The sequence below is a fragment of the Thrips palmi genome, unplaced genomic scaffold (genome assembly GCF_012932325.1).
Source record: "Thrips palmi isolate BJ-2018 unplaced genomic scaffold, TpBJ-2018v1 HiC_scaffold_11, whole genome shotgun sequence".
Lineage (NCBI taxonomy): Eukaryota > Metazoa > Arthropoda > Insecta > Thysanoptera > Thripidae > Thrips > Thrips palmi.
Window position 1 is genome coordinate 1,782,127 of NW_023144622.1, and position 129,541 is coordinate 1,911,667.

The following is a 129,541-nucleotide window of genomic DNA, read 5'->3' on the forward strand; positions in this document are numbered from 1 at the left end:
GCGATTTCATTGATTGTTTGATTCTACTGTATTATCAAATAAAATGTAATCAATGTGTACAGTATATAGATCCTCCTCAACACTGTTAACAATAACGAATTAAACGTACCTCATGCATACAATCACAGATCATTCACTTCGACAACTAAAGCTGCAGCACTGCCAGCGCCAGCGCGACCTACCGACTAGTAGTACACTGCGGACTACAGTGTGCACTCATGTGAGAACACACTTCAATGCACAGTGCACCCAGTGGTCGCTGGCCGCGCTGGTTCCGGCCGTGCTCGAATCCCACATCACAAGAAGAAAAATGAAGCCGCCGGAAAATAAGTAACAAATTTTGTGTTTTGGCTGGCGGAAATGCTGTTATTTACATCATCTACTATTAAAAATAACGTTTCGATCGTTCGACCAGTGAGGGCTCCATTGTCTTTTACAAACTGGGGATAATTTGTTAGATTATAGTCTAATCGTCATTAAAATATTTTTCTAAAAACAAATATTGCACGCTTATTGGGCATAAAATCTAAAATAACTTTAACTGGTACGTAGTCACAACTCTACTGACTTAGTTTCACTATTTTTTCTGCTCTTTAAGTCAGAATCTTTGATTAAAATAACGCTGTCTCTATAGAGCATCAAAGATTTCAAAACTGAAACTGAAACAAATACATGGCAAACTAGTTTACTTTGACATCGCAGTTTGAACAGCAGAAAGAGAGAGAAGACTTGCTGACAAGGCAGTTCGCATAACACTTTTCCCGAAACCACTCCCGTCGAGCTAACTTATCCACTAAAAATCACAGAAACAGCTATTCGCTCCCCTGCCTTGGACAGCCGAGGCGGGGTGCGTTGACTGGGACACTGGGACCCACACGGCCCGTATTGCCCAGTTGTAATAATACTGCCAAGAGTCCCCGGACGGGAACCGAGGGCTTGTACGGTAATATCACACAAATTAAGTAACGCGCGCTTTCAGGTAGAATTGTTTTGGTAACAAACTTGCAGACAGACTGCGTTGGCATGCACCCCGTGGCACTTGGTGATGGCGGCGCGGAGCGCGGTGCAGCAGGCGACCCTCGTCCCGCCGCGGGGACGCGACGCGACGCGGGGCGGCGACTACAATGGCGGATGACTGCAACGTCGCGACGGCCGCGGCGCGGTTCACGGCGACGGCGTGTCGACGTACGGCCGGCGCGGCGGGGCGGCGTCGGGGTGCGGGTTGCCGCGGCCGGAGGGGCCAGAGCTCGCCCCGGAGCCGCCGGGACGCGACGACAGCATCGCCGCGGCGGCCGCGGCCACGGCGGCGTTGTCGGCTTGCAGGCCAGCCAGCAGTCCGGCGTGGTACTGGGGTCACAACATCTTGGACACGGACAGGTAGGCGCTGGGCGTGGACGGGCAGCCCGGCAGTAGGAAGGGCGCGAGCAGCGCGTGGCGGTGGTGGTGCGCGACGTCGCCGGGGACGCCGTCGGGGTGCTCGGGGTGGCCGTACATGAGGCGGCGCACGGGGTTGCCGCCGTGGCCGTGGCCGTGGCCGTGGCCGGGCGGCGGGCACGTCGACATGTCCAGGAGGTGGCCGTCCATGCGCGCGTCCATGCGCGCGTCCAGCGGCCCGCCCGTCTCGTGCAGCTTGCGCATGTGCTTCTTCAGGTCGAAGTTGCGGCAGAAGCCCTTACCGCACACATCGCACGTGAAGGGCTTCTTGTCCTCGTGCGTGTGCATGTGGAAGGTGAGGTTGTACACCTGGTGGAACGCCTTGTTGCAGACGGCGCACTTGAAGGCCTTCTCGCCGCTGTGCGTCAACTTGTGGTTCTTGTAGTTGCCCTTCTGGTGGAACTTCTTGCCGCAGATCTCGCACTCGAAGGGCTTGTCGCCGCGGTGTATCCGCAGGTGCGTGTTGAGCGTGGAGCTGCGGTTGAAGCACTTGCCGCACACGTCGCAGCGGTGCGGCTTCTCGGCGGTGTGGATGATCTTGTGGCGGCACAGCGTGGACGCCTGGCGGAAGCCCTTGCCGCACGTCTTGCAGACGAAGGGGCGCGCGCCCGTGTGCACGGGCATGTGGCGCGTCAGGTTGTAGTGCGCGTTGAACACCTTGCCGCACTCCTTGCACGTGAAGCTCTTGAGCTTGCCGCCGGCCGCGCCGCCAGGGGTGCCTCCCGACGGCGGCGAGGGCGGCGAGTGGTGCGAGGACGGCGGCGGGCTGCCGGACGACGCGGGCCCCGAGCCCCCGACGCCGAGCCCCAGCGGCCCGGCCATGAGGCCGTGGTGGGCGTGGTGCTGGGACGCCATCAGCGGCAGCGGGCTGCTCGACGAGTCCCTGCTCTCCGGCGAGGCCGGCGGCGGCTCCCTCTGGTGGCGCACGGCCCGCGACCCCAGCGGGCCCGGGTAGTAGTACAGCAGCGGGTACTGGCTCAGCAGGTCCAGGTCGTGCGCGCGGAACGCCGGCACGTACTTCTTGAAGGCGGAGTCCATCGGCGACGCCGCGTACGACAGCACGCCGCCCAGGGCGTCGGCGGCCCTCACGGGGGACGCGGCGGGCTCGCGGCGCCGGTCCGGCTCCATGATCTTGGCGATGGAGAAGGTGAGCGGCCGCGACGTGGACGTGGGCGTCGACGTGGGCGGCGGGCTGTGGCTGCTGCTGCGACTGCTCATGCTCGTCCTGCTGCTGGCGCTGCTCGGCACCAGGAGCCTCGTCGCCGTGTCCGGGCTGGCCGCCGGGCTGGCGGCGGGGCTGGCCGCCGCGGGGCTGGCCGGCATCTCGGGGGGCATCATGTTGGGCTGGAACGGCTGCATGCCGTCGTCCCCGACGTGCCCGACGGGCGTGGGGCTCGAGCTGGGACTGGGCCTGGAGGGCACGCCACGAGAATGTTTAGCCCCGAGTTCAATGTGAGTTCAACGCCCACAATGTCACACATTGGCACGCATAGTTCGCGCGGCGGACGTCAAAAATTAACGACAAAGTAAACGACACATTTTGTGCGCGCGTGCAAACAATAAACAAGCACTGACATTGCCTGTGGTCGAAGTGACAATCGCGACACGCGGATCAAACTCACATTTGAGAAAATGGCGGGCGGCACACTGGTCACTGTACTCACGTTTGCGAGCTGAAGACGGCTCCTGCTTCCGCGCAAATCAGCAAGCGCCGAGGGTCCAACAGGGAGGCATTCCCACACATGGGCGCGGAGACACTGCACTGCACTGCACTGCACTGGGACACGGGGCGGACGCACTACACGGGCTGGACGGGCTGCGCGGTCGCTGGCGGACGCAGCGCGGAGTGGAGCGCTGCCGGCGGACGGTGCGCGCGGTGCGAGCGGCTCGACAAATCTGTTGGAAATAAATCAGCCCGGAGTGTAAACACGATATCACCCCTCGGTGTACATACAATATAAAATAATCCCCTGCTCCGGCGACCCCCACCACCGAGCTGGCCCGCGCCGCACTGCGCCGCACCCCTCCCCGCCCTGCCGCTGCCCCGCTGCCGCTTGCCGCCGGGCCCGACTAACCTCAAAACGCCGCCCTCCCCCCTCCGCGACGCTGGTCGCGATGCTCGCTACGCGCCGCTACGCGGTGCCGCGGCCGTGGTGGGGGAAGGCGTCGGCAGCGTCGGCAGGCCGTCGCCGGGAGGGGACTCTGGGAGGGGGAGGCCACCGTGCGTGGGCCGCCGTGGCCCCGCCCAGCCAGCCCCAACCAGCCCCAGCCGGAGGGGACCACTCACAGCCGAGCCTTCTGGCCGCCCCCTACCCCACGGGGCCGCCGGGGCCTCTGGGGCCGCTGGGGCCCAGCCGGCAAGCAGCGCGCAGCCCGGCGCGGCCATGCCTCTGCCCCAGCGGGGCACCCGAGAGCCCCGGAGGGGCCCCCGTCGACCCGCTCTGCCTTACCGTGGCTGCCGCCCTAGCCTGCCCAGGGCCGCGTCCGCGCCGCCGCGCCCCCTCTCTCCATCTCTCTCTTCCTCCCGCTCGCGCCCGCAGCGGCGTCGGGTGCGAGAGAGATGGACACGGCGGCGGCCAGAACGGGGTCGCCTCGCCGCTTCGACGGCGCGGTGTGGCGCGGCCCGGCGCGGCCTGGCTCGGCGTGTTTGCCGACCATCAAGGAGGAGGAGGTGCTGGCCGTGCTGGTGTTGGCTCAGCTGCTCAGCTCGGCCCCCCTCCCTGACGGCCAGGCCCGGGCGAGCCCCCCCGCGGAGAACGGGGCCGTGGGGCCTTAGCCTGGGCCCTTGTGCAGCGGCAGCGCGGGGCCGCGTGCGGGGCGGCGCGCTCGGGGAGTCTGAGTCCGCCAGGCTGGGCAGGGCCCTGCAGGGGGCTGCCTCCGAAACAGGCTCGCTGCTCACATAAAGCTGCTGCTCCACTTTTAGCTCCGTTGCTCCGCTGCTCCGCGGCGTCGCGACGCATCCCGCTGCCTGCTGTTCATTTGCCGCATTCCAGTTCGGCAGCTGGCCGTCCTGGCCGAGGCCGTGCTCGTGCTGTTGGCGGTACACTCTCGTCGAAAACACGCGGCCCTCATTACTACCGCGGGCTGCAAAGCTGCAAAGCAGTCCCGCGATCGGCGGCGAAAAGAATGCGGGGCCCGCTGCGCCGCGCCGCGCTGCCGCTCGCCAAAAGCGCGGCGAGCCTCCGCCCCGCTGGGCATACAGTGTGCCGGGCATGCTCCGTCTCTCTCGCACGCAAGAGGCGTCCCGCAGGGCCGCGGGGGAGCGAGAGAGACAGCGCGACAAAGCACCGTTCGGAATCACGCATCGCCCCGCCCCGCGGTTCTTTCCATGCAATTTACGCGCGCCGCGTCCTCGGCTTCGCCTGCTTCGCCTGCTTCTGCTTCGCCCCCCGCACCACGATGCCCGTCGGGTTTTGTAGTGTGTCGCCGCCCCGCCGGCCGTGGCGGCCGTCCCCGCCGGGCTGCCTTTTTCGACGACGGCGACGTCCCGACGGCGTCCCGCGCGCCGCCGCCGAGCCTCGCAACCCCTTCCGGTCCGCCGCGCGTCCGGAAGCAGGGCGGTCTTGTCGGCGAGGCGAGCCGGATGCTAACGGTGTTGTGCCGCGCGCGCGTGCGGCGTGCCTGTGTGCACTACACTGTGTGTGCTGTTCGCTGTTCACGCGGGAAAAGGGAAGCAATGCGTTTGATTGCGCTTCTCTTCGAGCGCACCGCACCGCGTTTTGAGCTCCGGAGTTGCTAAATGGGACTCGAACCGAACGTGTGACCCCACCAATGGATTGCCCTCCGTACGAGGAATCGATTGGTGGGGTCACACGTTAAGTTCAAGTCCCATTTAGCGGACTCTGGAGCTCAAACGCGTCTAGAGTTTTGGCCGCCTGCGCTGGTCCCCTGGCACGGTTTAGTACCTGACGAAACGTTCGCTGGCGCTGCGCTTTGATTTCGTTTTTCCAGAAAGTCTGCGCAGAAAAGGTGGCGGATATTGCTTAATCGATTAATCGGTGCGCTGCCTTTGGCTCGGCAAGCTGTTGCTTCCAGGAAAACGGCGACGCAAGGCAGCGTCTTATACCTTTTTTGCGACCATGATTCCCGGGAGCGGAGCACGGCTATAGTGGCGTGTACCGCCACCAGCAAAGAGGATGAGCCTGAATGGGAGTGGAGCCCCACTGGAGGCCCACTGGAGGGGCCGATGGCCGAGGGTGCTCGTGATTTGGTGATTTCGTTTGTTGGAGTTTTTAGGCAAGGCGCTTTGCTCCTAAACGAGAAGGAGAACGAGGCGGGCCAGGCGTCCGACTTTTGTTGGCCCGCGAGACGTCATCAACCTCTTGAGTCTCCCCGGACCCGAAAAGCGATTGCTTTTCCATCCTTTTCTTCGTCCTTTTCCTTGTTTTTTTGCGCGCCGCGCGCCAAGTCGTCGCCGTCCTCATCGACTTTGGATCGGAGCAAATGAACATCGCGCGGAGCCGGGGAGCACTCACTATTCAGATCGCGGCCCGCCGCACAGTGGGCCAGAAGACCGGTGGAGGCGGCCAAAACTCTAGACGCGTTTTGAGCTCCCGAGTCGCTAAATGGTACTCGAACCGAACGTGTGACCCCACCAATGGGATTCCTCGGTCGGAGCCCATTGGTGGGGTGGGGTCACACGTTTGGTTCGAGTCCCATTTAGCGACTCTGGAGCTCAAAACGCGTTCGGGATTTTGATCGCCTCCACCGGCCTTCACACAGACACACCGACGCACGCACACCGACGCATGCTCACACTCCGCGGCACCCCCCCCCCCCCCTCCGCGACGACGCGACGACGCGATGACCGTCAGGCCGACGCTGCCGACGCCAATGAGCTCCCTGCACATTTAGTCGCGGTCGCTCCCCCTTCCCCGCGTGGAGCCCATCCAGACCGTCTCTCTCTCTCTCTCTTTCTCTCTCTCTGACCCTCGCCGCCGTGCTGCCGCCACCATGGCGGAGTAATAGTGTATCTTTTCGCGGGTTGGCCGAACACCACTACACGATTCTTCGCCTCACCCCCTCTGCCCACCCCACCCTCATGCCCTCTGCTGGAAATTGAAAACTTTTCTTTCTCTCTTTTTTTTTGCAGTTGACGCTCGCGGTGCTGGCCGCGCTTCGCGGGGTGGCATATGTGCAGCAGGCATCACTTACCCGCAACACTTACCCGCCGGCAGCGCTGCCGGAGCAGGCTGATTCCGAGAGTCACTGCGTCTCTCTCGCACTCATGGGGCGTCCCGTGTAGGTGCGAGAGAGACAGAGCGACGAAAACGACTCTCGGAATCAGTGTGCTGGCGGCATTGTGGCGACCGCATTGCGCATTGTGCGCCACGCCCGGCCTGCCCCGGCCTGCCCCGGCCACGCTGCAGGCGACGTCGTTGCGCCAACCGGGGACCCGTGAACCTGCCCGCGGGCGGAGGCTGCGGTGCGTGTGTGTGTGTGTGTGGTGTGGAGAGAGAGAGAGAGAGAGAGAGAGAGAGAGAGAGAGAGAGAGAGAGAGAGAGAGAGAGAGAGAGACTCGTGAGTTTGTAACAAACCGTTTGTTTAGAGGGCAGGTGGGGAAATGTACCCCAAAAATTTTGTATTTTGCTGTGCAGTGCAATCCTACTGAATCCTGAAAGCGCACGAAGATTTTCCTCTGCGAATGTAAAACTTTTCACTAAGCAGCGATTTCCATTGCACATAATTTGGTGGCGTGCTGGCTGCTGCTGCTGGTTGCACGGGCGAGGCGTCAAGCATTTAGCGCGACGCGGGCGGGGCGGGGCGGGGCGGGGCCGGGTGTCCGGGACATCGCCGCAAAAGGGATTTCGCCTCCACCCCAGGACGCCACTTGAGAGTTAGAGGTGGCGGGGCGGGGCGGGGCGGCCGCAGCATCACAACGGCAGCCGCCGCGCCACGCCCTGCCTCACTGCCTCGTCGACTTGTGTACAGTACACTAAAATAATGAGGCCAGACATGACACCCCGCAGGCCAGGGCGGCCCCGCCCCGCCCCGCACTAGCCCGCCGCGCCCGGCCAGCCCTCTCCAGCCCCCATCAGCGTGATGACACGGAACTTGGACGGAGATAGGAGATAGGAATCTGCTGCAGAGGCGAGAGGACTATCCAATCGAAGCTGAACGTGTCAACGTGTCGCCAGCTCATCTCGCTGAAGTGCCCCAGCCAGCCCACCCCTGCAGCCCCTGCAGCCCGCCATCCGCTACGCCCGGCCACGCCGCCACACGGCGGGGTGCTGGCTGAAGAGCATCTGTCTGTCCGGCCGTCCACCCGTTCACCCGTCTGTCTGTCTGTCTGTCTGTCTGTCTGTCTGTCTGTCTGTCTGTCTGTCTGTCTGTCTGTCTGTCTGTCTGTCTGTCTGTCTGTCTGTCTGTCTGTCTGTCTGTCTGTCGCTGTCCGCGATCCTGCCGCGGCGCTTTTGTTTCAAACCGCTGCGCTGCTGCTGCCTTGCCCGCCTCGGCTGCCTTGTGGATGGCGCGTTTGTGTTTGTCTGCTCATTATTCTGGAGGGCCGTGGAGAGAGAGACGCCGGGGACAACGAGACGTCCTCGCTGTCCTCGCCGTGCTCGCCGTCCTCGCCGTCCTCGCCGTCCTCGTCCGTCCTCGCCGTCCTCGCCGTGCTCGCCGTCCTCCGTCCTCCTCGCCGTCCTCGTTGCTGCTGTTATGACGTCAAAGAGGGGCAGCACCGCCACCACCGCAAAACGGCCACCCCGATCTAGCAGACAAAATATTTCGAGTTTCAGCGAAAAATTAAATGCATCCAGGCATTCAATTTTTGGCGGAAAATTTGTACACTGAATTTTTGAAACGAAAAAAGTTGAGCAACTGATTTGGTGGGACACTGCCTTGACTTCCGTGGACCACCAGCGGCACGGGATGCAGGCACTCGTGACGCGGCGCGGCGTGCGCTCCCGGGGGCCGCCCCGCCCCGCCCCGCCCCGCCCCGCCCGCCCGCGGCCTGTACTCGGCCTTCTCGCCGCGTCCGCGTCCCTGCACGCTCGCGCCGTGCGGTGCGGTGCGGCGCGGTGCGGCGCGGCTCACAGTGTGCTGGCTGCTTGATGGGGCACTTCCGGCCGCGCAGCCTCACGCTGCCAACTGGACTGGGGAGGCTGCAGCACACTGATTCCGAGAATCGTTTTCGTCGCTCTGTCTCTCTCGCACCCATAGGGAACGCCCCATGAGTGCGAGAGAGACAGAGCGACGAAAACGACTCTCGGAATCAGTCGGCTGGAGGCTGGGGCACGCAATGCACGCGGCGGAGGTAGCGGTGCCGGCAAAAGCACCACCGTGGAGCTAGAGCGAGCCAAGAGTTCGGAAGTTGATCGGAAGGGTGGCGGGGAAACTATAATTTGGCGAGGAGAGAGAGAGAGAGAGAGAGAGAGAGAGAGAGAGAGCTGCTGGGGGAGCTCGTTACCGCCGTGTTATCTATCGGCCGGCCGGGTCGTCCCAGCTCATCGCCGAAGTGATGGTGGTGATGGCGACGTTATCCACTCAGCAGGCAATCTCAGATCTCAGGGCGCCTCGGCAGGGCACGCCACGCCACTCGGCCCTCTCCCTCGAACACACAAAGCGGGCCGAGTACGCCCCGTCCTGCGCTAGGTTAACAACGACGCCTTTGATCCGCCTGGTATCTGGAATAAAATAAATTCATAATTCGTCAAACATTGCGAGCCTGGCTGGGCGAGCTTCGTGGCGTGGCGGGTCGTGGCGGGGCGTGGCGGGGCGGGGCGGGCGGCGGGGCGGGGCGGAGACAATGCCCACCATCCCTCATGACAAATAGAGGGTTAATTGGTGTGCATCTTGCGAAAGCGAGGCGGGGTGGGGCGGGGTGGGGCGGCGAGGCTGCGAGCGTGTGCGGTGGTGTGCTCACCGCCACCCTAAACTTGCCCGCCCGCCGCTCCAAAGGGAGAGGAGGCAACTTAGATGAGAGGGAGGGGGTAGGGGGTGGGTACGCGAGCAGCGCGAGTGAGTACGCCACTGTGAGTGACACGCGCGAGCGATAGAGTCCTCCTGACAAGCAGCAGCAGGAGCATCCCCCGTCCGACCCCCGTTCAAACCCCCCCCCCCCCCATCCTATGGCCTCTTGGCGCGCGAGCCGGTGTGCCAGCGGAAACACTGCTTATCTGGCCATTAAAAACACTGAACTGGAGTTTAAATGCAACAAAAATAAAACATGGACCACGAACCTCCGGAGATGCTTTGCGAGAAGAAACACTCCCGATCGATGAACACCCTGCTACACTTGTCAAACACCCTCTCGACCCCCCCCCCCCTCAAACACCCCGTGACACCTTTCCTCCCTTGAATTCCACCCCTTGGCTCCAGCGATCCCCCTTTTCCAGGCCCTTTGCACCGTTCCAGCGTTCCACCCCCCGGGCCCGCGCCTGCTCACCGATTCCTCGCACTGTCTCTCTCGCACCCATACGGGGCGCCTCACGAGTGCGAGAGAGACAGAGCGACACTCAGCCCGCTGGATGGCTGGATGGCCTGGACCCCAGGGACGCGGCAACGCGGCCGTGATATGCGAGCCCGGCCCACAATGGGACCGAGAGAGCGCGTTGTTAACAGAGTAAATAGCAGCATATGGCTGCTGGCCGACTCTGGCCGCCCCACCCCTCTAGGTGTCGTGGGCGCTGCGTCCACTTTGTCTAACTAACTGGCCCCGCCACGCCCGGCCCCCGCCACGCCCCGCCACGCCCCGCCACGCCCCGCCACGCCCCGCCACGCCCTGGCGCTCGCACTCAACCACATGTACAGTACAGTAGACCGTCCCCGGCAGTCTTTTGTCACGGCTACGCCGGCGGTGGGTAAACTGAAACGTTGTCCCCTTTTTATTTCGCGTTCTGCATTTCACCTCGAGTGAAGAGGCGGCGCACGGTGGGCCAGAAGACCGGTGGAGGCGGCCAAAACTCCAGACGCGTTTTGAGCTCCAGAGTCGCTAAATGGGACTCAAACCGAATTGTAACCCCACCAATGGATTGCTCTTCGAACGAGGAATCCATTGGTGGGGTCACTCGTTCGGTTCGAGACCTGTTTAGCGACTTTGGAGCTCAAAACGCGTCTAGAGTTTTGGCCGCCTCCGCCGGTCTTCTGGCCCACTGTGCGGCGTGGCGTGGCGGTGCTATGAGAAGTGCGGCGAGGCCAAGGCGAGGCCAAGGCGAGGCCACGCCCCCTCCGCGGCTTTCGGCTCATCTCCTCCGCGGCACATGGTCGCGATGTAATGGGACGTAAGTAATGAACATGGAGACCGGGGGAAATCCGTTGGCCGCCCCGCCCCGCCCCGCCCCGCCCCGCCTGGAACGCCCCGCTGCGCGCCCTTTCCGCACGACGCGCCTTCGGGCCCTCGCCTCGCTGTTCGCTAGGCTCCCCGTTTCGGTTTCGGCTCCCCGGCACGGCGAGGCGAGGGGGTGTTCTTTTCGCGCTCCGGCTCACGCACAAAGCAGGAGGCGACGCGGCGGGGGGCACAGACGCCACGAACGCCACGGACCCGCTGTTGCGGCCCGGCAAATGTTTTCGCTCTCTTTCTCTCTCTCTCTCTTTCTCTCTCTCTCTCTCTCTCTCTCTCTCTCTCTCTCTCTCTCTCTCTCTCCCTCTCTCTCTCCCTCTCTCCCTCTCTCTGCACTCGACTCCCACGCGGTCGCCCCGGCCTTCCCTGCGCGCGGTCCGCTCGGCGCTTTATCAGTGCGGCAGTGTGTGTGCACAGGGGCAGCAGGTCGCTCTGTCTCTCTCGCACTCATGGGACGTCCCACCGCGGTGCGAGAGAGACAGAGCGACGAAGCACGGAGAGTCCCTCTCTCGCGTGGAGTTGCGCCTCCACTGGTGATGGCTGACGGCACACAGTCGATTGGGCAACCCCTGCGAGCGCGCTGCGCTACCTGGGGAGGAGCACATTCAGGCGGAGCAGGGTGCGGAGCGGAACGCGCGGGGTTGTTGCTGCTGTTGCTGCTCGTACTCGGTGAAGCGTGGCATTGGAGTCCTCATGGCCTTCATCGCCTCCACGGCGCCCTGCGACACGTGCGTCGGGTACGACAAGCTTGAACACCCCGCCGCCGCCGCCGGCCACCCCCACAACGACACCCGACACCCGTGCGACTTCCCACAGGTATCCAGTTCACACCTGAACACTCCTGCCTGCCCCCGCGGTGACCTCCACCAGCACGCCGCGCGGTGTGGTTCATGCGTTTTCTCCTTGTTTGTCGCGCACGACTCTCCAAAAACAAAACAAAAGAAAAATTAAAAGCTGAAAATGCGGCGACTGCGCGTCGCGCCGCCATCTCGCTATGGAAATGAATGCGCATGCAAATCTTCATCGTTACTTGTTGTTCCCCAAGTACCTTTTGCCGTTTTGCTTTCACCGTGCCGCGCCAGCCCTCTTTCAGTCTCTCTCTGTCTCTCTCTCCTCTCTCTCCGTCTCGCTCCACCATCCCCTCTCTCCGACCGCGGCACCGCGGCGTGTTTACGGAAGAAAATTAATTTGGAAAAGCGCGCGAGGCTGCCGCCATTTGTGGCGAGTCGAAAAACAAAGGAAAGTCGCGACCTGCAGACTGAGAGTCGTTTCCATCGCTCTGTCGCTCTCGCACCTGTGCGGGACGCCCCGTGAGTGCGAGAGAGACAGCGATCAAAACGACTCTCGGCATCAGCGTACCGAAACTTTGCCGCCAGTGCTAGGCGGGAAGTCAGAGGCAAGATTCGAATACCGGTTCCTTCAAGTGCCTCGCGCCGCTCGCGCGCGGGGGCGGCGAGGGCGAACAACAACACAAACAACAACAAGCAGAGAGCAAAAAGCGGACAAAATGAGAGAAAATTAGGGACGACGGATGAAGGACAAAGACGGCGTGCTCTGAAAAGGCGGCGGCACACGCCGGCTGCGTGCGTCACGTCGCGCCGCGTCGCGTCCCGTTGGCGGAGGCAGCCCGCCCGGCCTCGCATCCACTTCCGGTGCGGTCCGGTTCGCTTCCGGTGCTTCCCGCCAATCCACGCCCCCTTTCTCCGGCCGCCCTTTCTCTCTCCCCCACGGAGACGCGCAGCTGCAGGCCTCTCTCTCTCTCTCTCTCTCTCTCTCTCTCTCTCTCTCTCTCTCTCTCTCTCTCTCTCTCTCTCTCTCTCTCTCTCTCTCTCTCTCCTCCCGGCGTGCCGCAGCGCGCCCTCTGCGTTACGTGGTTCTTGCACGGGCCACGCCGACAGCGCGGCAAGGCGGCAGCGCGCCGCAGTTTGCGTTGCGAACAAAGGCGATGGCGATATTGTTGGCGATGACGAGCACGACGCCGTGCCTTGCAGTGCCTTGCAGTGCCCTGCCGCCGCGCGCCTCAAGTGGTGTGCACTGCAGCGAGGGGGCTGGCTGGCTGCTGGCTGGCTGGCTGGCTGGCTGGCTGGCTGGCTGGCTGGCTGGCTGCTGGCTGGCCTGGCCTTGGCTCTGGGGCTGGAAGGCAAGGCCACCGCCCCCGGGGCAGCCTCCGGGCGGACGGGTCGGACGCGGCCGGCTGGGGGTAGGGTTGGATAGGGCCAAGGGGCTGCCTGCCTACACTGGCTGAACCACAAGTGCCCGTATATTTAAAAAAAGGGGAAGAAAACGGAATAATTGTTCAGTATTTGAACCGCCAGAATCGGGGACACGAACGCGCGGCCCTTGGTTTCGCAGTCGGGTACCACCCATACTCGCAGTGCCTCTCAGCCCGCCTTGCCGCGCGTAGGCCGGCCCGTCGAGCTGCCTTGTCCACCGCGTTGCCTACCCGGCAGGCGTTAGTCAACGACAACCTGACTCCTGACTCGGGGTCGGGGTGGCCAGCGGCCGCCAGCGGCCGCCCGCGGCGCCACCAACAACCAAGGCGGCAACGGCGCCTCAACTCCACCGTTCGGCCACAGACTCGGGCTCAGCGTACCAACCTGGCGAAATATTTCATAGTGTGTGTACTGACTCAGTGCGCGGGCGCACGTGTGTGTCCGAAAAAAAAAACATCCTCGACGCGCGAGGATGCCTTGCCTTCTAATCGCAGCGAAAGTGGTCCCGTCTCCCCTCCGCGCTTCATCGCTTCCGGTGGATATGGAAATGGCATCGCCTTCCGGTGAATCCCGGAGGGGTAAAATAATTATAAGGCGTGTGTGTGTGTGTGTGTGTGTGTGTGTGTGTGTGTGTGTGTGTAAGAGACAGAGAGAGTGGTGCAGATGTGCTGTCCAAGACGCCGCATCGCGTACACCGTAACCTTGCCGGAGCGTGCCGAGGGACAGAAATAAAGAAGGTTGACCGGAAAGCGGAGTGAGCCACTCCGGGTCCTCCGGGTCCTCCTGGTGCACCGCCACCACCGGAAGGCCGGCGTGAGGGCCGTGTCCGGTGGGCTCACCCCGTCATCCGCCGTCATCCCCCTCGCGCCGCCACACGTGCACGCCGACCACGACGCCGACGACCAGGAGGAGGACGACGACGACCAGGAGGTGGACGACGACGACCAAGAGGAGGACGACGACCAGGAGGAGGACGACGACCAGGAGGAGGACAACGACGACAGAGGACGACGACGACAACGAGTAGGAGGAACAGTAGTAGGAGGACGACGACGACGAAAACGACCAGGAGGAGGAGGAGGCGACGTCGACGACTGCGCACCATTGTAGCATGTTTTTCAAAGAAAGGATCAGAATGGCGCGCATTTGAACGTTTTAATTTGAAGAGCAAACATTCTTTCCGAAATGAAAATCACCTTCCGCGGGGCTGATGATTGGCTGGACTTCACCGACAGCGAGCGAGGCTCAGCGAGAGTAATTACAGAGAGACAGAGAGCGGGGAGGTTTATGAAGACAGACCTACATATTTTTTTTCGCTTGTGTGTGTGTGTGTGTGTGTGTGTGTGTGTGTGTGTGTGTGTGTGTGTGTGTGTGTGTGTGTGTGTGTGTGTGTGTGTGTGTGTGTGGCACGTGCGGCCGGACAGCCTCCAGGTAAGACGGGCACCGCTACGTTCGCCCCGCTCGGCGCGATAACACAAGAGGGGGCGGGGATCGCCGAGACGGCCTAGATGACGATCGTCCGCGGGGAGGGTAAGCGGAGCAAGCAGGGAGGATGCAGATGCCGGAGACTCCGGAGACGCTTCCGGTGGCGCGGGGCGGCGCGGCCCGGCGGCCTGCCCGACGGCCTGCCCGACGTGCTGCAGGGCGTGCTCGTCGCGGCCGGCGGGCCCTTGAAGGCCGGGCCACGTGTCTGACGCGTGTCCCGGAGGAGGCGGAGGAGGCCCTGAAAGTGGTAGGTGTTTTGTTCGTGCGCCGCTCGGTGGCGGTGCCTCGGCGGCGGAGCCACTGCAGTGCCTCGCCCTAACAGTGTACGCACGCGTGCCCCCCCGTTCGTCGGGCCCGTTGTCTGCAATTACAGAAGTGGGCCGGGGTGTCCTGTGTCGCGGCGCTGCGGCACGGCACCGTCAGCGGCATTGTCCCGGGCAGCGGCGAGTACGTCGGTGCGTCTCGGAGCACCTGGGAAAGTGAAGAAGTCCCGGTTGGCCAACGTAACGCCGGTAGAAAAAAGAAAGAGGTTCGAAAAAAGACAAGTGAAAGAAAGTTGACTTATTTGGTTTCGGAGCCGACTCCTAAGACATGGAGAAAGTGACAGCTACAGCATGAATAAAAAGTTTCTTTAGAAAGCTAGTTTGCCGATCCGTTTGCACGTGCGTCGGCGGCTGTTCGACTTGCTCTGCGCGGCACCCAGTGGGCCAGAAGACCGGTGGGGGTGGCCAAAACTCCACACGCGTTTTGAGCTCCAGAGTCGCTTAGAGAGACTCGAACCGAACGTGTGACACCCCCCCCCACCACCACCACCACCACCAATAGATTCCTCGTTCGGAGAGCAATCCATTGGTGGGGTCACACGTTCTGTTCGAGTCCCATTTAGCTACTCTGGAGCTCAAAACCCGTCCAGAATTTTAGCCGCCTCCGGTTTTCTGCGGCAGGTTCGCTCCGCTCGGCAGTCGCTGCCGCTTGCCGCCGCTACGCGCGAGGCCGTCGGCCAATAGAGTCGTCCTTTTCGGCCTTTGGCCCGTTGGCCCCCATCAAGTGAACAGCATGGCGGTCGAGGGTCCTTCGTTGCCAATTACCCGCAGTTCAACGCCTCCAGCCGCCCGACTCCGAAAAGTGCTGCGTATCGCTCTGTCTCTCTCGCACCCCCGGGGAGCCCCGCGGCGCGGCGCGCAGCGCCTCGCGAGTGCGAGAGAGCACGCCGCCGTTGTTTGGCGCGCTGGCGGTCGTCGCGATGGTGCCGAGGCCCGCGACGACGACCCGCATCGACGGCGTCCCTGAAATAGGCGGACCAATCGGCGCGGGCGGGCCACAGTGGGTGGAGGCGGCCAAAATTCTAGACGCGTTTTGAGCTCCAGAGTCGCTAAATGAGACTGGAACCGAACGTGTAACCCCACCGATGGACTCCTCGTTCAAAGAGCTTTCCATTGGTGCGGTCACACGTTCGGTTCTCGACCTATTTCACGACTCTAGAGCTCAAAACGCGTCTTGAGTTTTGGCCGCCTCCTCCGGTCATCTGGCCCACTGTGCGGGCCGCGGGCCGCGGGTCCGCGGGGCTGAGGGTCACGAAGGACCCAGGAAAGGAGCAACAATGTACCCGGAAGTGCGGAGGACAATAGCGGGCGGGGCGGCCGAGGGGGCGGCCGTTCGGGCCCGTTACGACGCACTGCAGGCTCATTCCACGCACTCTGTCTCTCTCGCACTCATGGGGCGGTCCGTGGGGTGCGAGAGAGACGGGATGCTGCGTGGATTCGCCGCCGCGGCAGCCGGGTCATTCATTATTTGGCGCGGCTCCGGCTGCTTCCCGACAGATCGCTGTCTGTCTCTCTCGCGCTCGTGAGGTGCCCCGGTGCGCCGGGCGACGAAGACGGAGGGATAAGGGCTCCGGGCGCACAGTGGGCCAGAAGACCGGTGGAGGCGGCCAAAACTCTAGACGCGTTTTGAGCTCCAGAGTCGCTAAAAAGGACTCGAACCGAACGTGTGACCCCACCAATGGATTCCTCGTTCGGAGAGCAATCCATTGGTGGGGTCACATGTTCGATTCGAGTCCTGCTTATCAACTCTGGAGCTCACAACGCGTCTGGAGTTTTGGCCGCCTCCACCGGTCTTCTGCCCACTGTGGGGCGGCCTGGCCATTCATGCTGCCGTCTTGAGACGGCAATCATCGCGGAAAAGAAGCGGGAGTGGCTCTGCGTTGCCGCATGGCCGAGGGCCTCTCTTTGCCCGCACTCTGTCTCTCTCGCACTCGTGGGGCGTGCCGTGGGCCCGCGGGGGTGCGAGAGAGACGGAGCGAACAGTGCGGGCGGTGGGATCGCTCCACAGCCTCGTCAGCCCGACAGTCGCGGACGTTCTAATTGGTGGCGGAGTCAAGCCAACACGCTATGCGACGCAGTGCGGCGCAGCGCGGCGTCGGGGTCCATTGCTAGCGTAGCGGCCTCGCTCATTGGTGCACTGGACACTGCGGACAGAACGACGAGGACGTGAAGAGAGGAGAGACGCTGCCGTTTGGTGCAAATTGCCTACCAAGTTGCAGTTGGCAGCGAGCTTTTCTTCGCCCTCAGCAGACTGATTCGTCTCTCTATCTCTCTCGCACTCCGCGTTCCGTACAGGTGCGAGAGAGAAACCGATCGACGGAAACGACTCTCGGAATCGGTCTGCAGAGCATTTCGCTTGCGCCGCCCGAGTGCCGACAGCTAAAAGATGGAAAGGAAAGGGGAGGCGGTTGTGGAACTTTGACGGCGAAGTTCGGGGCCGCCGCGACGTCGGCGCCGTGGTGGTGCGCAGCGCGCGGCAGCGCGGCGTTCGGCGGCGTCGCTTCGTCGCTCCGGGGCGCACGACAACGACGCCTCTGCGTGGGAAATGATTCCATTTATAGCCTCCGAATCAACCCATTTTCCGAGTTCTTTGCTCCCCCTCGTGAATGGCTTGAGATTGGAATCACCAAACCAATTTCCAGCCTTCCAGCCCCGCGGAGCAATATGGACTCCATGGAGTCACGCCGGCGAGGCGAGAGACGGCGAGGGCCCGGCGCGTCTAGCCGACGCCCCTCCTGAATACTACCCCCACCGCCCCCAGCGAGACGCCCCCGCCCCTAAAATCCATTCCGACGCCTTAACCCTCCGAGGGGCCGAGCCACATCCGACTATCCGACTCACTGCGCACAGTGGGCCAGAAGACCGGTGGAGGCGGTCAAAATCCCGGCCGCGTTTTGAGATCCAGAGCCGCTAAACAGGACTCGAACCGACCGTGTGACCCCACCAATGGATTCCTCGTTCAGAGAGGAATCCATTGGTGGGGTCACACGGTCGGTTTGAGTCCTGTTTGGCGACTCTGGAGCTCAAAACGCGCTTTTAGAGTGTTGGCCGCCGGCGCTGGCCTTCTGGTCCACTGCGCTGCGCCCCGCAGGAGGCCCTCCGGGGCAACGCCGGCAGATCAACCGGAAGGTAGTTCATTTGGCGCTTTCACGCTCACATTTGAATAAAAATAAAAATATTTTTTTGACGGAAAATTTAGTGCGCGTATTTCGATTTAGGTCTCTTAAAATGAACAGAAAATGAGAGGTCCGCTGCTTCGAATGCGTTATGTGATCCTCACTCAGCAGCAGCGGCACGGCGGCAGGCTAGCGGAACAAGGCCTTTTCTTTGGCGGGTGCGGGCAGGCCTTGGCCGTGGCAGGCCGTGGCAGGCAGCCCGCTTCATCCCTTCATCCCTTGAGCCCTTGCGCACACAAAGCGCCGCGACAGCGACGCTCGCAGCGAGCTTGACGTCCAAACGGGCAGCCCGAGCGGCTCGCCGAGCGGGCGGCAGCGCCAGCAGCGAGCAGGCCAAGCAGGCCGAGTGGCGGCAGCGGCGGCCGTCACCCAGAAGTGGCAGTCCCAGAGGGCGGGGCGGGGCGGGGTGGCGGGGCCTGCGGCTGACAGTCCTCGCGGGGCTCCGCGGCCCCACGGCCCCGCGGCTCGACGTGCCCCATTGCTGCGTAATGACTGCCACCACTAAAAGTAGCGCGCCACAAAAGCACGGCGCTGCCACGCCACTACACTGTGAGCGCGAGCCGCCCCGCCCCGTCGCCAGCAGGCTCAGCGCGCATCGCGAACAGTGTACTCGCGCCGTCTCTCTCGCACCCTGTGCGCGGCAACCCGTGAGTGCGAGGGAGACGGCGGCGCGACGCTACCAGTGATGTGCCCGCTGCCGGCCGGTACGGTCCTCTCCTCGACGGTCCCCAGGGCACCCAGTCGGGGCAGGGCGAGGCAGGGCGAGGGGTGGCTGCCACACTGTGCTGCCACAGGCTGAGGCGCTATCGGCAAACACGGCCGCAAATGAGAAAAGGCCCTTGGCGGCCCTTGCAGCCCTCTGTCTCTCTCGCACTCACGGGGCGTGCCCGGCGTGCCGCAGAGGTGCGAGAGAGACAGAGCGACTCTGCGGCAGCGGCCCGGTGCGGAGGCCATGCAAAAAGGGCGGCGCGACTGCAGCTGCGTTGCCGCGGTTGCCGTGGCGACGGAGGCCTGTTTCCTGTGTGGCGGTCGCATCCGTGTCGTGCGCGCTGCGCCCCTCATCTCCCTGAAAGCCCCGCCCCGCCCCGCCCCGCCCCGCCCCGCCCCGCCCTGCCGCCATGGCGTCCGCCCCAGCCAGGCCAGCCTCACCGCCACGGCAAACACGATTACTTCCCCCGAATTATCCGGCCGCGCCACCAGCAGGCCGACGACTCCGCGGCGTCTGTCTCTGTCGCACTCGCGGGGCGTGCCGGCGAGCCGCGAGCAGTGCGAGAGAGACAGAGCGGCGGCGGCGCGGGCCTCGCTCCGCCGCCCCCGGCCGCCCCTGTACACACACGGCCAGGGCGGAGCGGTGGAGCGGCGGAGCCGCAGGATTGGTTTGAGCAACAACAACAAGTGCATAATTGTCGCGAGCACGTGTGCACGTGTGGCGACGCTAGACAGACCGCTCTCAACCCCTACGCGACGGAGACAGCGATCAAGTGCTGGCTGCAGGCTGATTCCGGGGGTCGTTTTCGTCGCTCTGTCTCTCTCGCACTCGTGAGGGTGTTCCGCGTAGGTGCGAGAGAGACAGAGCGACGAAAGCGACTCTCGCGGAATCAGTCTGCGGGCGGCGAGAAGCGCCCCGCCAACTCGCAAAGGCTTCCCTTCCCTGCCCCCAAATCTGCTTGTCTTCCCGCAGCCTCTCCCTGAAGCAGGGCTTCTCTTTCATCTCTTCTCAGAGAGGGCCGCGGCCGGCACTGCACTGCAGCGGCTTCCACCACCCTGAGAAGGGACGGCACCTGGAGCCGTGCACCCGGAGTGCGCCGCCAGTGTGGTTGTCGTCGCGGACGATGGACGCCGTGGACGCCGTCGTGCCAGCCAACAGCATAGACTGATTCCGAGAGTCGTTTTCGTCGCTCTGTCTCTCCCGCAGGGCGTCCCGCACTGGTGCGAGAGAGACAGAGCGACGAAAACGGCCCTCGGAATCAGTCTGCAGGCGCGTGAGCCGTAAATCCGCTAAACGCCACGCCACCGCCACGCCATTGCCACGCCACTGCCACGCCACCGCCACGCCACTGTCGTGCGACGGCCAGCACGTCGGGCTGCGGCACGCGTGCGGCCCACGCGCGTGTCAACCGTGTCAACGGCATGATGGGGTGTGTGGGCGAGCGCCTCCGCGGCCGCACGTCGGTGAGCCTCAGCAGACTGATTCCGAGGGTCGTTTTCGTCGCTCTGTCTCTCTCGCACCCATGCGAGACGTCCCATGAGTGCGAGAGAGACAGAACGACGAAAGCGACTCCGTCGATCGGCGCACGAAAGGCATCGCTGGGCTTCACGCGAGCCTCACACTCAAACAGACGGACTAGACAAAGAGGCGCCGCTAGCCCTGCGCCTTCAGGCTGATTCCGAGAGTCGTTTCCGTCGCTCTGTCTCTCTCTCGCACTCATGGGGCATTCCCTACAAGTGCGAGGAAAGACAGAGCGACGAAGACGATTCTCGGGATCGGTCTGCAGGGGTGGGTGGCAGCCACGGTGGCAGCGCGTCTCGGTGTCAAGCGTGTCAAGGGTGCCAACCTGACACGGTGGCGATGGTGCCGATAAGGCGTGGCAGTGGTACCAACCCAGCGACCTGGGCGCCGCGCCGCCAACCCCGCCAACCCCGTCGCGCACGTGGCGCCAATCTGTTTGCGGTCGCCACTTCACGCATGGCGGCCCACCCTCTGTCAATTAATCTTGTGTCTGTTGTGTTGTCTGTGAGTCGCTGTCACCGACCGCGCCCACACCAATTACCCCGGGTTCAAATACCGGCGTCGCGGCAAAAATGGGCGATAACCTCTCATTTTCTTCGGCCAGACTTCTTGTTTTCAGAGGTTGTGGCACGGCCAAGACAGAGCTTTTTCTTTCCAAGCATGCACGTCAAAGTCTACAGGGCCATGGCGCTTAAGGCCCCCACAAGGATCCCGTAAGGCTCCCAGAGGGCTCCCACACGGCTCCCACACTCGCAGCACCTCCCCATCCCTCTCCCTCCCTCTCTCCCCTCAAACCGCAGCGGATTTAGTCATCAAGCAAACATCAATTCCATCCACTTCATCGCGTGGCGCGTCGTGGCCGCCCTCCTTTCCCTCCCTCCGGGGCGGGGCGGGGCGGGGCGGGGCGGGGCGGGCACCCGCCGCTTACGCGCCCCGAGCGCCGCGTCGACGCCGTGCGCCAGCGCCGCTCAACGACGCACTAAACGTCTTAGCGGCGTCGCGTGGCCGGGTCGTGGCCGGGCCGTTTTATCTGATTTGTTTCTATTGCAGTGGTAATGGATGTGTTCTCTCTCGTTCCGCCGCTGCCCTGCCTCTGCCCCTCGAGTTCAGAACTGTTTTTATTTTGTCTTTTTACAGCAACTGGGCTGGGCAGACGATGCGCGGACTCATTGGTTGTTTTCACGGGACCTACCTGAATTTGACCTGGGCGCTGTTTCATAGTCAAAGTTCTAGTCTGTTGGTCAAAACTTGTCCTACTCGTGGAGGTGACATGGAACGGCACCCGGATCAATTTACTCCCGTCAAACTTACTCCCGATTTCTCTCAGAAGACCAGAACCGACCAGAACGATGTCGAATGGGTTAACTATGGGTGGCGGTTCGCCCTTTCGGATTGTCGGATGATGTCGGAGTCGTCTGTGCCGCGCTGTCACGAACAGAGAGGCCGGATTTTTGTTTTGCTGTTGTTGTTTTCTTTTACACGGTGTGCGAGAGTCGTCCGTCAGGGCGGCGTGTGACAAGGGCGTGACAAGTTGTGACGGACACACTTGACTTGTTTCGTCCGTCCGCTCTGTCCGTTCTGCTTGCTCTGTTTCGTTTGCCTCGAGTGCCATCATCCTTCCTGCGCGAATCGGTCACTCATTCACCTGGACGGCCTGCCACCGGCCTGCCCGTGACAAGCTTCGCGCCGACGACGTTCAAACGGCAAAGTTCAACTATGGAACCCGAAAAATTCGCGATTCAACACCCGATTTTTTAAAAGAAACATGACAACTTTCTTAAGTTTTAAAAAGTGAAAGCAGCAAACAAAATGTATCGGAAATGAAAAGCAAATTTGTCATCAAAACAACAACAACAATAGCAGTGGCCGTGGGCACTACCACTTGCGCGGCCCCTGCGTTACAAAAGACGTTGTTGTTGTTTCCTGCTTGTTAGCAAAACGACACTTTTGCAAAGATTATGAAACGGGCCGCGCCACGTCGCGGTCAAAGAGCCAGGCTGCCAGCTCCGCCAGCCCCGCTGCTGGCTGCCAGCTCGGTCGGGGCCGCCCCTCCCTCCCCTCGACGGCTGTGTTGACACTCCAGCGACGCAAGGGCGGCTCATTACATGGAGCACATTTCAATCTATGGAGTGGAATACGTGCGGCCTGGCTGCTTTGTGCGTCGCTGCCGAGCGGCACTTTTCAAATGGGGAGCGGGAAAAAACACTTGATGCGTCGTCTGCTGTGTGCCCGTCTTCCCGCGTGACAGCCGCCCCGCGCTGCGGTGGCGGACGCGCGTGCGAATAGCTCCCACCGCCCTCTGAGTCTCTCAGTTCCGAAATTCGCGCCGTCTGACGCTGCTGCGGGGCAGACTGATTTCGAACAGTGCTTTGTGCTTCCCTCTCTCTCACGCCTAAACAGAACGCCCCACGAGAGCGAGAGAGACGGAGCGACGAATCGCGCGCCGCGACGACGTTCCGGCAGAAAAGCGCCGAGCAGCCAGACAGGCGGGCAGGCAATTCCGCGACTGCCAATAGCGTGCCGGGTTGAGGAAAAAACTTGTCTCTGAAAGGCGAGCCAACTTATTGCCCCAGTCAGTCAGTCAGCCAGTCAACCGCCAGCCGCCCCATTCGCTCTAAATGCCACTCCGCCGAGCAAAGGCAGCGCCAGCGCCAGTCGCCTTCCCGGAAGCGACAGCCATCATCACGCCTCGGCAGCAATCCCGGACCGAATCTGAACCGCTCGCGTAAGTTTGAAAACCAGCTTTGTTGCGGGAAATTCTAATATTTCTGTGGCACGCTCCCGACTTCTAATGTCTAATCTAACCTAACCTAACCTGATCCAACCTCGTATCCGCCGAGTGAGTTTCGATCCGGACGAGCTGCCTACCCACCACTTCCAGCTCACACGCCAGCGCCCTGCGCGCCCCTTCTGGATATCGCTTTCCCGCGGTCAGGCCGAATCCGAAAGAGTCGCTTGGTCGCTCTGTCTCTCTCGCACTCGTGAGGTGTTCCGTATAGGTGCGAGAGAGACAGAGCGACGAGGCGGGAGGGCGAGGCCACTAATTGCCCTGAGGGATTACAGGTTGTCATTGGGCGCCACCGCGGTGCCGCCGGGCAGCGAGACCCAGACCCCCCGCGGCCAGGCTGGCCAGCCTTCCGGCCGGCAGTGTGCGTGTGTGTGCGTGTGTGTGTGTCTGTCAGTGTGCCGGTGTGGGTGCGATAGGGGTGAGGCAAGGCCCTATGCATTTCATTTGTTTTTCATTAACCCCTTCTCTGGAGCCGCCCCTGGCCATGGCCATGCATGGCCACCCCTCGACCTCTCCGGCCGCGCTTTCGTAGTTCGTCTGCCCCTGTCGCGCTTATCTCTATCTCTCTCTCTCTCTCTCTCTCTCTCTCTCTCTCTCTCTCTCTCTCTCTCTCTCTCTCTCTCTCTCTCTCTCTCTCTCTCTCTCTCTCTCTCTCTCCCTTTTGGCGCCCCTACACCACCGGACCTCCCCGTGTCTTCGTGGCTTTTTCTCTCCCTTTTTTCAAGGAAAAAGACGAAGTTTTTCTTTCCTTATTCCGTGCAATCATTTCGCAAAATTCTTAAAAATTTACCTGAAGAAAAATCCACGGTACTGTGAGAGGGCAAATGAGAGACCCACTCTCCCAGGCCGGGTGGGTAGTCCTTCGCGGGCTTTGCAAATACTCCCACGCTTTTCCCTGGATTTCCCTGGCTTTTCCCCGGCTTTCCCGACTGCCGAGTGGCGCGCAGTGCTCACCGGGCTGGAAAAGTCTCGCCCTGTGGTGCGCAGCGCGCAGCCACGGCGCAGCCGTGTGGCGGTACCCGGCCGTGAGAAATGGCCAAAGGTATAACGGCGCGAGCGGCGCGAGCGGCGGAAGGGCGGAAAGGGCGCGGGAAGGGCTTGATGGACGGAGAAGGGCTGGAGGGGGGGGGGGGGAGATAGTCCTTGCGCGAGCTAACGATGCGGCCACTTCCGACGGGTGCCTCGCTGCCTCGCCGCCTGCCCCTCACCCCTTCCCCCTCTCCGCTGCGATTTCAATCTGCTCTCTTTGCCCACCACACCAAGCCCGGCCCAGTCAAATATAGTACCTTCTGCTGCTACGCTAGGCCGCGGAAAAAAAAAGAGGAAAGCGGAGGAAAGTCATCACAAAACACCTTTTATTTGTGTTTGATAAAAATACACCTTTTGAAAAAAATAAGGCTACTTCGTGCCTTAAAAAGGAAAAAAGTGCATGCCTTTTTCTTTCAAAAAAATTAAAAATAGTGCTTTTTTTTAAAGGAAAGCAAAGTTTGAATTTTTTAAAAAGTCTTGTTTATGTTTTAGGGATGAGAAATAAAGTGGTGGGGGTGGTTTCCCTGCCTCTTCTCTTCCCACGACTTTGACCGCGGTGCGCGCAGTGGCGGGTAAACCCCCGCGCGAATTACATGCAGGAATCGGGGACGGCAAGGATTAGCGGTGGAGGCGGGGCGAGTGGCGGTGACAGGCCGTGTCTGGCAGCGCAGCCACGCCAAGCCACGCCAAGCCACGCCACGCCGCCACCAATTCAAATCACCGACAATTAACGACCAGGCGGGGGGAAATAGTTCGAGAAACTGAGCCCGGCGGCGGTAGCTCGGATGCGGAGTTCAGCGCGGCGGTTATGACATTTTTCATTTTTACCCCGCTGAAGCCCCCTTCAGTATATTACAAGGCGTGTGCATCTCGAACCGCCTCTTCGTCCAGACAAAGGGGTTGTGTGCGTTCTCCTCGGAGATACTACATACACACCGCGAGCCGCCTTCTCTCACGCGGCCCTTTCACTCTCCGCGCGGCCCAGCATGGCCAGGCATGGCCCCTTCACTGCTTGTTGCCACTGCGTCTTTGTTCCTAAATCAGTAATTATCGTCGTTTTGTGTGCACACTCGATCGGTTACCCGCCTCCCCTCGGCTAAAACAGTCCTGCTTCAAGAGCAGCCGCGCCCCGCTGCATAGCGCGGTGCGGTGCAGCAGCAAAGCAGGAACCCCGGCAGCGCTTGGGAAAGCACTCGGACGCGTATTTGCAAAATGATTTGCTTTCCAGGACGTGAAGGGGAGGCTCCGCTCCGCCATCGGCTTGGAAAGATAGCTTTAAGGTTAGGTGAGGTGAGTTGAGATTAGGTGAGGTTACATGTGGTAAGAGGTTAGGTGAAGTTAGGTGAGGTTAGGTGAATTGGTGATGTTCGGTGAGGTTAGGTGGGCACCTTGTCAAGCAAGCAGCAGTGCAACTAGACTTATTTTTGGTGTAGCCCCTCAATGAGCATCCAGAAGCATCACTAGTTAGTATCTTCCAGAATCGCGGAAACAAAATCCCCCGCACCACCGCGGGCCTACAGGGCGGAACGTACGTACTTGCCGGCTGGCTTCCCGACACAGCGCCGACCCTTTAACCGATAACCCTTCGGCAACCCTTCGGCAACCCTTCGGTGGCAACCCTTTGGGGCCGATCCAATTTCCCTGACAATGGCGGAGCACGGCGGGGCTCGGCGAAGCGGCGAGGGAAGCAGGCAATCTGCCCCGGCGCCTTACCAGCGCGCCCTTTCTCTGTCCGCCCGTCCGTCTGTCTGTCCGTCTGTCTGCCTGTCCGCCGGTCCCGCCAGGCGCGCGTGATTTGTGGCGCGGCGTGCCGGCCGGCACTCTATCAAGGGGAGCGCCACTTTCTCGCCCGAATAAGACCACCAACACACCAGCAGCACCCACACACTCACACTCACAGACAGACAGACTGACAGAAAGACAGACAGCAGACAGACACACAGTCACGGATAGACAGAGGCGTGCGTACCGTCAAATGGCGTCAAATGGTCATTATGAGCGATCGGCGAGTCACCACTTAGCATTGGAATGCTCTACAGGGTGGCCTCGCTGGGGGTCTAATTAACCTTACGCGGATCGATAGACACACGCACACAAACACAAACACACACACAATACACATATACACGCTCACAACAAGCACACAGTGGAGTAGTACGGATCGAGCATTCTGATTCAAGTGCAACGGTGGCTATCTGCACATTGCGCAGCTACAAACACCACGAGTTCGAGTTCACGCGCGCGCACGCACACACACGCACACCTCTCCGCTCCCCCTCCAACCCCACCCCCACCCCCTCACACACACGCACGCACACACACACAGCGAGCGTAGGCCTCGTTAATATTTGCAAAGCAGTGTATCATTGACGCTCGCGCGCTCACACGTATGAACTCTATTTGCTCAGGCCGTCCGCGTGCGCGCGTCCGCCTGAGGCTTAAAAAATTAACAATAACAACAGATTGTACTTTGTTTTGAGGGGCGGCACCATATGCACGGATTTCCTGCTTTGCGTTGAATATTTGAGTCTTTAGCAGGGTAGCCCGCAGGCTATAGAACCCAGTCTAAGCATTCTAGCCCCTCCCTCACTTGGTACAATTTCCAGAATGGGCGTCTCTCGGTTTGACCCATCCTCTTGACCCCGGCGTCGCCCGGCGTGGGCCTCCTTACTTAGTCTAGTTAATGAGCAGAGAGGGGCAGTCCGTGGCAATCCGAGCCAACCAAAGAAAAACGCTTCAAAACATACAGCTGTACAGTCATTGAAGTCACTTTTAAGTCAAATTCGACTGAGTATTTGTTTTTATTGCACGGCAGGTAACCTGTTTGAGCGACCAGGAGGTAGACGACGGTGCTGATCCCCAGGGGGAGGGGGGTGGGTTGATCGACGATGCCCCTGCGCGATTTGCAGCGATTTGGCCCCGCTGTGCCCATAGGCCCATAGTGCGGCTCGGCGACCCCGATTTTGGATGCCATCGTCAATACGGGGAAGGGATGGAAAATGGGAATCACTTTGCCTCGCCCCCTTTTGAGCCCCATCCGGCACGTTTATGGATATTGCCAACCAACACGCACACACGCACACACACGCGCGCATCGACTTCCATCTCCATGCATGTAATGTTTGCGCGGTGCGTGCGGTTGCCGATCCTTTGGCAGACGGGAAAATAGCAAAATAAAAGACAAACACGGAGAAGAGGCCCCTGGAGAAGCTGGGGGCAAACAAACCGCGCTTGTGTGTGTGTGTGTGTGTGTGTGTGCGCGCGCGCGCGCGCAGTGCATATGATATCCATCGGACTGCGAATAACGCTCCACATCCTTATCCGCACTCCAGGCCATGCAGTGCCGTGCAGTATCGGCCCGGTCCGCCTGGCCCCTCTCTTCGGCTCCGCTGGACCGGCAGGCAGAGAGGGTCGCTAGCCAGGGCAGGCCGGGCAGGCCGGTGCACTCAAAGTGGAGGAAAACAAAGACGGTCCATTCTAATTGTAGTGGGCGGCCAAGACCGTCAGGACCTTCAGGACCGTCAAGACGGCGAGCAGCAACAAACACCGACGCTGTCTTCGTGCACACTTTTCGGCGTTGAGCTTTTTCCCTCGGTGACTTTCGCTGTTGTTTTGTTTTTGTTTTTTTGGCGCCAAAACGTTGCGTGGCGTGACCCGAATCCCAACCACCCCATTCGACGGCGCTGGCGCTTTGCTCGCGTTTTGCTCGCGCTGCCATTCAGCCTGACGAGAAAGTGTAAAAGTAAAAAGAGAAGAAGAAAAGAAAAGCAAGAAGAAGTGGGAAAAGGGCGACTGCGTTCCGAAAGTTCCGCCTTTAGAACGCCTCAACGCCCTGCGCTGGCCTCATGTTTCTCTCTCCGTGCAACCCCCTCCCCTTCCCGCCCTGGTGGGGTGACTGAAACAAAACATTTGCGGATCTGCGTCACAATGCGGAGAGCTCAACAGTCGCGGAGAGCGGAAAAGGAGAAAAGCAACCGCACAACGCCAGACTGCAAAAGAAGGCGGTTTTCATCTCGGTTCTGGCTCCGCGAACTTGTTGAATCGTCAAACAAAACAGCTCGATGGTGCTTGTTTTTGTTTTTGTTGTTTTTTTCTTTTGCTTGTTGTTTTGAAGAAGGTGCGCGCACGATGCGCCATCTCTGATCGTTGTTGTTGTGTGTTGCTGTTGGTTTGTAATAGTCGGGCGCTCCCATTTTCTACTCGATTTTTTTCTTTTGCCTGCTGTGTGTGCACAAGGGGCGCGTCGCGTCCTCCAGACAACAAAACAAACTCCACGCAAATTACTTGCGCAGTTCAAGGAGCCGCGCGCTCTCGTTTTTCGAAACGACGTTCCGGCGTCGCAGCCGTCGTCCGAGTGAGCGGGTTGCATGATGAGGCCTTAATGTATTCTTTTCTGTCGCCCCGCCACGCCCCGCCACACCCCGCCACGCCCTACCGCGGACACTCCGTAACGAGTCTCGACTCTGCTTTACCGTCACCTCGTCTAGGCCAACCCAAGCCGGCCGGATAAAAAGAAAACGGGAGCAATCCGCGAGACGGAGACGACGGCGCGGGTAGGCAACCCTACTCGCTGCCTACTCGGGGCTGCGGTTAGGGGGGTTGGCAACTCTAGGGCCACGCCTCGGGGCCTTGCAGGGCTTGCAGGCCTCGTTATATCCGGCGACCATCGCGCGCGTCTCTTTGAGGGAAGGACCAAGGACCAAGGAGGAGGCGGGGGAGGGCGGGTGGTTCGCATTTCGGCCCTAATTAAGAGAATGGACCGTCGCTCCGTCCCTCTCGTCCCACGGAGTGGAACGGAGTGCGAGGGAGACAGAGCGACGCCGACGTGCCGAATCAGTCGGAGCGACGAGGACGGAAGACGGAGGGACACAGGCGTGGCGACGCGGGAAAAGAGCCTCCACTGTGGCCGCGGGCGAGATGCTAAACGCCAAACACGCGGGGCGGCGGGCAGCGGGCAGCGGGCGCTGTCAAACCGGACACCCGCGTACCTGCGGTGAGCCGCAGCGAGCCGCCGACAGCCGGATGCCCGCTGGCACGCGGAACACGCGGACGCGGCGTCGGCTGTGCCATGGCTGTGCCCCGGGGCGCGCCCTCGCCCTCTTCCCCGCCCTCCCCACCCATCATCCCTCGACGGCCTCGGACTGCTCCGCAAGGCTCCGCTCGGCACCCCCCACCCCTGCGCCAGCCCGGCCAGCCCGGCGGCGGGGGGCGTGGCCTGGCGTGGCCTCCCCTTTCAGCGCCGCCCGACCCGCCAATGGGGAGGCGACAAAGTTCAAGCGGGGCCAGCACCGCGCCACCGCAGCCAATCACGGAGGGTGGGGCCTCTCTCTCTCTCTCTCTCTCTCTCTCTCTCTCTCTCTCTCTCTCTCTCTCTCTCTCTCTCTCTCTCTCTCTCTCTCTCTCTCTCTCGCGCTCTCGCGCGCCGCGCCCTGCTCTTTTTATTTATAACCTCACCTGCCCCGTCCCCCGCTTCCCCGCCGCCACCCCCCGGCCACGCACAAAGCGTTCGCTACGTGTCAATGTTTATTGAATGAGGAGCCAGCTAATGTGGAGCAGTGAGCCGTGCGCGAGCCGTACGCTGCCTGCCAGCCCCGCCAGCCCCGCCATTCACGCCGCGCTCCACTTCAGCCAGAGGCGGGCGGTGGCGGGGCGGAGGGCAGGACGGCCAGTGTCAAGGAAAATGAAAAAGTAATTAAAACGGACCGGCCGGCCCCGTGGTCCGCTTCAGTCACTCCTCATCCCTGCTTCCGCAAGGAAGGAATTTTTAATAATGTTTCTGGTTGTTGTAATTTTGCGCGCTTCATACTACGACAGACAGGACGCTGCACTGCATCATCGCCCGTTTCGGTGCGAGAGAGACGGAGCGACGCGACGCCGCTCAGTGAGCCTGACGGTTTCGCGCCGTTTCAGCTTGACCTGTCCCCCCGTGATGACACTGACACGTTGTCCTCATTTTAATACACGCGGCCAGTCAAGCTCCCAGCACGGCACGGCACGACACGGCACGGTGAGGCACCCTATCGGGAGGGCTTCCCGATCACTGCACATCCTGCCCATCACGAACCCCCGCCTCGCGCGCTTATGACTCCATCTCTCTCCGTGTCTCTCTCTCTCTCTCTCTCTCTCTCTCTCTCTCTCTCTCTCTCTCTCTCTCTCTCTCTAAATCGCTCTGAATTACTCTGAATGTACGCACGATTGGCTGCCGGCATGCTGCCTGTGTGACGCAGGCCACCAGCCGCCCCCAGAGCTCGCAATGCAAAGCTTTCCAGGAACGCGGGGGCCGCCGGGTGGCAACTCTACCGTGGGGGCTGGAGGGTTGCCTACCGGCCGGGCGCCTGGAAACTGGAAGCCTGGAAGTAGGCAACTCTTAGTAACGGACCGGGGGTTGCCTATCTGCCGAGCGCCTGGAAGCTGGAAGCCTGGAAGTAGGCAACTCTAAGTACGCGCCGGGGCCGGGAGTTGCCTACCTGCCGAAGCTGGAAGCTGGAAGTAGGCAACTCTAGACCCGCCGCTGCCTCGCTGCCTCGCTCCCCGGTCTGCTCTCTTCCCGTCCGGCACTTGAGCGCAGCGTTGTGCACACTCCTCTCCCCGCCCCGCCACTCCCCGCCACTCCCCGCCACTCCCCGCCACTCCGCGCGCGCCGCACCGCCGTTTGTTTTGGGTTCTTCACGGCACCATTGTTCTGGCCGGCGACGCGACTCGACGAGAGACTTGGTCCAGAGTTCCCTCCGGCTTGCCAGTTTATTGTTCAGTCCCTTGATGATGTTGGCCTCCAGCGCGACGCCGCCGCGCGCCATGGCGGGTAGCTGCCGCCAGGGCCAGGGCAAGGGCGGGGAAGGGCAGCGTGCGCGCGGGAAGACCCCCAGCAGACTGATTTCGACAGTCGTTGTCGTCGCTCTTTCTCTCTCGCACTCATGGAGAGTCCCCTGTAGGTGTGAGGGAGACAGGGCGACGAAAAGGACTCTCGGAATCAGGGTGCAGCCCCTCCCCGGCCGCTACAAGCGCAACGTGTTGCTGGGCGGCGAGGGCGCCCGTGAGGTAGGCCACCCATCGCACGCACACGTCGTGGGGGTTGCGCGCCAGGCAGGCTGCCAGCGCCGCGCTGCACCGGGGCGACAACCGCACCCCTGCTACAGTCGCTGTGGCGGTCGGCGGTCCGCACAACGCTGCCTTTCCGTCTCCTTCTCAGGACGGCGGTTGGACTCGAACCCGCGCCTCCCGAGTCTCTGGGGCCATCGTCCTCGCGGAGGAGGTCCGTTGGCCCCGCATATTGGTCACACACGGGCCAGCCCGGGCCATACATTGGCCCGGATGGCCCAAATCGGCCCGACGTTGCGCCGGCCAGGACGACCGTGTCCAGGACCATGCCGGTCAGGAGGGTCAGGAGGCAGTAACCATTCCCATGGTAATCGACAATGAGACACGCGACGCGCCGCGACGCGCGGTGTGGGCCGGAAAACATTGGCGGAGCTGGCGGAGCGAATTTGTTGGGCTCGGTACCGAACCGTGCGGCGGACACAGCGCGGACATGAAGACCTCCCCCAGGCACAGTGGACCAGAAGACCGGCGGAGGCGGCCGAAACTCCAGACGCGTTTTGAGCTCCAGAGTCGCTAAGTGCGACTCGAACCGAGCGTATGGCCCCACCATGAGATTGGCCCCACCAATGGATTCCTCGCTCGGACAGCTATCCATTGGTGGGGTCATACGTTCCGTTCGAGTTCCATTTAGCGACTCTGGAGCTCAAAACGCGTCTGGGATTTTGGCCGCCTCCACCGGCCTTCTGGCCCACTGTGCCAGGGTGACCTCCGTCGAGGCCCGTCCACGATGACGTGCGAGACCGCCAGGACGGCGCGGGCCGCGTGTCTATGAGCTCACCGACGACGACGGCTTGCCGCACGGCTTGCCGCTCCAGGCGCAGTCCGATCCGATCGCGAAAAGTGAAAATGGTTTTGCCAGGCGGCGCGATTGCGGGAGGGGGGAGCACGAGGGGGGCAGGGCGTGCTTTTGCCGCCTTTGCGCGGCACGAGACGAACGCCTTCTGCTGCGAGAGAGGGCGCTGCCGGCAGTGGCGGCCAGGCTGGGCAGGCTGGGCAGGCTGCTGGCGGCGGTCCGAACTCTCCGAACACAAGCCGGGCACGACGCCGAGCCCCGAGCCGGCCAGGCCAGACCGCGCCGCGCACCGCAGTGGGCCCTGGACTTCCCCTTGTGAGTGAGTGAGTGCGCGACCGTGTGTGTGCTGGACTCGCTGGACTCTGGACTTGGTGCGCGCACAGTCGGCGCCAATCAGAGCTGTGCGGCTCCGCGGGGTGTCAGACGTGCGTGCTGGAGCTGTAGTGCTCGCTGCAGCACGGCGGCGCTGGGCAAGAAGGCGGCTAGCTTGGCCACGGACAGACTCCAGACGGACGCCGAGGCAGTGGAGCGGACCGCCGTCTCCCGCTGCGGCTCAAACACTTCCGCGCGAGTAGACTCAACGCCCTCGTCCTGGTTCAAGGTACTAAAAGCATCCGCTAGTGCTCTTGTTTTGACAAACCTTCGGTTTCGCCGAAAAAAAAAACACGATTTGCTTGATCAGAGCGGCTCTCCCGCTTCGCGCTCCTAGATAAGCTGCCCGCCGATGCAGCGCCCCGCGATCGTATTTCAAAAGTGCATGCCGGATTTTACGACTTTCTTATCGGCTCGGTGATAAATTGCCTTGCCTGTGCCACGTTTCAAATTAATTTCCCCGTCAATACGGACGGGGATAGCGAATTGGGGCCCCGGGTCGGGGCGGGGGGAGACGGCCCACAGTGGACCAGAAGACCGGTGGAGGCGGCCAAAGTTCTAGACGCGTTTTGAGCTCTATAGAATCACTAAATGGTACTCGAGCCGCACGTGTGACCCCACCAATGAATTGCTCTCCGAACGAGGGATCCATTGGTGGGGTCACACGTTCGGTTTGAGTCCTTTTTAGCGACTCTGGAGCTCAGAATTTTGACTGCCTCCAGGTCTTCTGGCAAATCCACTAAGCAACAACGCCTCTCGCGGAAATTTGTCCTTTTTTCCAGTGTCCATATAGTGCGGCGGTACTAAATCATAAATTGTCACAGCCATGTGATCAGCCGCGGCCATAAATCTAGACTTTGTTGCGATGAGCGCCGTGCTAAATTACGCCTTGGCAAAAAGCCGATTTGTCGATGGTAATCGATAAATGAATCACGAAAACAGGCGAGGCCGGCCAAGCCGCCTTGCAGTGCTTGCAGTGCCTGCACGGCCCGCGTCCGGGGCAGGGCACTTGCATTGTGGTGGTGCCGCGGTGCCGCAGGGAATGCCGACACAGGCCATGCACAGCGCCGCGCTCCGCGCTCGCCACGCGACCGCCATTTTCGTTCCAAGCGTCGTTCCGAGAACAAGCGGCGCGTTGCTCGAGGAGTGACCCACTGCAAAATTCAGTGAACAATGATTGCGGGAATGTGGAGGATTTCTCGCGCATTTGCCACACATATCGCCCTACTTACAGGCGTTTCGCCAACTTAATTTGTTATGAATTCAAATTTTGTACCGTTAGTGAAGGAAGCTGTCTTCTCTCTCTCTCTCTCTCTCTCTCTCTCTCTCTCTCTCTCTCTCTCTCTCTCTCTCTCTCTCTCTCTCTCTCTCTCTCTCTCTCTCTCTCTCTCTCTCTCCCCCGGTCGCTGCAGGCGGGTGGGTGACTTGGTGACTCGGTCCTGGCCAAGGCAGCCAAGGTTAACAGCGGGGCCTAAGTGGCTATAACGTATTAGTTTGGATCCGAAGCAGGTCTTGCCCGTCTTGTCTTGACGGTCTCGATGCCATCTCCTTTACGACTTGGTTAACAGCTCTGCTTCACTTCATCGCCTTGCCGCCGACGGCCACGGAGTGCTGCTGTACGAATCCATATCGTTAAAAATACGTTTCCTGATGCCTTCGTTTATACCTTTTTTTTTCTCGAGTCCAGATGCTTCATTTCGCGTACGCTGACTGATTGACCTTTTAATTCGAAATAATGTCGTCCTTTTCTCTCGCGCTTCAATTATCATAAGGCTCAAGAAAACATAAACCTCGCTTCACACTCTCGCACACACACACTTACTCCGCCTCGAAAGCGATAAATCCTTTTACACTGACGCCAGTCCGCGCGACGCGCGGCTCTGCGTTGTTCTGCCGCTGCCCAACCGCCTTTTGCCTCCCACAAGCCGCCTTGCCTTTCCGAGCGTGATCCAGTTGACCCCCCGCGAAATTGTTTTCTAACAATACTTTGCCATTGTCTGGTCTGGTCCGTCTGGTCGCCGAGCGAGCCGTATCATGCAAACACACTCCTCGCGATTGCGGCTGTGGCGTCTCCACCTTTCTCGCACGCACACAAGCGCAGACACAGACACACAGACACACAGCCAGACACACAGACAGACACACAGACAGACACACAGACAGACACACAGACAGACAGACACACACACACTCACACACTCACTCACACACACACACCTACACACACACACACACACACACACACACAAGACATTGGCGGTTCCAATAAGGAGCCGCTTTATCGCGGCGTGGCGTGGCGGGGCGTGGCCGCGGTGGGACTTCCACCACACTGCCGGCGCTGCCGGGACTGCGGCAGGGCGGGCAGGAGGGCGGGCAGGAGGGCGGGCAGGGCGACGGCGCGGACAATGTGCCGTCCGTCTTGTTCGTGACAGACTGACAGACGCGGCCGAGCCAGCGCCCCGCGCGCGTGCCGCCGCGCCGCCGCGCCGCCAGTGCTGCCGCGGACACGGAAACCTAAACCGCAGGGGATTTGTCGGATTTGAGCAAAGTGTGCGACCGTCCTGTACTGTACCACTCCGTGTGTTCCAGCATGGACCCCGCGGCGCCCGGGGGCTGCTGGAGTGGCGGCGGCTGGAGCGGCTGGAGCCGCAGAGGCGCCCCGGTGCTCGCCGTCCTCGCGCTCCTGGCCGCCGCCTCCCTCGCCTCGGCCTGGCACTCCGACAGAAGTAAGTCGTTTGACGGCTTGGCCCGCGAGTGCGAGAGAGACAGCCATACACGCGGACAGTGGACTGCATGGGGTCTGTTGCAGAGCCGCGGCTGTTCGGCGAGCGTATCCCGAAGCAGCACCTGTCCCCCATCAACAAGCACGTCCAGGACAAGATCGTGCTGTACCACAACTACTTCCGCGCCAACGTCAACCCCGCCGCCAAGAACATGCTGCTCATGGTGAGCCAGCAGACTGACTGCGACGGAGTCCGCGTTTTCGTCGCTCTGTATCACACATGTGGGAGGCCCATGAGTGCGAGACAGAGCGACGCGAGGACGATCAGTCTGCAGGTCTTTGGACTCACCCCGCCCCGGTCCTCGTCTGTTTCCCGCGTTGCAGAAATGGCACCCGGAGTCGGCGCGCGCCGCGCAGCGCTGGGCGGAGGAGTGCCTGTTCCTGCAGCACGACAACATCACCGGCCGCTGGATCGACCTGTTCGGCTCGTGCGGCCAGAACATCTTCGTGTCCACGCACCAGGTGCCTTGGTAAGCCTCTGCCACCAAGTCGAATCAGTTGTTGCGTCTAAAGTTGGTGCAGAAAATAATTCCACTAAGGGCCGAAAGGGTTGACGACCTCAGCCTGCCAACCGGGCAAGGAATTGGGCAGTGCTCTAAGAAGTTGCCTCGTAGGCAGGCCGAGGTTGGCAACCCTTTCCGTGAGAATTTTTGCCCACCTGTGTGGCGACGCATGATTTTTAGCAGGGTACAGTCCTGTCCGTTTCGTTTCGTCTCGTTCCCCGGCGAGAGTCGCAGACGCCGACGGACAGACAAACAGACTCCCACTCGCTTTCAGCAGATCTGCCTTCGTTTCGTCGCCCGGCGTCGCGCGTCCGGAGTCGAGACCGCCCGCGCCTTCTTCGCACGCAGCCGTCTGTGACGTTTGTGTGTGTGTATGTGAGCGTGTGTGTGAGTGTGTGCGTGTGTGCGGGTGAAAGCAGGGAGTGGGAGTGTCCAGGCCATTCGCGCTGTCCTATAAACTCCTCCGAGGACTCTATTGCGGCTCCACTTGACGCCGCCGCGCTGCGTGCAAGGCGTGCCGTATGGGTGGCCTACCTCGCAGGCGGCTCCACTCTCGGACTCTTAGTAGAACTTGACGCCAGCCTCGCCTGTTGCCTGCCTTGCCTCCAAACAGTGGGCCAGAAGACCGGCGCAGGCGGACAAAATTCTAGACGCGTTTTGAGCTCCAGAGCCGCTAAATGGGACTCGAACCGAGCGCGTGACCCCACCAATGGATTCTTCGTTGGGAGAGCAATCCATTGGTGGGGTCACACGTTCGATTCGAGTCCCATTTAGCGACTCTGGAGCTCAAAACGCGTAGTTTTGTCCGCCTCCACCGGTCTTCTGGCCCACTGTGCTCCATACCTTTACCTGCCTGTGCGGCGATGTGTCCACAGGTTCTTCGCGGTGGAGACGTGGAACCTGGAGAAGCGCAACTTCACGTACGGCGCGGACACCAACAACCTCACGCTGGTCGGCCACTACACGCAGCTGGTGTGGGCCGCCTCGCACCAGGTGGGCTGCGGATTCCACAAGTGCCCGCGGGGCGGCAACAGGAACAAGCCATACTACGCCTACGTCTGCAACTACTGCCCCATGTGAGTCCGCGGTGGGGTCATTCCCCCAGGACCCCACTTTCGACCGCACGACAGCGGGAGGCCTCTGAAATCTGAAATTATTAGGCGAAAGCGTCATAAGATTCACTAGTACTGAAAGGGTTGCCTCTTCGGCAACTTCTCGAGAGAAAAGCCCAGGCAGGCTGAGGATGGCAACCTTCTCGACACAGGTGCATTTTATGATTGTTTTTGCCTATTTACGTGGCATCAGACTGATTCCGAGAGTCGCTTTCGTCGCTCTGTCCCTCTCGCATTCAAGGGGCGTGTCGTAGGGTTGTCGAGACAGAGCGACGAAAACGACTCTCGGAATCAGTCTCCAGGCCACTCTGATGACACTGCTTCTGCAGGGGCAACCACATGGCCCGCCTGGGCCGGCCCTACGAGCGCGGCGAGCGCTGCTCCGGGTGCCCGAAGCGCTGCCGGAAGGGCCTGTGCACCAACGCCTGCCCCGCGGCCGACCTGTGGGCCAACTGCCGCGAGCTGCACGCGTCCTGGCCGCACTGGCTGTGCCGCACCAACACGCCGCAGGGCCGCCAGAGGATCTCCTTCTGCAGGGCCACCTGCAAGTGCAGGAACAGGATCACCTAGCCTCCTCGGGGGCCTCGTGCGTCTCGGCCAGCTTCGAGGTGGACGCCTCGGCCACGGCCGCGGCGGCGACGGTTTGAAGGACACGGCGGCACGGCGGGCAGCGGGAGGGAGTCCGGAGCAGGGCTGCCAACCCAACGACTGCACTGTGCCCACGAGCACCCTTCAAAGGACGCCACGAACTCGTCTCAAAAGACGTTCCACAGTCAAGAAGATCGGTCTAAGAAAAAACATGTAATGTTTTCACTGTTAGGAAGCGGTACATTCAAGCCAGCTCCGGGAGCAAGGTGGACATTTGACTTTCAGAGGGTTGAGGTCGAACTTGTGACTTCTGAGAAGGCTGTTGTTTACAAACTTTTAAACTGGCGTCCTACGCTGACATCTGCAGTGCAGAAAATTGATTATGTATATTTACAAGTTCTGCAATCGCACATTGTTTTGTGTCAGGTTGGAAGAAACTGAAAGGGAACTTCCAGTCCACCAAGAGTGTGTTGCGTCCTAACTTGCTGATCTTAAACTTTATTCAAAATGAGAGCTAATAAAGCCTCAAATGTAGTTTGGTAATGTTCTGTTCCTATTAATTTAGTACATAAATATCTTTTATGGCCATTGTAGTCTTGTATTTTATTTTGAGGCGCCGTGTTTAATGACTGTATTTTAACGCATTTGTATTTGTATACTTTTTTAACCAGTGAACAGCAGGCAAAGTTTGTTCAGGAAAGAATTGTTTCAGTTGAGAAACATTTTGCAGAAATGTGTGATATTTTTGGATCCGTGGCAAAGAAAAACGCGGGGTATGTCAAATGCTGCATATCGGTCTGGCCCAAGCTTTTTCATTCCTTTCAATAAATGTTATTCATTTTCAGTTTACGAGATAAAAATGATGAACTTTCCAAAGCCATAAGAAACTATGCAGAGAATGAAAATGTGAATCAGTCACTCAAATCCAATTTGATGGAGTTCTCTGCTATTCTAACATCTGTTGGTGACTATCGGTACGTCAAACTTTTTCAGAAGTCTCAGTTGGTTGAAATTACAATTAATGAAAGCAAATTTTTAGTGACACTCAGGTGAAGCGTATGGAAAATAAGGTGGTAAGTGAATTGTCTCAATATGATAGTATCTGCAAACATTCACGTGAGGAGGTGAAAGCTACATTTTCTGCAAGAGAAAAAGAATTAGTGCGAAAACGCCAATTGGACCGCATTCGAGAACGCAATCCTAGAAATAGGCAGATGATTGTATCCTTTATGTGTGGTCAATGAACAAAATCTGTATTTTATTTATTTTGCCACAATCTCAAGCCTTAACATATGACTGCAGACTCTAGCTGAAACAGAGCTTTTAAAAGCAAGTGCTGAAGTTTCACGCTCAATGAAGGGTCTGGAGGAACAAATGAACATTTTTGAGAAAAAGAAGCTTGAAGATATAAAATCAGTTCTTCAAGACTATGTGTTGACTGAAATAGCTTTTAATGCAAAATCTCTGGAACTGTTTACCAAGGCTTTCCAAGATCTTCAGAACATCAGCATTGAAGATGATGTGGAGGTTGGCCATATTTTGAATACATCAAATCAATTCTTCGATGATTTCTAAATAATTGTCATTGAACTGCATTTCCAGGATTTTAAGGATGTACTTCGAGTTCCTGACTCTATAACCCGTTTGGACACTGTCAAGAGAACTTCTTTCCGCGCTTCCACTCCCCTTGGTTCACTGGCCAACCTCTTCACTACTCCTCCAAGGTTTAGAAGGTCCTCTGACTCAGGTTTAGCAAGATCACCACCCAAGGAGAGGGGTGGCAAATCTCAATCTGTGGTAAGAATTTTTAAAAGTACTATGTTATGTTAAAGTATCCTGTGCTTATCATAAGATTTTTCTTTTCTTAAATTTAGGACTCATTGAAAAAGGGTTTAGGAGAGTCCTCAGAATCTGTGGAGGTGGAAGACTTTGTAGATGATGAATCATCATACACTAGTGATGAAGATTATGACAGAAAATGAAGATGTATCAAGCTCAAAATCTCTCTTGTAGTTATTGTTAGTAAACAAAAATTTCAAAGGAAGACAAACAATAAAATGAAACTATTAACCGTTATCTATGCCCACTTGTTTATTTTTAATACATCTTGATAAATGTTGATGTGTAACGTTTCAGCAAAAGAGGAATGCAAATCAAATCTATTACAAAATAAATGAAAAATATCATAAAAAGAAAGTGTTTTCAAGATTCAGAAACATTATTTCTCAGGGCCGTCAACACCAGCTTGAGTCATTAGATCTGCAATGTTCTTCTCCAGGTCATCTATTCTCGTACCCATTTCATCTAGTAAATCCAATTAAGGAAATAAAACCACATTTATACTATTTGCAAAGACCTCAAAATAAAACAACGGAAGAGAACTGAAAACCTAAATAATTTCATCGTAATGCAAAACAAAGGATATTTCTTGTGATGATTTGGTCCGACATAGTCTGGAACTTATCTTGCATTCCTTGGAGGAGGGTCTGAACCTGAAAAAAAAACAAAAAACATATTATTAGTGACCAGAAAAGAAAATGTTACTTCTTCACACACATAAAGCACAATGGGGGCAAGTTTTGCCAAGAAAGAGAACAAGAAAAAGGGTACAAGGAAAAGTCTATTTATGTCCGAGCTGATAAAAAACAAAGTCTCTCTAACCTTTCAGACTGAATCAACAGGACACAAGTACTAATGATTGAAAGATTTCAACGGGCTAAGATGATAGATCAGCCATCAAGTCAATCGCATGCATCGTGGTAGAACAAAATTAAATGAGGATCTTATGAAATGACGCGATTAGTAAAAGCCTTTACTCTGACAAGAGCGTTCTGACAGCATCAAGACACCAACGAAAAGGCGGAAAAAACACGAATAAATCATGAAATTACTTACATAGGTCGTCAATTCCTGCATGTTTTTAGGATCAGCGCTACTACTCACTGCGCAGTTATGCTGGTCCTGGCCAGACTTGATATTTTCCTGCATATCTGCCATGGCTTTTCCAACGAAAACAAACAGCCCAGCAGAAGCCGAGGACGAGGTTAGGTTATCCGGTTCGGGCGCGCCGGAGGCGGAAGCTGGGAAGGCGCGCGGCGCGGCCTGCGGCGGGAGCAAACGGTACGTTCAAACGGAAGCGCAGAGACGGAGCGGGACACCGTGGACACGGAACCTCTCCAGACGCAAGCTGCGAGTGTTCTGGTCGCGTGCAGCGGTTGAGCTGGAAGGAACGGTGGCTGGCAGGGACAGGCTATTCCTTTCGGCTGCGTGCGGAGACAGTCGACGACAGTCGCAGTCCCTCGCGAGGGGCGCAATCGGGGTGGCTTTCGAGGCGTCCCGAGGGGGTGGGGGTGTGCGACCGGGGCGACCAGGGGCGGCGGGGATTTGGGGGCGCCGGCCCCGCGCCGCCCTCCCCGTACCAGGGGCGTCCCGACACCGCGCTGAGCCTGGCAAGTACACTGTTATCAAAACCATGCCATTGACGCCTTTTCCCGACGACGTCTAGCTGTAAAGTGCTCTCTTATCTACCACCGAACGGTTGGGTGTAAATGAAGCGAAAACTCATGAAACCCCATTTAAGGAGATAATGAGCTGTCCTAACTTTTTAAGGTCATGTCAATATTTAATCTGTAATCCTTTCTTGAAAGAGAGTTCTTCTTGGAAACGTATGTACTCTTCTATTAATTGCTTTCGTGACCCTCATTATCACCCTGTGATCCGACTTTATAAATCCATTAAGCACCTCCAAGGCACCCCCTCCCCACCAGGCGCGGATACAGGGGGGGCAATGGGGTTTTTGCCCCCCCCCCTAGATAGCCGCCTGAAAGGTAGGCAAAAAGTGCTACTTTGCCCCTGTAAGTAGGCAAAAAGTGCGACTTTGCGCCCCCCCCCCATAGGCCGCCTCTGGGTCCGCCACTGCTCCCCACCCACAGGAAGAAATTTCCACGAGGAGGCGCGTGTTATCGAATAAGTGTCTCTATCCATGGTGTCTCCGTACGTCCTATAACAGAGATAAATGTCTCTCCCTGTCGATCAACAAACATCACGTCCAAACAAAAGCGAAAGTTGATGTTAATTTTTCTTTCTTTCTGTTTTGCAGAGTGGCGAAATGTAGGTAAACCGCTGACAAACAGTATTATCTGTATTATGCCACTTATCAATCCCAATTCGAAAATATCAAGATCTCCAAATGCAAATGGCCAAGGCCAAATGATAATGATGCAGGCCCCCTTTTTTGTGAGTGTACTTGTTGGGGCAGTTGGTTCACCTGTTTATTTGCAGCAATTTTCATGCCGTAAGGTTGGGTACCCTGTTCATACAGTCGAACCTGATCTCGACCAGTGTGTGGTCGAACATGGCAGAAGTCATAGGAGTTCTGGCTGAGCTATTGTCAGTCTTTGTGCCGTTGTATTTAATTGTTTGCGCATGAGTTCTGTTCGTTAAACGAAGGTAAAGATAGGACGCAGGTTAGTAGCAGAGTGCACTGATGGAGTGGTTATTTTGATGGCTCCTCTCCTTGCTTTGGTGCTCAGCTGCGAGCAAATTAGAGTCCGAACTGGGGAGGAAGTGGCCTATTAGACAATACAAGGTGGGGGTAGGGGCAAGTGATCAAAGCAAATCTCTTGATCTACTTATTTTGGGTGATTTCCGTACCCTGAAAGAAGTGCACATTCTTATCCTGGACTCTGTTGATGGTTAGTTCACCATTTTGAAATTTGGTTGTGCAAATGGATGGAGTGGAAACTCGAGGGGGGATTTGGGACACTTAGTCACCGTGCTGGCTCCTCGATAATTTCAATAGTAAATATTCCACCAATTGCGTTTTTTGATGGACTGGATTGCGATACTAATTTACTAAGATCGCCCGATTCGAGTGTTTCATTATTATTAGTCTGTGTTGCATATGAACAATAGTCTTTGCCACTTTTGTTTGAGGTTAAGTTAGTTCTGGCCTAATACTCAAACACAATTGTATGAGGTTTTTTTCATCTTGTGCTTCGTTTTTCACTATTTACTTATCCATTTGATATTGGTTTTGGGATGTGCCCAACACTTGTGCCCTTATTATGACAGCAGAGGCCGTGCCAAGCTGTAGACACTTTCAGTACATGAAGTTACATTTTACTGGTTTTTCCACTCTGAAGTATGTTTGTCTGTAAAACTTGCTCATTCTGTGGAAGAGTTTGTGCCCTCTTTTGCTGTTTGAGTGCATTATGATAAGATATGTGGGTTTGTTACGCATTCAAGTGGTATGAATGATCTGTATGTTGGGTTCTAGTTCTAAAGGTCTGTTTTTATATTATCTGGGATACCCCTTTCAATATTCTTGCTATCTTCACCAATGTTTTTACTTTGTCTTGCCAAAGAGGTGTGGTTACTTTTGAAATGATAAAGATTTCCTCTTCCTCCAGGATTGCCCAATGGCAGTATGGCCTCGGTCATGCAGAAGAATGGTTTGAAGCCCCTCGCCAATGGAAATTTGATTCAGCATGTTGAGATGAACAAAGTGTGTGCTGCAAGACCTGTGCAACAGCAGCAACAGCAAATGCATTACGGTGAAGAGCAAGTTCAACATGGAATAGTGAATGGACAACAAGTTCTACTTCAACATGGACGAATTATAAGCCATGTTATTAGTCAAGAATCACCTGTAGGAATCAGTGATAATAGTGTTCCAAATGATAGTGGACCTGAAGGGAAGCTGATTATTGATACTGATCAAGAACCTAGTGCAGAAGTTCCTGTAGTTGACAATGGTGAAATAGAGGAAGAAGGAGACCAACCTGAAGTTGATATAGTGATCAATAATGTGGTATGCAGCTTTTCTGTGAAGTGTCATTTGAATCTCCGGCAAATAGCTTTGCAGGGCTTCAATGTGGAGTACCGGCGAGAAAATGGGGTTAGTTGTGTAGCGTCAAGTTGAGTTTTTTAATGATAAGCTTCAACATTATTTTTGACATGTATCTTATTCTTGCATCAGATGGTTACAATGAAACTTCGAAGACCATATACAACCGCTTCCATCTGGTCATCAGGAAAAATAACATGTACAGGATCTACTAGTGAAGAGGATGCCAAAGTGGCTGCTCGGCGGTTTGCCCGATGTTTGCAAAAGCTGGGCTTCAAAGCACGGTTTAGTAATTTTCGGGTTGTTAATGTCTTAGGCACATGCTCCATGCCGTTTGCAATTAAAATAACAGCATTTTCAGAGAGGCATAAAGATGCAGAGTAAGCACAATATCTTACCGTAACCTTAGAATATTCATTAATTATATGTAATGTACAAATACTGTTTCAAAATTATTTCTAACTGTTTTTCTTTTCATGTTTGTGATTAGCTATGAACCGGAACTTCATCCTGGTGTCACCTACAAGCTCAAAAAGCCAAAGGCAACTCTCAAAATATTTTCAACCGGTAGTGTCACAGTAACAGGTGAGTCAACATTTCATTTCCCTTTATGTGCATGTTCTCTACCAACATATACTGTCCTCCAGCAAATTTCTGAACTTTATGTTGCTGTTGAACTTCTGTAACAAATTTTCTTGCATCCTTTGTAGCACCCTGTGTTGCCTCAGTCCAAGCAGCCATAGAGTACATCTTTCCTCTAGTCTACGAATTCCGCAAGGAAAGAACAAAGGAAGATATCCTTAATTTGAAAAAGAAATTACGTGAGAGACGAGCCAAACGTGGACTCAAGGATAGTGAAGAAGATGATGTTCTTCTTAGTGGGTATGAAGGTGTAGATGATGGTGACGAGGAGGAGGAACTAGAAGAAATGGCAGATGATGAAGACTGGGAATAGTGTGGGGTTGGAAGGGATTCAACATGCTGATGCCAAACATCTTTTGTAATTAAATCACATCTCAGAATCTTAGTATTTAGCACTTGGCATATTCTTTAGTTTAATGTGTTACTGTATGCCTCTACTTGCATAGCACTTCATTGTTGAAGCAATAATGTATGCCTCCCTCAGCCATTTGAAGAACTGTACCTGAAGATAAGTAGTGGGCTGAGGGCAGCATTACCATGTCATGTTATATCCATGTTGTCATTGGTACCGTTATTTTATTGTACATCAACTCATAAAATGAGTAATGTGTATATTTGGACTGATAGTGTCCAATGACAATCAAATAGGATTTGTAAGTGCATTTTTATCATTCATGCAAGTAGTTGGTTGTACATCATTTCTTCCTCATGAGGTTAAGTTCTATCCCTATCTACTGAACAAAAAAAATATTGCTCCAATGGTCAAGGGTTGTTTTGTTTCATGTCAGTTATTGTTTTAATTTTCAAACATTCTATTGATTTTCAAATTCTTTTCAGCTCTTTGTGACTACAGTTTATGCGATGTACTGTCTACATGATGCTCTGTCTTGTCCTGAGAGCTTTTACTGTCTGAGTGCTTGTTTTTTCCCCAAGTGGGTTTTTCTCTCAACAACCAGTGACAATGTGATTGAAAATTAAAGGTTTGCAATTTTCTGAATCTTTTCTGGTGCTTCAGTTTTGCATTGCCCAGCTTTCTTCATTCTTGAAGATGCTTGGTAAGTGTCATTGTTATATGAAGCGCTGACCAATATGAAGACAGCTCTACAAATTTCACTTTTGGAAAGACTAAATTTGTGTGACTCCTTAGTTCTGTGAACTGTTTTCTTAGTTTAAGTTTCCTGTAACTATTATCATTGCACCACTTAATCATTGGTATTTCTTTCATGTTGGCTTACATTGTGTGGTGCATAATCATATCAGCACAACATCAAGCTCAGTTTTGCATTTGAGGCGTTTAAACTGGAGTGTGCGCATGATTTGGTGGTGTTCATGATTCTTAGTCATTGTTGCTAATACCTTGTCTCATAAGTTCTATTGATAAATGAATGTCCTAACTTTAAGCCTTGTTAATGTTGAAATACTGGCGCTTAGAACTTTCAAGAGTGTAATTAATCTGAAGATATGTGATAATTGACCATACTTTGTTTTTTCCTTTCAAGATCCCCAGTTGCCTCTCATTCAGCCAAGATGTGTTTTGTGTAACCCATATTGAAGCAGCAGCAGTTAACTCTCTCAACTTTTGAAGTGCTGTGTTATAAAGGGGTTGACTTTGTATGGTCTATATTGAATGCTGTGTGGTGGAAATGAAATCAGAGTACACAAAGGCAGTGTCATTGCTCAACTGCCATCATTCTTTTTCTCTTATTTATTGTCATTACATAAGTTGAAGGTAGGAGTCAGCCAGTCCTGTTTGCGCACCAATGCTGAACCTTAAAAAATGGTTTTGTTACTGCCATTGTGTACTCATATGAAGTATGTAAATGTTGGTTCCTTTGTTATATAAATGCTTAGTTTTCGTTCAGTTGGAGGAATTGAATCAAATGAGCCTACAATCTTGAATCCCTGCTTTGGGAATCGAGCCTAAGTGATAGCATTTTCTGGAATAAATATGTCTGTTACATGTAGACAAACTGCTATTTCCACATTATTTAGTTCTAAATTGTGCTCTTTGAAGCCTGGGCCTCAACCATGAAGTTCTGCTTCCTTCCTGATGAGCATTACTGGTGTGTCCACCTTCTCATGCTCCAAGGTAGTTGCATTTTTTCAATAACTCCAAAATGTAAATATCCATCTCTCCTGTTTTCATCCCATATCATCCACATAAAATTTGTAAATTATCATTTGATCAGCAGGACATTCTAAACCCTAGCTACTTTTCATGCATTTTCAGCTAATGCAGATCTTATGAAAATGTGGATTAAAAGGCTGATTTTTTTAAAAGTATGTAAATAATTGTTTCCACTCAAATATTGTAGACTGAACAGCCTTGGCCCAACACTGTTTCATAATTTTGCTTCAATGAGGGGATCATATCATTTGTATAAAAGTGCACATTGCCAAGGAATGGTGGAGCATGATTTGACTTGCAATGCAAATGGTAAATCCCAGCATTGATCAAGTATTTGCATAGTAAGTTGTTTATGTTTTATAACTTGTCACATTTTTCTATAAGAACCCTCCCACTGTACAAATATAAGTCATATGCCTATCCCTCCGCCTTTAAAATCTTTTATTTGTACCATAATAGTGCTCTCATCGAATGCAAGCCAAAGGTTTACCCTGATTCGGCTTCTGGCTCTCTTTCATCTCAAATATGTCACAAATGTTCAATATTTTGTTTAACTGTTAATTTGTTTGCATTGTGTGTTCTGTATTAATTTTTGTATGTAATTAAAAAGGTGTCCAAAATTACTATATATAAGTCAGTAAATGCTTGGGGGCTGGTGAATGCTCTGCCAAATCCGCTGAATATTTGCATCTATGATGCAAGGTATTTGATGAAAGATCAACATCCAGTCAAGTTTTTGTACCCTAGAGGGTGGTAACTGTACCACTACATGGTTTGGGTGTGGAGTGGTGTTACCGTATAGGACCACAGCAAACAAAATGTTAGTGTTAAGCTCGGCTTTCCTAAAAATGGTAAAGAAGTTGTATTGTAAGCCAGCTTGTTAGTGATTGGTTCTACTTTATTAGCTTTTGCATCGATGTTGGAATAAGGTTTGGCTGTGTGCGAGATATGGCTGTGTCAGGAATCTCGCTTGCTGAAAGCGTGACATCGCTCGAAACATACTTGCCTGCTTGGCCATTGCAGTGTCAAGGGGCTGTGTTCCTGAATGTTACCAAATTGTGCAGATGTTGGTTCACATGAGGCATGAGTTTAAAGTGGCCGTAGTGTAAGACTGCCTAAGGAATTTTTTTTTTCTTCAAATGATTGTTAGAGTACATGTATGAGTGTTCGCGTATGAGTTAGTGTACACTTTGTACCATGTGTGGCATATTCAACAAGAGAGAAGTCATTTATTGAATGTTATCAGCCAGTACCATCAATGCAACCAGAAATATATGGACAAAAGCCAACTGGAGCAACAAGCAAGGATGCCCACTTTTGGGTCATGCCAAGACTATCACCCACTCTTGTTTCTTTTGATATGTGTTTGTTAACTATTATTATTATTATTATTTCGTTATCTGTTCGTTATTCATATGATTCTTGGTTTATGAAAGAAACAGGCATCACACCTTCCTAGGCATAAATGTACCATCAACCATAGCTTTCCTTTCTCTTTCTGTTTGTTTCTTTTCCTTACTTTAATTTGATAACATTGGTACATGTTACCCACAAGATATCTCACTTTTCTTACAAGAAGACCAATCGCCTTGGATGGAAATGTGTTCATCATGATATTATAATTTCTAAGATAATTGTGGTATGCCTTTAAAAATAACTCCTGGTCTTAAAGTTTTGGTTGCATTCTAAGGAACGTCTTGAGATGCTCAGGAAATGCTCCTTTTAGCAATCTTGATGATCACAAGTCGCTCCTGTCTTCTTTCAAAGCAGGTATTTATTACATAGGTAAAGCTGACCAATGCAAGTGCCAAGAGCAGGTTGTTGGTACAGAAAATGCACTTGATTGTAAGATAAGCCCATGTGTAATTTTTAAATTTGTACACTTCAATGTGAAAATAAATTTTGTAAACAAGTTATGTATTTGTGTACTTTGTCACACCTTTCTATTCGATACCCTTATTCAGCTAGGTTTGTACTTTTGCCCAACAGACTTATCAAAACTCTTTGCATCACTCAGCTGCTGGGCTGCCATATTAGATGGTTTAGCCTCACACCATTCTGTTTCTACAAGACAGTAGCCTGCATGAATTCATTCAACGATTCGTTGACTGAGCGCCAGCCATCACCTACATTGTGGTTCAGTTTTCTCAAAAGACCCGCAAATGGTCCACATTTGTTGGAGTTGGAGGAAGGCCCCTAGTCCACGACTTAAAGGCCATAGAGTCCAATACAAGCGCCCGTTAGGTAGAGATTTTTCATAGTGGTAGCCTCGGGTCATGCTGACTCTCAAAAATGAATACGAATCAGCTGCGATTTCCGGTGTTGATGCGAGGGAACTTGAACCTGCAAGTGCCGGATCGAATTTATTAACTCTTGCGAAACGGTGTGTAAAAGACTACTGTTCGAGGGTGAATAACATAAATTGGTGCTTTTCACCTACTTCGCTTCTTATTTTTCTCTAGTTGTCACTTAATTTATTGTGGTTATTCTAGGATACATTGCATGGTGGGTGTTCTAACCTAGTTTGTTGTTGCCCAAATCGGTTGCTTGTTATGCTTTTCCCGCAGGATTCATTCAAATGTTTGACTGAAACACATATTTATTTTAGATATGTGATTTATTTTTTATTTCACTCTTTGCTATTCCATTCTGATTTATTTCCCTTCTGTGTGTTGACAGGTCCCTATTTGTCAAAATGGACAACGACTTCTCAGAGCTTCTCAGCCAAGCTGAGCAGCTTGCTAATGACATTGATGGGGTGGGAGAGTTACCTCGAGTAGAACGCTCGCTCAGGCAGGTTTTGGATGCATCAAATGATTTATGGAGTAAAGTAACACTTCATGAAGCCCCTGACATTCAGGCGTAAGTTCACGATTCAACATGTTACTGGTTTGCATTGACGTATATCGCTAATCTAACATTTTTATTTTTTCAAAGGCATATGATGCTAGCTTCCAAGGGAGTTGACCTTACTCAGCTGTCCCAGAAATTAGATACTCTAAGCACCAGGAAAACATTTGAGCCATTGGAGCCGGTTCCAGAAGCTGATATATCCAGCTATCTGAAAAACGAAGTGGAAAATGTTTTGCTATCTTTAGTTGAAGGAACCCACAGGAGGGTTCGTAAATTACTCTATTTTGAAAGTTGCTCAGGTTTATTTGCATTGCATTGACTTACTCTTTCCTCTTTAGGCATCTGCAGCTGCTGACCAGCGGTTGTGGGATAGTATCAGGCAAAACTGGTCCAAAGAGATGCGTCAAATGTTTAATGCTCTTCATGGTTCATCACGGCCTCTTGATTTACAAGGACTTCCTGAAGTAAGTCCACTTTTCCAAACGCAATTAAAAGAATATTTTTGAATGGCATAAAAATACTAAGTTTGTGCTTATTATGATTATCATTATTATTATTACTACAGACATCAACATTAGCAGACATTGCTCCAGTTCACAGTCGTCTGGATCATATGGAAATGGCCTATGCAAAGGAAGTTATTGATTACAACAACCGTATAATTCAAGGTGTTGTCAGACCTCAGTTGGTTCAGAAGTTTGCTACAGCTGCTGAATCATTCAATAATTTGGTAAGGTTGTTCTTTTTAACTTTTCATTTATTTTCTTTGTTGTTAAACTTATGAAGTGCCTTTTACTTTTGTATTTTAGAAAGTCAATGAGCTTTGGGAAATTGTGAGGTACATGTCTCACATTGCGCCACAGTTCAGAGACAACCCACTTCTTTTGAGGACTTCTTCACCCACTCAAAACCAACTCATTTTGCAAGCAAGAAAATATCTTGAAGATAGGTAATAGTTTTTAGATGAGACTTTTTCTCCTTAAAACTAAAGAACCTTCACTTGACTTATCTTTTAATTTTAGATACAAGAGATATATGACCAGTGTAGTTGAAGGAAATCTGGCTCGTGCCTGTCGAGGAGGAATACCTGGAACTCTATCATTAGTTCGCAGTTTTGTGGACCTTAGAGTGCTTGGTGGATTACAAGGAATGCTTGGCCTTGAAGATGGTCAAGTTGACAAAAAACCTATCTGGCCTCAACTTTACTATTGTTTAAGATGTGGTGATATTGATGCGGCACTGGCATGTGCCACTCAAGCAGGGTATGTTTTTTTTTTTTTTTAAATGTTATTGATGTTAATTAGCATCTTGCCATTTACTGATATAATTTTTATTTGAATGTAGATCACAAATGGATGATTTGTGTGCAATTCTGGGAGCTCTCAAGAGCAGCCCAGAACGGGCACTCGATCCAAGTATGGAGTCTACTGTAAGGTTCCAGTACAGATGTAACATTCGCAAGTCACCTGACCCTTTCAAACGGTAAGTTTGTAATGTATGTTGTATGGTAGTAAGATATTTTTTATTGTCAGTGCAAAGAGCTCTAATCTACTTCTATTTTTTTAATTTTTTAGGGCTGTCTACTGTATTTTGGGTGCATGCGACGTCTCCGATGAACACTCAGAAGTTGCTAAAACTGCTGATGATTATTTGTGGTTCAAACTTTGCCAAATTCGTGAAGGAGACCGCACTGATGCACGGTCTGGAGAAAATATCACTCTTCAGCATTTGCAAACACTGATCTCTCAAGACTATGGTATGCCTCAAGAAATTCATTAATGTTCTGTCTCAATTTTAAAACGATAATTTTATGATGATAAATTTATAATTAATTTACAGGTGAAACCCATTACAATGCACTGGAGCAGCCCCATGTTTACTTCCAAATGCTCTTTCTAACTGGCCAGTATGAACTTGCTTTAGAATTTCTATGGCGTATTGACAAATTGAAAGTTCATGCTGTACACATGGCTATAGCTCTTCATGAAAGCAACCTCCTTGCCATTCCTAATTCTCCTGAATCACCTCTTTGTATGTGGTCCTCATTTTTATTTTGTGAAATATCTAAATTGTTTTTTAGTAATGTACTGATTTTCTTATCTTCTCAGTGTGTGAGGATCCCTCTGACCAGAAACCTCACCGACGACTCAATTTAGCTCGACTTATTCAGTACTATGTCAGGAGATTCAATCTCACAGATATGAGGGAGGCATTACACTATTACTACTTCCTTAGAGGCATGCGGTTACCCTCAGGAGACAATCTCTTCAGGTCTTGCATCTCAAATCTATCAATGGAGTCGAGGGACTTTGGCACAATTCTTGGCAGGTTGGAACCTGATGGATGCAGAGCTCCTGGACTCATTGATATCTTTAATGGAGTGCAGGTATGTGTGCAATGTCAATTGACTGTTGATTATTTTTTTTCATATGTAGAGCAAATTATAAATTTCCTTCATGGACTCTTTGCAGGCAGAACCCAGTGAGATCATTGAGATGGTGGGATCAAATTTGGAAAAGAAGGGACTCTTTGAAGATGCATTAGAAGTCTATGATTTGGCTGGTGTAAGTTTCATTGTTATTTTCAATTCAAATGAAGTTTTTGTATCTCATACTAAGTTTTTTTTTGTCTGCTTTAGAATCATGAGAAAGTAATGAGTTTAATGAGTAGCTTACTAAGCCAAGTTGTTCATTTAGTAAGCCAGCAAGGCTCATTGCGATTCCGCCTTGCTGCAAAGGCAACAGATGTGGCTCATCGTATTGATGGAAACAAATTCCGCTGTTCTGATGAAACCTACCGCACATTCAAAACCCTGCGACATTTATTAGAATTCTTTGATAAATACCATGCTGGAGAATATGTCAAAGCTCTGGAGGTAAGGATTTTCAATGTAAACATATTGTGACATTCTTGGTCCATCTTGGGTGTTAGTTTATGCTTTACTATTTTGTTTGCTCCTTTTAGTTGATTGCTGAGTCAGGACTCATCCCCAGTAAAACTGAAGAGGTTGAGAACAGAGTTAATAATTTCCGCAAACTGGGTGATGAAATTTGCCACAACTTCCCACAAATTCTTTTGGCAACTATGACCATTTTACACTCTCTTTACAACAGAACCAGGTAGTGTATCAGAATCAAGATGTTGATCAAGGAGCGATGTAAATTTTAGCAATCAGTGTTATTTACCTGTAATTCTTTTTCTCACAGAGGGAATGCTAATATGAGTCTTAGCTCATCCAGACTTGAATATAGCATGACAGAGAAGGTAAATATAAGTTCCAGTTTCTCCTTGTCTTTGCTTTTGCACTTTTTATGTCTGAAATTTATAAGTTTCTTTTGTTTTTCCTTTACTTAGCCACTCCAGTCGTACAGAGAACAAGCAAAAGCCATCACAAGTTTTGCAGGCACAATGCCCTACAGACTACCTGGAGATACTAATTCAAAGTTGGTGCAAATGGAAATTCTGATGCACTAAGTATGCTTTATTCCATGGTTAACCACAGACAAATGAATTGCGAGTCAATACTTTATGTCATTAATTAAAACATAATAAGCATTAAACAAACAATTTTAATCATTGGCATTTTCTTCAATCCACTATGACTAGAACAAGAGCATGATAATGCTGTAACTAAAGAGGCCAACACTTCATTTTTTTCTTTTAGAAAATTGAGATCAGTTCAAAACTTTTAACACAATATTGAGAGTAATAGTATTACACAGAGGACACATGAATATTTAAGCCCAGGTCTGCAACTTTTCCTTCTTTTACCTGAAACAAAAACATTAATGTGGTGACTACTTGTCACATTCAGGAGCAGAAATGACAGTTAGATGTACTTACAGCTTTATAGTCAAGAAACATCTCTTTGAAGATTATGAAATCTGTGAAAGTGAAGAGTATTTCAAATACTTCTCCCTCAAGATCATCTTTTCTTTCCCTGCAACAAAAGAAATGATGAACCCCAGGTGTTCCATTCTTATCAAGTAACACAATGGTTTAGTCGTAGCTTACTGAAGCTGTGAGGTAAAGACGTCCATGTTGAAATCTCGCATGTTCCTTTTTAAATGGTTTTCAATATACTTTTCCACAACATCTGTCTGGGAATGTGAATTTAATATTATTGTATATTGTGACACATCATGATGTGTGACAGGTACAAACTTTGATTTTTCATATACTTACATACTCCTTGAAAATTTCCATATAAACCAATTTGTTTTCTTCACTATCATCAAACTCATTCCAGTATTTCTCCATAAAGTCCTTCTGTAGATCTTGAAATTGGGGATCTGAAATAAAGAACAACGGCTTTTGTCCATAATGTTCGAAGAAACCTCGCATTTCTGTAAATCCACACAAACATAATATCAATTGAATGCTTACCCATAAGAACATCTTCTATATGTCCTATAGCCTCATCAAACATATTTCCCTCTTGTCCACTGATGTCAATAGGTTCAATATCACCCTCCTCTAAACATAGATTTTCAAAGCCTTTCGAGCAACCTGTAAGAGATACAAAAGAGGATCAAACACTGTACATGTTGTATGGGGAAGTAATAACCAAAAACAGAAAGGAAGTTGAGATCACGAGAGAATCGCAATTTTACCTTTGCTTAGAGGGGATGTCATGATTTCCAATTCAGATGAAAATAATTGAATGGAAAACCTGTATTAAATGAAATGCTCAAAATTCTGTGCGCCTAGCACGAAATCACTTCAGACAACTGTGATAAACGATCCAATCTGGTTTCAGAAAGTACAATTATAACTTAAGGCAACTTGAAATTCACTCAAGATTCGGCAAAATTTTCACTCTACTCGTTAGTATTTTGATAATTTGTTATCTACATCCAAACAAACAAACAAAAACAAAACAAGTCAGCATCAGAATGGCCGGCGGTATGAGAAATTGTGTCTACGTTTTTTTAGTTATTTAAAAAAGTGCAGGAAAGTGGTCCGTTTTAAGCATTGAAATGAAGCACAAACAGGGATTTTATGATCTATGCGTCACTCCTACCTCTACATCATCTTTAGTTAGTATCCTGACAACTTTAGTTGAACGTAAGTGCCGTTTAACCTTCAGCTTTCCCCAGTTAAAAGTGACATGTGACTTCCAGGTTATGTTTTTATTCAAACTGTCTTGTTTTGCAAATGCCTATCATGTATTATTTTACCCTATTTTCAGTTGGATATCGTACTGTTGCGATCAACCAAATCGTGGAGGAGTCAGCTTTAGTTCAAGAAAAAAATAAGAAAAAGAGGAAGGCAGAAAACAATGTTAATCCTAATCCTTCTATCCCTCCTCCGATGAAATTGGATGATATTCCCGAGGCATTCCTGTTTTTTATCTTCAACTTTAATAAAAACGCACTTAATCTCTAACATATTCAAGAACTAAATTTTATTTTTTTCTAGGTTTTAAGGTCTTCCATCCAAATACTGCAGAGAATAACAATTTCTTTCTCAACATCGGATAATGCTCACAAAATGGTCTGTTTCAAATTTAATACTTGTTGAAACAACTTTTATTACTGGCTTCTCAATCAAATTTATTTCCATTTCAGATTTCCTCCGAAAATATTAAGAAATATGATATTATTGCCGTAATACCAACATCAAAAGCTGCCCTAATGGTAAGTCACCCAATGAATACTAATAAAAAATTTTTTCAACTCGTCTCTCTAGTTATTATTGTTGTTTTTAATTTTACTGCAGCATACTTGCAATACATTGGATGTGGACATAATATCATTTGATACCAGCATCAAAATGCCTGTACAATGGAATCGTAAACTATATAACTTAGCAGCTGAGAAGGGGATGTGGTTTGAACTGCCTTATGGCTTAGGTGTCTTGGATTCAACTGCTAGGCGTAACTTAATACAGGCTGGCCATTCTTACCATGCAATTGGCAAATCAAAGGTATTTTGTTGAGTCTTAAAACCAATTGCATTGTAAAATTAAAGAAGTTTCATTATATTTGTAAATTTTTTTTTTCTTTTCAGAACATTTTGATTTCCAGTGGAGCTCAAAACCCAATGCAGATTAGAGGTCCATACGATGTCATAAACTTGTATCCTTCTATAATAATTGATTCAAAAGATATTTTACTTGTGGCATAAGTAATTAGAATTTGTCTGATGAACATGTGGCATTTCCTTAGCAACTAATACAGGAGCCTTTTACTGGGGTTGAGTGAAGAGCAGGCAAAGAGTGCGATCACCAATGCTGGCCGTGCAGTGACATTGAGGGCAGGTAAGTTAAAGCCCTCGCTGGTTACTAGACATTATGGCATATTTTCTGTGGATTTTCCATAGGTCAATCACTTTTTTGACTGGTAACCAGACAGATTTGCTGCTTTTTAACTGTTATGTGAAACTAATTCTTCCATTTTATTTTTCTGAAGAAAGCAGGAGGAGGGGCAAAGCAGTGGTGTGTATCGAAAAAATTGTCTCTAACCAGCTTGAAGTTGTAGATGAAGAGGATAATTCTGATAATACTATCCTACCTGCGTGTAAAAAGAAAAAAACCTTGGGTTGATGCTCAGTTCCATGTTTTGATGTTTTATTTGAGGGGCTTTTTAAAGCCAGGTCTATTGGTAAGAAGTTTTCCAAATAAGGAATAAAATATTGTTTTATTTTCTTCCACAAGTTGTTACTCTTTTCACTCTTCTCCTTAAGTTATTTCATCAATAACATACATATTGCTTTGGTAAAAAAAAAAGTTTAAGTTCAGCCGCCTTTTCTGGCTGAAGAGCCCTTTCCTGTTTCCTGTGAGTAGAGAGGGGGGGGGGGGGAGAAGAAGGAGAAAAACACAGACATCAACATAACCTCAGGATCGCGTGATACGGTGATAACTAGGGAATTTCCTTCAAGTTATAAGCTGCAGAAAGCTAACAATGCTTTTGTTTTGTCCGACCTGTGGCAATACACTAGTTGCTGCAGAGGGTTCATCTCGTATGAAGTTCCAATGCAGTACTTGTCCTTTTAAATATGATGTGCAAAAATTGATTTCAAGAAAGACATATCCAAAGTTAAAGGCAAGTTGTGTATTTATTCTCTTGTGTAGTTTGCTTTGTGCCAACCAAGGGCTCAACCGTTTCCTACATTTTACAACAATACCCCCTTTGGTTATCTCATCCTTCCATAACTATGCATTCTTGGATATGTCATCAATCTGGTACTTTTTTTTGGCGTTCAGGAGCTCGATGATGTACTTGGAGGAGCTGCAGCATGGGACAATGTTGACTCGACTGAGGAGCGGTGTCCTAAATGTTCTCATTCTAGAGCATACTTTATGCAGATTCAAACAAGATCAGCCGACGAGCCAATGACCACATTCTATAAATGTTGTAATCATCAATGTGGTCACAGATGGCGAGAATGATTGAATACAAATTGGAAAGACTCTTTCATTAGTAAATAATTTTTAGCATAATTTTACTCTTACATCTTAATTTTATATTTTGTGAATATGACTATAATGAGTTATTTCTGTGTTCCTCTCATTTCGATTCTGCTATATTTGTAAACTCTTCATATCATCTTCATTATGTTCAGAATTTCAAAGATAAGCATGAAAATTGAAATGTCTTAAGTCATTCCCTACAACCCACATACAGTCGTAGAGTCGTAGAGTGCACTCTTAGGACTCTACCTACAGTCTTTTTCCGACCGGCAACAGCGCCGTGAGGATAGGCATCCCATCAGACAGGACTGGTGGGGACGGATGGATGGGTAGAGAGATAGCCTCAGAGGCTCTCTATGGATGGCGTGTGCCATTCAAGCACCTTTGTGAAGAGACAAAAGTCGTGTCATGACGTTCGTGTGGAGCTAGAACGAGGCGGCCCAGTCTGTTTCCCAAAGCCCGCCGCAGGGGCTGGAGGATGACCCACAGCTGCGCTTCCATTCTGCTATGGGTCTCAGTGGCGTCTGTGTCGGCCGCCAACCACATCAACTCGTACGCCGTAAGTGTCAAGTGTACCCACCCAGTCCAAGAGCAGCAAGCAGCGAAGGGGAAACCCGTCGAATAAGAGAAAGAGGGCGACGTTCTCGTTCGCAGGGACCATTCGACATCCACTTCAAAGAGGCGTTGCAATGCCCGCAAGGCACCGTCACCGCGCCCCTGCTGATGAACATGTCAGGGACGCTGCTCTCCTCTCGCACCCTCAACGGCATGGTCTACAACGGTGTCGCCTTCGTGGCAAGGAAGGTCACCAAGGGGGATGTCGGCGTGAGTGGATCTACTGATTCGTGCCACAGCCCTGTCGGGGTGGGATCTCCGTGAGCCCTGTAAGCTTATTGCCGTGACAGGTCAAGCTGGCCATTGCCAAGTGGGACAACGTGGCCGGTTGGAGAGAAAATTACTTCCGCCTTGATGGTGGGGAAGTTTGCTTCGCGATGAAGACCGTAGGGAAGGACGCCATGGCGGAACTCCACCGAAACAACCCCCGCTTCCCGACAGGCTGCCCTCTCCCAGACGTAAGTCTCGACTTCCAAGTTCGGGTCCCGCTCTTAGTTTCACGGTGAAATTTCACTACGTCATCCGCACATATTTTGTAGCTTCCGGTTTGACAAAGTTGAGCATCCAGATGAGCGAGATTGGCGCTGGTCGCGTGTCCGGTCTGGCAGCCGCACTTGATTTATCTCGACACGCCGAGCGTTAACGCGTTACGTGCGAGTCGCGCGGCGCGCTGGCCGAGTCGTTGTCGTCGTGTTGTCTCACCGACGCGCGAAGGGCGTCGAACTTCCACACGTGATTCGTAGACTCGCAGCAGGCGAGTCGGGGAAGGCCAGCCGGCGGGCTAGAAGCCAGAAGACCGGTGGAGGCGGCCAAAATTCTAGACGCGTTGAGCTCCAGTGTCGCTAAAGTGGACTCGAACCGAACGTGTGACCACACCAATGGATTGCTCTCCGGCGAACGAGGAATCCATTGGTGTGGTCACACGTTCGGTTCGAGTCCCATTTAGCGACTCTGAAGCTCAAAACGCGTCTGTAATTTTGACCGCCTCCACCGGTCTTCTGGCCCACTGTGCTGCACCGAGCGTGCTGCCTGGCTTGCTTGCACGGTCCGACAGGGCCGAACTGACACATGCTGGTTTTCACCGTTACAGGGGTCCTACTCGTTCCGAAATTTCAGCACCGCCGCTCTGTCTCGGTACGAGCATTTCCCCGTCTTTCCCTACGGCCGCTTCAGAGGCGATTTGGGATTCTACGACATGAAGTCCAAAGAAGTGGCGGGCTGCATCAGTGGCATCAGCGAGGTGGTACCAAAGTTGAAGAACAAAAACAAAAAATGAGTTGTTCAATTCTATTAATTATTTTATGTGCAGAACTACAGAAATTCACACTGCACAAGAAGTGTTTACAACTTGGCATAACAGGGTCAAATAAAAGCCGCAAAAAAATTGAAGAGTTCTGAGCACAATCAAAACATGGGTCAGATCTTAAAACTAAATTTCAGAGAGCAAATAATTCAGCAGTTAAATACATGGCTAACTTTAAAACACTTCCTCTACAGGGCATTTTTCCTTCTATTTCATTTATGCAAAATGTACAAATCAGATCTGGGTGTGTGACACACCCACAAGCAATATGAAATTAACTGTACAATTCTCAATCACATCAAACTTAACACTCACAGTGTTTTATAATAAAAGGTACATCATAAACAAGTTTGACAGATTAAAATAAAATATGCAATATGCAACTATGTGGACAATAAAAACAACAGGAAGACAGCATGTACTTGCTACAGGGATGATTTTAAATTAAGATAAGATACTTCATAATTATCTTGGAGGTAAGGAACCATCAAATAATTTCATTTAAACAGCAACATTACCACAAGAAACCGTGTGCAAATACATAAATTCATGTACTTCTGTATCCTGTACAGAATGGCTGCATAAATTGATATTAAATAAAATGATCATGTGGAGGAACCAGCAAAAACATTACTAGCAAAATAAAATAAAATTCATAGACACACAGGAGAAGGAAGTTGATTGAAAAATTTCATCGTGGTTGGGAGGATTTCTTCATTCACTCTTTTTCCTCTTGTAATTTCCATGGGGCTTATTCTCTGTGGCTGGGCGTCTTGGAGCATTGGTTGGTCTTGCAGCATTGTTAGGGGCACCAACCTCTGCAGAAATAAGAGATTATTTAAGAAGAAATGGAATTTAATGAATACTGATTCCAGCTGCCTCTGTGAGTTAACGCACCTTGAAGCCACCTGACTTGAGTGGCTGGCCCAATGCCCTTCTCATTTCGAGCTGAGATGCGGAACAGTATGGCAGGCTTAGTTGTCATATCAATGTGAGCCTTGCTTAGAGTGTCATTGCCCACTGAACATTGGTTTGCTGCTCCCTGATATATTCTTACAAAGGCCAGTTGATTGGCCCCACTCGACACCACCTGCTAAGGATGGAATTTGGGAAATGAAACGAGAACACCACCTTGAAGTTCAAAGAAAAGTCACAGAGAACTTACCCGTGAGGCATCAGTCGTTGCAGTTCTGACTGCAAGGTACACATGGTAGTCTTCAATCACACCAGATGCAATTGGTGGTGGCTCCCATGATAGATGTGCTCCATCAGCAGTTTTGGCAATTTTAATAGCTGAAGGTGCTCCTGGGAAGCCTGGCAGAGATGTCTTGAATGCAGCAACCTAAAAAAATGGTTAAAAATGAAGACAGCATTCCTACAGCAGAAACAATCAAAGCATCAGACAGAGTTGCATCAATTTCAACAAACCTCACTCCATGGTCCTCTGCCGCAAGAGTTTATGGCAGCTACACGGAATTTGTAGGCTTTTCCGGACTCAAGCTCAAGTTTAGCAAGGGCTCTATGATCAGGTAACGTGCTTGTAGTGATACCATCCCAGTTCTGGTCCCAACTTTGACCAGATCTGGGAATGTAATAGGTACGAACTTGGCAGTGGGTTCCTTTGCAAATACCAACATCCATCCACTGAGGCTCATCAGGGTTTTCCTTTTCATCTTTAATTTGGGGTTCATCCAGCTAAAAATAATTTAAGAAAAAATAAATTTGTGAACTTTACAAGTGACAAAAGTAGAAAATAAAACTGGCAAAATACACCTAATTTACCTCATTTTTCACTCCATTTGTAGGAGCCTGGTGACCCAAAGCAGCTGAAGCAAGTGTTGCAAGGGCGTCAGACTCATTTACAGCATCTGGTTGTTCAGGCTGGTCCTCAGGTACAGCATCTGAATCAGGTCCCTCCTCCTGTTCCATTTTCATTTCTTCCTGTTTCAGTAGGGCCGCCTGCAACTGCGCTTGGATTTCTTTTTGAACTGCTTGTTGAACTGCTTCTGCCTCTTCTTCAGGTTTGTCATCACCTTCCATTAACTGCATTCCCTGCAGAGCCTCTTGACCAGCCAAGAGCCGAACTGTACCATCTGGTGCTGTGGCAATCTTGCCCTCGAGTTCACTAAGTGCTCCCTCTAAATTGTCGCCAGCCGCTAAGAGCGTCACCCCTTCATCTCCACCTTCTGTGCCATCATCTTCTTCTAACCGTAGCACCATTCCTTCCTCTGATTCTTCAGCCTGGCCATCTTCTGCTGCAGCTTCTGTTCCATCTTCATGTAGTTGAGAGCCAGCTTCCATCTGATCTGCAATAACGCCAAGAGAAATGCCATCCGGTAAGGCAACGCCCTCTCCGTCCTGCTGCAGCAGTAAAGCTTCTTCGTCGCCTTCCGCCAGTTCATTCTCTTCTTGCAAGCCCTCAGCGGGGTCTGCTGTGGTATCGGCTTCGGCCACAATGGCTCCGTCGTCTTCTTCACCTTCAATATTACCCTCTCCAGGCCCATCAGCTTCCTCCATAAGTTGCTGGGGAGGCTCACTTTGCACAATCATCCTGTCAGGCTGCGACATAAAGTCATCACCCAAGAAGCCTTCAGAGGTTGATAACGTTCCTTGCGAAACCTCTTCTGACCCATCTTCACCTTCCAAAAGGGCAGCTGGCGCATCCATTGAGTCTTCAGGAGCAAGATTATTGTTTTCTGAATCCTCAGCAGCACCATCTGCCATTTCTATATCGTCATTATCCATCACTCCTTCCGCCAGTTCACCATCCGGGACCATCCCCATAGTCTCATCAACTAAATCGTTAGATGTCTCTTCTGGACCATCTCCAACAATGGCACTCAGGTCCTCGGATGATTTCTCAGTTACTGCCATTGCTTCTTCTAAAAGCATTGAGTCAGTAGTCTTTTCAGAATCCTCCATCTTCAGAAAATTATCTGAAAAATAAGGGAGCTTATAAATTTTTGTTTAAAATAATTTAATGGTGCAACTATTTCGAATCTTAAAAGCCCGCGCAAAAATGCACAGCATCATGTAAACAAACATTGTACTATGGGCAAAACAGTAAACAATCAATATCTATGAAGAGGTTAGGTCAAAGTAAATACAGCTTGCAATTTTCAATCAGCCATTTCCAGCAGGCAAATATCAAGTCAATATACTTTTTTTAAATGGGAATATGCAGTTTGTAATTCGAAAAGCTTCCATAGTTAGGCTATTAAGCGGCCCAACGATAAATACAGACGCCTCCAGTCTCCAATACAAACCTTAGATCAAAGATACATTGAAGATGGTTTCAACCGCAAACGCCTCCCTAGCAGAGTAGAGTCACAGTCTGTACAAGGAAAAAATTCAGCCTCCCGATTTCCTACCAAACAGAATAACTGGATAAATAAATAGTTTCGGCGTTTCTGTCATTCAAAACCTACACGAACGCAGTTTGTTATGGCGTCTTGCTTTCTTGCCGCGGCAAACGATGCAAAACGGGAAGGACTTCTACTGACAACACGATGAACTTTTTATCGATCTAAAATGCTCCAGAATGGAAACAAGCTGTTTTCTTTTGTATCCTAATGTAACAAATAGGTGTTTTCTTCTGTTTTCTGAGGACTGTTTGCTCGCGGTGCTCTGTCGCTCCCTTTCTAGTGCACTGTACTTTGCGCGTTGCAGTTGGCAGCAAAACAGTACCCCAATCGATCCAAGTCGATCCTCTCGAACGCCGTCTCGGTCGTTTTGGCGCTAATTTTCAACCTGTGCTTGCGCCCTGGCCATGGTGGCGCCACGTCGAGAGAAACAGAGGAAGGGAAAGAGACAGAGAGGCGTGAGAATGTGAGAACGCAGTGAGAAGCGACCTTTCCGTGACGCCAGTCCACACTCTCACCCTCACCGCCGCATTTTGCATTCATGCGAAATCGGACGCAAGCAGACGACCGTCGTCACGCGGGTCACGTGCGCCGTGCAGCAGACTGCTTCCACATTCCGAGTCTTTTCCATCGCTCTGTCTCTCTCGCACCCATACGGGACGCCATATGAGTGCGAGAGAGACAGAGCGGTGGAAAAGACTCTCGGGATCAGTGTGCAGGGAATGACCCCGAGGACCCTCTCCGCCCTCCCCTCGCGCTCTGCCCCCCTCCCCTCCCCGGGGGGTCCATCCCCGCCCTCCCCGCCGCGCCGGGGCCGAGGGGCCGAGCGAGGTGGGTTGTGGCGACACGCCGCGCGCCCGCTGGCCCCCGCTCATTCTAGGTCTGTCGCTCTCAGTGCGTAGAGCACAGACAGCACCGCCATCGCAGCCGTCGCCGAGCACCCAGAACAGTGAAAGCGTCATTCCAGACTCCACCAAGATGACGGCAGCCGCGGTGTGGACCCGATACAAGCCCGCGCAGGTGAGGTTGCCAAGGTTGCCTAGCTCGGCGGCGCGGACCCGCGGACGCAGCAGCTTGTGGGGCGCACTGTCCTTTCGCGTAAGACAGCAGCAGCTGTGGCTCCAAATCTCAAGTCCGCATCGTGGGTTTCCCACACGACTTGTGCCCGACGCACTGCAAGTTTCCAAAGCTTCCAGTCCGATGGCGAAAACGACGTGCACTTTGCCTCTCTATGCAAATCTGCCGAGGCCAGTCGCCGCACGTTGCTGCACTCGCTCTTTTTTAGCAGACGACACTCGAGGTCTGTCTGGCCTTTTAATTTACGGCGTTTCTCTGGCGTGCCCGGCCTCGGGGTCGACGGATTGACCGGGTTGACCGCGATTTACAGGCGAAGGTGAATTGATAAGGGCCACCTGTCGCGGACAGTCGCGGACAGGTCTACGGACAGGTTGGACTTTTATCGGCGTTACGCGGACGGTCTGATCGCTGCGCAACGGGTTCGGCGAGTCAGCCCCAGCCTCTACACTCTCGACGTCCTCCACAACACCTCTGACCCTGGCACAGTGCTGCCGCGCTACCGCAGCACGCTGGCTGCAGCTGGCTGGCGGGGAGGCTATTTAAACTGCGCGATGCAGCCGGGCGGGGAGACTTCTTGGGGGAGCAGGGCGGCGAACGGATGGTAACATTGATCGAGTGTCACTAGTGACACAGTTACTCTGCATTGTTGTTGTTTTTCTGGTCCATAATGTGCCGAGCAACAGTTTGTCTTCTGCTGAGTCACGAAGTTCGCGTTCGCGCGGCAGGTCAGGGAAGTCCACGCTATCATCGAGGGGCGCCTCCGAAATCGCTCCGAAAAGCGTCTGCGGATCAAACTGGCGCGGTTTCCGCCGACCTTTTTCTTGTTGTCGGTGCTCTTTTTTCGCATCGGAGTGCGGGACTTCCTGAAGTGATGGCATTTGGCGGTTCCTTGCGAATCGCGCCAGGCGGAGGCACGCGTTTTGGCGGCGCCTCGATCGGAAAGATGGCGAGAAAATGCACTCGATGAAATGGCCGTCCTGATAGCGTATCTCTCCTCCTCCTCCTCCTCCCTCTCTTTCCGCCTTCGGCACTTCCCTCCTGCCGGTCAGGGACACCGGCGTGGCGGCTAGGGACACGAGACGTAACCGCTCGGCCGCGGGACGCGGCGACGCGGAGAGGCGGAGAGGTCGGGGGAACTGGTTCTCGCCGCGATGACTCGGCCGAATACCGAACGACGGTGCGACTTGAGGCCAAATCGAAATGTCCAAGTGTCCACTGCGTTGGCCACTGTGTTGGCCGTGGCGCGGCAATTGAGATTCACTCTGAGTGGTGACCGCGCCGCCCGCCGCCCGGCCCGGTCTAGAGCGAGACCCTCCCGCCGCGGTGGCCGCGCTGACGTCATAACAACGTCAACCCGCGTGTCGTCTGCTCGGTGGTGCGCGCACACACGCCACACACTCGTGTATGGAAATCAGGTGCCCCGGGTTGTGCCCCGAAGTCGACCCGAAGTATCCCGAAGAGACCCGAAGTGCCCCCCCGCGGGTTGCAACTGGCGAAATGCAAATGCGATGGACGACGCGGGCTTACGCAAGCCCGGTTTTATTCCTTTCCCATAATTGCGTTTGGAAACGTTTGGGTTGCTACATTCCAGGGCGACGCGCCGCGACGCGCCGCGACGCGCGCGAGCAGGCCGTGCAGGCCCTGCAGGCCATGGTGATGGCGTCGGGGGAAGCCCGCGGTAGGCAACAGGCAACCCGCTGACTCGCCACGCACCAACGCTGTCTCTCTCGCACCTCGAGGGAGTGCGCCAGAGCGACGAAACGACTCTTCGGACTCGGCCAGCTGGAGGTCAACCCGCCGGCCTCAGTCTCGGCCACCGCGTGGGGCGGCGGAGAATGCACCTTGCGATTAATTAACAATTAATTGACGATCTCCCCGATTCGCTCTTGACCGCCTACCGAACCTTTCTCGTACAGGGCGCCCATGAGTGCGAGAGAGACGGAGCGACGAAGCACACTGTGCGGAATCGGGGCTTTTCCGCCACACTCGCGGCTCGATCCGCCGGAGTAGAGTCAGCATGTCGACGACACGTGAAAGGCGAGCTCTGTCATGACGTGCATCTTGGCGTGGCGCAGCATTGGCCCTCTTCGTCCAGGATTTTGAGAGCCGACTGACCAGGCGGTCTGGTTCAGTGTACAATCCCATGACGTCAGAGGCTGTTTTGCTCGAAGGAAATGAACCCGAATACCGAAGGGATAGAACCGGTTCCAACGTTCATCCGAATACGTTCAACTCGGAGGAAGGTCGCACACACCGGCACACCGCGGAGGTCCTCCCCCTCTCCCCCCAATCCGGCCGCGACCTTATCAGTGTAGCGGAACCGGAAACAGAATCAGATGGTCTGTGGCTGGCCTAGGCAGCCAGTGACGTCACCGACGTCACAGAGGGTTGGTCGGCTGGTCGTCGCGCAGTGCGAGGTTGCGACAAGGTGTGGAAAGGTGTTGAGCGGTCGCTCGCTCGCCTCGTAGAAAAGGCTGAAATTCCGTCAGTCTAGTCCGGCACGGTGAACGGAACGCAGTGGACACCGGCAAGCAGCGCCCCCTCGACGCGAGTTGACCAGAGTCGTATTGGTAGGGTCGCCCACACCGCCCTCCCTGGTGCGTCTAGTTCCAGAGGGCAGACTGAGGTAGGCAACCAGAAGCAACCAGTGGGCAACCCTTGTGACGTCGAGGAGCCTCGCGGCGTGAATTGTTCCGTTTCATAACAATGGCCGCGGTTTGAACAGGGCTCGTTAGATAACAGGGCATCGGAACCCCACCGGGCATGCCACGGCCTTACTTCTCGCACTCACGAGGTGCCGCCTGATCTAGTTTTCTATTGCGGGTGCCAAACAGTACAGTGCGCTTCGCCTAGCTTCGCTGCTCCGCCACCTCGCCAGCCGCCTGTGCCAATAGGGCCAAAAAGGTCTGGCAACGCTACCGGGCAAACATTGGTGTTTGTTCGTCAGATCACCTCAGTGTGCGGATATTTCATAACACGCCGTCGCGTTTCGCGACCTGCGACAGGTGCAATGGTGCTCTGACCCTCTGACCACTGTCGCGCCGCGTTTCGAACTTATCGCGCGCTCCGGCAGGGCACTAGGCAAACCTACGCAAACCTTGCTGAACCATATATCGTGCGTTTTATGCGCACGCATTCTCCAAAAGTAGAAAATTCGTTTCGAACTGAACTAACATAGTGTGAACCCAGTATTTCAAGGGATTCTCATGCTGGCTTTTTGATACAGTGTCATTAATTAAATTCTGGTTGGTTGGCAAGTTTGTATGACGATACTTGAGAACGCTAGTTGAACATCTCAAAAGGCTCCGCCCGTTTCTCAACCCAAGGGCGATCAATTTTAATTCCAAGAGAGAGAAAGTGAGGGGAAAGTTAGGTAATTTCTATGTGATTCCTAAGACACCTGAATTGTTGTGTAGGAATGTTCAGAGATTTGTGCGAACTTTCAGTTAAAGTAGCATTTTGGGTGTTATTTTTGTTGGTGTGCCTCTTGTGCTGGACAACTGGGCGCAGTCGTCTGCACTGTCTGCTTGTCAATGTAGTCTCAGTAGACTTCCATGTGTTTAAAACAAGAAGAATGCGCAAAAAACGTCATGACTTCATATTTATTGACTTCCATTGTACTGAACTAGTATTCTGTCTTGTTTCAGTTAGCTCAACATAGCCGGAAAATCATCTCCTGCTTGAACTTACCAGGTATGTCAATGCTCCCTGTTATGAATAAAATTGTTGATTCACTGTCCCTTTTATCAAAGAAGCTCAAAATTTAACATTTTGAAATTTGTGATTCTTCAGGAGCAGACATGCCGTGCCCGTTCTTAACTCGTCTGTCCAGCACATATGTGCGCAACTATGGGACCTCTCTTCTCAAGACATATGGACAACATTGCCCTGTTGTATCAAGACTTGCAAGCTCCGTGGCCTCGACTGATTCCAACACTGCAAACAATGAAGGAGGTAGGCTTTGTCATTTTAATTGTCCTACAAATTTTGGATGTGAGTGATAATTTAATAATAATGTAATAATTTAATTAATTCTAGCTGCTCAAGCCATGAAGAAGTGTCCCTTCCTTGCCGAAGTGACCCCTCTTGTGAAGGAAGCTGGCAAAGAAGACATCATCGAGTCTACAGCCAACTCGCATCCAGGTACTTCATCATCATGTCGCATATCCATTGTTGCTCTCCATGCATGATGTGTGCTAATAGCTTTTGTGGTTCATGATTAATTGATTCAATGTTTATCTCTTTGTTCATTCAAAAATCAAACTAAAATGAAAATGCCTGGGACATGGTTGCTTGAATTGGTGCCTTTTTGGCTTGCAGTGTGGGTTGGGCAGGAAGGATCGACAGAGGAAGCTGCATCTGGTGTGGGATCTTTGCCTGGTGTGCCCGAAGGAAACATGAAAAATGTTGCCAATAACAAACATGGAAAGTGTCCTGTTCCTCATGGAAAGGGTGGTGAAGGTGGGCTCTCTAGTACTGCTTATAAGTGCTTTTATTTCTGTACCTCTATATTCAGACTTTCATTTACTGTCTGCACCTAGCTCTTGGAACTAAACAAAGACAATAATTCATACTCTTTTAGATCATAAAAATTAATCCCACTTTGTAGCACAGTGAGAGGCTGTGTTTGTACATTAAAGAATCCTACACTCTGATCCTTTATTTTACAGATGGCAAGTTTGAATACGAGGAGTTTTTCCATGAGCAGATAATGCGCAAGAAGCATGACCACTCCTACCGTGTTTTCAAGAAAGTCAATCGTTTGGCCTCGGACTTCCCTTCTGCTCTTGAGTACAGCTGGGGAGAAAAACCCATCACTGTTTGGTGTTCAAATGATTACCTTGGTATGAGTCGCCATCCGGAGGTGAAGGGTGCTGTCAGGTAAAGGAATAGTTTGCAGCATTTTGCTCAGAAACAATTAATTTTGAGGATATTTTGTAGGAATTAAATATAATTATTCTTTTTGCTTAGGCATGCACTTGAAACCTATGGAGCTGGTGCTGGTGGCACCCGCAACATTTCTGGAAACTCCCTCTTTCATGAAGGGTTGGAAGATGACCTGGCAAAGTTGCATCAGAAGGAAGCAGCTTTGCTTTTTACATCTTGCTTTGTTGCAAATGATTCGACCCTCTTCACTCTTGCCCAAGCGCTGCCAGGCTGCCATATCTTCTCAGATGCAGGGAACCATGCATCCATGATCCAAGGAATTAGGAACAGCCGTGTTCCTAAACACATATTTAAGCACAATGATGTGGCTGATCTTGAAGCAAAATTGTCTGCTGTAAGTTTATCATTTTAAAAAAATAGGACGGTTGTTCATTTGAATCAGACCATTATGAACTATGAGTGGCCAATTGATAAAATGCTTATTTTGTGTTTAGGTTGATAAAAACCTTCCAAAGATTGTTGCATTTGAAACTGTGCATTCCATGACTGGGGCTGTGTGTCCCCTAGAGGAGTTGTGTGAGGTTGCCCACCATTATGGGGCTCTCACTTTTGTGGACGAAGTGCATGCTGTGGGGCTCTATGGTGAGCACGGAGCCGGCATCGGGGAACGAGAAAAGCAGCTGCATAATATGGACATCATTTCTGGAACTTTAGGTAAGAATTGGCAAATTTTATCCACCTTGAAAAGAAAGAGCTAACAAGAACTATTGTCTATGTCAATTTTATTTGTAATTTATTTTTCTAAAATAAACAATTTTTAGGCAAGGCATTTGGCAATGTTGGAGGCTACATTGCTGGAACATCCAACCTTGTGGATATGATCCGTAGCTATGCTGCCGGTTTCATTTTCACTACTTCTCTGCCACCTACTGTTTTGGCTGGAGCAAGAAAAGCTGTTCAGATCCTGGCTTCTGAAGAAGGGCGCGAGTTGCGTGCTCAACATCAGGAAATAGTCAGATACCTTCGATCCCAGCTCAAAGCAAATGGATTACCAGTTGAACACACACCCTCTCACATCATTCCAATTAAGGTGAGTCTTATAAACTGTCAGATTTATCTCATTACGGTTGAAATAAAACCTGTTTATTCATATTCAAATTAATTGTAGATCGGAGATCCCCTTCTTGGTTCAAAAGTCAGTGATGAATTACTCCGCAACTATGGACACTATGTCCAAGCAATCAACTATCCAACTGTTCCTCGAGGACAAGAAAAGCTGCGCATGGCTCCTACCCCACACCACACAAAGCCAATGATTGATCGTCTGATTGGAGACATGCTCCAAGTCTGGAACAAGCTTGGGATGCCCCTGTCTCAGGAAACCTGCCCGAAGGTACTATATACTTAAGGAACTGCTCAGTTTGGTATTAACTATAACTTAAATTTTCTAATTTTCTTTTTCTATTTCCTTTTTTACCAGTCTTGTACATACTGCCAGAAACCATTACTGTTTGAGCATTTTGAGGCTCGTGTTCGCAACTCTCAAAATAGCTGCAAGCCCTTTTCACCTTGTGAATTACCCAACTGCCCTCAAATGATCGCAGCCGTCAACTGAAGTCCCAGCTCAATACCCTGCTTTCCAAGCCTTTGATTGGAAGAATAGGATGATTGACTTTTGAAACATATTGTATCTCATTCATTGCTATGCCTGTTGAGGTTGATTGTACACTTTGGGGAGATAATTTTAATTCTGACTTAACACTGTATGTCTAAAGAATTGCACATGTAGAGAGTGAGAATGTAAACCTCCTTGCCTGTTCTGTTGTCATTCCATGTATTTATGAAATTGGTGTATGTATACTCTGGCATTGTCTCGGGTAGATTATTGAGTGCCATGCACTTGGGGTTTTAAAAACCCTGTATGAAATGGTACAACTATTTTTATGTTGATTTGAGCACTGTAAGTAGTGGTGTCAGTTAGGCTGGTCCTACTCTCACTACTTTCAAATAAACAATTTATAGCTGATGTGTAGACATGATTTTGTTGTGTGATAAAAGCAGTGATAGACTAAATTTGGAAAAATATTATGGAAAAATTACTTTGCTTGATAACATGGCATTCTATCTCTTGGTGTTGGTTGTAATTTGAGTGAAAGAATTGCTGTATCTAGAAGCATGCTTTCGAAGGATTGGAAAAATGATCAACTGCCTACCAGCTTTGATTGGGCTGAAGTGGCTAACTAGTTACCTTTAATGACATTGACTAATAAATACCGGCAGTATACCAGATCTGAGTTACTATTTATTTCCCCAACAAATTACACTCTCTCAAATATCACAGGACAGAGACTATTTGCTTACTTTTTTAAAGGTTCATTTCTTTTAATTAATTGTTTGGGAACTTGGAAAGGGTTAAACTTGGCAGAGTCCAGGATTTTCAGTCCTTCTTCAAGTTCATCATCTTCATTATCAGAGAAGAGCTGAAGGTTAAGTTGGAAAAGACAAATGAAATCAAAGAACACCTTAAAAAAAAATTAGATTGTTGATGTTAAAGAACTTACATATCTGGTCTTTCCATATGTGCGGAGTCTTTCCCCCTTGAAACGCCACTGAGGACGGCCACACAGCAAAAATTCAGTCTCTTTTGCCACATTGGAATTATCAACAGCAGTTGATAGACGCTGCAATGATTCTATTAAAAATTTTGCATCTTCCTTTTTTAAGTTTTTTGATGGCTGCCCAAGCATCATATTCTCTAAAAATCCGTAGACATTTCTGTCAGGGAAAAATGAAGGGGATGCTGGTCAGCGAGCAAACAAGGCCCTTTTCAATGCAACACATACATTACCATTATACTTACTTAAAATTAACCCCAGCACATTCATGAGGCTGAGGATGATCCTCATACTTGGCAATTAAACTCATACATTTGGGAAGCATACGCACATGAAGTTCCTCCTGAGTACCATGCATAATTTGAGCTTTTTCCTCGAGATGCAATAGATCATCTAACCATTGGTCAAGCGCAACTTTCTGACGGGCCTGATACTTAGGACCCCTCTTGTTACCGCCTAACTCAACAGTTGTCAGGGACTGTTGTGCTTTCCTCTGCAGTACTAAAATTCTTTGCTTCACCTGAAACAAACACAATCACAATTGACAATGGAAAATGAAACAATAGGTGGCAATGACGTTAATTTAATTGAATTTCTGGATCATGCGTCAAAGTTACCGCGCAGGACTAAAGTAAGCCCGGTTTGCGACATGGAAAACAAACCTGATACTCGTTTCTGGTGGGTACCAATGCGGTTAGTTTGCTTATGTCAACAGGGCCATGCTTCATCAAAGCCGAGAGTAGCTGTGCGTCCTCCATATCAGAAAAGGCCCCTCTCGCCACTTTGCTGGGGACAGGTGATTCCATGTAGCGCAGAGGTGGTTCTCGAGGTCTTTTACGGGACGACATTGTCCTAAGGCAAATGCTTGGAAACAAAACTAATTTTTGAAAAATTTAACGGTAGCCTGAAAAGGAAAAAAGAAAGATCAGAAGCAAACACCAAAAAATTGTGGAAACAAGAGCCTGAAAAAAGGCATCTAAGTAGCAGAACAGTTGCTCTAAACACAGTTTACCTTTGTCACCGAACCTAACGTTGACAGATGTATTTACTGAATACGGTCTGAACATACAAAATTACAAACGTAAGTACTCAGTTAAACTACATAGCCATTTCATTTGACTTGACAGACAAGACAAGACAAATTTGTTTTGTTTACGAGCTGTCGTTCGTTCCAACCGCGAACAGAAACTGTACAGTAACGCACATTATTTGGCCGGACCGGAGAATAATAATATCAACCCACAGTGACCTGATTCCGTTTCAAAATAAAAAATAAAAAAGATAAATAACAATTTAAAAAATCACAAAGTATTAGGGTAGCTGCAAAACTTTGTTTAAAAAATATCACTTGTCCACTAGCCGTAAAATAGAAGAACAACAAGACAAGGCCTCTAAAAACCGGAACCAGTAGCCTACAAGGCGGAGTCGCCGCAGAGGAACGAATTTCGGATCTTCGTTTCCGGTACTCGGTCCTAGTAAACATGGTACGTGGTGCACGGCGTATTTGTATCTATTTTCATCGTAATCTACCGTCTAGATTACCTTTTGAACTTAATTTTAATGTCGAGCTTGAATATTTGATTTATCAATTTCTTTCAGGTCCCTTACATTGCACTTTCATTTTATGATTTCAGGGTATTGATATCAATCACAAGTACGACCGCAAGGTCCGTAGGACCGAGCCTAGGTCCCAGGATGTTTATTTGCGGCTTTTGGTTAAGGTAATACATTACCACATTTACAGTTAATTTTTCTTAACGGGAAACTCAATGTCGTTTTCCTCTGGAGTTCCTTTAGTCTTTACTTCACTTCGTTTCTCAACTTTCTATGTGCCCATGATGCCGTTCAGACGTGTTATTCTATGTCAGTTTTCTCGTGGTGTTCGGTCAACGCAGCCTTTTTTACGGCTGCGTCTGTTATGTTTTAGCTTGTCCTTGCCTATATTACTCTCTTTAAGTCGTCTTTACGCAGTCTGTTTTGGTCTGCCGCCTGCCTAACCTGGCACGGTTAGGTTATGTTCATTGCGTCGACCGGTTAGGAGTGCGACATGATGGACATGTCATATTCATCGGCCTTGGCAACATTTTGCTAATATTTGGTTTGATTTTCAGCTGTACCGCTTCCTGGCCAGGAGGACAAACAGCAAGTTCAACAAAATTGTCCTGAAGAGGCTGTTTATGTCAAAGATTCACAAGCCCCCAATTTCCGTTGCGCGCATCGTCCGCTACATGAAGAAGCCCGGCCGTGAGAACCGCATGGCTGTCATCGTGGGAACTGTCACTGATGACCGTCGTCTCTTGGACCTGCCCAAGCTTTCCGTAAGTCTCATCTGTTGTTTGTGTCAGCCTCTGTACTGTCAGCCTTGGCAGTTGCATAAGGAGTGAATATGATGTCAACCCTGTCGGGTGTCAGCTCGGTGTTTTAAGGCTCTTTGTATGAAATGTGATATATTCTTGTTACAGGTGTGCGCCCTGCGTGTCACTGGTAGAGCCCGTGCTAGGATCCTGAAGGCTGGTGGTGAGATCATCACCTTCGATCAGCTTGCCTTGAAGGCACCTACTGGCAAGAACACAGTTCTCATGCAAGGTAATGTATATGTCCGTCAGGATTTGTTTCCCTGTTGCCTCTCTCTTGGCATGCCTTTGCATTTTATAGTAAGGCATGAATGACTATGGGAGGGAGAAAAAACCGAGTGAATTTATTCCTTCAGTGTCCACATTTCTAGTATCTGGATACTCTGCCCAAGATTCTCTACAAATTCTTAAATAGTCCTCGGATTGTAGGACCTGTTCTAGGCCTCTCTCTTGGCATGCCTTTGCTCTTATAGTAAGGCATGAATGATAATGGGAGGAATAAAAAACCGAGTGAATTTATTCCTTCAGTGTCCACATTTTTAATATCTGGATACTCTGCCCAAGATTCTCTACAAATACGCAATAGTCCTCAGTTAGATTGTAGCACCTGTTCTAGGCCTCTCTCTTGGCATGCCTTTGCTCTTATAGTAAGGCATGAATGATTATGGGAGGAATAAAAAACCGAGTGAACTTATTCCTTCAGTGTCCACATTTTTAGTATCTGGATACTCTGCCCAAGGTTCTCTACATTTAAAAGTCCAAGTGAAATAGCTAGTTGTATTTTTGTGTGCATTTTCCTGGCAGTGTCTTGTTTATTCCATGTTCCGAACAATAGTTTGCTTTGTTTTAATTGAATTAAATCTTCTTTTCAGGTTGCCGCAACGCCCGTGAGGCCTGCAAGCACTTTGGACTTGCTCCTGGTGTTCCACGCAGTCACACTAAGCCTTACGTCAGATCTAAGGGCCGCAAGTTCGAGCGTGCCCGTGGTAGGAGGAAGAGCTGTGGTTACAAGAAGTAAACAGTTGCTGTTTTGTGTCATTCTGTTCAGAACCATTAAAGGTGTGAAGGAGACAAGTCAGTTTGAATTTATTCACATTTCCTAATTGTCCTTAGAGCCAGCACTGATCTAGGTTGCTTCATGAACTGTGTTGACATGAGAAAGGGTGCCCTTTCTCATTGTGTACGCAAAATGGTCAGGGTCAAGTGCCTTGATTTCAAATTTATCTAATTAGCAGCTGACTTAAAAGCTTCATGTATCTTGTCAGGAAAAAGCTGTATTTCTAGTTAACCATTCTTGGCATTGAGTATTGAATGCACAAAAGCAATGGCACTGTTGCACGCTGTGGAATTTGAAGCAGGTGGTCACCTGTCTCATAAGGGCAAAGTAAAAATGAGAGTGGATGTTAGTGCTGCACTGTAACAGCAGTATCTGAGCAGTATAATTTTCACGGGGGCAAATTTTTGCAAACAAGTTAACTGCTCTTCAGTATGAGCAATGCTCGGACATCTTTCAAGGGCCTTTTAATATTTAGGGATTGAAGTTATAAAAAAAATAGTGGGCTTGGGGAAATAATGGACTCTACTCGGATTATGGGTAAAGTGATTTATGTGACATCAAAATTAAAGTAGAAGACAGGCTCAGCTGTCAACAAGCCAGGTACACAAAGCAAAGCATGGACTTTCTTCAAATAAAGATAATTATTCTTCAGTAGACTCAGACATTCAAAACTTGGCCCTGCTTCTCCAGCTCCGCCCTGCAACAAAACGTTTGCCATTTGTCAACCTAAAGAAAGCACCAGTGAAACCATCTTGGAGAAACGCACAACGAATCTTACCTCAACTGTTGACTGAAATCATCTTCGACATTGTCATCGTCCCAATTATCCTCCCACACACTGATGTCTTCTTCATCTTCGTCTCGGGCAGTCCAATCTGAAACAAGAAAACGAGAGCTGCAGACAGGGAAAAAGGGGGAGAAACCCCTCATTCAACAATGAATGAAACTAAAGCTGACAGGCGTGTAACAGATAACCTCTACAGAGAACGTGAACGAAATCTAGCGCAAAGAAGTAAAACGACGTCATGGAAAGTTGAGAAATTACATAAACCGCAGAGTGAACAAGTCTCAAAATTGCAGAAAAACAAAGCTGTTTGGATAAAATATTGCGGGGAAGCAGAACTAAAACGGGAAACAAAGGGAGTTGGGTCGGCAACTTTGTATTCACCTTCGGTGGGAAATTCTTCAAATTCGTCGTCTTCTTCGAGGATGCCAAGATCAACCTTGGGTTTAGCCTCAGTAGACGCTGGTGTGGTCGCCATCGTTCTGTCTAAACACTAATCAATCACGTCTAAAAGTTAGAAAGGAGTACGATGACAGATAAAAATGCGTTTTCACTCACAACACAACAAGAGTATGAAAATTTCAGGATTCCGGGACTACCAAAGCACATGATCACTAAACGGCAGATGGCAGATATCTCACTCTTTCTTGTTGCATCTTTTTCGTCCCAGCTATTATCCACCCAAATTTTTAAGAGTGAAATCTATTAAAAAAATGCAGATAGAAGTACTTTTAATCGAGCTTTAGAACCCTTAGCCGAGTTTGTACAATGCTTTGCGCGATCTCATGTGGTCACACATCCCACGAGACTCCTCCCTTGTAGACGTTCTCTTCTCGCAGTGAAAGGAAATATTAATAACCATAAAAAATCTCCACATAATTTTGTCTTGAAGCCTTTCAACGCATTTTAGGTCGGTCCCTTCAATCACTCCCAACTGCGATGCCCAAAATGTACCCTTCTTTATCTAATAGTTGAGTTTCTTTTGTGCTCACGTTCGAATCATAACAAAGGATTCGTGGAAAGGTTTTGGCTAACCTGAATTTAGTGCTTGGAATTTGTTGAGGCTAAACCATGGACGGGTGCAACAATAATATACATGAGTTATTGTAAATTTATGTCCTCCTCTGACTGTGAATAGAATCCATCAAGAGAATGTCTGAGTTTTGCTACCCAAGGACTCTTACTTTGTGGACGGGAGGCGGCTCTGGACTGAACTGAGACATGAAACGTAGGCCTGACCTGCACCCCACAGAGCACCTGCTATCGCCTAGTCCTAGTATTCATTAAATAGGTGGTGGTCGGAGGCTGGTTGTGCTGGTGGTTTTGGGGCGGATTATGTCAGGTGTCCATCTGAAAGAAATATCGAGAGCAACCTGTGCAATTTTGGAAAGCACGATGCCCAACACAAGAGCCCAAACTTTGGTCTACAACCTCAACGGGTCCAACGGTGCAGGTGAGACGTGCCTGACACATCTTTCAGAGAACAGAAACCACTTGCCTCCCTTGAAAGTGGTGCAGGAATCTCCGCTGGCGACGCCGCAAGACTCTCCCTTGACGACGCCCCAGCAGCCGCAGCAGCCGGCCGCGGCGAACGCCAACGCCAACGGGGAGGGTCCGGGTCAGCCTGCAGGTGTCCCCACAGTGCTGCCTGCACTTGCCCTGGCCATCCACTACAAAAGCACCTCAGCACAAGAAGACCCAAACAGCCCGCAAACAGCTGCCAACAAGAATGCTAACGCTGTTGTGAAGCCCAAGGCCATTGCAGCAACACCGGACCAAGTTATGAAACTGTATAGAAACAAATTGATGCCATATGAACATTATGAAATTTATAACTACAATGAAATTTTCTTCATCGGTGCAAATGCTGAGAAAGTTGCGGGCATTCCAGGTGCTCCTAATAATTGTGGATACGATAATGAACAAGGTTCATACATTCATGTTCCACACGACCACGTTGCCTACAGGTACGAGGTGTTAAAAGTTATTGGCAAGGGTAGCTTTGGTCAGGTTGTCAAAGCTTATGACCACAAAACTCATGAACATGTAGCTCTGAAGATGGTTCGTAATGAAAAGAGGTTTCATCGTCAAGCGCAAGAGGAAGTAAGGATTCTGGAAGACTTGAGGAAGCAAGACACAAACAATACAATGAACATAATTCACATGTTCGATCATTTCACATTCCGGAATCATATGTGCATTACATTTGAGCTGCTTTCTATTAATTTATATGAACTCATCAAGAAGAATAAGTTTCAAGGCTTCAGTTTGCAACTAGTTCGCAAGTTTTGCTACTGCCTGCTGCAATGCCTAGACGCCCTGTATCAGAATAAAATTATTCATTGTGATATGAAACCAGAGAACATCTTATTAAAGCAACAGAGCCGCAGTGGAATAAAGGTAAAAATTTCACTTAGTGTTGTCTCGTTTTGTATACACTGGGTTACATGCATGCTAACGGTATTGCCACTTGTACCTACAACTTGACTAAGTGAAACTTTTCTGTTTGATGCAGGTCATTGATTTTGGATCAAGTTGCTACGAACCTCAACGTATGTACACGTACATACAGTCACGTTTCTACCGTGCCCCTGAAGTTATTTTGGGGGCTCGATATGGGATGCCCATTGACATGTGGAGCCTGGGGTGCATTCTCGCTGAACTGCTCACTGGAAGTCCCTTGCTGCCTGGAGAAGATGAAGGAGATCAGCTCGCTTGCATAATGGAGCTTAGAGGTATGCCTCCTGGGTCACTCATGGATGCAGGAAAGTACACCAAAAACTTCTTCAGCTCAAAGGGTTACCCACGTTACTGTTCTGTCACCCTCCACTCTGATGGAACTGCTGTGTGTGGGGGTGGCATGTCTAGGAGGGGGAAGCCTAGAGGGCCACCTGGCTCAAAGCAGTTATACATTGCTTTGAAAGGTCGTGGTGATCATCAGTTCATGGACTTCTTGAGACGCTGTCTTGAATGGGACCCAGAACAAAGAATGACTCCCTACAGTGCTCTGCGGCATGGATGGCTCCGAAGACGCTTACCGAGGGCACCTGATGAGAAAACAGAATGTCAACCATTGCGTACTTCTGCCTCATCTTCTAGGAATTCAGGCAAAACAAATCCTTTAGGTAGCAGCTGCTTATCAACTAACAAGATAAGCTCTGATGATCGGGAGCGCGATCGCTCGAGCACCATGCATTCCCGTCATTCTCACCAGTCACATCAATCGACTAAATTGCCTCAGATTCCCAACAGCTCATTCTCATAACGATGTGTGATCTCGGAGAGGATGCTTGCTGCTCCTACATAGGTCTGTTTGTATTATATTTATAGCTATAAAGTTTTAAGAAAGATTTTAAACTTAAGATCTGCGATCTCATGAATACAAGTTGCTGGTGTGCAGGCTTCACAGGCTTGCCAGCATACTAGCAAGCTTGGTTATCTATTTAAAGTATATGCTTAAAAGTGACAACAGTGATTCAATCTGTCTGGTTGATCTTGCCTATCATAGATTTAGTATTACATGTTTTCAAATGACTTCGACAACTTGCAACATTAGCAAGCAAAATGTTGTAATACAATGCTGTGACACTTGCAAGTCAAATCAATTTGTTGTCAAATTTTTGATTCTTATCATAGTCAGCTTATTGAATTCTGTTTAAGATTTTTAACATTAGAATGTCTGAATTAATTTTATCACAAATATGTGCAATGCTCCTAAGCCCAGCAAATCTTTAAAATTTTCCTGTTTTAATGAGATAATTGCAGCATTTTACTAAAGAAGCTTTAAATTTGTTATTACCATTGAGCCTGTAAATGACACTGTTTGCAATACTTAGCAAATAATTGAATGTGATAATGACCAACTTGCATGTTTTTTGTTTTTTTAAATTTCTTACATGCTTGTATTTGTTTTGTTTTATGTGTTTTCACTGCCGTTTTACTATTGTACAAAGCACAGTTGTTTCATTTTTGACTTGACATATTCTGATCGTGAGTTTTTAACCTGACAAAATGTAAACCCAATTTGAAGCTGTCTTGAAATTTTTTGTAGTTCGAAGTTGTTTGTTTCATGGGATTCTTAAAATATGGCTGTTTTTGTGTGTTTGAATGTTCCTACATTATACTTGTGTTTTTGATTATGTTGCATAATGTGTGCACAGTTCTCAAAAGTCTCCCATCAGAATTTTGTCAAATAACGTGACTCGATGTTCAACACTCTACATCGACAAAATCCAATTGCTGTGCTGTTTCAAGTTCCATGATTGTTGCTTTTTTTCTTGAACTTCATAAATAGGACTTCAAATTACTACATAACTGTAGTGAATCGTTGTCTCACCTTACTTAACAGCCACCTGTCTTTTAAGTTATTTGATGAGGTCATCTGATAAATTTGGCTTGTGGGATTTTATGGCACAATTCCTTTTAGTGAGGACTTTTTATGACTTTATGACAGTTTGTTTTACTTCCTTAATAAGATGAGCGTTCCAAATTTTTACCAATTTGTCTTTGTCCAATAAATTTCAAGAAATTTTATTTGGCCCTCAGCGGTTACATTGCCTGTACTTCTTTATTGTGAATTTTCATCCCTTTCTACTTAAGTTGTTTTGTTACATATCCTGAAAAATTAAGTTTTATCTATCACTGACTCATAATGCATTAATTTATGTCCTTAAGTTGCCATTCAATTACAATGTTGATGGTACTTTGTTTCATTGATTATAATTGGGTAAGCACTCTATATACAGTAATTTGTTTTGAACAAGACAGTTATTGTGCCCAAGATTGAAAATTTGGTCTCTGTTTTAATGCATAATAATTTTTGATGCTAACAATCAGATATGCTCTCTTCACTTTACATGCCTCAATTTTATTTCTTTATCCTAACTTTCAGTTAAGTTTCTCATATATTTGGAGAGCTTAAGGTTTGAATAGGAGTAGATTATAAAGAAAACTGAAAAGACCACTGACAAGTGGTTTGAAGGCTCAATTCTTTAATTTTCTTTGTTGGTGTCTTTGTTTTTTGTTTTTTTTTTCTGCACAAAGGAAATGAGGGACATAAGTGATTCAGACCTAGTCTTTTGTTTCAAGACTTAACGCTCTGTTTCAGGACTGTGAGCATTGCTTCCTATATTATTCGATGTGATTTTGAGTGTTTTCTGTTTGCTGCTCCTCGGACATTTGATTGATTTTTAGGTGTGTCATGTAAACTTTGTCATATTAGGAAACCTCAAGTAGCAAAAGATAGCAGGAAATAGTCTGATTTCGTTTTGGTCAGGAAGTTTGGAAGGACTTCCAGGACCTGTTTTTTTTTTTTTTTTTTGTGGGAGGCATTTAAGTTCCTATTTACATTTTCCCATATTAGTTGTTCTTCCCATGATTGAGTTCAAGTCATGTTTTGATGGCACTCCAATGGGAATGTAATAATATTGGTGAACATCCTATTATTAGAAGTTGTTTGAACTGATTGCCTTTGGATGATTTAGTTGTCCTCATCAATGTTGTCCCATGGTACTATAAATAGAAAATGGCATTTTTTTAAAGTTTTCATTTTTGTCATCTGCAATCCTGTATAAAGCTATTACTTAATGGTGTGATTTTGTCAATTGAATTGTATTTAATGTATTTTTAATAACTGTTGGCCATAACTGTTCTAACATTTAAAGGGGACTTTAGCTGCCAGAAGTTGATCAGTCCATAATATTTGGTAAAGTGATTACCTCCTTGCTGAACAGCAATGCCACTGGTTTAGGTAGCAAGGTGCATAATTGGGGCCAAAATGTAGTTCCCTCCATTTTGTACACCATGGGTGACATTTGGGTCCGTGTTCATAGTTAGTCTGGTCAACTTTCTTCTACTGTGTATGAGTGCACAGCTAAACTAGTTAGATGTTTATTTTGAAGAATTTAGTGGGGGAAACATATCCTTTTTCAAAGAAATTTCCCAAATTATGCTGGACTAGGTCATGGGATCTTATTCAGGAGTAACTACTAAAAAGTGACTTCTCTACCTGGTCCATTGCTTCATTGGGTTTGCAGTTCAATGTGCAGTACTATTTTCATTTGTACTGACACTACGTGTCTGTATTTGTGCATACTGCGCATGTTGTGATATCTCCCCCGAAATCAATTGTTCAAGTTGTTTGAATGTAGATGTTGTTGGCTTTCAGTGTATTTAATAATATTCATAGACAATAGTGTTACATTAGATGCAGTTGTTTTTTCTTCTGTTTTTGAAAAAAGTTTGAGTTCGTACTTTGATTTTCTGTCTTGATAAACTGGTAGTTGTACTATGTAATTGCCTTTGCTTCAAGATTCAGCTTACTGGCCAGTTATAGACATTGTGGAAAGTGAGGTAGACCGAGGAAATTTAATTTGGAAACACCCTGTTTCCATCAGTACAATCACCTTGACTGTTGATCCGTCCATTGTAGTTATAGGATTTCCAGTGTTGTATACAAATCACCTGTCAAGAGTATCAGTACGTGCCTACTCATTTGTGCTGTTTTCTTTTCATAATAATATTCCGAACGCAGGTTGAGGAAAAGTTATGAAAGTTTTCATGTTGATTTTGAAAAAAATTTCTCTTAATGCAGCTCATTTTGTTATTTCCTCAATCGAATCAATTAAGGTGCTATTGTGTCTGCTCGTGTATAAGATTTTAAAAATGAATTTTGAAAAAGAAACAAAAAATAAAATAAGTCTTTATGTGCTTTGTCAGTGTCTATAAATGCAGTGCAATTGTGATCCAACCATTCTGTATGATTACAAAATTGATGGACTGCTTAGCAGTCCCAGAGAGAAGATGCAAGCATGGAACTGTTGTAATAACTTGAAATAACTGAATTTTCAAAACGTTTTGTCGCATTTTCATGTATAACAGGGGTGTGATGTTAGATCTAGGTAGACTGTGATGTGTATTATAATTTTTCAATGCTTCTGTGAAATTAATAATGTATCAATTTAAGAGGTTTTTAAAATGTGAAATTTTCTACTCATCGAAAAGTGCGGACGATTTACCACTAATTCATTGTAATACAAACTTGATTGCTTTAGGCACCCCTTTTTTATTCTTCCCCATTTCAGAGTAACTTAACCAAAATCTTGGGTTATCAGCTGTCATTTATCAGTGCTAATGTAGTCATAGATTTTAATCTGAACTGAAAATTGGCGCTGAAAGCAGGTGAAAGCTCAAATATGTGACCTGTCACTGTGTATACACATCTAAAGCATATGCTTGCAAGAGAAGCTTTTCAAGATTTTAGTGCCTTTTAATTTCTCATTGTTGTGCTTATTTATTTCTAGGACCTAAGTAGAGCAATATCTTAAACTATTTACTCTATTGACACAGTACCTCCCTGAGGGAAGTTTATCTTAGCTTACCATTTGCATGAAATTTGGAATTAAAATTTCGACATTCAAAATTATCATCTGCTGTAGCCTTGTGTAATCTCTTTGTATAATGTATCTCTTCTAGAAATGTTTTATTGTCGTCTTTTCAATTAGGCATGGTAATGCTTTCTTTTTAAAAATTTCTACAATTCTGTGGATGTGTTGGGATGGGCCAAAAAGGGGGAACGAATCTGTATGCCCAGGAAATGAAGTTCTCTAAGATCTCTGAGGAGATGCTCAAGAGCATTGTGATCATTAGTATATTACTTGTTCTTCTCCTCTGTCCTGAGTATAGCTTCACGCTATGTGTATATCATGTCAAAATTTTGGTTAACTTCCAATTCATAGTTCCAACTTCCTGCCTACTATATAAGTATTTGCACTAAACAACTGTTCAAAAGGTATAAATTCCATTGTTTTGTGTTTCAACTTGTGGGTAGAAAAAGACTGATAACTTAGTGTTCATTTAAAAGAATACTGCTCATCAATCAAAAAGCACATTTCACATTTGCTCCTCGCCATAGAATTTGTCCAAAATTCGCAACCCTGAACATAAAACCTTTAAATGCTCTGAGGATTTGAGCAGTTGAAACTTGTCTTTTCGGTTCTGTTTGTTTGCATTTGCACAAAAAGCATGGTGGCTTGTAAATTTTGAGCCATTAAGGTTTACCTGTGACATTTGTCATATAATTTAAGATGGGAGTTTGATTCACTTCAATAGTCATGACCAGAAGATTCTGATGATTGTATTTAAGTTGTATTGTACTCAGTTTCTCATTCTTATTTTTTTCCCCTTAGCAAACATAAAATTGAACTGATCTTTCCTCAGATATATGTACATATTACTTTTATAAAGCGCATAATGACTAGGTACTAAGCTGTTGTGTGTTTTTAATGGTATTCAATAGCACTGTGATTGTTGGGAAGCTTTTACTTTGTTTTTAAATTATGAATATAGCTTTCTATAGCATAGTGTTTATCATTGTTTGTGCATAGATTACAGTATCCTTAAAATAAAGTGTAAAAATGATTTAAGTTTAGTCTTTTATTTAACACTAATCCACTAACACAATGTATAAAATTATCTTGCCAGGAGAGCATAGTCACGATGAAACAAAGACCAGCCAGAAACATCAAAACAGACTTTCATAAACAAACAGAAATGGCGAGATTGAAAGGCCACTTGACGCCGTGCGAAGCGCCTTTGCCCTGCCTCTTCGGGTAGGGAATGCCACGGAGAGGCTTTAGTGAGTCGCGGCGCCGTGCCAGGTGCCAACGGTCACGGGGTGACGCGTGGACAGTGGACACGCCGGCCTGGTCCTGGCCCGGTCCCCATTCCAAACTTTTACACTGGTCAGCCGAGGGGGGGGGGGCTGGAGAAAGGGGTGCGAGTGACCGCGGGCGCGAGGCGCGAGACGGCCGCGGCAGAAGTCGAGTGGCGGGGCCGCGGGGCGGGGAGCGCGCCATGGCGCATGCGCGGAGCGGTAGGGCTTATCGAGCGGCTGGCCTCGCTCGCCGCGCCGCGTCCGCCGCGTCGCTCGCTTCCCCTGTTCTAGTCCGCCGCGGCCCGGACCCGCGCTAGTCCACTCCGTGCACTCCGTGCTGCAGCGCCGCGGCCCTCTGAGGCCCTCACCGCCACCATGTCGCTCACCGTCCTGGAGAAGGTCGGCATCGTCTTCATCGTCGTGGTCGCCGTGCAGTTGGTGCGGCGGCTGCTGCAGCTCCTCTACGACCATGTCATCGCGCCGGCCCTGCACATGAACGTCGACTTCACCAAGTTCAAGGGGACCTGGGCAGGTGCGTTGGTCTTGGTGTGATAAGGGGGCCGACGCCGGTCGGGCCTTGGTCGGGCTGCCGCGGGGTTATCTCGCCTTGGCCGCGGACCGTCGCTGTCTCTCTCGCACCCCTACGGACCGCCAGACGAGTGCGACGGAGACAGAGCGACGGGTGCCTCGCCTGTCCAAGACGCCGCACTACTTGGCTAGCCTGTCGGCGCGGGGAAGTCACTCGAGGCGCGGAGCGCGGAGCCATGGCGCAGCCGTCGCAACGATTTGAGCAAGGCTGGAGATGAAGATGAGCCGGTTGCCGCGGCCCTCCAAACACCGCGCCGCCGTAACTATCCCTCGGTTTTTTGTTTTTTGGCGACTTCCTCTTCGACTCGGCCGGATAAGAAGGTGCTTGGGTCCCGCGGCGCGGCATTGCGACATGTCACGGCGCAGAGCGCGCAGCGTAGCGCAGCGCGGGGCGGAGATCCTTCGTCACGTTTTGCCCGCCTTTGGACCCTGAAGACGGCACGACGGGTGACAGATTCCACGGCACTGTAGGCCTTAACCCTGCCCCACTCTTTTTTGTGTTTTCCTGCGAGCTCTGCATGTGGGCTTTACGCCTAGCGCTCAGCCGCTCGCCGAACTTCGAGTACCCGCTGCTCGCCCGCACTGCAGACCGATTCCGAGCGTCGTTTTCTTCGCTCTGTCTCTCTCGCACTCACGTGGCGTTCCGTGTGGGTGCGAGAGAGACAGAGCCGCGAAAACGCCTCTCGGAATCAGCCGGCCAGCCGTGTTGACGTTTGCCCGGCGTGCCACTTGCACGAGAGCTGACTCGACAGGTGTGCATCGCATCAGCCAGCCGGCCGGCCGCGGCTCTTGGAGTCCGCGAGCGCGAGTGCAACTCTCTCGATACGAGAGCACCCCGCGTTCGGTTCCCACCGACCGGTCGGACTTCGGCAGGTACGCACGCGGGCACGCGGGCACGGGGACTGATTAGCACAGAATGGCCCGGGTCAGCGCGGGTCAGAGCAGGTCACAGTGCGGCAGGGCGTCGCCGCCGCGGTGCGCCGCGGTCGAGGGAGGGAAGGCCACCAGTGTGGCGGACGCCCCGCCTCACCTCTTACCCAAACCCGCTCAATTCCCTTTTCCACGCGCGTCACAGACACTTCTCACTTTCGTTACTACACTTCCTCCCTGGGCTTGAGGTGTGCTTACTTGACAAACAATCCAGCGTTCAGGTGTCCTCACCTCTTAAAAATACCCCAAACTTTAAAATCCAACTAAATTTTTTCGAAATTTTCTACATAACTCTGGGCTTAGCGTTTACCAAATATATTAACTTGAAGCGTGACTTTTGTTTCGGAGAACGAGTTAAGGCTGCACCGGAGTGCCGGTGACGCACGTAAGCACCTCGGGGTAGGAAACCCTGTCGAAAGGCGCGACGGAAAGAGGCCTTTTTCCGCGACCACACATCGCCGGGCCCGGCCCGGCCCGCCGGCCGCAGATGGGGCGACACTAGACGACACTTGTGGTCTCCGCTCGCGACTCAACCATCGCGTCGACGGCTCTGACGGCGAAAAAATCGGGAATGCCAATCGTCGTGCGCGCCTTGGTGCGCGAGCTGTGCAAACCGAACACGTTCTAATGGGTGTCATCTTTTTTTCGCGCCTGTTTGAAAGTGCACACGTATTACCCGCACGGCAGGCGATGTCGCTTTGCGGCGATTTGGTGGGGAGGGGAGGAGGGGGAGTTGATGATAACGCATGGCGTGTGGATCGCGCGACGCGCCCGACCGCGAAGCGAAGCCCGGCGAAGCCCATTGGACAGACCTTGGGGGGAATGCAGATCAGCAGACTGCCATCAGCGGAATGCACGCCGACCTGGCGACACCTTTTGCCGAACCATCCCGAACCGCGAACCATCCCGAACCGCGTTTAGTTTCGCTTCTTCGGAGCGATCGCTGTAATCGTGGCAACAATCGAACGCCCATCGGGGGGAAACAGTGATGGCCGATGGGATGGCGCGCGCGCGCTTTTTGCGGCCGCGCTGCCGCGTCCCTGGGAAGACGACGAGCGACGACGAGCTTCTCCTCGGCTCTCCTCTTCCTGACGTGTGTGAGTGTGTGCGCGCGCCGTCCCGACTAGATCAACCTGCTGCAGCTTCGGCTCCGCGGCGCCGCCCGGAGAAAGCGCGCCGAGTGAGAAGAGAGAGAGAGAGACGGACTGACCGGCGCGGCCGAACGGGAAATGCTTTGGAGAAATGAGTGGGGGAACCCAACCCAGGCCAAGCGGCAAGACGGGCAAGGCGAGGATGAACGTCGGGTGCTGCGCGCGCTGTGCTGGCCTAGGTCACTCCGCGCCCAACTCTGACGGGTTGCCGACTGGCCAGCGCTGCCGCACAGTGGGCCAGCAGACCGGTAGAGGCGGCCAAAATTCTAGGCGCGCTTTGAGCTCCAGAGTCGCTTAACACGAGTCGAACCGAACGTGTGACCCCACCAATGGATTTCTTGTTCGGAGAGCAATCCATTGGTGGGGTCACACGTTCGGTTCGAGTCCTGTTTAGTGACTCTGGAGCTCAAAACGCGTCGAGTTTTGGTCGCCGGCGCCGGTCTTCTGGCCCACTGTGCGGCGCTGCCGGTAGGCAACCCTACCCGCGATGTGCCACATTCCTCCGATCGTGACACAAGACGCAGTGGGCCTCGTTTGGGCAGCGCCGGCAGCGCCAGCATGGCCTGCAGCAGGCTCACTCCGGACGGCGGATTCGTCGCTCTGTCTCTCTCGCGCTCATAGGGCGTTCCGCAGGGGTGCGAGAGAGACAGAGCGCCCCGTTCGGAGGCGGCAGCGCTCTTTCCGCGTGGTGACGGTGCACATACGAATGGCACTTGCTGCACAACAGTCGGCCGTCGTGTACCTCCGCGTCGGGCGGGGGGCCTGGCCACCCCAGGGGCCATCCCCGCGGCGTCACAATCATTCAAAAGTCTCCCAGGGTCTTCCTCCGTCCCTAGCGGTCCTAGTGCTCTTCCTACCGTCAAAACCAAAACATCTTTCTACTCGTCTGGGGAATCGCAAGCCGCTACTCGCCTAGTCTTACAAACGGTTGGCCAACCGGCCTCTCTTTCGGGCCCCAGGCAGTGTCGCCAACAGCAGCCTGATTCCGAGAGTCGTTTTCGTCGCTCTGTCTCTCTCGCACCTACACGGCACGCCCAATGAGTGCGAGAGAGACAGGGCGACGAAAACGACTCTCGGAATGGGACTGCAGAGACCTGGACGCGGCAGGCTGGGCGAGGAGCAGCGTCATCCCGGCTGTTTTGTCGCAGTCGTGTCGCGGAAAGGGTGCCGCGCCGCCGGGAGTCGAACCCGGGCCTGGCCAGGGCCCGCGATGACTGGCCAGCGCAACCCGCGCCAGGAAAGGGCCGGCGGTCATGTGCGGCGCCAGGCGCGAGCGTGCGCCTCGGGGCCAACACGTGACAAGGCACGCGGTGAAATCCGTCTTCGCAGTGGCGGTGAAGGGCATTGTCGAACTTGCCGGCCGCCGTCAGAGTGCTGTCCATAATCCGTGCTGACCATGCTGACCATGCTGGCCATGCTGACCATGCTGACCATGCTGACCATGCTGACCGTGCTGACCATGCTGACCATGCTGACCGTGCTGACCGTGCTGACCATGCTGACCATGCTGACCGTGCTGACCATGCTGACCATGCTGGCCGTCGGGAACGTGCGGCTAGGCGACTGAGTCGCCAAACAGTCCGGCCGGCCGATCTCCCACGGGCACGACGGGCACCCGAATCGCCTGCAGGACGATCCCGCACAGCTCTCTGTCTCTCTCGCACCCGTAACGGGACGCCGCGCGAGTGCGAGAGAGACGGAGCGACGAAAGCACACTGTTTGGTTGGAATCAGCGCGCTGAATCAGCCGGGGAACCGGAAATGAAATGACGAGTGCCGGCACTAGTGGCGACCGGCGACCGAAAACATTTTCTTTCTTTTTCTTTTCGGCGCGAAAGTGGTCGCGCTCCGCGTGCCGAATGTTTTGGCAGTAAAGCCCTCCGGGGTCGCGCGACGAGCGAGACGAGCCTGACGAGCCTGACGGCGTGACGCTGCAGTGCTGCTGGGCGCTGCACAGCCTGCGCGAGCCTGCGCGAGCCTGCGCTGCACCGCGGCCAGTAAAATAGTAAAACCACCGCGGCGACAGCTTCCTCTTTCTCTTTCTCTTTTGTTGTCCGCCAAGCCAAGCCAGGCCGGCCGCAGTGTAGTGTTGTGTCGCCTGTCCGGCCGTTGTAATCAAACGTCGACGCGATGCCGCGGCGCGCCGCAGCAGTCCGATTCCGAGAGTCGCTGCCGTCGCCCTGTCTCCCTCGCACCTGTACGGGACGCTCCGTGAGAGCGAGAGAGACAGAGCGACGAAAACGACTCTCGGAATCAGTCTGCTGCCGATCGGCTGTCGTTCGGACCGCCGGCATGCCGCCGGCACCGCGGGCGGATGTGCCGCAAGGGCCGCGGGGGAGCAAGGCGTCCGGGACTAGACTTGTCCAATCCGCCGCCTTTGTCCTTCCCGCCGCGGGCCGCGACAGCACGGTGACTCTGTCTCTCTCGCCCTCAAGGGGCGCCCCGCACAGCTGCGAGAGAGACAGAGCGACGAAAGCAGTGCTCAGCCTACGGCAGTGTGTGGCCAACGGGACACCGCGGTGCTCCGCGGGGCACTCGATGTGCAACGCGGGGAGTGAGTGTGCGGTGCCATTAGTACACTGCCAGAAACATCGGGGAGAGCGCATCGGATGCTAATTTGATTTTTCCTGTGTTGCAGTGGTGACTGGCGCCACCGACGGCCTGGGCAAGGCGTACGCCGAGGCGGTGAGTGCAGCGACACCGAGCGACATGCCCTGCAGGGCCTGCTTGGCGATGCACCCCGCACAGTGGATCTGCCAGAAGAGCCGTGGAGGCGCCCAAAATTCCAGACGCGTTTCGGGCTCCAGAGTCGCTGAATGGGACTCGAACCGAACGTGTGACCCCACCAATGGATTGCTCATCGAACGAGGAGTCCGTTGGTAGGGTCACACGCTCGGTTCGAGTCCTGGAACTCAAAACTCGTCAAGAGTTTTGGCCGCCTCCACCGGTCTTCTGGCCCACTGTGCGCCACCCCCCGACTCACGTGGTTTGTCCGTTGTCTGTGTCCGCAGATGGCGCGCCGGGGCCTCGACGTGGTCCTCATCAGCCGCACCAAGGCCAAGCTGGACACCGTCGCGGCTGACATAGGTAAGTGCAGCCCTTTGCAGTCGTTTGCTCCGTCTCTCTCGCACCCTTACCGGACGCCCCAGGAGTGCGAGAGAGACAGAGCGACTGGAAGCGCCCGCCAAGTTCGGGGTAGGCCAGCCCGCCGAGCACGGGTGGCTCGCAGCGAAGCCTACGCCGGACTTGGCGGGGGCCCTGCGCGGGTGGTGCGCGCAGTGTTGTTGCTCTGTCTCTCTCGCACACGTACGGACCGGGGCGAGAGAGACAGCGACGCAATCTGCTGCGCGGATGCAGTAGCCTAACGGCAAATTATTGCGCAACCCGCACTGGGAGCCGTAACGCCACTGTTATTGGTGTCCAGGCCTGGCCGAGCCGCGTGACGTAATACTTGGACGCCCTTTTTGACGCCCTGTTGCCTTGCTCGCCTACAGCGGCCCAGTACAACGTGCGCACCAAGGTGATCGAGGCCGACTTCACCGGCGGCGACGAGCTGTACGACGCCATCGACAAGGAGCTCATGGGGCTGGACATCTCGGTCCTGGTCAACAACGTGGGCATGAGCTACCCCCACCCCGAGTACTTCCTCGGCCTGCCGGACAGGTCCAAGGTGAGAGTGAGAGCAACAGCCCCACGGACTGCGGTGGGCGAGAACGGAACGGCGGGCACCCGGTCGACGGCCTGGTTGCGGTGTACCCCCCACGGGTAGGCAACCCAACGGGCTCACCAGTGGCCCGGACTCCCTCGGGGTGTGCGGTTGGGTGCCTATCTTGCGGGCGTATGCTCAATGCATTCCACAGTTTTTCGCCAGAAAAATGCCGTTTGTCGCCGAAATGGTCCTTGAAATAGTGTCAGGAGTATTTCAGGAGTGCCCCAGCACAGCAATTCTCCTGTGACGGTCAGGACGAGAAGACGACGACCTGCCTGACGCTCTTGTCCGCTTCGCAGGTGTTCCAGAGCATCCTCCGCTGTAACGTGCACTCGGTGACCAACATGAGCCTGCTGGTGATGCCGCGCATGGTGGAGCGCAAGAAGGGCGTGGTCATCAACGTGTCGTCCGCGACGGCGCTCTTCCCCTCGCCGCTGCTCACCGTCTACGGCGCCACCAAGGTGAGCCAGTGGCATCCCACCTAACCTGATCTAACCTAACCTTCCTAACCTAAACTTCCTAATCTAATCTTCCTAACCTAACCTTCTTGACTTAACCCTCATAACCTAACCTTCCTAACCTAACCTTCCTAACCTAACCTAACCTATTGCCCCCCAGGCGTACGTGGACAAGCTGTCCGAGGACCTGCAGGCCGAGTACGGCAGCCAGGGCGTGACGGTGCAGTGCATCCTGCCCGGCGTCGTGGCCACCAACATGAGCAAGGTGCGCAGGGCCACCTGGATGTCGCCCACGCCCGACCAGTTCGTCGAGTCCGCGCTCAAGAGGGTCGGCATCCTGGAGAAGACCCCCGGCTACTACCCGCACAGCCTCCTGGTCAGTACCCGAGACTTCTCCGACAGTGGCAGGGGCAGACGGCGGGAACTCTTTTGCATCAGGGAAAGCTAGCCCTTGCAGTTAGACAGAGCTGCGCCACCAAGGTAGGCCACCCATTTCACACGCTGGGGTGGGTGGGCCGACGTCAGCGAACACTACACGCTGGGGGGGAGGAGAGCAACAGACGGATGTTTGCTTCGCGTCTATTATGGCAGTGCAGGCCACCCATCTGGCACTGCATGTTGATGACCGCGTTGTTTCTTCTTGTCGCACAGGTGTGGGCCATCCAGCTGATGCAGAGCATCTCCCCCACGCTGTGCCTCTACGTCATCAAGAACACCATGCTCAACGTGCGCGAGAGAGCTCGTCGCCGGTACGCCTCGTGACCAAGTCCCTGACGACGGCGTCCTCCAGCGCCAACCCGTCGCGACCGTCGGCAAGCCCGTCGCTAGCCGCCGCGGCCGCAAGGGCCAGTCGGCCCTATGTTTGGACTGAACGACACGGGGCAAACGAGGAAGGCGAGAACGAGATCGGGGAACGTTAGGACCAAGTCTTAGTTGTAACGTTTCAAACTGTGTAATTAGAGATTCGTTTTCTCTAGAGGCTATCGTTGGAACGTATACTGTTATGGAAGGTTGACGACAATAATTTGTTTCTACAACCTTGTTATTTCCCAGACCAAAGAAAGTTCATTTGCTTTGACTATGGTTCAGAGTAATTTATGAAGGATTGCTGGGAAAGTAATTGCATGACCCCAAACCCTGAAGAACAGTAGGTTTGACAAATATAAGACTGTTGCATTACGATTATAGATTCACTTCCAGCACTGACGTGCGTTTGTTTTTGTTATTATATTGTTGCTCGTTTTTACAATTCTTGTGATGTTATATTTTTAATGTATTTGTTCTTGTGATGATGCGATGTCAACACATGGGATTTGTAAAGGAAGACGATTAAAGTTATTTGCTGAAGGAAAACAACAAACTGTTGTACTTATCATTTCTCATCCTTAATTAAATCTACTATAAATTCACATTTACCTACGAATGGCACGGAGGCAAGAGAAAGCGCATATGCTAAAGTTACAAAACTCAGCTAGAATTCATTAAAATTCACTAGAAATCACCAATAGTGTGTAAAAACGGGAATGGCACATTAAAGATGAGGTACATTTTAAAAGACTTGATCAAATATCACAGATGAAACATAGCCAAACCCTTGTAAATTAAAAACAAAACACATACAATAAAACAGGGATAATTACAGTATCAGGACACTCTCAAACAACACTTTTCGATAGTTCGAATAAAGCAAATATCACAGTCTTCTGAAGCCACTGTGCCGGTGGATGACGACGAGGTCGTCGTCATCAGTCGCGCGGCAGCAGCATCTCCTTGTCCTCGGCCTTGGTGACGATGAAGCGCCTCTTCTTGGCGGGGCGGTGCGCGGCGTCGCCCAGCCAGGCGGAGGCCGTCTCGTCGTTGACGGACAGGGTGGGCACTTCCCTGGCCGAGTCCCTGGCCGCCAGGGGCGTCAGCTCCGAGTGGTCCACGGGCGTGAGGAACAGGGAGGGCGTGGGAGGCACACTGCCGAAGCTCGGCCCGAGCGGCGTCTTGAAGGCCGCGGGCGTGGCCAGGGTGTCCACGGCCAGCGACTTGCAGGGCATGTTGTTGAAGGGCGGCGTGTGCACCGCGGCAGCAGAGGGAGCGCGGTGGACGCCCGGCCGGACGCCGGGGGACCGTGGGGACCCTGCCGCGCGCCGTTTGCGAGGTTTGCAGCGGTACCCGTCGCTGCACCCTGCGAACGGACAAAGCCCTCGGTTACTCGTGTGATCGTCGGGCAGCGGACACTGACTGACACACTACACTGACTCACCCAGTCGCCAGGTCGGGTAGGACGCCTGCGCGCCGCAGCTGCCGAACGAGGCCCTGCGCGACATGCCGGTGCCGTGCATGTGCAGCTGCTGGTTCTGCTGCTGCTGCTGGATGGTGCGGTACAGGCCCTCCAGCTCGCGCACGGTGTCGAGGGTGCCCAGCGTGCCGCCCAGTGTGCTGGGTGACCACGTCAGCTGGTGCTGCTGGCACACGTCGAGGTAGCTGGGGTCGCCGCCGAAGTGGTGAGGGAACTGCGAGACAGAGACAAACCGGGGTCAGAGGATGCGCGCAGCCCGGCACGTTTGAAAGCGCCGGCGCTGCGCGCCACCGCGTAGCGAGAAGCTTGGCGTCGGCGCCGCTAGGTGGCGCCACCCACCGCACCGCTCACCGCTCGCAAGGCAAGGGGAAGTCAGAGATACTCACGCCGGAGGGGAGCTGCAGCAGGCAAGCCAGTCTAGACGGGATGGGGGACTGGCCTGGTCCTTCCCTGTCCGCGCAGTCAGCCAGCCCGGCGCCACACTGTTCCTGGCTAAACAACGACAAGAAAACGCACATAATTCAAACAGTCGATCCGGCCTCACTCCCACAAGGCAAGCCGACACGTACGCGACGACGGAGCGTAGGATGTCCGCCGCGCTCGCCCCGTACAGCGTCGTGTTGTAGTCCCTCGCGATCTTCACGTCGTGCTGCCAGAAGCGCTCCTGGTTCGACGGGGCCACTTCCTTCACCTGGAGGGAAACCAAGGGTTAGAATACAGGCCAGGCAGCCAGGCGGCACAGCCAGGCACCGCGATGGCTCACCTTGAGCATGAGGATGCCCGTCATGTAGATGAACACGATGTTGATGAAGGTGATGCACAGCGACACGCCGCCCATGATGGCCATCTCCATCTCGGGCTTGTCCGAGTAGTTGGCGCTGTAGCCCGCCCCCGCGGCCACGCCGTCCAGGAGCGCGTCGTCGGCGCCCAGCATGTAGTAGGCTAGCGACATGCCCCAGAGCAGCCCCGCGTTGACGGCGGGCGGCAGCAGCGACGCGGAGATGGCCACGCCCACCAGCGACCCGGTGTTGTCGCGCAGCAGGGCGATGGCGATGCCCATGCCGGACAGCACGGCGATCAGCACGTTGACCCACAGCGAGCGCAGCAGGCCTCTGCCAAAATATATTACAAATAATAGTAAAAGCAGGACACACTCGAGAAAATCAGTTTTTAAAGGTTGGCCATCGACCGGGCTTGGCTTCTCGACGAGGTGGTCGGGTGAGGAGAGGAGGTGGGCTCCACTGCGACGCCCGCCCCGCCGGCAAGAGCGGCCTATCCTTCACCAGTTACGCCTCTCTTGCCGCCAGGCGTCGGCTGACTCCTGCTATTGGCATGACTCGAAATAGAGCGAGCGGAGTGAACCCCCACTCCCGCTCACCTGTCCATCATCTCCTCGGTGGGCCAGGGCCGGTCGATCAAGCTGACGACCACGCCCGTCACGAAGCCGATGAGTAGGCACAGCAGCAGCCCCACGCACTCGTTCACCAGCCCCATGCGCTGCAGCCTCCAGTCGTGGATCATGGTGCCGAACGTGGCGGCCATCACGGGGCCCTGCGCACCAAAGTCAAAACGTCAAGGAGAGCCTTCTTTTCCTACTTGTTCGCGCTCGGGCTACTCGCCATGAGGGGAGAGATGAGCATGCTGGCCACGAGGATCACGGTGCTGTCTTCGAACAGCCCCAGCGCGGCGACCAGCCTGAGGAAAACAGAAAAAAAGGGTTAAACAAGACGTGGTTTAGTTCTTTTGTAGCGGAAAGAAAACTACAGTGTGACTGACGCGGCCACGATGAGCAGCAGGAGGAAGTCGAAGGTGAAGGTGGCGTTGGCGCGCACGCCCTCCACGACCTGCGCCACGGTGAGGCGCGCGCGCACGGACTGCACGAAGCTCTCCCAGGTGCCCTGCTCGCCGCGACCCTTGCCGCCAGTGCTTCCAGCGCCACCGGGACACCTGCGACAGCACCGAGAGACGTTAGAGAGCTCCGCGACGCACAGTGGGCCAGAAGACCGGTGGAGGCGGTCAAAATCCTGGACGGGCTTTGAGCTCAAGAGTCGCTAAGTGGGACTCAAACCGAACGTGTGACCCCACCAATGGATTGCTCTCCGAACGAGGAATCCAGCGATGAGGTCACGCGCTCGGTTCGAGCCCTGTTCAGCGACTATGGAGCTCAAAACGCGTCTAGAGTTTGGGCCGCCTGCGCCGGTCCTCTGGCCCACTGTGTTACGGGGAGGTAGCGGTGCACCGCGACCACCGCGACGGACGCCTACTTCTCGTCCTTCTTGGCGGATTCGTCGGCGTGCAGGTCGTCCATGGAGCCGTTGCCGCTCTGCTCGCTGCCTTGGTAGTACAGGACGCAGGGCAGGACACTGGAAACAAAAGTCTCTTTTGTGTCACTCTTTAAAAAGAAAGGGACAGGCTGCAATTAAAACATGTTAAAATAAAAATTGTTTCCGACCTCACTACGGAGTCCAGCAAGACCCCGATGCCGGCCTTGTGGAGCTTGTCGAGAGCCTCCTCGCAAGGGTTGCCAGACTCGACGGAGAACAAAACCTTGACAGTGTACAGCACAATAATAATTCGCCTGTCACTAGTAAATCCAGCGCATTCAATACAAAACACCCACTTGGTAATATCGATTATTCTTCCCCATGCACCAAACAGCGTTGTTAATCTTCAGCTGCTTCAACACATTTTCAAGTTCCTAAAAAACATAAAATAAAAATTAAACGGTGTGGAAAGCTCAGCCCCCGGCCAGTATTCGAACCCGCTTCCTTACCGTTTCTAAATAGCGGTGGCGCCGTTTCCTTGCGCTGCCGCCGGGCGTGGTGGCGGTGGTGGTGGGCGGGCGCGCGCTGAGCCCCTCCGGGTCGGACTGCGACACGCCGGCCAGGCCCAGCAGGGGGCTGCGGGGGGTGCGGGGGCTGCGCGGACTCCGGGGCGTCCGCGGCAGGTCGGTCGCGTCCACCCGCCAGGGCCCGATGAACATCTCCCTGCGCGAGTTGGCGTCATCCTGGAACCATGCAACAGTGCACAGTGGGCCAGACGACCGGTGGAGGCGGCCGAAATTCTAGACGCGTTTTGAGCTCCAGAGTCGCTAAATGGGACTCGAGCCGAACGTGTGACCCCAACAAAGGATTCCTCGTTCGGAGAGCAGTCCATTGGTGGGGTCACACGTTCGGTTCGAGTCCAATTTAGCGACTCAGGAGCTCAAAACGCGTCTAGAGTTTTGGCCGCCTCCACTGGTCTTCTGGCCCACTGTGCAGTGTTGTTCGCGTATTACGTAACGCTCTGTCTGTCGGTGAGGACGAGAGATACACTGTGGGTGACGTCACTGTACCTGGGCGTCCCTCGCGAAAAGGCTGTCCTCGGACTTGGAGCGGGTGCCCAGCAGACGCACGCCGAGCAAGTCATTGCTCCGCCCGGTGTTCGGGCCGCTGCCTTGGCCGCTGCCGGGCTGTTTGAGTCTGGAACGAAATAGTCGTGGCGATCAACACGGCTAGGATGTTGCAGCGGCGAAAAGGACCGTTCTGCCGCGAGCACACCGCCATAGCCAAACCCAAACAAACCACCGTGTTTACACCGCAGCTCTACTCACAAGTCTCCAGCTCCGCCGAGCTCCAAAACCGCCGCCTCGTGCTCTCTGGTGGGAACGCACACCACGAAGAGGGTTCCTGCCATTAAACTGCAAGCGTTTCACAGTGTCACGGACCTGGCCGATTTACTTACGACAACAACACTGCCTGGGCGAGGGAGTGCGCTCGCTGACCGGCACCCGTTCGACGCGAGGCGACGCGGCGTGGACACTGATGAGCAGCGCCGACTGCAGCGCTGTGAGCGGCCGGCTGCCATGCGAATGGAGAGAGAGAGAGAGAGAGAGAGAGGGAGAAACAGGTGTGGCGGGAGGGGAGAGAGGGGGAGGGAGAGCGAGCAGCAGTCGGGTGCGGACGCAGGGAAGTACCAGGGAGGAGGGGGACAGAAAAATTCATCGCATTGTAGATTGCTGCGACTATTTTTTGCTAGGAAAATCAGCATACAGCATAGTTCCTCAACGATGTGAATGGGGGTTCGTTTCCCATTCATGACGTCGCCGTGGTGGGCCCGGCCCGTCGGCCGCAGCGCGCCGCAGCGGCACGGCTCTCTGCGGGACGCCCCCCACACGGCGTTATCGCCTGCTGCAGGCCGGCCCGGCGCCACAGCCAGAAAAGTGACGCGCGCAGCACGTCATGGAGGGGCCCGGCCTGACGCGCGCCGAGGCCGCCGACGGTGCAATGTCTGTGCAAATTCAAGACACTTTCTCAAAGTGGGCAGGCCAGGCGGCTGGCCTCAGAGCACCGCCACACGTCTGGGGGCGACGACGCGGAGGCCGCTGTGGACGCGAGTGGAGGGCGTGGCGGCGAGTGGCTTGGCGGCTTGGCGGCGCAGTGCCGCGGCGCAGGCAGTGCTGCTCCCGGCCGGCGGGCGTTCACTCGCCTCAGCATGGCGCCACCGCCACGGCCGCCACGGCGCTGGGCCCACGTCCTGGGGCTCGTCCTGGTGCTCGTGCTCGCCCTCCCCGAGGCCGTGAGGACGGACCCGGCGGCGCCGGCCAGCGCGGTGCCGGCCTCGTCGACCACGGCGGCGTCGGCGGCGATCCCCGGCCTCGGCAGCACCGCGGCGCCCGGGCTGACGCGCATCGCGGCCTCCACCAACCACGCGCCGCACAACGGCTCGACGGCCACCCCGGCGCACGGCCAGCTCGCCCAGCCCGGTCAGCCCATCCAGCCAGCCCAGCCGGGCCAGCCCGGTCAGCCCGGCCAGGTTGCCCACAACGCCACGGCCCTGAGTGCATCCCCCGCGCACCCGGCCCACAACGCCACGGCCCTGCAGCACAACGCCACGGCCCCGGAGGTGCTGCGCTCGGCCCCCGTGATGGCCGCCATGCCGGGGATGGTGCCGGGGATGGTGCCGGGGATGCTGCCCGGCCTGGTGCCCATGGCGCCCCCCGCGGTGGCGGTGCCGCCCGTGCCGATGCCCCAGCACAACGTGACGGAGGGTCGCGCCGCCCTGCCGCCGGGTCAGCACGCCGCCCCGCACAACGCCACGGAGGGGCGAGGCTTCAGCCTCGGCGGCGCGCACCTCGGCGTCCACGCCAACGCGTCCGCCGCGCCGCTCGGCCGCAGCCTGCTCGCGCAGGGCCTGTACGAGGCCCTCTTCAGGTTCTCAGGTGGGTAGACCTTCTGCAGACCTCCTCCACGCCCTGTCCGCGCCCTGTCCGCGCCCTGTCCGCGGCATGCTAAGGGCGTCTCTCTGTCCAGCACGCGACCCGAGGCAGTGCAACGCCCTACGCTGCCAGGAGAAGCTCAAGTGGATCGAGACGAACAACGTGCAGGTGTGCGGCGTCTGGGAGAACGACATGTTCGTCTTCTCCAACATCTGCGACATGCTGTGGTTCAACTGCCTCACCGAGCGTTGTACGTGAGTCTGGCGCGTGTTGCTCGGTCTCCGAAACGCGTTCCCCGTAACCACGTGACTCTTGCAGCGTACCAGCGGATGGACGGCCAGATCTGCGGGCTGAGCCCGTCCCAGGGCATGATAGGGATGGCGGCCGTCGGCGCCGCGCCACCGCCACCCCCGCCGCCGCCGCCTCCACCGCCACCGCCGCCTCCTCCACAGCCCCAGATGGGGCTCCAGCAGCAGCAGATGGGCATGGGGATGATGCAGCCTCCGCCGCCGCCGCCCCTCCCGCTGGGGATGCAGCCCCTGGTGGCGGGGGCCCCCGCCCCCCAGCAGCAGGCCTACCCGGCCTACATGAGCCACGACTACCAGAACCAGGGTGGCCAGGGCGTCTACCAGTAAACAACAGCAACAACACAAGACTGACGGTCGGGGCCGGGAGGCGATCAAACCGACACCACTGTACCGGGGCGAATAAAGAAATTAAAACAAGGCGCCTGTCCGTCCTTTTGCTCTGGCGCTACTGCTCCACCCTCAGCGTCGGTCTGTCTCTCTCGCACCCTTCCGGCACGCGCTGTGAGTGTGAGAGAGAGACGTCCCTCTCGGAAGCACACTGCAAGCCCGGCCGCCGATAACGAAGGCCCGGCATGGCGGTCCGCGAGTAGGGTGGGGAGGGGAGGGCTCTTGCGTGCTCTCGCGGCGAGGGGGCCGCACTGTTGGCGGCGGTCCCCCGGGCAGGGCAGTACGGGCACCACGGGCACCTCGGCAGAGGCCCTGCAGCCGCTGCAGTGCAGTGCACAGTGCAGCCATGGCCAGCGCTAGCGCCAGAGGCTTGGCCAGAGGCCGACGAGGCGTGCCAGACGCCGGGCGCCGCGGCCGCTCCCCGTCAGGCCCGCCGCGCCACGCGCCGCCTCGCCCACCTGCGCGCCGTCGCCGTCACCACGTCCGCGGCACGCCGCCGCGCAGCGCCACGGCCGCGTGATACCGCGTGACATCACGCCGCGGGCACACCGCAGCACGACCGCCATGCGCGCGCGCGTGCGCGTGCGTCTGCGGCTGGTGCGGCGGGTGGCGGCGGCGCTGGCTCTGACGCTGGTGCTGCAGGTCATCGACGCCACCAGCTCGTCGTCCTACAAGAGGTCGCCGCCCGGGAAGCTGGAGCTCGGCGGCGTCAGTGAGTAAAGCTTCCCGCCACAGGGCTGCCGACGGGAACCTAAGTTCAGTATCCAACGTCGACCAGGAAAACGCCGGTTGAAAGCCAAGCTCCAGGCCGTTCGTCTCCGTTCGGAGGCCGCACCACGGTGCGCTCGCGCTGGCGTTTTCCTGGGTCAAGTTGAACGCTTGAAGCCCTTGAAGCCGGTACAGTGTACAGCATCGCTTGGCGTACTATCTCTTGCAGTGCACTCTGTCTTGCTGCTGCAGCGCTGCGTCGGGACAGCGACCACTGCAACGGGCTGCGCTGCAAGGAAAGAGTGAGCCCGGGCATCGCGCCGGCCGCGCCGAGCATGCCCGTGGGGGCGGCCCCGCAGCCCCCGCAGCCCCCGCAGACCGCGCACCAAGGCAGACAGGGCATCGGGGCGGTGCCCGTGACCACCACCACCACCACGACTACGACCACCACCACGACAACGAGCGCACCTCCCACCGTGGTCCCAGGGGAGCCCGTGTGCGCCTCATGGGAAGAGGACCTGTTCCTCTTCGACGACTCCTGCGACATGCAACTGTTCAACTGCATGACGGAACGCAGTGAGTACTTATGACCAGGCGGCCAAGGTAAGGTTAGGTAGGTTTTTCTTCTTTACTCCTTTTTCCTCCCTTCTGCTGTTCTTCTTTTCTCCCTTCCTCCCTGTCTTCTTTCCTAAACACTCTTGAACCTTTGATTTGAAATCTGGCCTAAGCACTTCCTAACAAAACAGCTTTGCATTAATGGACTTGGTAATTTGGATCTCGGCGGAGTATACTGATAAAACAAAGGTTCGACCATGGTTAGGGTAAATGAAGGGGTGACAGAGAGTGCGCGAATCACAGCCTGGGTGACGCCGTGTGTTGGACAGAGTACGTGCCGGTGTCGCCGGACTACTGCGAGACCGGAACCATGCCGACGCGAAGCACCCCCGCGCGGCCCAGCACCAGGCCGATGACCAGGCCGCCGCACCCGACGCACTGGCCGACCTGGAACCCCACCTGGAGCCCCACTCCGACACCGACTCCGACTACGCGCACCACCGGCTTCCCGTCCCTACCCACGTGGCCGCCTGGGTCCTCTGCGGCATCAACAACGCCACCGCCGCTGCCGCCCCCGCCTCCTCCTCCACCACCGCCGCCGCCACCACCACCACCGCCGCCACCGGTCACGCAAGCTACGAACAGGCCGACAACTCCCACAGAGTCCACGACAGAGCCGGAACCGGAAACAGTCCATCCGCTGACCTGGCCGCCCGGCACCACCACGACGTTCTGGCCGCCGTGGGCCTTGACCACGGAGCGCACCTGGGCGCCGTGGGAACCGCCGATCACGCAGCACACCTGGACGCCGTGGGAGCCGCCGACCAGCGTGTGGACCAGTCAGTGGACCAGCCACAGCGACGACGAGACCACCCCGATCAGCGAGCACCCCGCGCACACCATTGGCTCCGGAGGCACGTGGCCGGCCTGGCCGGACCCTCCCAACCCGCCAACGCCCCCCACGCTGCCGCCCTACCCGACGTGGCCACCCTGGCCGCCCCCACCCAGCCCGCCAACCTTCCCGCCGTGGCTGGTCAAACCCTGTCCACCCTGCCCTTGCACGTGTGGCTGCGATAGACCTAGGTCCAGTACCCCTCCGTCCCTGCCACCGCCTCCCCCGCCCCCTACCGTACACAGTCTGCCTCCACCACCTCCTCCACCAACCATAACACAGCCATCGCTGCCTCCACCACCTACCATGCAGCCATCGCTGCCTCCACCACCTCCTCCACCTACCATGGAGCCATCGCTGCCTCCACCACCTCCTCCACCTACCATGGAGCCATCGCTGCCTCCACCACCTCCTCCGCCTACCATGGAGCCATCGCTACCTCCGCCACCTCCTCCACCAACCATGCAGCCATCGCTGCCTCCACCACCTCCCCCACCTACCATGGAACCATCGCTGCCTCCACCTCCTCCTCCACCTACAATAGAGCCATCGCTGCCGCCGCCTCCTCCACCGCCTGTGATACACAGTCTGCCACCTCCACCACCGCCTCCTGTCATAGAACCATCTCTGCCTCCACCTCCTCCACCCCCTGTCATACAGCCGACGTTCCCCCCGCCCCCTCCACTACCTCCTATACCAAGTCTGCCCCCGCCACCTCCACCCCCTGTCATACACAGTCTGCCACCTCCACCACCGCCTCCTGTCGTAGAACCATCTCTGCCTCCACCTCCTCCACCCCCTATCATACCACCTACATTCCCCCCGCCCCCTCCACTTCCTCCTATACCAAGTCTACCCCCGCCACCTCCACCCCCTATCATACCAAGCCTGCCTCCGCCCCCGCCTCCCCCATCATACTACCATCATTACCCCCACCCCCTCCACCCCCCATCATACTACCATCGTTACCACCCCCACCCCCGCCACCTGCCATACTGCCATCTTTACCCCCGCCGCCCCCACCCCCTTCCGACACATTCCCGCCCCCGCCTCCACAAGACGACTCACAAGATCCAAACGAAGATCCGTTCGCGGCCCCGTTTGTGGCCCCATCAACGGAAGGTCAAGAAGCAGAACCCCCTGGTCCTCCGTCAACGCCGGAAGAAACTAAAGAGCCCACGACGGAAGGTGCCGAAGAGCCAGCCCCGCCGGAGACGCCGCCAGCGACAGAGGACCCGGACAGCCAGTTCATGGCCTACCCCCAGTTCCCCTACGGCATGCCGATGCCGTTCATGCCACCGCCACCAGCGCTTCCGCGGCCACCTGCCATGCCACCCATTCCAGCCATGCCGTCGGCCCCCAAGCTGCCCGCGCCGCAACCGCCGAAGCACACGCGGGCGCCGCCCCCGCCGCCCGCGCCGCCCACTACAGCCCCTCCCCCGCGGCCGCCAGCGTCCTACACGCCCTACCCGTACCCTTACCCATACCCCTTCCCCTACCCGCCGGGCCCCTACTTGTCGCTGCCGACGCCGCCGTTCGTGACCTACCCCAACATCCCCCACGTGACGCCGCCACCCATGCCGGCGGTGCCGCCGCTGCCGCCCCAGCCCACTGCCCGGCAGATCCGCCACCGACCGGCCACGACCACCAGGGCGCCGCGCTCCGCCAGGCCCGCCGTCGCCCAGGGCCACCACGCGCCCCCGGGCCGCCCCGTGCCGCCCGCCGCCGTGCCGCCGGTCCCGCCACCGCCGTTCCCGTACCCCTTCGGATACCCGCCGTACGTCACCTACCCGCCCTACATGTACATACCGTACACGATGGCGCCGGGGAGTGGCGGCCAGTTCCTGCGGGCGCTCCCGTACGCCGCGCCCTCGGCGAGCCCCGCCACCGCGCACCAGTACACCATGGCGACGGCCCCGCACTTCTACCCGCCGTACTACGCCAACCCTGTGTCCAACGTCATGCCCAAGGCCCTGAAGCAGAACCTGGTCTCAATGAAAGCGGAAGCGACGACGGACGCCGACGACGACTCGGACGAGGCCATGATGATCTTGTAGGCCACGCGGCGCCACGCGGTGCGGCTCTCTTTGGCCTTTGCCTAGCTGTCTACAGTAACACGTGCGCCATTCATTCGGAACGGAAAGACAAAAATGCAGCAACTTTCTCACCAAGTCGTTTTATTTAATCAATTTAAAAGCAACAATATTTTAACTAACTCATTTTGTAACAAACAATGTCATGATTATTCATAGATAGTACAATTTCTTTGTACAGAACAATATTTATAACATTTCTTTTTCATATAAATAAAAATCTCACGATGCTGTTCAGATGAACATGTGTAGGCACATTTTAAGTGGTTTAAATATCATCTTTAACCCACTTTCTTAACCTAGCCTTTTAAAATAAGCAGTCTTTTGTACTGGCATCAATGCAAGGGACACAGTGAGCTGAACTCAATCAAACATTTGGTGAAATCCTGATCATCTGCTTTCAGGGATCGACACCCAACAAATGTAAATGATAAACAGTTTAACAGATAAGATAAAACTCTCTTTGATAGCTCACGCCTCATTTGTATACCTATTTGGGCACAATTAAGGTACAAATATAAACAGATACTTTAGAAGTCTCTTGGCAAATAGTAACTTTTACCAGAACTTTAACACACTCAGTCAGATAAGATTTAATCCTCAGATCCTGAGGGGTACATACGTAAGTTAGACAACGAGACAGAATTCCATTTAAAATCTGCACGCCAATAATAACGCTCAGTGGCCACAGGGATATTTGAACCTGGGCCCTGGAGTACATAAATATAAAAGTCCATACATACCAACGCGGTCGAGCGCCCAGTGGCACTTGAGTCATTTCGGAAGTCAGCGGCCGTTGGGCATAAGGGCGTAAGTCACATGGGAAACCCTTTGAAAATAGGTTGTTCTGTCCGATGACCACTTAAAAGCATGAGTACTCTCAACAGCCACTGGCGTTGAAAACGCGTTATCGACGGAATGCTTGAGTCAAATTTCTCCTCGAGGAGAGGGTCATTCTTTGGCATTGGACTAGACGTGCTGGCCGGAACACCGCCGGCCGCTTCAGAGGCGACGCGAGCTACTCACTTCCACAGTGGATCAGGGGCGTGGCAGGTACGGCCGGCCGCGGAGGGGGAGGGGGAGCTGCCCCGGGGGACTCCAGTCCTTGTGCTGCCGCTGCTGCAACTGCTGCTGCAGCTGGTGCAGGTGCGGCGGGAAGGGCTGATGCAGCTGGAAGTGGTAGGCGTGCTCGTCCAGCTGGTTGGACGACTCGGTGCGACTCGACGTGCCCGGCTCCGTGTCCGAACGGTCCGACTCGGAGCCGTAGCTCTCGTACTCCTCGGGCGGACAGCTGCGGCTGCCCTTCCTGGAGGACGAGCGCGTCGGCCTGCAGTACTCGCTCTGCTTGGAGCCCTGCGGCACACAGACACATCACCGAGGTGCTCGCGTTTCCGAAAAACTCAAACGTCCTCGGAGGGGAACTCACCCTCCGCACGGGGGACGACAGCGGCTCGCCCATGCGCTCCCGGTACGTGAAGGTCTGCAGCTTGGTGGCCTCGGCGCTGCCGGCGACCTGGAAGGTGGCGTACGGCCGGATGTCGTCCGAGTACTCTGCGGGTGACCGAAACGCAGGGCGGGTCAGGCAGGCGGGGCTCGTCCGCTTCAAGGTGGTGGTGGCGGCGGTGGCGGGCGCCCACTCACCTGGAATGCACTCCAGGGTGGCGGGCGAGGGCGGCAGCTTGCGCAGCGTCGCGTAGTACTGCTCCCTCCTGGCCAGGTTGTGCTTGTTGTCCTGCGTGGCCGTCTGGCCGGCCACCACGCCGCCCAGGACGCTGTTGACCGGCGACGTGCCCGCGCCGGCCGCGCGCGCTGCGGCAGGAAAGGGAGGGTCAGAAGGACGCCGTCGACGAGCAGGGACTGCATGACCACCATCGCGAGGCTTACTCTTTCGCAGGCACAGCAGCAGCGCGAGGAAGCTGAGCACGAGCGCGGCCACGGACACGCTCGTCAGGGCCACCATCTTGACGTCCTGGTGGAAGGGCGGGAGCGGCCGCTGGTCCGTGGTGGTGGCCACGTGCGCGGGGCCCTGCCCCGCGCCCACGCGGCCCACCGCGCCGCCGCCGCCGTTGGTGTCCAGGGTGGCCGCCAGGTACTCGGCCTGCGTGGAGCCCGCCTCGTTGTGGGCCGTGACGCGCAGCCGGTACTCCGTGGCGGGCGTGAGCGCGCTCACCTGGTAGGGGCTGCCGGGCGCGATGTTGTTCGACACTGCAACGAGAGAGGGAGGCTCAGAAGGCGGTGCGCGCGCGGTACGTCCAGGTACGTCCAGGAGCAGCACAACACTGACCGACGGTCCAGCCGTCGGGCCGCTGGCCGGCCGGCGCGAACTCCACCACAAAGTAGAGCAGCGGGCAGCCGCCGTCCGGCCACTCGTCAAGGCGCAGCAGCAGCGCCGTCACGTTGGGCTTGACGAGGGCCTGCGGCCCCGAGGCCGGCGCCTTGGCCGGCACGCCGCCCTTGGTGCGCAGGTCCAGCGTGGCGCTGGCGGGGCCCGAGCCCACGCGGTTCCACGCCGTCACGTACACGTGGTACAGCGTGCCGCAACGCAGCCCCGACAGCGTGTGCGTGTTCCACGTCCCTGCGGGCAGAGCGGCGACACTGTGAAAACAAGCAGTCTTCGGTTGCATTACCTCCACTGTCTGGCTAGCCGTACCGTCGACGCGGTGCTCCTCCCACTCGCCGTGCTCCGCCTTGTAGTGCAGCGCGAAGCCCCTGACGGGCGAGCCGCCGTCGTCGCCCAGCTTCCACTGCAGCTGCAGCGTGTGCTGGGAGTTGCCCGTCGACAGCAGCAGGGGCAAGTGCGGCGGCACTGCAACACAAGGCCGTCAGCTCGCCGCCACCGACACACAGTGGGCCAGAATACCGGCGGAGGTTGCCGAAATCCCGGACGCGTTTTGAGTTGACATCACTAAAGGATTGCTCTCCGAACGAGGAATCCATAGGTAGGGTCACGCGTTCGGTTAAAGTCCTGTTTAGCGACTCTGGAGCTCAAAACGCGTCTACAGTTTTGGCCGCCTGCGCCGGTCTTCTGGCCCACTTTGCGACACTCCCCTCGCCTCCCATCCTCCATCCTCACCGTGCACGATGAGCTGGTACACGATGTGGTCGCGGCCGAACTTGTTCCACACGACGCACTTGTAGTCGCCCTGGTCGTTGCGCTGCGCCGAGTTGATGGTGAGCGCGCCGTCGCCGTCCTTGTTGGCCAGGATCATCCTGGGCGGCACGGCGACGAGGGGGGCGTCGCCCAGCAGCCACTCGCGGGACAGCGGCGGCTGCCCGACGGCCTGGCAGCCGAGCCGCACCAGGCTCTTCCACGTCACCACGCGCACGCCGCCGAAGGCCATGATGGCCGCGGACACTGTGGAAGCAAGGTGCGCGTCAGTGGACGCCCTCAACGAGCAGAGAGGAACCCTGGGCAAGGCAGCCTACCGTTGGGGCTGGGACCGAGGGTCACCACGGCGCTGCTCTGGCCCTCGCCGACGCGCGTGTGGGCCGTCACCCAGAACTCGTAGTTGTGCTTCTTGCGCATGCCGTTGAGGCGGAACTGCAGCAGGCTGGTGGACGCCGAGGACGACGACGGTGACTCGACGGGCGGCGCGGGCACGGGGTTGTTGCGGGCCTCCACCTGATGGCGGTCAGAAAGCGAAGGTCGGATAATGACATGACTCATGTTAATAGGCTTCGTAGGCGCGGCGCGGGCTGCACTCACCTGTCGCCCCCCCTCCAGGTCCCTGACGTACACACTGTACTTGGTGAGCTGGCCGTTGGGGTGCGCGGGCGGCAGCCAGGTCACCATGGCGGTGTCCGGGGCCATGAGCATCGCCTTGATGCCGCCAGGCTGGCCCGGGACTGCAACAAGAAGGGCAAGGTCCAGGTAGTCGCGGTTCCAAAGCCTGGCACTGGATGAGAACCTTTCCGCCAAAACTTACCGTCCTCTTTCGTTCTACAGAAGATAGGGGCAGACACATTGCCATCGCCGACTCGAGTGAAAGCCAAGACCTGAATGCTGTAGTTGGTGTACTTAAACAAGCCGTGAAGTGTGGAGCTCAACTCGGTGGTCATCTTGTTCTGCACCTCGGCCACGTCTGCGACACCAACAACAAAGTTGTACTTTTTTATCCGCGTAAAACAAAAATGCTTGAACTGTGTTCGAACGCACCCTGCTGGCCTGGGACTTGGACCGGTTGGTAGAGCAGCCTGTAGCCCTGGATGACGCCGTGCACCAGCATCTCCGGGGGAGGCTGCCAGTGTACGCGCAGGGACTCCGGGGACTCCGGCGAGCAGTGCGCGTCCCGCGGCGCCGCCTCTGGGACTGGAACATGAACACCGGAAGCGGAAATGAGTCTCCCTTTCCAGCACGACTTTGTTTCCGGCTTCACGTCGGCACCCACCGTCCTCCAGTGTCTGCGCCACCACCTCGGTGGACAGCGGCCCCGCGCCCTTGGGGTTGTAGGCCTGCACCACCACGCCGTACTGCCGGTACTTGCTGAGCCCCGCCAGGACGGTGGTCTCCTGTCTGCTGCCGCCGCCGCTCCACGGCACCGTCGTGAAGTTGTACTGCCGCTTGCCCTCCGGGTCGCGGCCCAGCTCGCGGTGCCCGACGTAGTGGCCGAGCAGCGGGCCGTGCCACGACTCGGGCGCCGGCGCCTCCCACTTGACCGTCAGCTGCAACGCACGGAGACACACGATGTTACGCCCCAGTGGGCCAGAAGACCAGCGCAGGCAGCCAAACCTCTAGACGCGTTTTGAGCTCCAGAGTTGCTACATGGAACTCGAACCGGCCGCATGACCCCACCAACGGATTGCTCTCCGAACGAGGGATCCATTGGTGGAGTCACACGTTCGGTTTGAGCTCCTTTCAGCGACTCTGGAGCTCGAAACGCGTCTGGAGCTTTGGCCGCCTGCGCCAGTCGGCCCACTGTGCGCCAAGGGTTACCGCCGAGCGCCTGCGAAGCACGGGGTAGGCCGTGCCGCCGAACAGGCGTGCGCCGAGGGCTGCCGCGCGCGGCCGTCAGTACCATTACCATTACGGGCTAGACCACACATGATCGTATGCGGTTTCTGGCCCGACACAAGGTCGCCTGCACTGCAAAACGAGACGTGGTCGTCCTTACTAGGGTGACAAGGCGCCTGCCTCACCTGCGTGGATGACGACGCCTCGACGGCGAGGTGCGTGGGCGCGGCGGCGGGTGGCTCCTCGTCCGTGCGCAGCGGCAGTCGCTTGGACGCCGGGCCCTGCCCCAGCGAGTTCTCCGCCACCACCGTCACCACGTACAGCGAGGCGGGCCGCAGCGCCGACAGCTGCGCGCTCTGCAGCGGGGCGTCCACCACCACCTCCGTGGTCGAGCCGCCCTCCGGGATGTTGTCCTCCCAGGCGTCTACGTCGTCCCCTGCGTCATCCAAGAGGTTCTCCATCAATAAATGCTCTCGGAATCTCGCAAAAAGGAATGCTCTTAAACGAGGATGGACGTACCCGCGGGCCGCGAGCCCTGGTGGTCTTGGTTCGGCACGAGCCTGTACCGCACCAAGTAGCGCGTGATGATGCTGTTGCCGTCCTGGGGCGGCGCCCACGCCACCGTCGCCGTCCTGCTGGACTGCTCCACCAGGCGAAGGTTGGCCACCGCGCTCGGCGAGTCTGCCAATTCAATGTTTCAATTCTCGCAGAACAAGGAACAACAGGGATTGGCTGCCCATTCGACGCCCTACCTTGCACCAGCAGGCTGATCTGCGTCTGGTCGTGGCCGTACTGGTTCTTGCCGAAGCACGTGTACAGCCCGCCGTCCTCCGTCTGCAGGCCCTGCACCTGCAGCTCGGAGCGCAGCCCGTTGGACAGCGACGCGTTGCGGATGCTGCGGTCAACAACAACAACATTGCCGGTGTCATTCCTTGTTGTTGATGTTGGCGCGGGCACACACTGTATGACGCCCACCTGAAGCGGCCGCGGTCCTCGATGGGGGCGCCGGCCACGCGCCAGGTGAGGGTGATGGGCAGGTCCCCCAGGGCCGTGCAGCTCAGCGTCACCGTCTGTCCGCGCCGGGCCAGTTCTTTCCGGGATCGCGCGCCGAAGTGCACGGGCGCTGCGGCACGCCGATGACGTCAGCGTCAAGGCCACCGTTCGGGTGTGACACGCGGCGGGTCACCAACGCACAGTCGCACAGTGGGTCCGAAGACCGGTGGCGGCGGCCAAAATTCTAGCCGCGTTTAGAGCCGCAGAGTTTCTAAACAGGACTCGAACCGAACGAGTGACCCGAGCAATAGATTGCTCTCTGGACGAGGAATCCGTTGGTGGGGTCACACGCTCGGTTCGAGTCCCATTCAGCGACTCTGGAGCTCAAAACGCGTCAAGACTTCTGGCTTCCTCCGCCGGTCTTCTAGCAAATCCGCTGTGCGACGGGGGATACTCACAGTGCACCGTGAGGGTGACCACGGCGCTGACGCCCACCCCGATGCCGTTGCTCGCCTCGCAGAGGTAGCGGCCGCCGTCGGTCTGCAGCACGCGCTCCAAGACGAGGGACCCGTTGGCCAGCACGGCCATGCCCCTCGGGGGGCCGCCCTCCAGGCCGTCCAGGCCGTCGCCGCGCCCCGTGCCCATCACGGCGCGGGGCAGCTCCGTGCCCACCACGTCCTGGTACTGGCCGGGGTCGTTGGCTGCAAAAGCGAAGAGCGCGGGTTCAAACACCACCACCGCCACCCACTTATTTAAAAAAAATTCTTGACTCTGCTGTCCTGGGCACTGACCTGCCGCCTTCTTCCACGTGACGCTGGGCTGCGGGAAGCCTTCCACCTGGCAGTCCAGGACGGCGGACTGGCCGAGCCTGGTCTCCCTGTCCGAGGGCACCACGACCCACGTGGGGGGCACTGCAAAACCCAGCACGCCGTCAGCGAAACCCCGCGGTGGAACTAAGGTCTGCGCGCTTTTCTACTGGTATTTGGATCCTCGCGGCGGAAATTAGTTAAGTCCCGATGATTGTGTCTTATTTAGGTCGCTTGGCGACTTTACACCGATACACCGGTAATGAGGGCCGAGAGCGAAGCGGACTCATTGCGGCCAACCAGTGATTTGGCATCTCCACCCCAAAAAAAGCCGTTCCTTGATCCGAGTAAGTCAATAAAAGTCAATAAGCCAATCAACTGAGTCAATTTCCTTGGTTCAAGAAGCGGCTCTCTAGGGTGTCGAGGGTGGCTTTTAGGGTGGCATAGCGGGTTCGGGGCTCGAACAACACCGAAGCAGCCCAACTTCGGCTAGTTTGCATCGCAGCTTTGCCAGACTTGGCCGGGCTTTGGCCAGGCTTTGCCAGGCCCGAAGGACGGGAGTTTGAGAGGCGGGCGTCAGAAAGCGGAGTGCAAGGCCAGGACATGCTAAAGAGCGCAGGCCATGCGAGCGGAGCGGCGAGGCCGTTCAACAGCAGTGGACGCAACCACCGTCCAGATTCCGAGAGTCGTTTTCGTCGCTCTGCCTCTCTCGCACCTGTAAGAAACGACCCATGAATGCGAGGGAGACAGAGCGACGAAAGCGACCCCTCAAAATCAGTCTGCAGCTGGTCGAAAAAAAATTGAGGAGCAGAGGCGTGCAGGCGAAGCTTGCGGCAGCCACACTCGATTCGGCCGACAGGGCACCTGGAGACTGGTTCGCTCAGCCACTCTCGCACTCATGGGAAGCCCCGTATAGGTGAGAGAGAGACAAAGCGACAAAACCGGCTCCATGAATCAGTCCGCTGGAAGGCGCGCCAGGCCGGCCGGTCTACTCAAAACTGCAGTTCAAACCATGCGAGAACGTAAAGGACAAAAGCAACCGTTACCTGCACGTTAGCGTTCGGAAGAGACGGAAGCAAGTTACGCACGTCAACCGCGAGTCTTCCAGGGCGGTGATGGAGGCGGTTCGGCGAAGCCTTGCGAGAGCCTTGGCGAGCCCGACGAGGGGGCGTCCACGAATTACGTATAACACACTGCCACGTAATTTGTGGACAGCCCCCCAAAGGGGAGCGGCCGCGCTAGCACAACAATGACCGTCGTTGGAAACAAGTTGTTTTTGTTTGTGCTTTTGCAACTTGGCGGCTTCGCAGCCGCTTCCCTCGGCTCGCGGCGGAAGAGGCAGTACAGGGCGCCAAGGCCAAGGGCAGACAAGGGCAGGGCCGGCAGGGCAGTGAGGAAGGGCAAAGGGGCTGTCCACATTCCACTTTCGACTCGTTTTTGACGCTTCCTTGTCGTTGTCGGCGAGTTCGGCCCATTCGTGCCCTACAAGCTGAAGCGGGCCGGGGTCCTCTCGCGGCCCTGAGGCCTGGCTGGAGAGACTGGCGGCAGTGGCGATGGGCCAGAGGACCGGCGCAGGCGGCCAAAACTCTAGACGCGTTTCGAGCTCCAGATTCGCTAAATGGGACTCGAACCGAACGTGTGACCCCACCAATGGATTCCTCGTTCGAAGAGCAATCCATTGGTGGGGTCACACGTTCGGTTCGAGTCCCACTTAGCGACTCTGGAGCTCAAAACGCGTCCCGGATTTCGGCCGCCTCCACCGGTCTTCTGGCCCACTGTGCGCCTCGCGCCAGTCTTCCCGCCAGGCCCTCTGGGTGCACATGCAGCAGCACTCCAACGCACTAAGCTCTCTGCCAGCGGCTGCATGGCCACACGCCACCGCCGCCCCGCACTCCGGGGAGGCGGTGGCTCGTATCATGCCAAGCAAGCCGGCATGGCCAGTGCCCCGTGGACAGCCCCCTTCAAGAGTCCTTGTGAGTGGTAGTCGAGAGAGAGAGAGAGAGAGAGAGAGAGAGAGAGAGAGAGAGAGAGAGAGAGAGAGAGAGAGAGAGAGGAGAAAGAGAGAGAGAGCCAAGCTGCGGAGTTGTCCCGGAAACGGAACCCGGCCGCGTAGCGTGGAACGGACGAGCGCGACGCCGCCTGCCTGCAGAGGCGCAAGTGGGATTCCGAACAGTGCTTTCGTCGCTCTGTCTCTCTCGCACCCCCACCGAAACGCCCCTCGAGTGCGAGAGAGACAGAGCGACGAAAGCGCTGTTCGGAATCAGCATGCCGGCCGTCGGCGCCGCGAACCTTGCTCGTTGGCCGTTCCGCACGCGGTTCTATTTAGTCTGTCAGTGTGTGCGTGTGTGTGTCTGTGTGATACTCGCAAGAAGTCGGAGTGAGAGAGTGAGAGGACACAGAGGGAGGAACAAAAGCGCTGCTCGCTACAGTGTGAGTCTGAGTAATCTAATTAAGCTTCCATTTCCAACAGGGTGGGTTCGAGACGTGAAGAGTATGTAAAGCAGAGCTGCAGAACAGGGCGACAAAAACGACATCCCTGGGCATACTCGTTCGTGGACCCCCAAGCCTGGCCCAGGCCCGCAGCGGATTCTTTTGTTGAACAAACATCGCTTTTGGGGTCCTGCTGAGCTCATATGCTGCCGGGGTGAAGAGGCTTTGACTTTTGGTGCCCACCAAGTGTGACCCACGATTTAAAAAAAAAACGCGTCAGGATTCTCTGCCTCAGTTAACCCATGCGGCCGCGACAACACATCACAACGCTTGTCAGATTCAGATTAAGATTTACTAACTGTGGCCAATCACACTCGGTGCGCACAAGCCCAGTGAAGGTACCTTGTGAAAAGGGGGGGATGGGGAAGTAAAACAATTGATAAAATCGTCGCGGTTCCTCATCGAATGGCATCCTCCCGGAGCGCGACCGCGAGCTACTTACCCGTGACGATGAGAGGCGCCGTGAAGCTGGTCGTCTTGGCGGGGTTCCTCGCGAGGCAGGTGTAGTTGCCCGAGTGCCTAGAGCCTACACTAGGGATAGCGAGCACACTGGAGAACTCCTCCAGGTCCCTACTGACGCTCACGTCGTGGCCTCGCGCATGCGCCGCTTGGGAGGAGGGAGAGGAGGGGAGGAGAGGAAGGGGGAGGGGGCGGCCGTCCTTGAGCCACGAGATGCTGACGGGCGGGTCCCCGCGCTTGACGCTGCACGTCACCCGGGCCCGCTCGCCCGCCGACAGCTCCCCGAACGAGAAGGGACTGATGGCCGGCGGCACTGCAAACCAGCGGGACAAAAAAAACGACTGAGACACGCGGCCGCGACCCGGGGCCGCGGGGCCGCGGGGGCGGCGCGGCGCGGCGGCGGCAACAGGTGCCGGCAGCCGCCTCTTCGGCAGGCGCCCGCCCCGCCGCGCCGCCGCAGCCCCGGCCGGCCCGGCCACTGTACCGTTGACGTCCAGCTGCGCCGAGTGCGCGGCCAGGGCCACGGGGTTCCTCGCCACGCAGGTGTAGTTGCCGCCCAGCGGCCGCGACAGCGCGCCGATGGACAGCACGCTGGTGAACTGGTCCAGGCTGCGCACCACCACGCCCGTCGCCGTCGCCGCGCCCGACGACGCCGTGGCCTCGGACGACGACAGCAGGCGGCCGTCCTTGAGCCAGTGGATCTCCAGCGGCGGGTCGCCCTTGCCCACCACGCACTGCACGCCCACGCGCTCGCCCAGGTGCAGGTCGGCGCGGAAGCTAAACGGGGTGATCTTGGGCGGCACTGCAACAGGACCCTCTCTCAGCCTCCCTGCCGCCGCCACCGCGGACACGCCGCGGACACGCCGTGGCCCCGGGCCGCGAGGCAGGCAGGGCAGGGCGGAGGACAACAACACGACAACACACACAGCGCAGCAAGTCCGCAAGCTGAGAACAAATCTGATTACCAACATGATAACACTAAAGCAAATCCCGGCGCGAGCGCCCGACCAACGCGGGGTAGGCCACACGGCCGACAGCGCTGCGCTACGGGTCGGCCGGGCCACCCGGCGCTCCACTGGAAAACAAAGTGTAGGCCACACGGCCGGCAACACTGCGCAACGGGTCCGGGCCCCACACTGGAAAAACAAACACGCGTCGGACACCAACCCATGACGCTGACGTGCGCGCTGGACGAGGCGGAGCGGCCCTGCTTGTTGGTGACGGTGCAGCGGTAGTGGCCGCCGTCGCCGTCCGCGCCCGACTGCACCTTCTGCACCACCAGGGTGCCGTTGGGGAAGACGACGTGGCGCCGCATGGTGGGCAGCGCGCGCTCGCCCGAAGGCCCGTCGCGGAACCAGCGGATCTCGTCGATGGGGTAGCCCGCCGCCGGGCAGCTGATGGAGAGCGTCTCGCCGGCCACGGCCGAGATCTCCCCCATGGGCCGCGTCTGCGGCGGGCCTGTTCGCCGAGCAACAAAACCCGGTTGAGTAAAATTGAAAAAGTAGTTGGAGTTGAACCCGTGCTCCGGAGCCCGCGAGTGCACAGTGGATTTGCCAGAAGACCAGTGGAGTGGAGGCGGCAAAAATTGTAGACGCGTTTAGAGCTCAAGAGTCGCTAAACAGGACTCGATCCGAACGTGTGACCCCACCAATGGATTGCTCTCCGAACGAGGAATCCATTCATGGGGTCACACGTCCTGTTCGAGTCCCACGTAGCGACTCTGGAGCTCAAAACGCGTCTAGAATTTGGCCGCCTCCACCGGTCTTCTGGCAAATCCACTGTGTGCTTACCGTACACGTTGAGCTGCGCCTGGTGGTGCACCTCCCCGACGCGGTTGGCCGCCGTGCAGCGGTACGTGCCGCCGTCCTCGACGCGCACGCCCGTGATGTTGACGTGGCTGATGACGTTGCCGTGCATCGGCACGTACTGCCCGATCACGAACCTGACCAACAACAACATAAACAAGAGTCAGACGGCGGCGCGCCAAGCCTTGCGGCGCGGGGCAGTTCGGGGCACAGTGGGCCAGAAGACCGGTGGAGGCGGCCAAAACTCTAGACGTGTTTTGAGCTCCAGAGTCGCTAAAGGAGCCTCGAACCGAACGTGTGACCCCACCAATGGATTCCGCGTTCGGAGAGCAATCCATTGGTGGGGTCACACGTTCGGTCCGAGTGCCATTTAGCGACTCTGGAGTTCAAAACGCGTCTAGAGTTTTGGCCGCCTCCACCGGTCTTCTGGCCCACTGTGCGGGGCCCACCTGTCGGCCTGCGGCAACGGGAAGCCGTCCAGAGTCCAGCGGATGTTGGGCGTCGGGTTGCCGGAGGCGATGCACTTGAGAGACACGGAGATGCCGGGCTGGATGGTCTGTCGGATGAAGCCGCTCACGAGTTGCGGCGGCGTGTCTGGAACGGAACACAGTCAGTTTGCGGTGGCGCCGCCATTCTGCGAACAGTGTGCCGCCCTGCGAATAGAGCGGCCGCCGTGCGAATAGAGGGGCCGCCCTGCGAATAGGACGCGCCCGACCGGAGGGGCGCCGAGTCAAATTGACACAAGTCGAAGCGATTCAATTGACAGCACGACACCCTGGGAGTCCTTCCCTTTCTCGGCGCGTGTGTGCTCTGGAGGGGCCAAGGGGGGCAAGGGGGCGGGGGCAAATATTGAATTAAGGGTGGCGGGGCACAGACTGCTACATGTTGCCGAGCGACGGCACGACGGCGTCCCTGTGCTGCCGTCGGCTGCCGTCGGCTGGCCTGCTCACCCCCGAGCCGGAGCTCCGCGGCGGCGTGCACGCTCTCCTGGTCGTTCTTGACGAAGCACTGGTACACGCCCTGGTCCTCGCGGCTCACCGACGGGATCCTCAGCACCGGGCTGCCCACCTGGCCCGCCTCCAGGATCACTCGTGCGGACGGCGCCTGAAAAAGCAAGCAACAACCCCGTTACTGGTGCCCTTGAAGCGGAATCGGGAAAGGATTAGCTGCGCACAGTGGGCCAGAAGACCGGTGGATGCGGTCAGAAATCCCGGACGCGTTTTGAGCTCCAGAGTCGCTAAATGGGACTCGAACCGAACGTGTGACCCCACCAATGGAGTGCTCTTCGAACGAGGAATCTATTCGTGGGGTCACGCGCCCGGTTCGAGTCCTGTTTAGCGACTCTGGAGCTCAAAACGCGTCAAGAGTTTTGGCCGCCTGCGCCGGTCAAAGTGAGCTTCTCACCTGGCCGTCCTTGGTCCAGTACACGTGGGTGATGGGGCTGCCGCCCGGCGTGCACGTCAGCGTGGCGGCCTGGCCCAGGGCGGCCGTCACCTGCGTCGGCGCGATCCTGGCCGACAGCGGCGACCACACCACCAGCACGGCGTCCAGGCGCGCGGTGCCCAGCGCGTTGGTGGCCACGCACGTGTAGCGGCCCGAGTCCTGGGCGCGCGCGCGCGGCAGCACCAGCAGCGGTCCCGCCACGTAGTGGTTCTCGTCCTCCACCAGCGGCACGCCCTTCGCCTCCCACCTGCAAAGCACGCCGTCAACGCCGTCAAGCACGTCAGCCCTCTGGAAGGAACTGAAACTGACGGCTTGGCGCCTACGTAACCCACCCCCAGTGGAACACTTTCCGAGCGGCGGGTGCCGCGGCTCTGTCCTTCTCGCGCCCTCGCGGGGCGCCCAGTGAGTGCGAGAGAGAGGGAGCGCTCGCGCTCGGAGTCAGTGGCGCCGCCGCCCTTTCCGCTGCCCCGCTGGGCCAGCATGGAGCTTGCAGAGCCAGCCGAGGCAGCCGGGCCCGTAATTTCTAATGGCCTTATTTTCAAGCGCGAGGCCTGCCTGGAGTTGCCTGGAGTTGCCTGGAGCCGCCTGGAGCCGCCAGGCGTTGCCGGCATCACTGGTCCTCTGGGTCGCACCGCTGCGCCTCCTCGTCAGACCCGCCCCGCCCCACAGTGGGCCAGAAGACCGGTGGAGGCGGCCAAAACTCTAGACGCGTTTTGAGCTCCAGAGTCGCTAAATGGGACTCGAACCGAACGTGTGACCCCACCAATGGATTCCTCGTTCGCAGAGCAATCCATTGGTGGGGTCACACGTTCGGTTCGAGTACCATTGAGCGACGCTGGAGCTCAAAACGCGTCTAGAGTTTTGGCCGCCTCCACCGGTCTTCTGGCCCACTGTGTGTCCCGCCCCGCGCCCAGCTGCAGCGCCAATATCATCATCATCACCCCGACCGGCCGGCCTAAGTGCCCAGGGCAGTGTTCCGCCGAGTAAAAACGCGCGCGGTGCCTCGCAGGCTGATTCCGCACGGCGTGCCGTCGCTCCGTCTCTCTCGCACTCGCGCAAGGGCCCGTGAGTGCGAGAGAGACAGGGAGCATTGCTACACGTCCCGGCGGCCCACGCATTAGCCGCGAACAAAAGCAAGGCGCGCGCCTCACGCGAAGGGCCCGAAGGGGTTCGACAATAACAGTTAAAAGAGGAAAACCAACAGAAGCGCGGGGGAACGCGGCTGGCAAAAGGTGGGGCTCGTGGGACTCGAACCCCGGAGCACCGATTCGGGGAGCGGCGCTCTGAACCGCTCGGCCACGGGACGTCACTCCAGCAGACGGCAACGGCTCTATTCAAGTACGAAAGCAGCGTGCTGTTTCGGTTTCCAACCCCCGAAACTCGTTACACCATGCCACGAAATGCGCTTCGTTGGCTCCGTCCCGCTCCGTCTCTCTCGCACCGTTACGGGAGGCGCCACGAGTGCGAGAGAGGCAGACAGCACACTGTTAATGGGACACGGCACCGTCCCACGGGCACGGGTGTAAAACACTGCATGCAGCGAGCGGCGAGGAAAGGGAGGCTGCAAGATTATCCTGGCTATGGGGCCCAGGCCATGGGGCCCAGGCCGGGCCAGCAGCGGGCCCCGCTGGGAGCCCTGTCTGAGGGCCCCCTCTCTCTCACACACACTCTGCCTGCCTGCGTCCCGGGGGCCCCACTCAACTTCATTATTACCAACCTTAGCACCATGCAGCCCCCTTGCCTCCCCCCCCCCCCCAACCAAGCGCCGTCTGGTCGCGTAAAGTTTGGCATTAGGAAATAATACGCGCAAGTATACGACTGAGATAAGGCTTGTATTATGGAAGCCGACCCTCCTGCAGCGACCTGGATAAGCCCTATCGAGGACTGGACCGGCACACCAGTAACCGGCGGGCCAGTCCAGTCCCGGACTTCAAAATTACATCACAGCCTTTTCTCGTACTCTTCGTGAAGTCACAATCACCAAAAAGAAGTCCACTTTTTCTCTCTTTCCTGGGAAAATTAAATTGAGGAAATGTTTTTTCTCTCTCTCTTCTTCTTTCAGCGTTTGCAATCGCGTGCGCACCAACGTGGATCTCCTCTCTTCCTTGGGCGTTCCTATCAGCGGCTTCTGATCGCGCCTCTGTATAATAACGGGTGCAGCTTCGCTCCGAGCGAGCGAGATTGAGAGAGGGCGAGAGAGAGAGAGAGAGAGAGAGAGAGAGAGAGAGAGAGAGAGAGAGAGAGAGAGAGAGAGAGAGACACACACACACACACACTGAGGGGGCGGGAAAGCCAGCGTCAGCGTTTTGCACGGTCCCCGAGGGGGTCACTGTTCACTCATTGCCGCGCTGCTCGGCGGCGGGGCGTGGCGGGGTGGGGCGGGGCCACCCCGATAAGACACGGCCTCAAGACACTGCCGTCACCAATTTTTCTGCCGCGGTGGTGTGGTGCTGCCGCGTTTAGCCGTGATAAACCTGCTGGAGGCGTGACGGACGAAAAACGGCCAAAAAAATTGGAAAGGAAAGACGAGAAAAGCGGACTAGCCGGCCGCCGGGCCTTCTCGCATATACGAATAAATGTTCCGCCGCCGCACCCCGCCCCGCCCCGCCCCGCCACGCCCCGCCCCGCCCCACCACGCCCCACCCCGCCCCGCCACGCACGGAGCGCGTATGAGCGCAATTCAGAATATCACTATGCAAATGCGCGGGCGGTGCGGGCGGTGCGGGTCGGCCCTGAAAGCGCTAATCCCCTGGGAGTCCGCAGCGCCCTCTCCGCCGGCACCCCCCCCCCTCCCCCTTCCTTTTTCCACTGCCAGTGCCGGGCCCGGGAACAGGGGCGGACAAACACTTCGAATAGTGCAGTGGGATGAAAGGTGCATGCACTTCGCGAGAGGAGGGAAAACGGGGGAAGCGAGAGGCGCGGCCGACGCCGGGACTCGAACCCGGAACCCTGGCGTAGGAGGGTTTTCTGCTCCCTGCGTTCAGGAGCCTCCCACTACACTTTCCACAGGGACAAAGCCCACTACTCAGCCAGCCCCTGAAAATGCAGTAATTTTGAAAAATGTCTCTTCAAAGGCTTTTGTTACCCCCACGCCAAAAAACAAAAATAAATATTTAAAAATAAATCATCGATCGGCTTTGTCTCCGTCGACACTCGCGCTGCAGCGTGATTCCGCGCCGTTCTCTGTCTTGCTCTGTCTCTCTCGCACCCCCGCGGAACGCCCAAGAGAGAGCGAGAGAGACTCACCTGCACTCGGGCGGCGGGTTGCCCTGCGGCGTGCACGGCAGGACGACCACCTCGTCGCGCCGCGCCTCCATCGACACGCTGCGCTCGACCATCGCCGGCGGGGACTTGGAGCGGGGCTCTGCAAACAACAACAACAACAACAACATTAATCACTCCGCAAACAACAACAAGGGGCCGCGAGACGAAGGCCTGCTCGACGCGTAGATCGCGCAGTTTGGGAAGAGGGCGGCGAGAAAAGGCTAGACGACGCAGCGGGCGTAGTCCCGTCTCTCTCTCACTCACGGCGACTCCTATGGGTGAGAGAGAGAGAGAGAGAGAGAGAGAGAGAGAGAGAGAGAGAGAGAGAGAGAGAGAGAGAGAGAGAGAGAGAGAGAGAGAGAGAGAGAGAGAGAGAGAGAGGCCGGACGAAGACAGGGCGCGGTCTGTCTTCGTCCGGCCTCTCTCTCTCTCTCTCTCTCTCTCTCTCTCTCTCTCTCTCTCTCTCGTCGCCCCTGATAACGGGAAGTAATAAAAGAGGCGCACATTGAAACGGAAACGCGAGTTAGTTGGGGCTCTCGGCCGCCAGTGGGCCGGGGCTGCCAGGGGGCGGGCTAGGCGGGCCTGGGGGTAAGGGTGGAGCGAGGTCGCGTCAAGGGCCATCTCATGCACCTCGCGCGGGCTAGGGCGGCTAGGTCGGCGGGCGTCACGTGGGCCACGTCCGTTCCAGGCAAAGGCTCACTTCCACACCGAGCCCCCTCCTCCCCCCTCCCCCGCGAGGTTTGCCCCCACCTGGGGAAATAGCGACAAGAAAATTGGCCGCACCACGCCGAGCCGGGTAGTAGGCCCAAGACGACGTGCAGGAGGCAGCAGCCTGACTCCGAGAGTCGCTCTCGTCGCTCTGTCTCTCGCGCACCTACAAGGGACTCCCCGTGAGTGCGAGAGAGACGGCGCGACCAAAACGGCTCTCGGAATCAGTCTGCTGCGAGGCACTGCGAGGCACTGCGAGGCGGGGTGCGATGAAAGTGCGAAGGCAGGACGCTCGTCCGTCAGCGACAGGCGGGCCTTGGGCGGGCAGGGCAGCCTCGCAGCAAGGCGGCTCAACGCGCTGCACCGCCGCCTGCTGCCGCGCGGCGCAGCGCGTCATTGCCAACGACCACCCTCCTGGGTTCAACTCCCACCCCCGCCGGATTTTCCTGCTCGCATAATTTTTTCGCACTAGATTTTTTTTGTCGGCTCGGGTCGGTCGGTAGTGCGAAGCGCGCAAGCCTTGCGCACTGGCTGGTCCGGCTGGTCCGACTGGTGTGCGCATTATGCACAGAGGGCTGCCAGCTCGGCTGCCTGCTCTCTGCCTGCCCGCTGCCGGCGCCTGGTTTGTCATTAACGCAATTGTTGGGCGGCAGTGCAGGCCGCGCCGTCCGGGCCGGTGCTGCCGGGTCGCCAATTTAGGGAATATGATGACCGAAACGGTCTCTCTCTCTCTCTCTCTCTCTCTCTCTCTCTCTCTCTCTCTCTCTCTCTCTCACACACTCGTCACAGCTTTAACCCGCTAATAACAACCCGTTGACTGCCTAAACACTACCCGGCCTAACGAGACCGCTATGCACAGCGCTGCACTAGGCTGCACTGCATCACCGGGTCAAAGGCGCGCTGTCTCTCTCTCTCTCTCTCCCTCGCACTCATGGGGCGTCCCGTAGGGGTGCGAGCGAGACGGAGCGACGAGGCCACTGTTCGGAACGCTCTGCTGCATTGTGCCACTCCGCGCTCCGCAAATCGCTCCCTCTCTCTGTCTCCCTCGCACTCATGGCGCGTTCCGCGGGGGTGCGAGCGAGACGGACACTCCGCGCTCCGCAAATTGTTGCCCCCCCCCCGTCGCTGTCCGAGGCCTAGAAGGCCCGTGGCCGCCGGCCCGGCAGGCAGCCCCGCAGAGCGGAGCAAAAAGGGGGCAGAGCAGACCGGGGAATAAAAATAAAAATGCAGACCGACGAATTGCAAAACGATATCGGCGAGGCCGAGGCCGGCGCAGACGGCTGGCTAGGCTGGCTACGCAGTGTAGCAGTCGGAAATTCACTTCCGTGCTCCCCCCCCACCCCCCTTCCACCTGGCCCCGGCCTCACGCCGCCGCCCCTGGCTCACAATTTACCAGTAGCGTGAATGTACCGCAGCCCTTTCGGAATCCCACGGCAGTGTGAAAATCCCCACAGCAGCCTTAAGGCGCTCTCGCGGGCTCGACCCGTGGTCGATCCGTCTCGAGCGCGGCGCTAATTGATGGATTGAAGGGACCGCGCGGCTGCGGTGCAGACTGATTCCGAGAGTCGTTTTCGTCGCGCTGTCTCACTCGCACCAACAAGGGACGCGGCGTGAGTGCGAGAGAGACAGAGCGACGACTCTCGGAATGAGTCTGCCGCTGTCGAGAACAGCGGGCCGGCTGGCGCTAGCTGGCGCGGCCGGCGACGCGGCCCAGTGAACCGCGAGCCGGGCTCGGCCGGAACCCCCTCACGCGGTCAGCACCCTCGCTCGGGAGGTGGACATCGACACCATAATGCTTCTCAAGGCTGGCCGCCGTCCGACGGACAACGCCTGGCGACGCGGAAGAAGCGAAAAAAAAACCCCAACAACAACAAAACAACAGCACAAAACCGAAAAAACTGCTCACGCCGGAGTATGACTTGTGCTCGCTCGCTGTACATTGAGACTGACTGTTGTGTGTCGCACTACACTGCACAATCCCCCCCCCCCGGTCCACAGCCATCAGGCTGTCTGTGCTGTTCACACGGGGCGTGGGTAGCACAACGGTGCTGGCGGCTTAAAGCCTGACAGAAAAAGCTGCACCACTCTCACGCCGCACACACACACACACACACACACACACACACACACACACACACATCACAGACGCACAAAAAATACATTCACATCACGCTGACGCGCACAAAATTGGGGTAGCGCGAAGACAGTGCAGCTCGGTGGACCTTTGCAGTGGTGTAGGTTCACGCCGAAGAGAGTCAAAAGCGCCGCGGTGGGGCGTCCTTCTTAATTAATGCAGCGCTCGACAAAAAGCGCTTTCGCCCGGCCTTTTCTTTCTTTTTTTTTCGCTTCAAACTTTGGCGATGGGCGATTACTCGTCCTCGATGACGCCCAACTTCACCTGGCGCGGCTCGGCGCGGCTCGGCCTGCTCAAGGCGCCTCCCCCGCCCCCTTTTTCCCACCCGGCCGTGCCGTGGTTGGATTGCGGGAAAGATAGCGGCAGTACGCCAGAAACGACAAGCTGCGTTTTCCCCGGCGGAGCAGAGGCAGTAAGCGGGCGGCAGACTGATTCCGAGAGTCGTTTTCGTCGCTCTGTCTCTCCGGCACTCATGGGGGCGTCCCGTATGGGTGCGAGAGAGACAGAGCGACGACTCTCGGAATCGGTCTGCAGAACAGCGCTGCCGGAATCTTGACGCTCTTACGTTTGCGATCGGTCGGAGGGGCACTGTAGCGTGCGTAAGGGAGATTCAGTGCGCCGCTCGGCTGCACTCTCGCAAGAGCGGTCCCGCCTCGCATGGCGACATGACCGCTTTGCGGAGGCCGCGCTCCGGGTTCGAATACCGGATATTTCCTACACTGAGAAAACCTTACAAACTATTTCAGGCCTTACAAAGAAAGCAGTTTGTTATAACAAAGTATTTTGAGCATACATAAGCTTTCAAAGAAAATACTTCGTAATTTACGAACTATTTCTTCGTATAACAAAGGTTTTAGGGGTGTACCCACGCCACTTTTTTTTGGTGGTGACTTCAGAAATTGACTTGAGGCATATACTTGACGAACCTTGTATGTTGAGCCTGGCGTTGAGCAGGCTGACCTTGGTCTCCCCGGTGAGGCGGTTCGTGACGCGGCACTGGTAGCTGAAGAAGGAGTCCGCGTTGTTGGTGTTCAGCACGTACATGTCTCCGTTCGGCAGCATGTGGAACTTGCCGTCTGCGAACACACAGAGAATCAATCAGAAAGTGCGAATAACGCCAGCACACACACACACACACACGTGCGCGCACAGAGGTCCCCGAAGACAGACTGCAGGGCCGGTCCTTTATCTAGGGTACGTTGCGCCAGTCGTCGCTCTCGACATAAAGATAGTCCTAGCCGAGCCCGGCGCGGTTACGCTGCATGGCTCCATCTCCTTATCTAGGGGTCCGAGGGAGAGAGAGGGAGAGAGAGAGGGGAGAGAGAGAGGAGAGAGAGAGAGAGAGGGGGAGAGAGAGAGAGAGAGAGAGAGAGAGAGAGAGAGAGAGAGAGGAGGAGAGAGAGAGAGAGAAGGGAAGAAAGGGAGAGAGCGAGGGAGAGAAAAGGGGGAGGCACGGAGCGTCGTGGGCACGAGCCCCGCACCACACCGTTGCAGGGGAGGTTTAAAAATTGTTTTGCAACAAGTGTGGCTGGTGTGCAGATTACGGCGAAGAATACCCCGTGTCTGGCGGCGAATCCAGCAGCTCAGCGAGAAGCGCTGATCGCGGGGCCGAGAGTTCAAGTCACGGTAACGGCGTTTTTTCTTTTCAATTTTAATTTATGGCACTTGAATTTTCCTACGCACGGACGAGCACTGGAAAGAGTTTTTCCGAGAGAGACCGCCACCGCCTCGTACGACGAGGAAACCCGCCACAGCACCCGCACGAGGCTCTCATATCTAACAACGTTTCCGGCGCTTTAAAAGCGAGTGGCCGAGGCGCCGCGCCGCCGAGAGCCGCGCCGAGACTCAAAGGCATTCTTCCGGTGGAGTGGACGGAGTGGCTGCCGGAATGCACGGCTTGTCCATCGCCTGTCCAACTCCCGGGCCGCGCCGCCGATCCCGCCAAACTTGCAGCGAGCCGGCGGACTGACTCCGAGAGTCGTCGCTCTGTCTCTCTCGCACCCATAGGGAGCGCCCCGTGAGTGCGAGAGAGACAGAGCGACGACTCTCGGAATCAGTGTGCTGGCACGGCGCGCGGCCAGGCGGCGTGTGATTGATTCGAGCCACGCGCGGCCCTGTCTCTCTCGCTCTCTCGCACCTGGCGCACCGAACGCCCCTGGAGAGTTGTGCGAGAGAGAAAGAGCAGCGACAACGCTGTTCGGAATGGAAGTCATTTTCGAATCAAGTTACCCCAAACGCTGAGATAGAAAGCAAGTTTGCACATCTAGTCGTGCATCCGTATTGCGCCGAACTGGCCATACTAGTAGCTAGCTGCAGCGGAGTCCCCCAATGCAGGCCCGCCCCGCCCCGGCCCGCCCCACCCCGGCCCGCCCCGGCCGGCGCAGCATATGGTTCCGGGGAGAGCAAACTCACGGCTTAAATCACAGCTAGTCTCTGTGGCGTGTTTTCGAACTTGCCACTCGGCGGCGCTACGGGCGCCACAGTGTAGCGACTACACCGCCTATAGTTCCGTTGGCTCAGCTGCGAAGCGTCGAGCGCGCAGCACTGCAAAGTGGAGCCGGCTGCTCCAGACAAGGCGGGGCGGAAACACGCGCGCCTAGACGTCTGTTGGCTGGCACATGTGGCCCGTTCACCGGGACTTTCCGCAGCCGAGATCGTTAAGGCACCTGCTTACTGGCCTCCGGGTCGAGGTTCGACTCCCGCCAGTAGGCATATTTTTTGCCCCTCGTATTCCACGGGATATCCCCATAAATGTAAAAGGCCTTCCATGCCCGCCCCTGAAACGAGAGCGAGAGCGAGAGAGAGAGAGAGAGAGAGAGAGAGAGAGAGAGAGAGAGAGAGAGAGAGAGAGAGAGAGAGAGAGAGAGAGAGAGAGAGAGAGAGGCACAAGGTGGGCCTCTCTCTTCGCCGGGATCGCTGCTCCCGGGCCGGGCTAGTGACCGAAAAATATGGTAGGACCGGAAAATGGAACTGCACTTTCCCTTTCGCGGGCTGCGCGGCCCTTAAGAGAAATGCGGCGTCAGCCCCGAGCCGGCGGGAAGGTCGCGGCGGGCCCTTCGGGAAAGCCTTCGGGAAAGCCTTCGGGAAAGCCTTCGGGAAAAGCCTTCGCACTCCCACACCGCGGGCATGTTCGATCGGTTCCATCATCGATATCTCGAATGGGGAGCCATGCATCACCGTGAGGGACTTTATAGGGCGGGGACCTCATCGACCTCATGGTCGTCTTGATGCAGACGTCTCATTCCGCTTATCGGCATCCCCCAACGCCCCCACGCCACGCACGCTGAAGCACGGCCGGCTCAACCTACACCGGAATAAAATCGGGCGCCGGTTAATTGAAAGACTGGGGAAAGATGGGTGACTTCCGGCAGCCAAGTCCACCGTAAAAAAAAAAAATTGCAGTTTGACTGATGTTGCCTGAGACGTACCTTGTGGACGGGTACAACGTTACTAAGGGAACTAACTAAAATTATACCCAAGCAGTCGATATATTTTTTCGTCAGTTTCACAAATGGGAACGCCTCGTCGCCTTAAAGCAGAAAACAGACGTAGGAGTGTTAAATGATACAAACAAAAAACACGATAAAAACAAAGCAGAAATTGCAACAAATATTATTTTTATCAAAAATTAGGGCGGGTTTTTGAACCCGCGCGCGTCTGGCGGCAGCGCGCGTGTAGAGGGCGCCGCTGCAAACCGGCAGCGACGTCTCCAGGGGGCGCAAAAACCACAATGACGTCTTGCGCCCCAAGACAGCGGGGACGAGGTCACCACTCAGAGCCCCGGGAGGCGCCCTCGCCTCGCCCGGCGCGGCACGGCGTGGCGGGGCAGGGCAGCGCTCTCGAGGCGGGGACACGTCCCGAAGCGCCCTCGGAACGCATCTAGGGTGCTTGCCTGCTTGCCCCTCACAGTGGGCCAGAAGACCGCTGGAGCCGGCCAAAACTCCAGACGCGTTTTGAGCTCCAGAGTCGCTAAATGGGGCTCGAACCGAACGTGTGACCCCACCAGTGGATTCCTCGTTCGGAGAGCAATCCATTGGTGGGGTCACACGTTCGGTTCGAGTGCCATTTAGCGACTCTGGAGTTCAAAACGCGTGTAGAGTTTTGGCCGCCTCCACCGGTCTTCTGGCCCACCGTGCCCCTGCACTCTGCTTTGCACGCCAGCCTCTCCGGCATGGCCTCTCCGGCATGCCTCTCCGAGCCTCTCGGCCCCTGACACGTTTTGCGCGAGTGTCGCCCCCGGCAGGGCCCGGCAGGTCCCGGCTGCAGGCTGATTCCGAGCGGCAGGCCCCGTCACTCCGTCTCTCTCGCGCCGACTTCAGCACGCCCTGCACGCCCCGCGAGTGCGAGAGAGACGGAATCAGTCTGCAGTGCCACGCAGGCACAGCCAGCGTTCAGCAGTCGCCAATCAATTTGCACTCGTTCTGGAGCGTCGAGGTTTACGAACCTACCTGGGCCCGCCAATCTTACACTTTCCAACTCACCCGACAGTGGTACTTTTGGTCAGCGTTAGCCAAAGCACTGTGCGTCAAAAAGCTAAATACTGTTGTTGTAAAAAAAATCGATTTTCATTTGCTTGCGTTTTTTGAATAACAATGCGTAGAGGCTCTCGTTCCGTTTACTACTAAGTATCGACTCCTGACATTTTTTTTCGTCATGTTGGCATTCGACGACAGTGTCTCCCGCGCGCGGGAAAAAAATAACGCGGCGACAGAAAGCTCCTTTAATCTGCCATGAGCAAACACTTAAGGAACTTGGGCTATATATTTGTAAAGAAAGCGGCCCCTGGCTGAATGGAATGTTTTCCCTCCATTTCACTGCGAAAACCTTTTACTTTTCATTCGGCTTTTCAGCCAGCCAGGCCCCTCCGTAGCCTCGAGCCGTAGTGTCCGGCGCGGCACGCCCCTCTGGACGCGCGCCAGGGCCCCGCCAGGGCCCCGCAAGGGGAGCGCAGGAAAGTCACATTGTCCCTCCGCGGGGGCCGCGGGGGAGAGGGAGGGGGAAAGGGGTGGGGAGGGGAAGGGGGTCCTTCTGCGGATGCCACTTCGCTGGCCGGTGCAAGAGCCAGCGGAATGAGACTTGGAGCATGGCCTGTGGGGCCGCTGCGTACCGCCGCGGTACCGCACGTCCCTCAAGCAGGCCGGGCAGACCGAGCAGGCAGGCAGCAAGCCCTGCAGGGACGCACCGCCCGGCCGGGCCAACCAGGCCGGGACGTCGGACGTCGCGCTGCTGAAAGGACCCCACTAATGAAAACGACCGGGCCTGGCCCAGCCCGGCCCAGCCTGCAGGCTCTCTCCGAACGGCGTTTCGTCGCTCTGCCTCTCTCTCTCTCTCTCTCTCTCTCTCTCTCTCTCTCTCTCTCTCTCTCTCTCTCTCTCTCTCTCTCTCTCTCTCTCTCTCTCGCTCTCCCTGCGGCCCGCGGGTTGCCACACGAGAGCGAGAGAGACGCAGATGTCCGCTGCGCCGCCGGCAGGGACGCAAAGCCCCAAGCCCCCCAAAGCCCCGCCAAATGCCGGCGGCCGGTCAGAGAGCGCCGCGCTGCCCCGCGCCCGACGAGTCGCACGCCGAGGTTGGGGGTTCGAGTCCCCGCGCCGGCACAGCGTTTATCGCGTCGATCGGATGGCCGGGGGAAATTAATCGACGGAGGGATGGTCCATAGTCCGTCCGCCCTAGCCGGGCCCAAGGCCTGGCCCTTCCAGGGTGCCCGCCGGCCCGGCCGGGCCCACAGCGTCTGCTTTGCAGTTAAATGGAATTAATTAACTCGGCCTGATGCGGCGCCACTTCATTGTCTTGGCCGCCCATTCTTTCGCTCACTTCCACCGAGGAAGGCCAGCCGGGCGGCCGGCCAGGAAGGGGCGGGCCGCGGGCCGGGCGGTCCCAACAGGACCCGCCAAATAGCCGCCGCCGTCGCCGCCGGCCGCGGGCCGGGCACCACGCCGGGCCGGGCACCCAAAGGGACCCACTTTCGACTCGTAATAGGCAGCCCCGAAACCCCACCCCTGCTCGGCACCCCGTCCGACAGTCGCTTTCGTCGCTCTGTCTCTCTCGCACCCATACGGGACGCCAGTGCGAGAGAGACAGACAATCAGTGTGCAGGTCCGCGGTCTGCGGCGTCGCCGACTCGCGGACCGCAGGTGCCTCGTTACAGAGACATTGTCTTGGCCGTCGAGTCCACGCCGGGGACATTATTCCCTACAAATTCCCCCTCGCTCTTCTATTCCACTCTCCTTTTGTCGGGTTTGGCCTGGCCGGGGCCTGGCCTGCCCGAGACGGAGTTGCGTTGACTCGGCCCGCGTCCCCCCTAGCAGACGGGGATTCTCCCTCTCTGTCGCACTCGGGGCGTCCTGCATCGTCCCGTTGGGGTGCGAGAGAGACCGCCGCGGCATTGGCTCCGCTCTGCTCCGCTCCCCGCTGCATCCGGCCCTGGCTCTCCCCGTAATTTGCCTACTCTTGAGCAATTTTTCTCTCATCTTCCCCCTTTCGCTCTCTCTCTCTCTCTCTCTCTCTCTCTCTCTCTCTGGCAGTGCCGAGGCGTCCCGGGGCCCGTAATGGAAATCGGACGGGCGCCGCCAAGGACCCCGGCCCGGCTCGGCCCGGCCCGCCCGTTCCCGAGGATGCCTATGGATGGCTCCAATTGCTGTTCGATGGCACGGAAACATGGCGCCACGGCCCACGCCCCGCCACGTGGTGCCGGCCCAGCGGCCACAGCACAAAACAAGAAGAAAAAAAACTTGACAGAGATTTCGCCACCTGGTGAAAGTGCTAACTGTTTTTTTTTACACGTAGACATAGCGGGTTGTGCGGGTTGCAGCCTTGTTCGCTTGTAAGACACAATTCGAAAATTCGATCGAAGAGTGTGATTTGCTCAAAAATTAACCCCAAAACAAATTTTTTGGTGGGGCATTTTTTTTTGCCAAGAAAGCTTAAAAGAGTGCATGAAATTTTTTTCAGAATTTCTCAAGACAATGGCCTTAACGCCTAAACTTCTTTGAGGCCCTACTCTTTCATGGTGTCTGCCTCCCAAAGACAAAACTCCGAAAGTTGCGGAAGGTGATCTGATGACTTTGGATCATCAGCCATGTCCCGTAACGCACCTCCGTCAAACGGAGCATTACTCTAAAATGAGAAGCGATTTCTGCAACGCCTTTCTGAGCTCCGTAGTTAAAAATCAGACGCTTCGCAAACTTTTATGAGTGCCGAAACCTTGATTCACAAGTAGGCGCCATTTGTTTTCGGCGAGCAATTCCAGCGGCAATAAGTCTCTCGCCCAGTCAATCCTTCCTATAACCCCTTCCCCGTGACCTGACCCCGACGGGGCCTCGCGGGGCCCCGCCGCACTAAATGGCCATATTTCCCGGTGGATCCCCCCGCCCCCAGGCAGCGCAGGCAGCGCCCCTGGCGGAAGTCGCAGTAACGAGCTTCCGTCGCACATGTGCACAAATACAGCTACTTTCCTAATTTACAAGTTACGCCCGGGGGCGAGGCCGGCGAGGGCGAGACGGGGTGGCGCCGAGAGGGTTCGGGTCATGCGGGTACAAGCCCCGTTCAAAAATAAACAACTAACGGCATAAACAAAACGGAAGCGAAGAGATGACGAAAATCAGTTCTGAAAAATGGTGAAAAAGGTGCTAATCTCATACACAGTTCGAAATTTTCTGGCTTCTTGCACTTATGAAGTTCTAACCTGCAGCAAGGTGAAAACAAAACCTACTGGAATCCAGTGCGTTCAGAGTTGACGAAGAGTCTCGACGTGTTTTAAAAACAAAAATCATGATAACGAGAGCAAAAACTCCCGAGAAAAAGATAGGTTTCAATTTATTTGCCAGTCTTGGCCACTCTAGCCGGCCGGGCCTGGCCGGGGCGCTGGCCAGCAAATGAGGAGCAGCAGCGAAATGAGCCCCGCCATTCAATTTGTTTTTGCTGCCCTGGGGCGGGGCGGGGCGGGGCGGGCGGCGACGACGTCTGTCAAATATTATCCCGGCGACTCGGCCAAAGCAGCGGAAAGGGCAACGCCATCTCGAATTAGGGGGACATCGAGTCTCCAGACAGGTACGCCGTCAACGGGAAAGCGAGTTTCGACACCAACGCACAGTGGGCCAGAAGACCGGTGGAGGCGGACAAAACTCTACGCGCGTTTTCAGCATCAGAGTCGTTAAACAGGACTCGAACCGAGCGTGTGATCCCACCAATGGATTCCTCGTTCGGAGAGCAATCTAATGGTGGGGTCACTCGTTCGGTTCGAGTCCAATTTAGCGACTTTGGAGCTCAAAAAGCGCCTAGAATTTTGGCCGGCCTCCACCTATCTTCTGGCCCACTGTGCATCGCTGTTCTAGTGTGACAGCGAGTCTCGACGTCCGCCCCGTGATCATTTTAAGGCAAAGTTTTCTAAAACAAATACAGTAAGCAAGAAAAAAAATGTTGGAGGCGTAAAC

The 129,541-nt window shown here is 54.7% G+C and overlaps 21 protein-coding genes across 33 annotated transcripts; 13 read left to right on the plus strand and 8 right to left on the minus strand.

Annotated features, from left to right (window-relative positions):
- Window positions 1-1,346: 1,346 nt before the first annotated feature.
- On the minus strand, window positions 1,347-3,324 carry LOC117639370 (fez family zinc finger protein erm-like). Its single transcript, XM_034374958.1, has 2 exons — window positions 3,099-3,324; window positions 1,347-2,845 (listed from the first exon to the last, which is right to left on the minus strand). The coding sequence occupies exons 1-2, from the start codon at window positions 3,176-3,178 to the stop codon at window positions 1,354-1,356; spliced, it is 1,572 nt and encodes a 523-aa protein (XP_034230849.1). The 5' UTR covers window positions 3,179-3,324; the 3' UTR covers window positions 1,347-1,353.
- Window positions 3,325-34,880: 31,556 nt separating this feature from the next.
- Window positions 34,881-37,799, plus strand: LOC117639671 (cysteine-rich venom protein-like; the record flags this gene model as incomplete). Its single annotated transcript, XM_034375545.1, has 5 exons — window positions 34,881-34,947; window positions 35,031-35,167; window positions 35,328-35,473; window positions 36,382-36,582; window positions 36,948-37,799. Coding segments are annotated over 5 exons (792 nt in total), but the record flags the coding sequence as incomplete, so codon positions are not given.
- On the plus strand, window positions 37,300-39,282 carry LOC117639532 (protein FAM92A). Its single transcript, XM_034375291.1, has 7 exons — window positions 37,300-37,745; window positions 37,878-37,979; window positions 38,052-38,180; window positions 38,246-38,426; window positions 38,509-38,733; window positions 38,809-39,003; window positions 39,081-39,282. The coding sequence occupies exons 1-7, from the start codon at window positions 37,714-37,716 to the stop codon at window positions 39,186-39,188; spliced, it is 972 nt and encodes a 323-aa protein (XP_034231182.1). The 5' UTR covers window positions 37,300-37,713; the 3' UTR covers window positions 39,189-39,282.
- Window positions 39,273-40,420, minus strand: LOC117639533 (heat shock factor-binding protein 1). 2 transcript variants are annotated; one of them, XM_034375293.1, is made up of 3 exons: window positions 40,150-40,420; window positions 39,632-39,698; window positions 39,273-39,513 (listed from the first exon to the last, which is right to left on the minus strand). In XM_034375293.1, the coding sequence occupies exons 1-3, from the start codon at window positions 40,201-40,203 to the stop codon at window positions 39,425-39,427; spliced, it is 210 nt and encodes a 69-aa protein (XP_034231184.1). In that variant the 5' UTR covers window positions 40,204-40,420; the 3' UTR covers window positions 39,273-39,424. The 2 variants fall into 2 exon arrangements, with proteins under 2 accessions (XP_034231184.1, XP_034231183.1); XM_034375292.1 differs by having other exon boundaries at window positions 40,102-40,388.
- A 1,091-nt stretch (window positions 40,421-41,511) lies between these two features.
- Window positions 41,512-47,740, plus strand: LOC117639353 (TATA box-binding protein-like protein 1). Of its 3 annotated transcripts, none has more exons than XM_034374932.1 (5): window positions 41,512-41,655; window positions 42,618-43,105; window positions 43,187-43,434; window positions 43,545-43,639; window positions 43,765-47,740. In XM_034374932.1, the coding sequence occupies exons 2-5, from the start codon at window positions 42,635-42,637 to the stop codon at window positions 44,007-44,009; spliced, it is 1,059 nt and encodes a 352-aa protein (XP_034230823.1). In that variant the 5' UTR covers window positions 41,512-41,655; window positions 42,618-42,634; the 3' UTR covers window positions 44,010-47,740. The 3 variants fall into 3 exon arrangements, with proteins under 3 accessions (XP_034230823.1, XP_034230821.1, XP_034230824.1); XM_034374930.1 differs by having other exon boundaries at window positions 41,515-41,672; XM_034374933.1 differs by lacking the exon at window positions 41,512-41,655 and adding an exon at window positions 41,752-41,900.
- A 314-nt stretch (window positions 47,741-48,054) lies between these two features.
- On the plus strand, window positions 48,055-52,251 carry LOC117639519 (nuclear pore complex protein Nup93-like). 3 transcript variants are annotated; one of them, XM_034375268.1, is made up of 16 exons: window positions 48,055-48,207; window positions 48,504-48,686; window positions 48,762-48,942; window positions 49,016-49,141; window positions 49,243-49,407; window positions 49,487-49,626; window positions 49,700-49,939; window positions 50,022-50,159; window positions 50,252-50,433; window positions 50,517-50,708; window positions 50,786-51,063; window positions 51,149-51,241; window positions 51,316-51,552; window positions 51,642-51,796; window positions 51,884-51,941; window positions 52,032-52,251. In XM_034375268.1, exons 1-16 carry the CDS (start codon window positions 48,101-48,103, stop codon window positions 52,149-52,151), a joined length of 2,595 nt encoding a protein of 864 aa, XP_034231159.1. In that variant the 5' UTR covers window positions 48,055-48,100; the 3' UTR covers window positions 52,152-52,251. The 3 variants fall into 3 exon arrangements, with proteins under 3 accessions (XP_034231159.1, XP_034231161.1, XP_034231160.1); XM_034375270.1 differs by having other exon boundaries at window positions 48,156-48,232; window positions 52,032-52,151; XM_034375269.1 differs by having other exon boundaries at window positions 48,190-48,329; window positions 52,032-52,151.
- LOC117639527 (ADP-ribosylation factor-like protein 2-binding protein) lies at window positions 52,227-53,431 on the minus strand. Its single transcript, XM_034375284.1, has 6 exons — window positions 53,291-53,431; window positions 53,064-53,186; window positions 52,863-52,969; window positions 52,692-52,777; window positions 52,521-52,617; window positions 52,227-52,448 (listed from the first exon to the last, which is right to left on the minus strand). The coding sequence occupies exons 1-6, from the start codon at window positions 53,310-53,312 to the stop codon at window positions 52,392-52,394; spliced, it is 492 nt and encodes a 163-aa protein (XP_034231175.1). The 5' UTR covers window positions 53,313-53,431; the 3' UTR covers window positions 52,227-52,391.
- A 135-nt stretch (window positions 53,432-53,566) lies between these two features.
- On the plus strand, window positions 53,567-55,333 carry LOC117639523 (ribonuclease P protein subunit p30). The gene is made up of 8 exons (XM_034375279.1): window positions 53,567-53,744; window positions 53,869-54,014; window positions 54,099-54,173; window positions 54,248-54,316; window positions 54,399-54,605; window positions 54,689-54,756; window positions 54,859-54,938; window positions 55,090-55,333. The coding sequence occupies exons 1-8, from the start codon at window positions 53,657-53,659 to the stop codon at window positions 55,221-55,223; spliced, it is 867 nt and encodes a 288-aa protein (XP_034231170.1). The 5' UTR covers window positions 53,567-53,656; the 3' UTR covers window positions 55,224-55,333.
- A 134-nt stretch (window positions 55,334-55,467) lies between these two features.
- On the plus strand, window positions 55,468-56,271 carry LOC117639528 (DNA-directed RNA polymerase III subunit RPC10-like). The gene is made up of 2 exons (XM_034375285.1): window positions 55,468-55,722; window positions 55,884-56,271. Exons 1-2 carry the CDS (start codon window positions 55,582-55,584, stop codon window positions 56,067-56,069), a joined length of 327 nt encoding a protein of 108 aa, XP_034231176.1. The 5' UTR covers window positions 55,468-55,581; the 3' UTR covers window positions 56,070-56,271.
- Window positions 56,272-56,330: 59 nt separating this feature from the next.
- On the plus strand, window positions 56,331-58,089 carry LOC117639525. The gene is made up of 4 exons (XM_034375281.1): window positions 56,331-56,649; window positions 56,745-56,915; window positions 56,996-57,163; window positions 57,796-58,089. Exons 1-4 carry the CDS (start codon window positions 56,569-56,571, stop codon window positions 57,979-57,981), a joined length of 606 nt encoding a protein of 201 aa, XP_034231172.1. The 5' UTR covers window positions 56,331-56,568; the 3' UTR covers window positions 57,982-58,089.
- LOC117639520 (host cell factor 1-like) lies at window positions 57,979-61,498 on the minus strand. 2 transcript variants are annotated; one of them, XM_034375272.1, is made up of 6 exons: window positions 61,275-61,498; window positions 59,791-60,944; window positions 59,437-59,703; window positions 59,174-59,350; window positions 58,906-59,098; window positions 57,979-58,826 (listed from the first exon to the last, which is right to left on the minus strand). In XM_034375272.1, exons 2-6 carry the CDS (start codon window positions 60,928-60,930, stop codon window positions 58,723-58,725), a joined length of 1,881 nt encoding a protein of 626 aa, XP_034231163.1. In that variant the 5' UTR covers window positions 60,931-60,944; window positions 61,275-61,498; the 3' UTR covers window positions 57,979-58,722. The 2 variants fall into 2 exon arrangements, with proteins under 2 accessions (XP_034231163.1, XP_034231162.1); XM_034375271.1 differs by having other exon boundaries at window positions 58,906-59,101; window positions 61,275-61,495.
- Window positions 61,499-62,232: 734 nt separating this feature from the next.
- LOC117639521 (5-aminolevulinate synthase, erythroid-specific, mitochondrial) lies at window positions 62,233-69,623 on the plus strand. Of its 4 annotated transcripts, none has more exons than XM_034375274.1 (11): window positions 62,233-62,390; window positions 66,095-66,140; window positions 66,240-66,401; window positions 66,486-66,590; window positions 66,768-66,908; window positions 67,118-67,328; window positions 67,419-67,728; window positions 67,829-68,048; window positions 68,156-68,424; window positions 68,503-68,727; window positions 68,815-69,623. In XM_034375274.1, exons 1-11 carry the CDS (start codon window positions 62,349-62,351, stop codon window positions 68,947-68,949), a joined length of 1,866 nt encoding a protein of 621 aa, XP_034231165.1. In that variant the 5' UTR covers window positions 62,233-62,348; the 3' UTR covers window positions 68,950-69,623. The 4 variants fall into 4 exon arrangements, with proteins under 4 accessions (XP_034231165.1, XP_034231168.1, XP_034231166.1 ...); XM_034375275.1 differs by lacking the exon at window positions 62,233-62,390 and adding an exon at window positions 63,029-63,048; XM_034375276.1 differs by lacking the exon at window positions 62,233-62,390 and adding an exon at window positions 65,702-65,820.
- LOC117639524 lies at window positions 69,620-71,159 on the minus strand. Its single transcript, XM_034375280.1, has 5 exons — window positions 70,962-71,159; window positions 70,612-70,853; window positions 70,195-70,469; window positions 69,896-70,109; window positions 69,620-69,814 (listed from the first exon to the last, which is right to left on the minus strand). Exons 2-5 carry the CDS (start codon window positions 70,795-70,797, stop codon window positions 69,692-69,694), a joined length of 798 nt encoding a protein of 265 aa, XP_034231171.1. The 5' UTR covers window positions 70,798-70,853; window positions 70,962-71,159; the 3' UTR covers window positions 69,620-69,691.
- Window positions 71,160-71,303: 144 nt separating this feature from the next.
- On the plus strand, window positions 71,304-73,381 carry LOC117639526 (60S ribosomal protein L18). Its single transcript, XM_034375283.1, has 5 exons — window positions 71,304-71,433; window positions 71,584-71,670; window positions 72,061-72,267; window positions 72,412-72,535; window positions 73,176-73,381. The coding sequence occupies exons 1-5, from the start codon at window positions 71,431-71,433 to the stop codon at window positions 73,319-73,321; spliced, it is 567 nt and encodes a 188-aa protein (XP_034231174.1). The 5' UTR covers window positions 71,304-71,430; the 3' UTR covers window positions 73,322-73,381.
- A 505-nt stretch (window positions 73,382-73,886) lies between these two features.
- Window positions 73,887-74,724, minus strand: LOC117639529 (26S proteasome complex subunit SEM1). Its single transcript, XM_034375286.1, has 3 exons — window positions 74,529-74,724; window positions 74,139-74,235; window positions 73,887-74,057 (listed from the first exon to the last, which is right to left on the minus strand). The coding sequence occupies exons 1-3, from the start codon at window positions 74,620-74,622 to the stop codon at window positions 74,018-74,020; spliced, it is 231 nt and encodes a 76-aa protein (XP_034231177.1). The 5' UTR covers window positions 74,623-74,724; the 3' UTR covers window positions 73,887-74,017.
- Window positions 74,725-74,958: 234 nt separating this feature from the next.
- LOC117639522 (dual specificity tyrosine-phosphorylation-regulated kinase 2) lies at window positions 74,959-82,567 on the plus strand. Its single transcript, XM_034375278.1, has 2 exons — window positions 74,959-76,544; window positions 76,660-82,567. The coding sequence occupies exons 1-2, from the start codon at window positions 75,480-75,482 to the stop codon at window positions 77,407-77,409; spliced, it is 1,815 nt and encodes a 604-aa protein (XP_034231169.1). The 5' UTR covers window positions 74,959-75,479; the 3' UTR covers window positions 77,410-82,567.
- Window positions 82,568-83,072: 505 nt separating this feature from the next.
- LOC117639400 (very-long-chain 3-oxoacyl-CoA reductase) lies at window positions 83,073-90,992 on the plus strand. Its single transcript, XM_034375011.1, has 7 exons — window positions 83,073-83,329; window positions 88,104-88,150; window positions 88,477-88,552; window positions 88,960-89,135; window positions 89,474-89,635; window positions 89,793-90,008; window positions 90,284-90,992. Exons 1-7 carry the CDS (start codon window positions 83,173-83,175, stop codon window positions 90,392-90,394), a joined length of 945 nt encoding a protein of 314 aa, XP_034230902.1. The 5' UTR covers window positions 83,073-83,172; the 3' UTR covers window positions 90,395-90,992.
- Window positions 90,980-95,758, minus strand: LOC117639399. Of its 4 annotated transcripts, none has more exons than XM_034375009.1 (15): window positions 95,512-95,758; window positions 95,254-95,380; window positions 94,693-94,926; window positions 94,540-94,617; window positions 94,372-94,466; window positions 94,184-94,282; window positions 93,801-93,866; window positions 93,696-93,752; window positions 93,539-93,614; window positions 93,298-93,470; window positions 92,683-93,031; window positions 92,489-92,610; window positions 92,306-92,411; window positions 91,884-92,133; window positions 90,980-91,805 (listed from the first exon to the last, which is right to left on the minus strand). In XM_034375009.1, the coding sequence occupies exons 1-15, from the start codon at window positions 95,592-95,594 to the stop codon at window positions 91,378-91,380; spliced, it is 2,343 nt and encodes a 780-aa protein (XP_034230900.1). In that variant the 5' UTR covers window positions 95,595-95,758; the 3' UTR covers window positions 90,980-91,377. The 4 variants fall into 4 exon arrangements, with proteins under 4 accessions (XP_034230900.1, XP_034230899.1, XP_034230898.1 ...); XM_034375008.1 differs by having other exon boundaries at window positions 93,792-93,866; XM_034375007.1 differs by having other exon boundaries at window positions 93,696-93,866.
- Window positions 95,759-97,032: 1,274 nt separating this feature from the next.
- LOC117639486 (putative bifunctional UDP-N-acetylglucosamine transferase and deubiquitinase ALG13) lies at window positions 97,033-97,841 on the plus strand. Its single transcript, XM_034375192.1, has 3 exons — window positions 97,033-97,119; window positions 97,211-97,366; window positions 97,435-97,841. The coding sequence occupies exons 2-3, from the start codon at window positions 97,309-97,311 to the stop codon at window positions 97,749-97,751; spliced, it is 375 nt and encodes a 124-aa protein (XP_034231083.1). The 5' UTR covers window positions 97,033-97,119; window positions 97,211-97,308; the 3' UTR covers window positions 97,752-97,841.
- A 2,250-nt stretch (window positions 97,842-100,091) lies between these two features.
- On the plus strand, window positions 100,092-100,893 carry LOC117639672 (formin-like protein 5; the record flags this gene model as incomplete). Its single annotated transcript, XM_034375547.1, has 1 exon — window positions 100,092-100,893. A coding segment is annotated over exon 1 (621 nt), but the record flags the coding sequence as incomplete, so codon positions are not given.
- Window positions 100,894-102,108: 1,215 nt separating this feature from the next.
- LOC117639559 (Down syndrome cell adhesion molecule-like protein Dscam2) lies at window positions 102,109-114,141 on the minus strand. Its single transcript, XM_034375352.1, has 23 exons — window positions 114,013-114,141; window positions 113,549-113,700; window positions 112,926-113,216; window positions 112,243-112,560; window positions 111,742-112,071; window positions 108,795-108,914; window positions 108,462-108,704; window positions 107,986-108,133; window positions 107,763-107,905; window positions 107,530-107,691; window positions 107,196-107,446; window positions 106,448-106,721; window positions 106,216-106,368; window positions 105,986-106,141; window positions 105,766-105,905; window positions 105,486-105,681; window positions 105,133-105,414; window positions 104,710-104,865; window positions 104,344-104,634; window positions 103,944-104,264; window positions 103,701-103,868; window positions 103,486-103,610; window positions 102,109-103,412 (listed from the first exon to the last, which is right to left on the minus strand). The coding sequence occupies exons 2-23, from the start codon at window positions 113,673-113,675 to the stop codon at window positions 103,098-103,100; spliced, it is 4,710 nt and encodes a 1,569-aa protein (XP_034231243.1). The 5' UTR covers window positions 113,676-113,700; window positions 114,013-114,141; the 3' UTR covers window positions 102,109-103,097.
- Window positions 114,142-129,541: the final 15,400 nt, after the last annotated feature.

What these genes read in the sequence shown, in the direction of transcription:
- LOC117639400 (XM_034375011.1), top strand. Translation starts at nt 83,173, where the DNA reads ATGTCGCTCACCGTCCTGGAGAAGGTCGGCATCGTCTTCATCGTCGTG. An exon ending in GCCTGCCGGACAGGTCCAAG is followed by an intron (nt 89,136 to 89,473) that starts GTGAGAGTGAGA and finishes TCCGCTTCGCAG; the next exon opens with GTGTTCCAGAGCATCCTCCG. An exon ending in CCGTCTACGGCGCCACCAAG is followed by an intron (nt 89,636 to 89,792) that starts GTGAGCCAGTGG and finishes ATTGCCCCCCAG; the next exon opens with GCGTACGTGGACAAGCTGTC.
- LOC117639529 (XM_034375286.1), bottom strand. Translation starts at nt 74,622, where the DNA reads ATGGCGACCACACCAGCGTCTACTGAGGCTAAACCCAAGGTTGATCTT. An exon ending in TGAAGAATTTCCCACCGAAG is followed by an intron (nt 74,236 to 74,528) that starts GTGAATACAAAG and finishes TTCTTGTTTCAG; the next exon opens with ATTGGACTGCCCGAGACGAA. An exon ending in GATTTCAGTCAACAGTTGAG is followed by an intron (nt 74,058 to 74,138) that starts GTAAGATTCGTT and finishes GTTTTGTTGCAG; the next exon opens with GGCGGAGCTGGAGAAGCAGG.
- LOC117639522 (XM_034375278.1), top strand. Translation starts at nt 75,480, where the DNA reads ATGTCAGGTGTCCATCTGAAAGAAATATCGAGAGCAACCTGTGCAATT. An exon ending in AGAGCCGCAGTGGAATAAAG is followed by an intron (nt 76,545 to 76,659) that starts GTAAAAATTTCA and finishes TGTTTGATGCAG; the next exon opens with GTCATTGATTTTGGATCAAG.
- LOC117639532 (XM_034375291.1), top strand. Translation starts at nt 37,714, where the DNA reads ATGAGAGCTAATAAAGCCTCAAATGTAGTTTG. An exon ending in GTGGCAAAGAAAAACGCGGG is followed by an intron (nt 37,980 to 38,051) that starts GTATGTCAAATG and finishes ATTCATTTTCAG; the next exon opens with TTTACGAGATAAAAATGATG. An exon ending in ACATCTGTTGGTGACTATCG is followed by an intron (nt 38,181 to 38,245) that starts GTACGTCAAACT and finishes GCAAATTTTTAG; the next exon opens with TGACACTCAGGTGAAGCGTA.
- LOC117639519 (XM_034375268.1), top strand. Translation starts at nt 48,101, where the DNA reads ATGCTGACTCTCAAAAATGAATACGAATCAGCTGCGATTTCCGGTGTT. An exon ending in ATATCTTTAATGGAGTGCAG is followed by an intron (nt 51,064 to 51,148) that starts GTATGTGTGCAA and finishes GACTCTTTGCAG; the next exon opens with GCAGAACCCAGTGAGATCAT. An exon ending in AAGTCTATGATTTGGCTGGT is followed by an intron (nt 51,242 to 51,315) that starts GTAAGTTTCATT and finishes TGTCTGCTTTAG; the next exon opens with AATCATGAGAAAGTAATGAG.
- LOC117639520 (XM_034375271.1), bottom strand. Translation starts at nt 60,930, where the DNA reads ATGGAGGATTCTGAAAAGACTACTGACTCAATGCTTTTAGAAGAAGCA. An exon ending in GCAGAGGACCATGGAGTGAG is followed by an intron (nt 59,351 to 59,436) that starts GTTTGTTGAAAT and finishes CCATTTTTTTAG; the next exon opens with GTTGCTGCATTCAAGACATC. An exon ending in CAACGACTGATGCCTCACGG is followed by an intron (nt 59,102 to 59,173) that starts GTAAGTTCTCTG and finishes TTCCATCCTTAG; the next exon opens with CAGGTGGTGTCGAGTGGGGC.
- LOC117639486 (XM_034375192.1), top strand. Translation starts at nt 97,309, where the DNA reads ATGTTCGTCTTCTCCAACATCTGCGACATGCTGTGGTTCAACTGCCTC. An exon ending in CAACTGCCTCACCGAGCGTT is followed by an intron (nt 97,367 to 97,434) that starts GTACGTGAGTCT and finishes TGACTCTTGCAG; the next exon opens with CGTACCAGCGGATGGACGGC.
- LOC117639525 (XM_034375281.1), top strand. Translation starts at nt 56,569, where the DNA reads ATGACCCACAGCTGCGCTTCCATTCTGCTATGGGTCTCAGTGGCGTCT. An exon ending in TCACCAAGGGGGATGTCGGC is followed by an intron (nt 56,916 to 56,995) that starts GTGAGTGGATCT and finishes TTGCCGTGACAG; the next exon opens with GTCAAGCTGGCCATTGCCAA. An exon ending in CAGGCTGCCCTCTCCCAGAC is followed by an intron (nt 57,164 to 57,795) that starts GTAAGTCTCGAC and finishes TCACCGTTACAG; the next exon opens with GGGTCCTACTCGTTCCGAAA.
- LOC117639559 (XM_034375352.1), bottom strand. Translation starts at nt 113,675, where the DNA reads ATGCACGGCAACGTCATCAGCCACGTCAACATCACGGGCGTGCGCGTC. An exon ending in GGAGGAGCACCGCGTCGACG is followed by an intron (nt 104,635 to 104,709) that starts GTACGGCTAGCC and finishes CTCTGCCCGCAG; the next exon opens with GGACGTGGAACACGCACACG. An exon ending in GCTGCTGTGCCTGCGAAAGA is followed by an intron (nt 103,869 to 103,943) that starts GTAAGCCTCGCG and finishes TTCCTGCCGCAG; the next exon opens with CGCGCGCGGCCGGCGCGGGC.
- LOC117639399 (XM_034375007.1), bottom strand. Translation starts at nt 95,594, where the DNA reads ATGGCAGGAACCCTCTTCGTGGTGTGCGTTCCCACCAGAGAGCACGAG. An exon ending in TTGCTGGACTCCGTAGTGAG is followed by an intron (nt 94,283 to 94,371) that starts GTCGGAAACAAT and finishes TTTTGTTTCCAG; the next exon opens with TGTCCTGCCCTGCGTCCTGT. An exon ending in CTACCCGACCTGGCGACTGG is followed by an intron (nt 91,806 to 91,883) that starts GTGAGTCAGTGT and finishes GTCCGTTCGCAG; the next exon opens with GGTGCAGCGACGGGTACCGC.
- LOC117639521 (XM_034375274.1), top strand. Translation starts at nt 62,349, where the DNA reads ATGACGGCAGCCGCGGTGTGGACCCGATACAAGCCCGCGCAG. An exon ending in CCCGATACAAGCCCGCGCAG is followed by an intron (nt 62,391 to 66,094) that starts GTGAGGTTGCCA and finishes GTCTTGTTTCAG; the next exon opens with TTAGCTCAACATAGCCGGAA. An exon ending in CTCAGGAAACCTGCCCGAAG is followed by an intron (nt 68,728 to 68,814) that starts GTACTATATACT and finishes CTTTTTTACCAG; the next exon opens with TCTTGTACATACTGCCAGAA.
- LOC117639528 (XM_034375285.1), top strand. Translation starts at nt 55,582, where the DNA reads ATGCTTTTGTTTTGTCCGACCTGTGGCAATACACTAGTTGCTGCAGAG. An exon ending in AGACATATCCAAAGTTAAAG is followed by an intron (nt 55,723 to 55,883) that starts GCAAGTTGTGTA and finishes TTTGGCGTTCAG; the next exon opens with GAGCTCGATGATGTACTTGG.
- LOC117639527 (XM_034375284.1), bottom strand. Translation starts at nt 53,312, where the DNA reads ATGACATCCCCTCTAAGCAAAG. An exon ending in TATAGAAGATGTTCTTATGG is followed by an intron (nt 52,970 to 53,063) that starts GTAAGCATTCAA and finishes TCTTTATTTCAG; the next exon opens with ATCCCCAATTTCAAGATCTA. An exon ending in GTCTTTACCTCACAGCTTCA is followed by an intron (nt 52,618 to 52,691) that starts GTAAGCTACGAC and finishes CTTTTGTTGCAG; the next exon opens with GGAAAGAAAAGATGATCTTG.
- LOC117639523 (XM_034375279.1), top strand. Translation starts at nt 53,657, where the DNA reads ATGAAGCACAAACAGGGATTTTATGATCTATGCGTCACTCCTACCTCT. An exon ending in CATCAAAAGCTGCCCTAATG is followed by an intron (nt 54,317 to 54,398) that starts GTAAGTCACCCA and finishes ATTTTACTGCAG; the next exon opens with CATACTTGCAATACATTGGA. An exon ending in CCATACGATGTCATAAACTT is followed by an intron (nt 54,757 to 54,858) that starts GTATCCTTCTAT and finishes CAACTAATACAG; the next exon opens with GAGCCTTTTACTGGGGTTGA.
- LOC117639526 (XM_034375283.1), top strand. An exon ending in ATTTGCGGCTTTTGGTTAAG is followed by an intron (nt 71,671 to 72,060) that starts GTAATACATTAC and finishes TTTGATTTTCAG; the next exon opens with CTGTACCGCTTCCTGGCCAG. An exon ending in TGGACCTGCCCAAGCTTTCC is followed by an intron (nt 72,268 to 72,411) that starts GTAAGTCTCATC and finishes TTCTTGTTACAG; the next exon opens with GTGTGCGCCCTGCGTGTCAC.
- LOC117639370 (XM_034374958.1), bottom strand. Translation starts at nt 3,178, where the DNA reads ATGTGTGGGAATGCCTCCCTGTTGGACCCTCGGCGCTTGCTGATTTGC. An exon ending in GCCGTCTTCAGCTCGCAAAC is followed by an intron (nt 2,846 to 3,098) that starts GTGAGTACAGTG and finishes CGTGCCCTCCAG; the next exon opens with GCCCAGTCCCAGCTCGAGCC.
- LOC117639524 (XM_034375280.1), bottom strand. Translation starts at nt 70,797, where the DNA reads ATGTCGTCCCGTAAAAGACCTCGAGAACCACCTCTGCGCTACATGGAA. An exon ending in TGTGCTGGGGTTAATTTTAA is followed by an intron (nt 70,110 to 70,194) that starts GTAAGTATAATG and finishes TTTCCCTGACAG; the next exon opens with AAATGTCTACGGATTTTTAG. An exon ending in CATATGGAAAGACCAGATAT is followed by an intron (nt 69,815 to 69,895) that starts GTAAGTTCTTTA and finishes CTTAACCTTCAG; the next exon opens with CTCTTCTCTGATAATGAAGA.
- LOC117639533 (XM_034375292.1), bottom strand. Translation starts at nt 40,203, where the DNA reads ATGGCAGATATGCAGGAAAATATCAAGTCTGGCCAGGACCAGCATAAC. An exon ending in TGCAGGAATTGACGACCTAT is followed by an intron (nt 39,699 to 40,101) that starts GTAAGTAATTTC and finishes TTTTTTTTTCAG; the next exon opens with GTTCAGACCCTCCTCCAAGG. An exon ending in GGACCAAATCATCACAAGAA is followed by an intron (nt 39,514 to 39,631) that starts ATATCCTTTGTT and finishes AATTGGATTTAC; the next exon opens with TAGATGAAATGGGTACGAGA.
- LOC117639353 (XM_034374932.1), top strand. Translation starts at nt 42,635, where the DNA reads ATGGCCTCGGTCATGCAGAAGAATGGTTTGAAGCCCCTCGCCAATGGA. An exon ending in AGTACCGGCGAGAAAATGGG is followed by an intron (nt 43,106 to 43,186) that starts GTTAGTTGTGTA and finishes TTCTTGCATCAG; the next exon opens with ATGGTTACAATGAAACTTCG. An exon ending in GAGAGGCATAAAGATGCAGA is followed by an intron (nt 43,435 to 43,544) that starts GTAAGCACAATA and finishes GTTTGTGATTAG; the next exon opens with CTATGAACCGGAACTTCATC.